General features: G+C 34.8%; 1 long non-coding RNA gene across 1 annotated transcript; it reads left to right on the plus strand.

The window, feature by feature from the left end:
- The first annotated feature begins 35,912 nt into the window (after positions 1 to 35,912).
- LOC140615613 (uncharacterized) lies at positions 35,913 to 98,013 on the plus strand. Its single transcript, XR_012016108.1, has 3 exons — positions 35,913 to 36,274; positions 83,565 to 83,706; positions 97,891 to 98,013. It is a non-coding gene; the product is annotated as an uncharacterized lncRNA (long non-coding RNA).
- The last annotated feature ends 46,166 nt before the right edge of the window (positions 98,014 to 144,179 follow it).

The following is a 144,179-nucleotide window of genomic DNA, read 5'->3' on the forward strand; positions in this document are numbered from 1 at the left end:
TTCTGCATGTGGATGTCCAATTTTCCCAGCACCATTTATTGAAGAGACTGTCTTTCTTCCAGTGGATAATCTTTCCTCCTTTATCGAATATTAGTTGACCATAAAGTTGAGGGTCCACTTCTGGATTCTCTATTCTGTTGCATTGATCTATGTGTCTGTTTTTGTGCCAGTACCACACTGTCTTGATGACCACAGCTTTGTAGTACAACCTGAAATCTGGCATTGTGATACCCCCAGCTATGGTTTTCTTTCTTAATATTCCCCTGACTATTTGGGGTCTTTTCTGATCCACACAAATCTTAAGATGATTTGTTCTAACTCTCTGAAGAAAGTCCATGGTATTTTGATAGGGATTGCATTAAATGTGTAAATTACCCTGGGTAACATTGATATTTTCACAATACTAATTCTTCCAATCCATGAGCATGGAGTGTTTTTCCATCTCTTTGTGTCTTCCTCAATTTCTTTCAGAAGTGTTCTGTAGTTTTAGGATACAGATCCTCTACCTCTTTGGTTAGGTTTATTCCTAGGTATCTTATGCTTTTGGGTGCAATTGTAAATGGGATTGACTCCTTAATTTCTCTTTCTTCAGTCTCATTGTTAGTGTATAGAAATGTCACTGACTTCTGGGCATTGATTTTGTGTCCTGCCACACGGCCAAATTGCTGTATGAGTTCTAGCAATCTTGGGGTGGAGTCTTTTGGGTTTTCTATGTAGAGTATCATGTCATCTGCGAAGAGGGAGAGTTTGACTCCTTCTTTGCCAATTTGAATGCCTTTTATTTCTTTTCGTTGCCTGATTGCTGAGGCTAAGACTTCTAATACTATGTTGAATAGCAGGGGTGAGAATGGACATCGCTGTCTTGTTCCTGATCTTAGGGGAAAGGCTCCCAGTGTTTCCCCATAGAGAATGATATTTGCTGTGGGCTTTTCATAGATGGCTTTTAAGATATTGAGGAATATTCCCTCTATCCTTGGCTTATAAATTTAAACACACACTTACCATACATGATTTTTATCACCAGACTTGAATGTATTTTTCAATTTATGTTCTGTAATGTATAGTGAAATACTGTTAAATATTTTACTTTGAAAGTAAGCACAGTGTTAAGCTTTCTCAATAGAGAATCTTGGAGGAACATTTCAGGAGCATATGATTCCTAGAATTACCACTTGGACCTGAGTTGAAAGCAAACTTCCACAGGAAACCGGTTGCCTAGTAAATATGGTGTAGTGCAGACTGCCACGTGGCAGGAGGCAGATATGGAGTGGTAAAATTGTTCTAAATCTTCATTATGGGGTTGGTTACATGGGTGTAGAAAAATCATCAAACTGTTCACCTAAGTTAACCTACGTTGTGTGAATTTTATTTGTATAAATGATATCCTAACAAAAGTTATTTAAAAATAAAGATTCAGTGTGTGGACATTTGAAAGGAACTTTTTAATATGTTTCAGAAAACATGAACCTGATTCACAGCTCACTGCATGGATTAGATAAAGTCATTTGACATATGCCTTCTGCCCTGATGCCAGCAAAGCACACTTTATTTAATTCAGAGAGAACTTATACACTGTACTAGATTTAAACTAAATTAAAATTTGGTTGCAAAAATGGGCTGAATCAAAAATAAAACAAGAGAAGGATGAGGTCAAGAGTTAAAAGAAGAATCTAGATGGAAATAATTACTTGTACCTTAATTAATACTTGTGTTAGAATCAGGAAATATAAAGGTCTCTGAGGTTAAGTAGAGTCTAATAGATAGGCAAGTAAAGCCCTACATATAGAATTGAGTAATATATTTTACTGAAAAGGGTAATTCCTGAGTGTTTGCCAATGTGAGGAATTAAGACCTAAATGAGAGCTATAGGAGATTGACTGGGGAGAAGAGGTGAGGAAGAAAGAGATGCTATAAAGAGATTCCATGACATTGAGCCGAAAAAGCAGAAAGTGTAAGGTTTGGGGGAAATAATGACTTTGATTTGTACAAATGAAACATGATAATCAGAAGGTTGCCCTGTGAGAATTACCTAGTCAGTCCACAAGAACTGACAGTAGAAGGTATAGTCATAGAAAAAAAAATCACCAGAAAGAGGATTAGAGAACAAAGAATGGAAATTCAAGTATTAAAAGTCAAAATTAAAGTGGAATTCTTAATGAAGGGTCAAGATGAAGAAGAAGTAACTGTGGTAACTATTAGTTTATAAGCACTTGATGTATTGAAGGTGCTCAGATATAACCCCAAATCAGAAGCATTTGCTAAGTTGGTTTTGGGAGTATGGTTTAAGTTACATTTTATTAAACTGAAAAGTAATAGCAATTAGTAATGAAGTTTAAAATGATGCAATAAAAAGTGCTTTATATCTCAATAGTTTCATGGTTGTAAAAACAAAAATTTGAAACACACTATTCCATCATTTTTTATAATCTTTTAACATAGTTAAGACAGATATATTTAGTCCCATTTTCCAGTTCAGGAAATAAAATCTCTATCAAGTTTTATTATTTTCCTGAGATCATAGAGCCAGTAAATGACAGAAATGGAACCAATACCTGAGTTGGTTTCCTAATGCAATGCAGTTTCTATGACATAGCCTAAAATGAGACAAATTGTTGCTGTTTTGTATACTTATCTAATGATGGGAAATATGACAATTACTTTTTTCACACTGGGAAATTAAGCACATTAAAAGTGGACTAGGGTAATGGAGGTGAAAATGAAAAAAGACCATAACTTTAAGCATGTGCACTGTTGTTTTTTTTTTAATATTCCAACATAATCTCTCCTGATGATGGATTTCAGATAATAATGATTATCACTGTTGAAATTAATTTTCTATATGAGTATACTGTAACCATTTAATCTAACTGATTTGCTTTTACTGGCATTATAGGCTTTCACTATTAACTTAATGAATGCATGCTTTCCTATTCTCCATATTTTTAATGCAATATTTAGAAGTTTGGGGCATAAAAACCATAAAGGAAATCTACATAAACCACATTAAATTATGCTCCCAATAATACTGAGAGTTTCAATAATATTAATGCCAACCTCCATATCTAAATAAAATACTGCTATTTGCAGTCCACACGATATATGCTCCTTCATGTAAAAGTGATGAATTGGTCCTGGTCCATCTACTCTCTGTCTCTGGATCTAACTTGTGGCATGATGATGAATATTTACAAGAAGGATGGCCCAAGTTAGCAACATTATTTTTGGCCCTGGTGAGTCTAGGAAAAGATAAATCTGTGATGCCAGCAGCCTCTATCCATCTTAGGAGAACATCAAAAAATATTATGTGGAAGTGATTTAAACTATTTGGAGAAAAAACTGCTCTTAGACCTATATAGAAATAAAATTATGTTGTATAATGTTTGACATTTCTTGACTCTTTGTAGGAAATAAGATTGACCTGCATCATGGCTAAATGTAAATAAATTGACATGCCTTCTATTTATTAGGATCGGGAGGCATTAGTTTTTTTATTTTCTGAAGCTAATAATAATTAATACATTATCCAAATGACTGTCCTTGGAAAGGACTAGAGAGTAAATATAACCTCTGACTTAGAGATTGATTGAACAGAAGCTCAGATAGTAGAAATGTCCACATTATTTTTTTATGATTGCCATGATTAAAATAGATGTTCAATAAATCATCATTCCTCACTTTTGCTTTTATTGTGGGCCTCACTATAGTCTTCCCTGTATTATCTTCATTTTGTGATTTCTTTTTCAAATTCTCTAGCTGAGAAAAATCTTTCAAAATCCAAGCTGAATCTTCTTTGTTGTATCTTTCATGCTTGTCAGAATAACCTGATTATACTAAGCAATGAATAAATGCTTCTTGAAAAACAGTTAATAAAATATATTTGTTACTTAAAGATATGAAATTGATCTATAAAGGAACCTAACCTATGATCTTATTCTCATTATATCTATCATTTAAGGGATATATGGAGAAATTATATTTATTTTAATGAGTTATATTATTTATCAAGCATCTAGTATATTCCAGTCATTGTTCTTGACACCAAGGAAACAGCAGTAAGTGAAACAAATTTATAGTCTGAGTTTACATCCTACTGGATAGCAATAGACAAAAAACAAATGCATAAGTAAACCATATAGTGTACGAGTGGTGGTAAGAGCTATTAGAGAAAATAAAATAAGAAAGGTAGATAGGGAGTGACAGTTTGAAAGCATTATGACTTAAATCAGTTGGCAAGGAAAAGCCTCATTGAGAAAACAGATATTTGAACCAAGACCTAATGGAGATGAGGGAGTGAGTCACATAGATATTTGATAGAAAAGCAATCTAGACAGAGTATTCTTAAAAGCACTAGTCCCCCAGTGAGCATGAAGCAGCAGGAGTTCCAATTTTCTAGTAATTAATAAGAGCAAAAGAGTGAGTAGAAGAAAATGACATCTGAAAAGCAATTAGGAAGTCAGATACTTAGATATATACATCATTGTGAAGACACTGGTATTTGCTATGAGCAAGAGAGAGCCATTTGGAAGCTTGTTTCCATGGGATTACTTTGGCTACTATATTAAAAATAAGGGAAGGAAGGGCATTCACAGGAGGATCAGTATAGAATGCTTTTGCAATAATCTGGGTGAAATATAATGCTAAATTGGGCAAAGATAGTAACAATGGGTGAAAGGTGGTATAATTTTAGATATATATTAAAGATAGGGCAAATAGGATTTACTGATGAGTTGGATGTGAGGCTTGAAAAAAAAAAAAAAAGACTCAGGGATGACTACAAACTTTCTGGCCTGAGGAAGTGAAAGAATAGAATTGTGATTAATTAACACAAGAAAGTACTTTTTATTTTATTTTAAATTTTATTTTATTTTATGTTATTTTAGCCTGTGTATGCATAGTGGAGGATCAGTTTTGTTTTTTTAAAAAATTGAATTTACAATCATCCATCCCAAAACTAGAAAGAACTCAAATACAAAAGCTAACCTTGCACCTCAAGAAGCTGGAGAAAAAACAGCAAATAGATCCTACACCCAGCAGAAGAAGATAATTAATAAAGATTCGAGCAGAACTCAATGAAATAAGACCAGAAGAACTGTGGAACAGATCAATAAAACCAGCAGTTGGTTCTTTGAAAGGATTAATAAGATAGATAAGCCATTAGCCAGCCTTATTAAAAAGAAGAGAGAAAAGACTCAAATTAATAAAATCATGAATGAGAAAGGAGAGATCACCACCAAAACCAAGGAATACAAACAATTTAAAAAACTTATTATAAGCAGCTATACACCAATAAATCAGGCAATCTAGAAGAAATGGACGCGTTTTTGGAAAACCACAAACTACCAAAACTAGAACAGGAAGAAATAGAAAACCTGAACAGGCTGATAACCAGGGAGGAAATTGAAGCAGTCATCAAAAAAGTCTCAAGACACAAAAGTCCAGGGTGAGATGGCTTCCCAGGGGAATTCTATCAAACGTTTAAAGAAGAAACCATACCTATTCTACTAAAGCTGTTTGGAAAGATAGAAAGAGATGGAATACTTCCAAACTTGTTCTATGAAGCCAGCATCACCTTAATTCCAAAAACAAAGACCCCACCAAAAAGGAGAATTATAGACCAATATCACTGTTGAACACAGATGCAAAAATTATCAACAAGATATTAGCCAATAGGATCCAACAATACATTAAGATTATTCACCATGACCAAGTGGGATTAATCCCCGGGATGCAAGGCTGGTTCAACACTCAAAGCAATCAATGTGATAGATCCTATCAACAAGAGAAAACACAAGAACCATAGGATCCTCTCAATAGATGCAGAAAAAGCAATTGACAAAATACAGCATCCATTACTGATCAAAACTCTTCAGAGTATAGGGATAGAGGTACCATTCCTCAACATCTTAAAAGCCATCTATGAAAAGCCCACAGCAAATATCATTCTCTATGGGGAAACACTGGGAGCCTTTCCCCTAAGATCAGGAACAAGACAGCGATGTCCATTCTCACCCCTGCTATTCAACATAGTATTAGAAGTCCTAGCCTCAGCAATCAGGCAACGAAAAGAAATAAAAGGCATTCAAATTGGCAAAGAAGGAGTCAAACTCTCCCTCTTCGCAGATGTCATGATACTCTACATAGAAAACCCAAAAGACTCCACCCCAAGATTGCTAGAACTCATACAGCAATTTGGCCGTGTGGCAGGACACAAAATCAATGCCCAGAAGTCAGTGACATTTCTATACACTAACAATGAGACTGAAGAAAGAGAAATTAAGGAGTCAATCCCATTTACAATTGCACCCAAAAGCATAAGATACCTAGGAATAAACCTAACCAAAGAGGTAGAGGATCTGTATCCTAAAACTACAGAACACTTCTGAAAGAAATTGAGGAAGACACAAAGAGATGGAAAAACACTCCATGCTCATGGATTGGAAGAATTAGTATTGTGAAAATATCAATGTTACCCAGGGTAATTTACACATTTAATGCAATCCCTATCAAAATACCATGGACTTTCTTCAGAGAGTTAGAACAAATCATCTTAAGATTTGTGTGGATCAGAAAAGACCCCAAATAGTCAGGGGAATATTAAGAAAGAAAACCATAGCTGGGGGTATCACAATGCCAGATTTCAGGTTGTACTACAAAGCTGTGGTCATCAAGACAGTGTGGTACTGGCACAAAAACAGACACATAGATCAATGCAACAGAATAGAGAATCCAGAAGTGGACCCTCAACTTTATGGTCAACTAATATTCGATAAAGGAGGAAAGATTATCCACTGGAAGAAAGACAGTCTCTTCAATAAATGGTGCTGGGAAAATTGGACATCCACATGCAGAAGAATGAAACTAGACCACTCTCTTGCACCAGACACAAAGATAAACTCAAAATGGATGAAAGATCTCAATGTGAGACAAGATTCCATCAAAATCCTAGAGGAGAACACAGGCAACATCCTTTTTGAACTGGTCAGAGCCACTTCTTGCAAGATACATCCATGAAGGCAAGAAAAACAAAAGCAAAAATGAACTATTGGGACTTCATCAACATAAGAAGCTTCTGCGCAGCAAAAGAAACAGTCAACAAAACTAAAGGATAACCTACAGAACGGGAGAAGATATTTGCAAATGACGTATCAGATAAAGGGCTAGTTTCCAAGATCTATAAAGACCTTATTAAACTCAACAGCAAAGAAACAAGCAACCCAATCATGAAAGGGGCAAAAGACATGACCAGAGATCTCACAGAGGAAGACATAGACATGGCCAACAAGCACATGAGAAAATGCTCTGCATCACTGGCCATCAGGGAAATACAAATCAAAACCACAATGAGATAACACCTCACACCAGTGAGAATGGGGAAAATTAACAAGGCAGGAAACCACAAATGTGGGAGAGGATGTGGAGGAAGGGGAACCCTCCTGCACTGTTGGTGGGAATGTGAACTGGTGCAGCCACTCTGGAAAACTGCGTGGAGGTTCCTCAAAGAGTTAAAAATAGACCTGCCCTACGACCCAGCAATTGCACTGCTGGAGATTTACTCCAAAGATACAGATGCAGTGAAATGCCGGGACACCTGCACCCCGATGTTTCTAGGAGCAATGTCCACAACAGCCAAACTGTGTGGAAGGAGCCTCGTTGTCCATCGAAAGAGATGTGGTTTATGTATACAATGGAATATTCCTCAGCCATTAGAAACGACAAATACCCACTATTTGCTTCGACGTGGATGGAACTTGAGGTATTATGCTGTGTGAAATAAGTCAATCGGAGAAGGACAAACATTACATGGTCTCGTTCATTTGGGGAACATAAAAATTAGTGAAAGGGAATAAAGGGAAAGGAGAGAAAATGAGTGAAAATATCAGTGAGGGTGACAAAACATGAGAGACACCTAACTCTGGGAAATGAACAAGGAGTAGTGGAAGGGGAGGTGGGAGGAGGGTTGGGGTGACTGTGATGGGCACTGAGGGGGATCACTTGGCGGGATGAGCACTGGGTGTTATGCTAAATGTTGGTAAATTGAACTCCAATAAAAAAAAGTTAAAAAAAATTTAATGAAAAAAAATTTTAAAAATGAATTTGTTATTTTTAAGATATTCAGTAGCCCTAAGAGGAGATGATAATTAGTGAAATCTGGAGAATTAAAGTGATACTCTGCCTGAATAAAAATTTAGGAATCATTACTATTGAGATGTTTTTGAAAGCTATGAACCTGAAAGAGATCACCAAGAGAGTACAAGAAGGTAAATAAGAGAACACAAAGGAAGGGAGACGAAAGAAAAGGAAGAGACAGAAAGTAAAGGGGAGCAGAGAGGAAAAGAAGAAATGGAAAGACAAATTAAGAACTGATGTCTAGAATGTAATTAAGAAAAGAAGAGAGACCAACAAAGGCAAATATGCCCGTATTAGTTTTCTATTGCTCCTATAAGAAGAAACTATCAATGTTGTGGATAAAGCAACAAAGTAATCTTCTTGGAGTCCTGAAAGTCAGAAGCCAAAATGGGCTTCACTGGTTAAAATAAAAATGTTGTCACATTGCATTCCTTCTGGACAATCTAGGGGAGAATTAATTATTTGCTTTTTCCAGCTTCTAGAGGCCATTTGCTATCCTTGTTTCATAGTCCTTTCCTCCATTATGAAAGCCAGAGATTCTATTACTCTGACCTGTGTTTCTGTCATCACATCTTTTCTGATCTGACCCTCCAGTCTCCTCCTCTTATGAGAACCCATATCATTACACTGGATCCATCTGGATAATTCAGGATAATATCTATGCCCATTCCAAGATCCTAAACTTATTTATATCTACAGGTCCATTTTTCTATGTAAGGGAAACATATTTACAACTTTTGGGAATTAGGACACGGCAATCTTTGGGAAAACCCCAAATTATTCTGCCTATCACAACAATGATTTAACTAGAAAAGTAGAATTAATATAAGATAGTGTATTTCTTGAAATCCAAGTAAAGTACATGCCTAAAGGAAAGAATATGCATATCTATGTCAAATGTCTACTGATAGGTCAAGGAAAATGAGGACTGGAAAATGATTTCATAGAGGAATTTGAATAAAAATTTAGAAGCAGTCTTTTGGCATGAATTCAATAGAGTATATATAAAAAGAATTTTAAGCAACTAGCATGAAAAACTTTCTCAAGGAATTTTGCTCCAATGGGGAATAGTATGTGGCTATAAATAGGAGAGTAGCTGTCATTAGAAATTTAACTTTTAATGAGAGAAATAATGTGTATAAATCAATGCATACGCATCATATATGTGCAAACGTAATAATATATATGCTGATAGTAATGATTTAGATAATTTTGAATGAAAAGAGTGTCAAATTGCTGTATAGTCCTTGAGTAGGCAGATGGCAAGGATTGACATTCATACACACAGAACATGCCCATGATAATGGGAGGAAAGAAAGGTAGATAGATACATTGATACATTGATATGAGGTGATCCTGTATTTTTAATGTTTGCTTTATTCTCAAGAGATGGGAAGTAATTTTAGAATGAAAATGAAACAGAAAGCATTAAGATTTACAGTAGAAATGAGAAAACTTAAAATAGTCATCCAGGAGAGTGAGTGACTGACTTGGGGAAAGATTCTATGATTTCTCTGCAGCACTAAGGGAACACTTGAAGTTTGATCTCATAAAATTATCATGCTACAAGGCACCATGTGTGTGTTTCCAGTCCCACCTAATTATACAAATACAGAATCAGAACTGGCAAAATGTTGAATTTTAAAGGTCAAATGGATTAAGCAAAAGAAGGAAAAGGAAGTTTAATATAAAAGTAATTATTTTCTTTGGATGGTCAAGCTTATCTAGGGCAAGGAAAAAAGAGAAGTCGTTATGGAATTCAAAGTAAATAAAAATTTAATAAATATGAATAGATTGTTGATGCTACTAGTGTTCTAAAGCATATGAGCTGTATATATAAGAGACATTAGAGAGCAAGATGCTTGAAACTGCAATTATGATAGGGTTACAGTAATTGTTAATGACTAGATCTAGGATATGCCTAGGAAGTGAATGGTCAAAGCAACTAAAATCAACATCACATGGAGGTGAAGATGCCAAGGATTTGAGTAGTCAACAGTGGTGCTATACCAACTTATATAGATAGTGAAATCACCCCAAAATATAACAGAAATATTAAAGATAATGACAAAAATTCAGGAACTGAATGTTTCAAAGACAAACAAGATGATCTAAGTTTTTTAGATGATTTCAATAAGTATGAGTAGTAGAGGATAATCTATTGATAAGTAATTTATGATAGAGATTTTTAGGAAAAAGAGAGAAAATGAAAGTTTCAATTAGAAGAACAATTACTCTCTTTTCTGAGGCTATTACAGAGAAAGCATTTACAATTTGAGTAGACTGAAGGAAAGGTAGTGTTTTCAGAGGAAGATCAAGTTTCTGTCAGAACAGCAAAGAACAGCAAAAAGAAGAAGGGAACATTCTGAAATGTTGAGACAATGGGACATTATGCTGATTAGTGACTATGAGTTCCAGTGGTACAGTGGAAAGTTTTTAAAAGTTGGGGAGGAGTTGGGAGATGGGGTAAAAATTGAGAAGATACAGACCTGCATGTGAATTCTATTAGGAGAATGTGGGATGGCTCATATAGGAAATAATAATTTTTGTGGTATTAGATGAAAAGAAGCATAAAGAATGGAAGCAAAGCCATATATATATATGGAGGCCAAAGGAGACTAGATTTCCTTTCAAAAGAATGTAGAATTCTGAGACCTCTTCTTTACAATTGTCAGTGTTGGAGTTGGGGAGAGTGGTTATGTCTTAGCTCCCAGCTCTCTGTTCCACCCCCACCCTCTTCTTCCTTTTGTGGCTCTTTAGTTCTGTCTTCAATTTTACCAATGTTCATGTGAAGCTGGAGAAGCAATTTTTGGCACGTGAATAGCCAATGGGTTCCTTCTTTGTTTTGTTGTTAAATGTTGGACTCTGGGATCCCTGCGTGGTGCAGCGGTTTGGCGCCTGCCTTTGGCCCAGGGCATGATCCTGGAGACCCAGGATCCAATCCCACATCGGGCTCCCAGTGCATGGAGCCTGCTTCTCCCTCTGCCTGTGTCTCTGCCTCTCTCTTTCTCTCTCTCTCTCTGTGTGACTATCATAAATAAATAAATAAATAAATAAATAAATAAATAAATGTTGGACTCTTTTCTTTTAAAAAGAAAAAGATTTTTATTTATTCATGAGGAACACAGAGAGAGAGAGAGAGACAGAGACACAGGCAGAGGGAGAAGCAGACTCCATTTAGGGAGCCTGACGTGGGACTCGATCCCAGGGCTCCAGGATCACGCCCTGGGCTAAAGGCAGTGCTAAACCGCTGAGCCACCGGGGCTGCCGTCCTGGGCTCCTTTTTGACTCCTTTTTTGATGGCTTGTTATTTTCTGCTTTTGTTAAGTAAGAACTTTTAAACTGGTTGTGATTTTATTGTTATGTTTACTGTTGCTCTAAAGAAATTCTGCTTTCTACTTTTTTTAAAGTTGTTTGCTTAATTAAGATGAGGCCACAATAGTGAAAAATCAACTGATATCAAGAAAAGTATAAGGGTCTTATTCAGTCATACAATCGTTAATTGTACTTCAGCCGCCTAAGAGCCCTTGTTTACTTCTTTCTATTAAACTCAGCCTCCTTCTCTATAAAGGGAGATAATAGTATTAAATTAATAAGAGTGTTGTGGGAACTACACAAGATATGCTTAGCATGGTATTCTGGTCAAATTAAGCGCTCAAATGTATTCAAGATTCCTATTAATATGAACATTAAATAGCACCTCAGTGAAAATGTAATTACTTGATCTTAACTAATAAGTCATAAATCATAAAACTCTAGAAAGAGTGTCTAAAGAAAGCACACACATCTTGGCTATAATATTTCATTGTCATTAATCACTACATTTATCATTCTCAACATATCTCAGGCTCCTATAGGAAAATAATCTATAGATGGGTTTCCTAATTGGCCATGTACATTTTGAAATAATTTAAGAAATGCAGTTATATTTGATTTCACAGTGAGTTTTAGTAATTATTTTAGAAGAGGATTTTAAAGGTGTAATGCTGATCAAATTTTCCATTACATTTCACCCATTACCTCTGTAAAAGTTGCCTTTCTGAAAATTCTATTAGCACCCAATAAGATAGCAGTTGATAGTCAGATTTATTACATTCAGGCTAATCTAACTTCAGATCTGTTCACGGATTTTATTTGGGACACATGGTTGGCTCAGTGTTTGAGCATTTGCCTTTGGCTCAGGGCATGATCCCAGGGTCTGTGATCTGGTCCTGGCATCAGGGTCCCTTCAGGGAGCCTGCTTCTTCTCCCTCTGCCTATGTCTCTGCCTCTCTCTGTGTGTCTCTCACGAGTAAATACATAAAATCTTAAAAAAAAAGAAAAAGAAAAAGATGAGTGACAGAAAGGGGGAAAAATTCTATTTAAAAAGAAAGGTTGAAATTCTGAATATTCACTGTCCATACTTACTAAATATTTACATGGCACCTACTCTCTGTCTTTTCTCTAAAAACATCCTTTTCCTTTTGGGAACCATTAATTTCTGAAAGTGCTACAAATCTTTAATTTGGATAAGACCAGCCCTTGGCTAGTCAAAATGGATGTAAGCAAAGATGTACTGCTGATGACCCAAAACTAAGCCAATCAGACTACAGCATGCAACCTTCAGATGGAGAAAACATGGAGGAGGGTGGAGATGAAACATGCAGAAATGGAACTTGGCCCTAATATTACTGAATCTGACACCCTCACTACTCCACCACCTCTATATTTTCAGGTATAAAGCAGTCGAATTATGCTGTTTAAGCTATCTTGAGTTTTCTGTTACAACTCAGAGTATCTTGAGTAATATACTACTTTTAGCCTGTCAATCTTTGAAATGAAGTTATTTTGACTTTGAATATCGTCTAATGTGGAGGTTGATCCTATATCTTAATTTCACATATGTAATTGCTAGCAACTCAGTACCCATCCAGGAGAACAAAACCCATACAAGGTAACAAAAACAAAAAAGATGTTTAATATAGAAAATCAATTATGAGACTGTTAGCTATAAGAGCAATCAGGAAATATAAGTTAACTCTTGAGTTTAGCAAATTTAGGAAGATGCTCTTAAACCTTTGCCTCCTGTGACCAGGGATGGAGATTTGCTACCACATTTCTAGCAGCCAGAGCCATACACCAGGAACTATAACCATGGTAAATCCTACTTGCAGGAGTTCAGTCACGGAAAGAAGTAGCCACTGCTATTTTGTCAGAGTAGGAGACTGAGGGGGAGAAACATTTGGGCTACTTCCCTCCATTCACCCAACAATCTTCTGCCAGTAGCTTCTATTAATCAAAGCAATTGGCAAGGTGACCTGAAAACAAAAATCTCTTAAGAGTTGGTTCTTCTGCCAAAAAGTGCAGAGTATGAAAATGAGAAAAAACAGCTAAAAATTGGCACATGGGAATATAATTTGTCCTTGAATATTGACTAGCTAGTGTAAGTGGTACTGTTTGCTGCAAGAGATAAACTCCAGATCTCGAGACCTTAATAAATAGGAAGTTTATTTAACACTTAATTAAGCCTCATCAAAAAAATTTAGCCTAATCATGGGTTTCAGGGCACTAGAGGCACAGGATCTTTCTATTTTAGAATACCACCATCCTAATTGGTCTTTATAGTATTTTCCACTTAATTGTCAAAGGTGAAAAAGAGATGAAAGAACATGCCTGGGAGATCTTATGTATCGTGCCTGGGCTTTGTGTATCTTAATTCTGCTCATGTTCCACTGGCTATATCTCAGTCACCTGGATGTACTTGCCTCCAAAGGACTAGGGAATGTACTGTAGCTATGTACCCATCAGGAAAATGAAAATGTTTGTTGAATACCTGTATTGTCTCAGGCAATCATGGTTATAAAGTTATTTCTACTAAGTGAAATCTATGTAATTTTTATTCAATGTTCTTATACTTGACAGCTTTGATTTTTCTTCATAATATGCTTCAAGTCCCTGAGTATCATAGTTACTATTCTCAGTATGACCTCCAAAAAAATTTGATGTATAAAGCCGTTAGATATGCTTGTATGTAAAGCATAACTTTGACACTTCATGTATAGCCAGGCACTCTTTTTATTATCCCCCGGCTTTGTTGAAATATAGTTGACTTTGCATAAGTTTAAGAGGTACATGTGTTGATTAAAATACACTTATATATTGCAAAATAATTACCACCATAGCACTAGCTAATATTTCATATCCTAGAATTACCATTTATTTTTTGTGATAAGAATATTTGAAATCTCTCTTAGGAACTTTCAAGTATATAATATAGTATTGATGATGATCTCACCATGCTATAAATTAGCTCCTCAAAATGTATTCATCATCAAACTGGAAATTTGTACCCACTGACCAATATTTCCACCTCTACCACCCTTGCCCAGCCCATTCTACTCTGTTTCTATGAGTTTGGCTTTTTTAGATTATACATATAGGCAAGATCACATAGTATTTGTCTTTTCCTTGGCTGACATACTTCACTTAGCATATTACCCTCAAGGTTCATCCACATTGTTACACACAGCAGGATATCCTTCTTTCTCATGGCTGAATAATATTCGTGTGTGTGTATGTGTGTGTGTTTATATATGGCACATCTTTAACCATTCATCCATTGACTGAAACAGGTTGTTTCTACATCTTTGCTGTTGTGGATAATGCTGCAATAAACATGAGAGTACAGGGGATCCCTGGGTGGCTCAGCGGTTTAGTCCCTGCCTTTGGCCCAGGGCAAGATCCTAGAGTCCCAGGATAGAGTCCCACATGGGGCTCCCAGCATGGAACCTGCTTCTCCCTCTGCCTGTGTCTCTGCCTCTCTCTCTATATATATGCCTCTCATGAATAAATAAACAAACTCTTAAATGACAAGGATATTTTTCCCTGTTTTCCTCTAGGAGCTGTATGGTTTCAGGTCTTATGGTTAAGTCTTTAGTCTATTTTAAGTTAATTTTTGTGAGTGATGTAGGGTCCAATTTAATTTTTCTGCGTGTGGTTAATGCAGTTTTCCCAATATATATATTTTTTTATTTATGATAGTCACACACAGAGAGAGAGAGGCAGAGACATAGGCAGAGGGAGAAGCAGGCTCCATGCACCGGGAGCCCGACGTGGGATTGGATCCCGGGTCTCCAGGATCGCGCCCTGGGCCAAAGGCAGGCGCTAAACCGCTGCGCCACCCAGGGATCCCTTCCCAATATAATTTATTAAAGAAACGATCCTTTTCCCATTGAGTATTCTTGGCTTTCTTGTCAAATATTAGTTAATTACACATGCAAGGGTTTATTAAGCTCTTGATTCTGTTCTATTGGTCTATACGTCTATTTCTATGCCAGTACTGTACTGTTTGAATTACTATAGGTTTGTAATATAGATTGAAATCAGGAAGTATGATGCCTTCTGTTTTGTTTTTCTTTCTCTGTATTTCTTTGGATACTAGCAGTCTTTGTGATTCCATACAAATTTGAGGACTGTTTTTTCCTAATTATGTGAAAAAAGCTATTGGAATTTTTGGTAGAAATTGCATTGAATCTATAGATGCAATGGATATTTTATCAATATTATTTTTTCTGGTCCGTGGTCACAGGATCTTTCCATTTGTGTCTTTGTCAGTTTTTCCAGCAGTCTTATAGTTTTTGGTGTATAGATTTTCAGCTTCTGGCTAAATGTATTCTGATATATTTTACTATTTTTGATGTTGCTGTGAATGCAATTTCTCTTTCTTTTTCAGATATCTTATTGTTAGAATATAGAATTGCAACTGATTTCTGTATGTTGATTTTGTATTCTGCAATTTTTTTCTGAAATTTTTTGACTAATGCTAAGTTTTTAGGATTTTTATATATAATATTATATCATCTACAAAGAAAAGCAATTTTACTTCCTTTCTGATTTGGATGCCTGTTATTTCTTTATTTTGTCTGATTACTCTGGCTAGGACTTCTAGAACCATATTAAATAAGATCATGGGCACCCTTTTCTTTGTCCCAATCTTAGAGGAAGAGCTTTCAATCTCTGACCATTAAGTATGGTTTTAGCTGTGGGCATGTCATGTATAGCTTTTGTTTTTTTTTTTTTTTTTTTTAATTTTTTTATTTATTTATGATAGTCACAGAGAGAGAGAGAGAGAGGCAGAGACACAGGCAGAGGGAGAAGCAGGCTGCATGCACCGGGAGCCCGACGTGGGATTCGATCCCGGGTCTCCAGGATCGCGCCCTGGGCCAAAGGCAGGCGCCAAACTGCTGCGCCACCCAGGGATCCCTATAGCTTTTGTTATGTTATGGTGTGTTCCTTCTATACCAGATTTGTTGATTTTTTTATATATATATATATATAATGAAAGTATGTTGTATTTTGTTCAATGCTTTTCCTGTACCTATTGAGATGATCATATGATTTTTATTTTTCATTTTATTAATGTGGTAGATCATATTTATTGATTTTTGTGTGTTATATCATCCTTGCATCCCAGAGATAAATCTTACCTGGTCATGGTACATGATTCTTTTAATGTGTTGTTGAATTCACCTTGCTAATATTTTGTTGAGAATTTTTGAATCCATTAGGAATATTAATCTATAGTTTTCTTGTACTGTCCTTATCTAGTTTTGGCATCAGAGTAATGTTGGCCCTGTAAAATTAATTTAGAAGTGATTTCTTGTCTTCAGTTTTGCAGAAGAACTTAAGAAGAATTGGTGTTAATTCTTCTTTAAATATTTGGTATAATTCAGTAGTAAAACCATATGGTCCTGGAACTTTCTTTGTTGAGAGATATTACTGAACTGATATTACTGAACTGGCCCCCTCCTGGAGCCATGTTTTAAATTATTTTCTGTCTGTTTCGTAACTCTTTTGTTACTTTCTACCTCCTGCCACCTTCCTTCGTGAATTAATGATTTTCCATATAGTATGCTCTAATTCCCTTCCTTTAACCTTTTGTGGACCTACTACAGATGTTTTCTTTGTACTTACTATTAGGCTCAGATAAAATATCTTAGAGATACAACAGTCTATTTTATGCTGATAACAACTTAATTTTGATCACATACAAAAATTCTTTTTACCCCTCTTTTAGTTTATTTATTTTTTTTAGATTTTATTTATTTACTCATGAGAGACACACAGAGAGAGAAGCAGAGACACAGGCAGAGGAGAAGCAGGCTCCCCACAGAGAGCCCCATGCAGGAATCAATCCCAGGATCCTGGGATCATGCCCAGAGCCAAAGGCAGATGCTCAACCACTAAGCCACCCAGGCGTCCCTCTTTTATGTTTTTAGTACCACAGTTTACCTCTATATATTGCATATTAATTAACAAATGTTAGTAGCTATAGATATTTTTAATACTCCTTTCTTTTAGCCATATACTGTAGTTAACTGAATAGCACATCACCATATTACAGTATTAGAATATTCTACATTTGACTATGTATTTACCTTTATTAGTATGTTGTATATTTTCATATCTTTTTATGTCACTAATAAGTGTCCTTTCATTTTGACTTGAAGAATTGCAGAATTCCTTGGAAGGCAATTCTGGTTATTAGGTATTTGTCTTAAAAAAATCTTTATTTCTCAGGGCCCTGGGTGGCACAGTCAGTTAAGTATTCAGTTCTTGATTTCAACTCAGTCATGATCTCAGAGCTGTGAGATCAAGCCCCACGTGGGGCTGCCTGCTCAAAGGGGGTCTACTTGAGATTCTCTCTGCCTCTCTGTCCCTCCTGCTCATGTACTCTCTCTCTCAAATAAATAAAGATTTTTAAAAGTTCTTTATTTCTCCTTCATTTCTGAAGAATAACTATGCAAGATGGAGTATTTTTCACTGGCAGTTTACTCTTTCAACACTTTTTATATATCATCTCACTCTCTCCTGGCCTGTACATGTTTTTATTTATTTATTTATTTATTTATTTATTTATTTATTTATCTATCTATCTATCTATCTATCATCTATCTATTTATTTTTCTGAAAAAATCCACTAGTACACCAACAGAGGTTCTTTTGTAGGTTCAATTTTCTTTTCTCTTGCTCTTTAAGATTCTTTCTTTGTATTTTATTTTTGCTGTGTGTCTTAAGGAAGATCTTTTTGAATTGAATTATGGTGTGATCTATTAGCTTTTTGAACTTGGATGTGTAATCTCCCTTGAGGTGTAGGAGGTTCTCAACCATTCTTTCTTTCTTTTTTTTTTTTTAAAGATTTATTTATTTATTTATTCATGATAGACAGAGAGAGAGGCAGAGACACAGGCAGAGGGAGAAGCAGGCTCCATGCCAGGAGCCCTATGTGGGACTCGATCCCAGGACTCTAGGATCGCACCCTGGGCCAAAGGCAGGTGCCAAACCGCTGAGCCACCCAGGGATCTCCTCCATTATTTCTTTAAATTAGTTTTCTACCCTCCTCTCCCTCTACTTCTGGAACTCTGTTAGTTTGCATAGTGGTTCTTTTGATAGTATCCCATAAATCACCCAGGCTGTCATCACTCTTTCACTTTTTTCTTTTTTCTCTTCTGGATAATGTCAAGGTTTCTATCTTCCAATTCACAGATTCTTTTTTTCTTTTTGATCTATTCTTTTTTTTTTAAGATTTTATTTATTTATTCATGAGAGACACACACAGAGAGGCAGAGACACAGGCAGAGGGAGAAGCAGGCTCCATTCAGGGAACCTGATATGGGACTCGATCCTGGGACTCCAGGATCAGGCCTTGGGCCAAAGGCAGGCACTATCTATCCATCTGCAAAGCTCACTCCTGCTGCAGCCTTTAGGAATGTGCACAGGGAGCACGTTGCAAAGCAAGGGATGTGTGAGTGAGGTGCATGGGATCAATGGGTGGTTGTAGGCCAGTTGTGGGGATTCACAGGTAAGAGAAGCTTTCCTATTAGTTTATGGGTGGGCTTCTTAATGAAGCCTACAATGCAGTAAGTAGGATCCACATCCATTGAATGGCCTCAGGGAATCTTATCTGTGTTCTCCCAATCTCTTCCCTCCTCCTAGTCATAGAGATCCTGATTTAGTATTCTAGATGTTGTGAGAGAAAAATGAGTTTCTTTGGTATCATCCAGCACAGCTGCAGAAATTGAGCACTCACTCACCTGCTCTCTCTTTCCCTGCACAAGAAATTACAGCCCAGAAGGTTCAGTTAGCCTCAAACTATACTGCCTTGAGGGACAGGTGAAAGAGGCAGAAGTAAGCTATTCTCTTACCCATTTCAGTGTGTCCAAACTCGTATATTTTTGGTTCAGTGGCATGGTCAAACATCCCCTCCATGAACGTGGACTTCCACAAAGACTTCCTTTTTTTTTTTTTTTTTTTTTAGAGGTTATTATTACATTTATTAACATTTAGCTGGTAAAGGCGACTAACATTAAACTGACCAGGGACTCGACATAGTGGGATCACAGTGATGGAAAGCACCTACAATTCTCTGAGTTTCTGGCTCATGGGAGAAAAATCCCTAGTGCATAGATATTTCTAAATGGGTGTTGAATAAACTAATTCACTGTTTCCCATAAAAGAGACACTGATTATACATGTCAGGCCTCGTGGCAAGAGTAGATTTTATTTCTGTAGCCCAGACTCCTATAAGTTTACTCTCTCAAGGGAGCACTCAGTGGCAAGGTGACTCGACACAAAGAGGGCTGAGGCATCCAGGACAGGTCCAGGTTGAGGTCTAAGAAGGTGTGCAGGGTGTAGTCGTGGTGCTGGAGGTTCCTGTACGTGGTGTTGTCAAACGGCTCAGCTTGAGCAGGCTCTTCTGGTGGACTTTGTTTCTTGGGATTCGGTGGCAATCCCTTTTCGCTCTTCCCTAATTCTGCACAGAGAGAAACTGTAGGAGCAAGTCCTCGAAATACTCATGCTTCTAGGAGCATAGTTTTCAGTGCCCCAGACCCTCCTTGCCGCAGCAGAAGTGACACTGTCATGATGGTGACACCGGGGATGTCTGTCACGCCAGGGCCAGGTGGGGCCCACCAAGACTTTCTTATCTGTGAGTCACTGCCTAAGTAAGTTTCCTCCAGGTGCTCCCACACCGCAGCTGAGAGGAGCTGGAACTGGTCAAAGGTTACTGCAGAATCCATAGCCAGTATCCAGCTACACTCTCACAAAGGGGTTTTTGGATTTTTTTTTTTTTTTTTTTTTTGTGAATGGGTGCTAAATTTTTGTTTTTGAGGGTGAAGAGACAAAAATGAGGGCCATCTTATGCGACAAATGAAACTCCTACTTACTCTCTCTTATCCATAATATATTAATCATCACAATGACATTTTTAACTCTGAAGCTGATTTACACTGAGCCTCCCGTAATTTGTCAATTATAAAATATTCCTGCTGGTACTGACTCCAGTAGCAGGTGTCAGTCTGTTGGCTCCACGTAAGCCTTAGTTCTCTGCCTCCACCTCTGTCTCTAGTTTTGGAGGTTGTAGCTTGCCTTGTGATTTCAGTTCTCCAATGAATCTAATCATTGTTTTTCAATTTGTTCAGCTTTATTCTTGTTAGGACAGGAGTAAGAAATTCCAAGGACTTATATAATGAGTCATACAATCAGAGAGGAAATCAGAATCTGTCTTTACTTTTAAAAGCCGAAGAAACCAAGACCTGCTTTTCTATACATTAAACAAAACCCTTTTTCATTGTTGTTCACTCATAACCTATCCTCTAAAATCTCTTGGCTCGTAGTAGGTACTCAATCATTTTATACCATGCATGAAAGAATGAATAAAGCTTTGTCCAATGTCTCAAAAGTAAGTGACAGTTCTGAGACTGAAATCTATTTCTCCGGACTTACAGTGTTTTCTGTAATAATACATAACAATAGGTTAGTTTGTTTTTTTATTTACTATCATAAATATCATAGTTATTTATGTTTCTGTAATGTCTCGGTAGAATTTGGCTATGATTCTCACTTTCACCTCCTGAAACATATTTATAAGAGAGAAATAAGTGCATCTTCCAATGTCAAATTGTTTTACCTTGCTCCATTTCTGCTGCCTAGTTTTTCACTAGTCTCTGCGTATCGTTGTGTCACTTAAATAACATCTGTTAAACAAGCACAATCTATACCAAAGTATACCTTAGAAAATAATCTCTTTGTTTTATACTGAGCTTAAAGGATCCTCTCTGTTAACTGGAATACAGGATTATTATACTATAGAAGGAGCTTAAGTAGGAGTGATATTGTAAATGACATTCTTAGTAGTCTGTCAGTCAATGTGAAGTAGTTCAGGATATGAGTCTGTAAAGTATAAAAGTATAAGGATATGAGTTCTCATTAATAGAATCTTATAACTAGATTGGACTCAGAATTATTTATTAATTCACTTTATTTTACAAAATAGGAAATGTATATCCAAAGATATTAAATAAACTGCTAAAGGTCACAGAGAACGTCAGTGGCAAAGCTACAACAAAATCCAGATCTTCCCACATCTGATTAAGTGCTTTTATTCCCCTCCTATTTTCTTTTTCTTCTTTTATCTGCCTACTAAGGCCTGCTGTCTTCTAACTGCTCAGTTCTGTTCTTTTCTATTTGGTTGAACAAAGTAGTACCTAACACACGGCAGTGATAATAATGGCATCTGAATTATATGGCAAGTTATTTCTCTGGCTCACCATTAATTTATACTACCATCCTAACTCAGAGGACAGATTATGATTTTATTGCTTTAATATTCTGGGACCTAGCGAGTATCTCTATTAAAATCCCGAGTCACATCACAACATCAGCCTCTGTGAAGTTACACTTCACAAAGAGGCTAATGGAAGTTCATCCTGAGTGTGGACTGGGGTCCACAGGGTGAATACTGCTTTTTCATGTCATTCTTGGTTTGTGTTTTGTGTGTTTTAAGTCACAAATATTAAGGAACAACTTTAAAACTATTCATTTGAGCGATGCGTGGGTGGCTCAGCAGTTGAGCATCTGTCTTCGGCTCAGGTCGTGATCCCGGGGTCCTCGGATCCAGTCCCACATAGGGGTCCCTGCATGGAGCCTACCTCTCCTTCTGCCTCTCCCTCTGCCTGTGTCTCTGCCTCTCTCTCTGTGTCTCTCATGAATAAATAAATAAAATCTTTAAAAAAAAAAATAAAACTATTCATCTGTAATATCTTGGAACAGAAATCCTGACTTCTATTTCTAGCTGTACTCTTGAATTACAGAGAACTCTGAGCTAGTCATCTCCTCTTTGCTTCTTCATAATGAGGATAAGGGAGACTGTCTGACCTCCAACTTACCTTACAGGAATACCCTGAGGACTAATAAGATCACAGGTGTTAAAGCACCTGGAACACAAAGAATGACATCAGTGATTTTTTCTTATTAATCTCATAAGATATAATTCATGACTGTATAATATGGCATTACCCTACAGCTTTAGGTGTTCATGGACAACTTACCAAAAGCTTCTCTGCTTTGTACTTGTTCAGTTCTTATAAATAAGATAATAATGTGGGAAATGAAAAAGCTTTCTCTAAATTCTACAATAGCTAAGTATAGAAAAGTCACAAAACACTGAGTGGTAAGAGGAAGGAAGGCTCCTAGAGCATCCTCTTATGGTGTTCCTACCCCTTATATGGCATCTCTGGCTGGTAGTAAATTTACCGCAGCTTGAGTATTACTAGGCAAGAGGAATGCACTATTTTCTAAAACTGTCATTGCTGTACAACACTCATGGTTACAAAATTCAGTCTTTGATGGAATGGATCTTGCTTACAATTTATGATAAATATGTTATATGTTCTTTTTTCTCCTAACCTATTATGATACTCAGGGTACTAACAGACATTTCTTAATTATTTTCTTATCTTGATTAAATATCTTCTATTTCTTCATTTATTTTTTATTTTGATTCCAGTTTTATGTAGCCACCTGATTTGCTTATACTTTGCATAAAATGTAGTGCTCAGAATCTGATCCAGCACTACAGAACATCCTAGGCATATGTGGATGCCATGGAAGTTGGTTACTTGACTCTTCTTTAAAGAAAGATCCAGTGAATCAGGTGTAAAGAGTAAATTTAATTGACAGCTCCAGCTGCAGCAACTTTGAGACCCACTGCAGAATTTGAGCTGGGTCTTTTTTAGCCATAGCTAGTAACTGAACTTGGTAAAGTACGAGGGCCTGTCATTTCTGCCCAATGCAGAACTTTTCTTTAGGCAATATACACCCGAGTTCCCTGTTGGGTTAGATGGGACTTTCTCAGTTGTGCCATAGGGTGATATACTTCCTACCCAACCGTCCTTCCATGCCTCTCTCCATTCATGTATGTCATACCAGTATTGTCATCTGTAGGTTTACCTTACCTACCCCCTTTTCTGCTTTTCTGTATCTTTTATAGACATTATTTCAGATATTCCTTGTATTTCTAACTCCATGCTAAACATCTGCTTTCTTACATAATATGCTACTTATTTAGTCTTGGTTTGGTCTTTCACAGCATCCTTAAAGCAATGGGTGGCAATAGTCAGTGGCCTATGTTAAGACTGTAGTTTATGGGAGATCTGGGATTCCATAGATTACTTTAGTGCCTAGTCTATTATTATGAGGAAAGGCTGGAGGTATCAAATTGGGCACGTTGACTACCATGTAAAATGTCTCAAGTGTCTTCCTGATAGTCCCTGAGAAGTTTTAGTTCATGGCACAAGAGGGATTTAGTAACTGGCATTAGGACATTCATGATATCTATGAATTTTATATGGTTTACCACATTAATCACACCGTAGCTAATCATTTATTCATTTATTCATTCCTGAACTTTTTTGCCAAAACAACCTACTTACTTACGTGACCTCTGATCTCATTGTTTATCTTCCATTTGTGTTTTCACTTCACGTTTATCCTCAACACTTATAATTACTTTTTGGCTTTGATCTTTGAAACCCTTTTTTGAGTATAATTATAGCCTTCTAGGTAAAATATGCCTTGGCCTAAAATGGTCTCTATAATATTCTCTATAGGAAGTTCTCTAACTAGTTGCATCCAGTCTCTATGAAAAACTTAACAGATTTTAGAAACCTTAATTATGTTAATTCAGTCTAAAATCTCAGCCACAATCATGCTATATAACTTACGTCATACTTATAACAAGAAACAAAGGAAAACTTTTATTTGGGTTGGAAAAGTAAAGAAGATATAAGTAAAATCCTTACTGTGAATTTTGGTCTTCTTTGTATCAGAGTCAAACATGTTTTTCTCTTCTCACCATCTGCCAGGATGTAAATGGCCTTGACTTAAGCATATTAAAGGTCCTCACTCCTCTTTCATGAATACATGTCACCATAACACAAGCACATCTCTTTACATCTTAAGGAATCATGTGTCCTGACTTCACTGTTGCTTTTGGAATGCCAAGAAACACAAAAATGTTAAGTAGCCCGTCTGTATATGTGTTTACTGAATTTCTACATTCCTGTCAATAGCATCTCTCTGTCCTCAGACCTCTCCATCGTCCAAAGGAACTATTTCTAGATCATCTTCCACTGGGATTAACCCCAAGTCAGTTGTTATCAGTAGCAGCTCTTCTCTCAATATCATTGCTGAATTAAGCAAGAACAAACTGTTATTCTAGAACGGAAGCATTAAGCATTATAATTTGATTTCACCTTTTATAATCTTCATACCTTGGCTGCATTTTTTTTTTGTTAGCAAAACCCAGCCTGTCTGATATCTTTTTTGCCTGTTTCTTTGAGTTTCTGAGGTTTTCTTTTTGTTAAATTCGAGCACCAATAATGAGTCCTGATTTATTCAGCCTAAGTTTCTGCCAGACTTCCCCAAAATTGTGCTTTTGCTCCCAATCTTCCTTTTTGGACAGTGAGTGGATTTAGTGTGTATAGTTTGGCACTGAATCAAATATTCCCATAAATTGCACTCTATTTAATGGAATCTCTTTTCCCTTTGTTTACAAACATTTATTCCCTGGAAGTGGAAGGAATTTGGGAAGTTCTAAATATGTTCACTAAATCTTGCTGGTTTCCTCTTGGGCACACCAAAGGATCTTATTCTCCATCTCCTTGAACTTAAGTTTGGTATTTGCCTTTTTTAGAAATTGTTAGGCAAAATGAGGCATGGTACTACTGAGCATAGGTTTTAAAACAGGACTATTTCTTCCAAGGCAACTAGTGCTATAGTATGATTGTGACCCCTGAAACTAAGTTGAAATCCTAACTCCCTAGTGATGGTTTTAGGAGGTGAGGCCTCTGGAGGTCATGAGGGTGGAGCCTACCAGAATGGGATCAGTGTTCTTATGTAAGGAGCCTCACGGAGGCTTCCCACATCCTCCATTACATTAAGGACACAGCAGGAAGATACAGTGTCTATGAAGTCAGAAGCAGGCTTTCACCAGAATGTGGCTGGCATCTTGATCTTGGGCTTCCCAGCCTCTAGCAAGCACTAGGAGAAACCTATTTCTATTGCTTGTAAGCTATCAGTCCTGTAGAACTTTGGTATAGCAGACAGAACTAAAACAATCAGCAATGCACAAATTAGTGATATTCTGTCAACATTGGGTCACAGAATGAGGATAACAGAAAAAAAAAACACCAACACCAAGCCAACTCATAATAAATATGAAGTATAAATGAGAACCATGCTTTGTTGTTTTAAGCCATTAGAACACAGAGCTTATTATAAATGAACTATTCTGATTGAAGCATTTTTTTATCATATAGATTTTTCTTACATTTTTATTTTAACAGCGTTCCATATTCCTTGGAATTTCCTTGCTGTGTCCTCAAAGTCTCTGTGTTCTTGTTCCTACTTTCTCCTCATTTTTGTTCACTTCCTTCCCCCAATTGCATCTCTCTACCATGACATCGTGCTTTTGCATGTGTAACTTTCTCCAAGAGCCAAATACCCTTGAGGATACCATCTTTGGAACATCACAGTTGGGTGTCTGTTTTCGCAGCTATTGACCTCATAGCCCAGTACAGTGTAGCAGATAAAAACAAAGGTTTTAAAGTCAAGCAGACGTCCATTTTAAATCTAAATCTTACAACTAGTTTGTAACTATACAATGTTGGGTAAATGGCCTTTTTTTTTTTTTTCACTTACAAGATGTAGAAAGTAATATTTTATTCCCTAAAGGATTATTGGAGGATAATATTTGATATTGAATATAAAATGGTCAGGCATATCTTAAGCCTTCTCCCACCAAACAACTCCTATTCCATTTTAATAGTCAAATATTATAACAAAGTAGTATATGTTTATATAGTTTGCTGTATTCATATACCTCATACATTACCAAAAACATTAATGTATAGTATGTCACAATGTTTCTGTGAAGGAAATTTGTGTGAAAAAATTTCTGAAATGCATACTAGGCCACAGGAATTGAACTAGAAACTGACCATAACTTTTGCTTTTTTTATAGGAACCAAAAATGCAGTTCAGGGAGGTTAAGTGACTCATTTGAACTTGCTTGCCAATAACCGAATAAATAGGTATCTCCAATATAAGTGTTCTAACTGCAATGATCTTACTTCTGTACACATTATTATTTTTCCCAAGTGAGATATAGTAGTAGGATTTTAAGGACATTTGATTTTAGGCGATAAAATTCCATAATGGATTGAATTAAGATCGGAATTTAGTGGAACATAAATGAACTAGTCAACCCTTCCTCTACACCCTCTTTTTTAAAACCTATCCAATTATGCCCTATAGGCAACATGTTCAAACATGGGGGCATTGAAGAAAATTTATATACCTTGTCTATGCATTTCTACCTAATCATATAAAAGTTTGAGATTGTAGGGATGCCTGGGTGGCTCAGTGGTTGAGTGTCTGCCTTCAGCTCAGGGCATGAACCTGGAGTCCTGGGATCAAGTCCCACATCAGGCTCCCTGCATGGGGCCTGCTTCTCTCTCTGCCTATGTCTCTGCCTCTCTCACTCTGCGTGTCTCATGAATAAATTAAAAAAATATTTTTAAAAATAAATTAAAAAAATAAAAGTTTGAGATTGTAGCCCAAATCAATTTTTATACCTCAGTTTCCCCAAAGGTAGAACTCGAACATGGCTCTCCACAGTTCAAACAATATTGACATTGGCCTAAGAAAGGAACTTACAACATCAAAGGAGATCTTACAATATAGTAAAAATGTAAATTTAATCCCCACAAGGGTAAGGTATTTGCCTTATAGAATATTTTAAGATTATTTACAAGCAATAATAGAATGGCCAACACATAAGTGAAATGAAACATATTCAGTAAATATTTTCTGTAACATTGATTTAAAAGAAAATACAGTAGTTTCAACTTTAAAAATAAAATTACAAAACCAAGAGAAATATTTTTTTTAAATGAAGAGAGAAAAGTAAAGAAAAAAATCAGAAGTAACAGCAACATGATGTACTGCTAGGATGTGAGAAAAGTTTAAAAATGTAAGAGATTGAGGAGAATAGGAAAACTAATTCGAGCACTCCATTTACTTCTTTTGCAGGATGTCTATTTGTGACTCATAGATAATTTATAGATCTATTCAATTAGCAAGTTAGACATGAGTGTGCCTACATCTGCCCATGCAGCTGAAAGCAATAATCTCTGTACTGTGGTGTTATTGTTGATAAAAACTTTTGTAGCAAGTGAATGAGAATTTAGTTTTCTGCAGAGTGGTTGAGGAGGAAATGAATCACAGAGAGGAATCTTTAGAGATTCAAACATGGCAAATAAATCTGTGGTCTGGAGTGGGAGCCTTAGGCACACAGATGCCACACTCAGAAGCACAAAGTGAAATATTCAGCTGCAGTCTTCCAATTTTGGTTTATATCTTTGGTATTTACAGAAAATGTGTATCAAGCATATGGTTTCTGTTCTCTACTTGTTGTCCTTTGCGACTTTAACCAAGGTTGTTTCCCACTTCCTGCAAGCTAAACTCTTCATGAATGTGCCCATATTATTTATTATTAGTTCAGCAGACTATGTTAGAGATTTAATGAGAAGAGTTACTCTAATTAAATTTTTGAAAGGTGCCTGAACTTGTATTGGAATTTATTTTAGGTTAAAATCGGATGGTATTTGATTTTAAAATATGATATCACCTCTTTTCACTGATTTCCTAGCAAGTAATCCAACACTTTGGATGATGTTATGTCATGAAAATCTTGGATATTGGACAGATACTTTTTATTAGAGGCTCTTAAGCTGAAGAAAAGGTAAGGCTTTTTAAAACCCCAGGCCTTATCTATTACATCCCTTGCAGATAGATAGCTAAGAGAGAGATAGGAGCATGAAGAGTAGTTCAAGCATAGCCTATCCATTTTGTTGGCATTATAGCTTTTCTATTAATTCATACAGATATTAAATATTCAATGCCTGCCTTATAAATTAGTAAATAGAGGATATATGAATATGTATTTCATTTTACGCTCCCTGGGATAGCCATATGAGACCAACTACTTTATTAGTAATGCAAGGGGACAGTACTTATGTGTTCATATTTCAACACTAAGAAGACTTCCAAATCATACTTGGAAATTATTACACTATCTGTTGGTATATTAGGGAAAAAAAATGTTTCAGGTTGAAGTTAAATCTGTTAATTTCTATAAATGAGAAAAAAGGGACAAAAGCAGTTTCCTCTCCTGCAAAATCATGAAGTTTCTGGAAGGAAAAGAATATATATTTATTCTGCATCAGATTTGCTTTTGTGTATGTTTATGTTTCAAGTCATCTGAATCTGTGTGTGTGTGTGTGTGTGTGTGTGTGTTCCTAATCTGTTTTCCTAATTTCCTTATGGGGTGTGGGAAAAACAACACAATGGAACCTAAGCCTCTACTCTCCTGTTTCCACATGATTCATCTTACCTTCTGTGATGTTGGACTTTACTTAGTCTCCTTAAACCTCATTCGCTCATCCATAAAAATAGTGAAGATAATAATTCCTCGAAGGTTGGTGGATTAAATGCAACATTTAAAAAAATGAGTTAGAATATTAGTTCAATGAGTTGTCATGGATCCCTGAAATATTGTGAATACTTTGTAAATGTACCAGTAAATTTTGACTAATATACAGCATTTATTTTTTCCCTTACAACTAGACATTATACAATACAATGCAATGATATTTGTAACTGAGATGTTCAGTAGAGCAGGTCGTGTCATTCAATGTGTAGTAGAAAAGGGGCATGACCCTAAGGCAAGTTTATATCAAAAACAAAGTTAGATGTTAACTGGAAAATGTGAAGCATTTACCCTATAATTATTTTAAAAGCACCACATGGGCAGTAAATAACAACCCAAACATGACAACATAACTGGAATGACCCTGTGATAGCTATGAATGTGTTTATAGACACTGTGAAATGTTTTTATGATGTAGCAATATTAAGATAGGAATTATGACTGACTTGTTTAATATAATTTTGAGTTTGTAAATCCTTCAAGCATGTCATTAAATAGTCTACAGTTTGCTTATAGTATTTACAATGATCCTGTAAGCACAAATTATTGATCCTACCAGAATACACGCACCATTGGTACACATGGAATATTGATTTCATTTCTTTTTCCTTTTTTCTTTCCTTCCCTTTCCTCCAAAAAAGTCTTGTTTTGCTAGCTTATATTTATGTATATTCATTTCCCATCCTTACCCTTCTTTCCATTTTCCTACTTCCCTACTGCCAGAGATTTCTTTTATTTTTAATTTGGCCTTTGACTATTTTATCAGATTTTTATTCTACCTCTAAAACAAAACTAACTTAAAATATAATAACTCATCTGACCTTCACACAGGTATTGGTGATTCTTTTCTAAAGGACTTTGATATACTTTGTCTGTTAGTACCTTACATTGTCTGGCCTTTTTAAATCTTCCATCTAATATGATGAAACTGAAAAGCAAGCAAATGTAAGTGATTCTGGAATTGGATGAATGTCTTTCAGATATCACTTTTTTTTTTTTTTTTTAACTGAAGTACATGAATTTCAACTTTGGTTCTTTCAAAGTACTGAGTTGCTAAGAATAAATTTTGTCTTTAAGAAGTTCAAAACAGCCATCCATTCTAATAGTTATAAGTGAAAGTACATTTATGACACAGTAAGAGTAATTGGTCAAAATAATAAATTCATAAATTGTGTATAATTACATACCAATTGGATACTTCATTAGGTTCTCTTGTGTCATGGTTGAAGACTTCCTTGAGCAATAGTAGCTGAGGGTTCTTATTAATCTGTTCATATATATATATATATATATATATATATATATATATGTATACACACAAGCATGATTCACAGAGCAGCGTTACTATTCTTATGAAATAATCAGAAAAATAAACCTCTCCTACTCATGAAATTACTATCTAAAGTAATAATGAATTTTTTTAGTATTCAAATCTGCCATACATAATACTTTTTTTTTTTAATTTTATTTATTCATTCATTCATGAGAGACACAGAGAGAGAGAGAGAGAGAGGCAGAGACACGGGCAGAGGGAGAAGCAGGCTCCATGCAGGGAGCCCGATGTGGGACTTGATCCCAGGACTCCAGGATCATTCTCTGGGCCGAAGGCAGGTGCCAAACCGCTGAGCCACACAGGGATCCCCAATTATACTTTTAATAAAACCATGGCCAATGTGAAGAAAACTTATATCTTTAACATTGTTAAAAGTAAAATAGTATATTTTTATTGAAAATGAACTCCATAGCATATTCAGTTCCCCCTCTGCAGTTTTTCCTTAAGCAGAGAGGACTGATTTACTAATGCTTATGGTGGTCATAATCCTTGGGTTGTTAAAAATCTTGATTTATTTTCTTACAAGATAATAATGGGACTTCCTATCAGATTTTATTTGTTTCAATTATACAAAATACTATAGCATTTATTTCCCTCAAGTGTTGTAGTGGCATATAACTCAGAATTTTGCATAAGAATACAGATATTACCTCTGGAACTATCTGCCTAGGTTCAATTTCTGACATACAGCTCTTTAACCTTAAACCTATTATATAATCTCGTATTCCCCAATAAATTGGTGGTAAAAATAGCAAATTTCCTATAGTTATCCTGAGGCTTAAATAGATTATTGCATGTAAACTCATTAAAATTGTGTTTGTTGCATTTAAAGTACCTCAATAATTATTAGTAATAACTAACGTAGGGGAAACAAAATACCTTTCATGTAGCATATGCCAAAGGCATCCTTTAGGTGTTTGCTTAGGATATTTAGAATCTGAGAACAAATATACATGTTTCTGTTTTGTTTTTTGATGATTTACATTTTCTTCATGTTGAGTACATTGCCATATGAACTCTTGATTCTAGAAAGTCCTGTTAAGAAATTAATACCCAAAGAGGTGCCTGGCTCACCTTTCAGGGCAGCATAACTCCACCTCTTACAGAGAAACAGAAACCATATAAAAATGTGTATCATTATAATGATTGTTGTTTTACAAGTGACTTTCCAACCCACATTGTTCTGGCCTTTTAACAACTGTGAGATACAGGTAATATGATTATCATTATTTCCCCATTTTACTTATGAGAACTGAAGTTCAGAGTGATTACTTAAGGTCTTATGCATGCAAGAAGTAGAGAAAAAACTTTAAACACACCTTTCATTCCTAAGTCTTTGTACCTACAAGGGTGAAATACACATGAAAAAGTTGCCCTTAAGGCAATTGTGAGAGAGAGGAAATGTTCCTTTCTATCCCTATATTTTCAAAATCAAATTCATGATACTCACTCTTTCCTATATCTAACTGGTTATTCTCTGGTTTTCCTTACTCCAGTGAAGGGCCGTATTCTATTTAACATGTCAAAATTTAACTATAATCCTTAAACCTTGGGTTCACCTTCAGTGTCTAATGCGTCACAAAATCCTGTTATTAAAATGTATTATATCTTCTTTCTAAATATCTCTTGATTCTGTCTATTCCACTTCATCTCTTTGGACACTGCCTAAATCAACACTACTGAGTTCCTTTTTTTTTTTTTTTTTTTTAAGATTTTATTTGTTGATTCATGAGAGACACGAGAGAGAGGCAGAGACATACACAGGGGAAGAAGCAGGCTCCCTAAGGGAAGTCCCATGCAGGACCCGATCCCAGGACCCGGGGATCACGCCCTGAGACAAAGACAGATGCTCAACCACTGAGCCCCCCAGGTGCCCCAACAATGCTGAATTCTTTCATAAACTGTTATAACTCCCCAACTGATGTCTTTACATCCAATCTGCTGTCCACACCACACCTGAGGTGATCTCTTATAATAAAAATCCTGCCATTAAACTTTTCAACTAAAAACCCCTCCCTATCTACCTTCCTGTTTCCCCCACCCAGAATAAAGAAAAAAATTCCTTAACATGCTTACATGGCTATTTAGAATCTGGTCTCCACCATGTTTATATCTTCATCTTGAGGCTTCCTCTAACTTCATTCAGGTTAGAATGGACCCTGTTTCCCCCCTCCTAATCCAGTGCACTTTCCAATCTGATTTGCTTATCTGAAACTCACTATCCTGCCACTCCTGTGCTGTGACTCTCACTCCTACTTAAAATGCACCTCTCATGCTCATCCTTCAAATGTCAGCTTAAGCAGTATTTTCTTGGGAGAAGCTTTTCTGATCCTCAAGACAGGATCAAACCTCTGGTATATTATCTTTTAGTATGTTGTATTTTATCTTCATTGAATTTGCCACAGATTGAAAATATTTCACTGGTTGCTTGATTAATATTTAATATTCCTACTATAATTCTTGGTATCAGCATTGCATTCTTTTTAATTTTGTTTTTACATAATCTAGTAATCACATAGGTAAATGGATATTTCAAAGTATATGTTGATTGGAAGGATGGAAAAATGAATGTGGGAGCTCTTTATAACATTTTATCCAATTATTTGCAGCTTGGTGTTTATTTTTTATTATAGAGAATCATTTCCAGAGATGCTTTCCTAAACTAATAAAGTTACTAATCCCAAATGCTTTTTAATAATAAATCAATTACTTATTTAAAGAAAACTAGATATAGCTGATAATACCTTTAATTTTATGAACCAATAATGACTTTAAACATTTGTGTAGTGTAGTTTCACTAAATATTACAAAATTATATATAATACATACATTTATAAATATACATGTTTTAAGATTATATATTATATACATGTATCACATCTTATGCCATATATGCACCTCTATAAAATTATAATAAAGATCAACAAATATACACACCTTAGAAAGTATTTTATTACAGGCGAGTGAATAGTATGTAAAGACTTTATTATAGTTGCTAGTTCTTATGTTTGGCATAGATGTAGGTAGAGCACTGGTATGAAAAAATAAAAATACTTGGATCTTAGTTCCAGTTTTGATCTGAAATGGCTCTGAGATATTAAGGAAGCCTCATTTTTCAGAATCACTTTCCTCATCTATGACATAGGGGACAAGGCTACTAGTTCTGTCAAGTCTTTCTTTAGCTTCACAGTGCTATGATCATTTCCAACTTGGACTAAAATCTTTATGGATGGTACTTTCAAATAAATCTGAGGACATTTAAAGAAATCACAAGTGAAATAAGGGTAAAGATTTATGCTCAAATATTGTAAAATGGTTGGAAAAACATACCTTAAATCAATATGACTTCATTATTGGTAGTTGAGAACTCCATTTTTTAAATTGGTGATATTTAGTGTACTTATTTTAACTTTTAAGGAAAATGACTATTGTTGGAATTTAACTTAAGATATGTAAAACATAGCTTTAGGTTTTCTGGGTTTCCATAAGCTAGGTCATTTTTTGTCTCAAAAAAATCTCTCCAAGGATAAAATAGGAATATAAATGAATTTCTAACAGAGAGTTGGACTTACTTAATTCCCATCAAACAACTTGAAAAAATTAAAGATCAGTGAGGCAATTAAAAATCAAATAACACTTTAAAAAAAGAGAATCAGTTATTGCTGGGCATTTGAAATGAGTCACTAAAAGTGAACACAGAATCAAACTCTGAATAGGCATGCCATTTTATGTATGTATGGCTCATTGCCCTCACCAGATTCCAAAAAAGGGAAAAGAAACAAATTTTAATAATATAAATGAACTTGATATTTCCTTTTGAAATTGTTTTTATATCTTTAGAGGATTCAAAATCCCTTCAGAATTTTCAGTTTTTGTGCTTATTGGGAAGATCAGGTAAAATTGTACTCTAGATGAATATGAGTGACAATTTCTGTAGTATATCTGTTAGTAGGTCATGAAGAAAACAATATATTCTCACTGACCTTAGAGCATAAATACGACATTCTTGCCTTTTATTAATAAATGTAACAAAACTTAAAGTCTGAATAAGATTGTAACCATTATTTAGCATCTCTTAGTTCTTTTCTCAAGAAATATCCCAGTGTCAGCCTTAATGTGTTTCTTAGTAGAAAACTCAGTGCTTGGGATTATGTCCAGGATTTTGACAGCTGTATATATCATATAAAGGTTGAAAGGTAGGAGACAGCTTCCAGAAATAATGACAACCTAGATATCCGATAGTCATCTTAAAACAATTTAGTTAAGACAGAGTTGGGAGGCAGCCAGGAACTGAAATTGAAGATGCAAAAATTAATGGAATAAGATAAGGGTTGTAAATCATAAAAACTTGCATGTCATTGGTCTTATATAGGAAGAAGATTGAGCAATGATTGACAAGAAATAGATGTTAATTTGTGGGGATAGAGATATAGAGATGATAGGATATATGTCACCAGATTAAATGCATAGAATTGAACTACTAAAATAGATTTAAAACAAAGAACAAAAAATTATTTATCTTGATACAATATCTTGAGTTTTGATATCCTATGTAGGTAATCAATCATAGAATGTATTCAAGAAACATGAAATTATAGAAAAAAATAACAAAAATTCATTTATAAAAGATATCAGCTCAGCTCAGAATGAGTCAGTGACAATATGTTATAAATAAATTTACACAGTTATAACTATTATATTTACACTATTATATTTTTGGATTACTAAAACATTTAGTGATGGTTGCATAAGTTTTCCATGTTTCCTTATAAAGTTGAATATATAAAAAATGTAGGAAAGGAAATGGGGAGGATTTTTTTTAGTTATGTAAATCTCACATATTATGTACCTATTCTGTAAAATTGGAAATTTTTCCAGTTATTAGTAAAAAACAGATTTATATTTTGTGTTCCATTTGTTGATTAAATGCTGATATCTGTTTGTAAGCTACCCATTCTTGGTATCAAGCAGAATAAACTTTTTTCCCCTTTTTCCTGAGAAAAATGTAGGGAAAGGTTGAATAAATGGGAGAAAAATTCTGTATATTGTTTCACTTTTCTAACTTTAGTGTTTATTGTTTCATTCTTCTGGAAATGATAGATCGTGATCTTTGATAAATGGCTAGAAAGTTTGTTTTGTTTCTCTGTGATTCTGACATACATGGAAAGGTTTTCTTAATGGATGTCACCTTCACTACTCAGTATGTTTCTGTACTTTCCACAATACTGATGTATTTTTTGTTTTAAGTTGTAGCAGCAGATTGGGACAATAGCTTCTCTACACTGAAATGCAAACAGTGCTGGTAGAATGATGATCATGTAATGAACTCTATCTGTTCTATTTCTTTGCGAAGAATTTTCCACGTTTCGATCCAGAAGAGAGAGGATTCCAAATACAAAAAAATGAAGCAGAAAAGAAGATAAAAATTGAGCAGGATGCAATACAGCAATGCCTGTGTATTCTAACACTAAGTTTTTTAAGTATACTGTTGCCAGGTTTGATCCCGTGGGTAGTGAAATGAAATAGGCCAGGCAAAGGTGGGTCGAGGCGAGCTTGTAAGGAAGCAGGTTCCGCAGGCCCGCAGGGAAGCAGGTGGGAAGGCACAGGCCGGCGGGATGATACAGGTGGGCTCTTACAGGGAAGGGCGGGGTGGTGCCCGTGTAGGGTGAGAGCTGCTTACGTCTATTTATGGTACGGGGTTAGGTAAGGTTCAGGTTCCGTTTCCTGCATAGGTCCCATTTTCCCACCATGACGTGGCCTTGGGCGTCCTAGTGGCGGGCAAGCCCCGAGGCGAAGGTGGCAAGATGGAGGCCCGGCGGCAAGATGGAGGCCCGGCGGCAAGATGGAGGCCCGGCGGCTAGATGGAGGCCCGCCGCCATTGTGTTGGTGCTTCCCCATCCCCCAGGATCCCGCCGGCCCAACAACTGTAAGACTTGGGATAAAAGGTAATAGATATTTTATATAACAGAGGTAAGAAAGGACTTTTAAGAATAATGTACTCTAACCACATTAATTAACAAAACGCATGCTTACAGAGATTGTCCGCAAAAAGAAGGGGATTCACATAAAGAGTGAAACCCCAGAGAAACGGGACCACATTCTCTCCAGACTCATTGGCTACCAAGGGTACATAGTTAATACTAAATAAAGTAGGAGTCTCCAGGCCAGAGGCAAATTGCTATTGAAATTTGAGATAAAACCCACAGTAATTTCTCCTCTGGGCTTAGCCACCACAAGTCATGATGGGAAATTCCTTGGAAGGAAATATTGGCTGGAGGAAAGAAAGATTATGATGGATGCTGCGGCCACCTGTGAACTTCAGTTTAAGGTCCTGACTGAGAAAAGCTGATGCTGCCCTCTTTGAGCACAATTTCAAATTGGCTCATCCTTGGATCTGGTATGGAAAGCTATATGCCCCAAATAGGGGAAATAATGATATTGAAAGCAAAAAGAGGGGGTCCCTGGGTCACTTAGTTGGTGAAGTGATCTACTCTGGATTGCAGCTCAGTCATGATCTTGGGGTCTTGGGATGAAACCCCTCATCTCAGGCTCAGCGTGGAGGCTGCTTGTCCCCCTCCCTCTGTTTCCTCCCCACTCTCTCTCTTGCATTCTCTTTCTCTCTAAAATAAATGTAAATAAATAAACTCTTAAAAAAAAAAAAAGAAAACAGTAAGAGGCCAACCAACTCCTCCCTCTGCTCTTTCCTTATTTGCATCCATCCATCATCCAGCATACTTTATTTGGTAAGACTGTTTTGTTTTGTTTTGTTTTGATCCTAGTGATGTGAGAAACAAAGGTGGAAGGAAAATTAACTTTCCTCATATCCTTTGACAAGTCCTTGAAACTGGCAGAGTGACATTCCTCGGAAACTCAGCTGCCTCAATGTTAATACTTTGTTAAGGGAAAAAGGCAATCTTACCCCAATCCCCAGGATCCTGTAAGTCTACTTTAACATACAAAAATTCTTTTGGAAACTTCTTTTATCTCAACACCTCCCCCACTAAGATATATTAGCGATCATTGTCCAAGCAATATGACCCAATAATACACTCATGACTAAGGGTTTACTAAGCAATAATAAATGACCTTTCCTAATACTTGCTAATGAAGGAATAGGGCTAGCTGCATAAAGCACAGCTAATATCCCACAAATGACCCCCACCCAAGGTGGGATATATGTGACATTCTTCAGAAAGTTTCCAATTGTCTTCATGTTAATGCCTTGCTAGAGGGAAAAGCAATGTGTAACTTGACAATGGCAAGGCCTCCAGTATCTTGTAGGTCTTCTTTAGCATATGAAAATCCTTTTGAAATCTCCCTTTTTACTCAACCTCCCCCAACTCCCAGGTATATAATCAGCCACTCCTCACAGGCCTGGGGCAGCAGCTTTTCCTGCTCAAGGATCCCATCCCTGGGCTTTAATAAAACCACCATTTTGCACCAAAGATGTCTCAAGAATTCTTTCTTGGCCCTTGGCTTGGAACTCTAACATCTTTCCTACATTAGTAGCCGGAATTGAGAAGGAAGAGTATGATTCTTCTCCTGTGAGTAATATGGGGTAGAGGTGGTTTCCTTTATTTATTTATTTATTTATTTATTAAGATTTTATTTATTCATACAGAGAGAGAGAGAGAGAGGCAGAGACACAGGCAGAGGGAGAAGCAGGCACCATGCAGGGCGCCTGATGTGGGACTCGATCCTGGGTCTCCAGGATCACACCCTGGACTGCAGGTGGCGCTAAACCGCTGCGCCACCGGGGCTGCGCAGTTTCCTTTTTATCTGGTCAATTTACACTAGTAAAATTATAAACTCAAAGTTTTCTGACCCTATTTCTGTCACCCCCATTAAACTATCCTATCTCTATCCTCCTGCACACTGAGTTCAAGAAACATTTAAACTGAAAAAGCTATGAGAGAGAAACAGACATTGATAACAAAGAGAGCTTCAGTCACTTAGCAATTCTGTCAATTCATTCTGTGAAAACATTCTCTTATTTGTTTTGTAGATAAAAATCCCTAGACATTTTGTAGTGTTTTCTTTAAAATAAGGCTTTCGGGATCTCTGGGTGGTGCAGCAGTTTGGCGCCTGCCTTTGGCCCAGGGCGCAGAGACCCGGGATCGAATCCCAAGTCAGGCTCCTGGTGCATGGAGCCTGCTTCTCCCTCTGCCTGTGTCTCTGCCTCTCTCTCTGTGTGTTTGACTATCATAAATAAATAAAAAAATTTAAAAAAAAATAAAATAAGGCTTTCATAAGTGCCATATCACTTGCTAAAACAATAGTAGTTCGACTACTTGACTTTTTTCTTTATATTCTTTACCCTAACAATGGGGAAAAAACAAAAATGAAAACCTCTTAACCAGCCAGATGCCTTTAAGAGCCCTAAAGAGATGAGAAAGATGACTCAAGCATTCCTTTTTTCACTTAGTGCGTTTTTACTATTTGCCAAATAGGAGTTTCCATGTTTAGAGAAAGGGCCCCAAGCACAAGGAGTTCCACCCATGTTACATCAAACTCTTATCAAAAATTTTTCCAATAATCATATTGTGTGTTTTGAATGTCTACAGAATATCTTGCATAAAGTTTATAATGAATAATTTAGTATCCTTTATTATGGATAATTATCAAGTTACAGTATGTTACTTTATACATAACAAATATAACACAAATGATGTGTATGTTGAATGAATAGATCTCCCTTGTGTATTCCAGAATAATGTTTGGGAGGAAAAATCATGCAGTCTGCACTTCAATCACACTAACTCATGACTTCATATTCTTACTGCACAAGATTTGCAGGGTAAAACTAATGAAATAAAATTGTCCCAAGAATTGTTGCCAAAGACAACGTTAGGCCAAGTCCCCGGAGGTGACAAGTAGCTCTGGCATTTTAAAGGGGGAAAAGGAATCTGTTAAAAGCACATTCACACTTAGGACTAAAGGGAACTTATTTTGGGAGAATCTTGAAGAAGGTGTTTTCACGAACCACTTAAAATTCACTGCTTTGATGCATCATACAGTATGTCGATTTTAGGTTATTTTGGCTTCCCTCATGTGCTTTGTTGTTATATCCCTTGTGTAGGAAACTGTTTTCATTTATCATATTTCTTGTGTGATATTATGAAACATTATATTTTTATCTATTACATGAAAAACACTATTCCCCAGTTTATGCATTTATTTGGCAAAATGTAGATTATATAAGATTAACATGCACATCTTTGACACTAATAATCAAATTAAATTCTACTAATACATCTCAAAACATCTTATCTCTACTATTCTGCATTTAGTCTATAAAATTAGGTTAAATACATATTTTCAATACCAGCATTAGTATTTGAAGCCCAAACATACCTGCTTCCTGTATGTAACTGTCAGGGAGGAAGAACTTCCTCTGCCCTATGATCCTTTTAGGTGGACTTAGAATCAAATTGACATGAAATTGATTAACAGGAGAAAATCAGATTTAATAGACATGGTATGGGGAATCCACACAGACCCAAACGTCTGAAAACACCAAGGCAGTGTGAAGCTCCTAAGAGCTAAGGAGAGGAGAGGAGCCTGAGGACACAAATAGGAGAAAACTCATTAGCAAGAGGGTGAAAGGAGATGTTTGAGGAAAAACAAGTTTGTCCTATTGTGTAGATGAATTCCTTTGGTAAAGGGAGTCTCTGTTAAAATTTCCATTCCTCTTGTAGGCTCGCCTTGCACTATAAATTTAGGCAGTAGTGGAGGGGAGGCAGAGCCACTTTCCTGCACCTGCTAAGTTTATATTACTTTTTGATTTTAGAGATTTTATTTATTTATTCATGAGAGACACGGAGAGAGAAGCAGAGACAAAGGCAGAGGGAGAAGCAGGCTCCCTGTGGGGAGCTCAATGTGGGACTTGATCTTAGAACCCCAGAATCATGCCCTGGGCCAAAGGTAGACGCTCAACCACTAAGCCACCCAGGCATCCCGAGTTTATATGACTTTTTTTTTTTTTTTTTTTTTTTTTTTTAGTTTATATGACTTTTAACTGGAAATAGTATTTACTCCAAAGTGGCACATTTTGGGGCAGGCTGCCCTGAGCCCCTACATAACTTTCTGGATAGACTAGGTTATACTATGGTAACAAATGCAGCCAAAATTTCAATTGCTTAAAACAGCAAAGACATCATGGGCTCTTTTTTCTTTAAGTTTTTAATTTAATTCCAGTATAGTTAACATACTGTGTTTTATTCAGTTTCAGACGTACAATGTGATCCAACAATTCTATGCATTACTCAGGTCTCATCATGGTAAATGCATTCTTTAATCCCTTCAACATTTACACCCATCCTCCCACCCACCTCCCTCTGGTGACCTGGCTAATGGCTGTATGTATGTGTGTGTGTAGTTTCCCTCACATTGGGGACCCAGCTAACAGAAAGAGTAGCCACAATCTAGAATATTAATATCAACACTAGTAGATGGAAAACATAGAGTGTGGCAAATTTGTAACTAAACCAATATGAGTTCACTTCTTGGTAAGTCAGAAAGTGCATCAGGTTGAGTTGTCTCCCAAAGAAAACTGACCTGCAGCAAATAACTGACCTGCAGATCACCAGGAATGGTTTCAAAACCATGACTCCCTGAGAGAGTGAATGGGGCTCTTTTGTTTAGGGTTAGGATGAATATTTAGATATTAGATAGGGAAGCCTTGGCAGACTTAAGGTCACACATGAGCCTTAAGGAGGTATACCTATACATACATTGTAATACATACATTGTATGTTATGTAAATGAGGCTGAGGTTCTTCCCTGGGTAGAGATTTTAGTATTTTAATGAGACAAAGGTAATTGTAGGTCATTCCAGAGGTCACTCTGTGGTCCATCTGCAGACGCAAGAATCAGGGGTACAGTTTACAAGGTCTGGATGGTCTGGGCTGACAAGAGGTCTTGGCAGGGCAGTCACTAGCACCTGAGGGATGGTTTTGGGTTTCATTTGCCTGAGTTAAAGGTAAGCCAGAAAAAAGCTTAAGGAAAAAGGTCAGACAAAGGTTAGTAAGTACAAGCAGATGAGTGGTAGAGGTCAGGTCTTGAGGTCTAGGTGGTGACAGACTGTGTGCTCACTAACTCATAACCTGGAATAAAAGAGCTGGAATATTTTTGAACTGTCCAAGTTACTAATCCAACAAGCAAACAAAACCATATTTGTGACTTAAATATTTGTCTCTAATATCAAATTCTCAAACTTTCCCATTTGTGTTTGGAGTGTAGAGAAGGAGAGGGAGAGAGACACCTGCCATCTACCACTGGCACAGGATTTGTGATGTGAGAAACAAAGGTAAAAGAAAAATTTATTAAATTTCCTCACTACTTACAGCCCACTGACAAGTCCTTGAAACAGAGGAACATTCCTCTAGGAACTCAGCTTCCTCTATGTTAATAGTATGCTAAGGACAAAAGGCAATTTTAGCTCAACCCCACCCTCCCCCAGGATCCTATAAGTCTACTTGATAAAGATTCCTTTGGAAACTTTATCTCTACCCTCCAAATATCTGTTAGCAATTATCTCCCAAGCCTGTAGCTCACTGATATACATCTGAAGGGTCTCATGACTAGGGTTTTACTAGACAGTAATAAATGACCTTCTCCTAATAATAGCTAGCCTCCTCAAGGTCCTTGATACCTTGCTCTCAAACTTCCAAAATTCCTTAGAGACGTATGCTCTCCCTAACTCCTTCCCAAAGACAAAATCTGACACTCCTCATGACCCCAGAGCAGCTCCTTTTTGCCCAAGGGTTCTGTCCCCATACTTTAATAAAACCACCCTTTTACACCAAAGACGTCTCAAGAATTCTTTCTGGGCCATCAGCTCAGAGTCCCAACATTTCCTACATCAGGTAGGTCCAGAGAACACATGTGGCAAATATGGCAACTAAATATTGCATTACTCTGTGTACTTTAGGCTCAAATTTCATGCCGTGAGTTACATTTGGATTAGCCAAACTCCTTTAACCCAGGCAAGTAAAATCAGTTCCATCTCTTGCCTCTATTTATCCAATTTTTATAATCTTGGGTTTGCCAAGACGAGTTACTTTCCATAATATAAAGCTCAAGTCCCTCTGGAGACACTAGTAAGAGAGTTCTAAAAAATACAATAGAGGGAAGAAGGATCCAAAAGATCCAAAGGCCCCACATAGATATACCAAAATAGCAAAAAGCCCATAAATCAGAAATATGAATTACCAAGAAAGCCAGGTTTCTATTTCCAGGTATCTTTCCCAAAAGCTACAACCCTTAGCAACAACTAAAATCATGTTCTAAATTTGGCAGTGATCCATGTCAGAACTCCTCAGCTTTGCAGACTTCCTGGGGATTTGGAGTGTATGTTTAAAATTCCCTGCATATGGGTTGAGTATAACCCATTTGAAGCATGGACATATATATGTATTTTTTTTTAATTTAAAATCCATTAACATATAGTGTATTATTAGTTTCAGAGGTAGAGTTCAGTGATTCATCAGTTGCATGTAACAGTGCTCATCACATCACATGCTCTCCTTAATGCCCATCGATGAATTACCATATCCTCTAACCCACATCCCCTCTAGCCACCCTCAGTTGATTTCCTATAATTGTCTTTTATGATTTGTCTCCATCTCTGATTTCCTCTTATTTTCCCTTCCCTTCACCTATGATCCTCTGCTTTGTTTCTTAAATTCCATATATGAGTGAAATCATATGATAATTGTTGTTTTCTGATTGACTTACTGCACTAAACTTAATACCCTCTAGTTCCATCTAGGTCATTGCAAATGGTAAGATTTCTTTTTTTTTTCTTTTGATGGCTGAGTAATATTCCATTGTATATATGTACCTCTCCTATTTATCCATTCATCTGTCAATGGACATGTGGGCTATTTCCATTGTTAGGCTATTGTGGACATTGCCACTATAAACAATGGAGCGCAGGTGCCCCTTTGGATCATTATGTTTGCATCCTTTGGATAAATACCTAGTAGTGCAATACCTAGGTCATACAATAGCTCTATTTTTAGCTTTTTTGAGGAATCTTCATATTGTTTTCCAGGGTGGCTCTACCAGTCCATATTCCAGCCAGCAGTATGAAAGGGTTCCTCATTCTCCACATTCTCATCAACATTTGTTGTTTCTTGTGTTACTAATTTTAGCCCTCCTGACTGGTATGAGGTGGTATCTCCTTGTGGTTTTGATTTAATATTTCCCCATACTGAGTGATGTTGAGCACTTTTTCGCATGTTAGCCATTAGTATGTTTTCTTTGGAGAAATGCCTGTCCACATCTCCTGCCCATTTCTTGATTGGATTTTTTTGTTCTTTGGGTGTTGAGTTTGATAAGTTTTTATAGATTTTGGATACTAGCCCATTCTCTGATAAGACATTTGCAAATATTTTCTCCTGTTCTGTTGGTTGTCTTTTGGTTTTGTCAATTGTTTCCTTTGCTGGGCAAAAGCTTTTTATCTTGATGGAATGCCAATAGTTCATTTTTGCCTTTCTTTCCCTTGCCTTTGAGATATGTCTAGCAAGGAGTTGCTAGGGGCCAAGGTCACAGAAGTTGCTGCCTGTCTTCTCCTCTAGGGTTTTGATGGATCCCTCTCTCACATTTAAGTTTTTCATTATTTTGAGTCTATTTTTATGGATGGTGTAAGAAAATGGTCCAATTTCATTTTTCTGCATGTGGCTGTCCAGTTTTCCCAACACCATTTGTTGAAGAAACTGTCTTTTTTCCATTAGATATTATTTCCTGCTTTGTTGAAGATTAATTGACCATAGAGTTGGGGTCCATTTCCTGGTTCTCTATTCTGTTCCATTGATCTATGTGTCTGTTTTTGTGGCAGTACCATATGGTCTTGATGATCACAGCTTTGTAATATAGCTTGAAGTCCAGTATTGCGAGGCCACCAGCTTTGATTTTCTTTTTCAATGTTCCTTTGGCTATTTGGGGTCTTTTCTGGTTCCATACAAATTTTAGGATTATTTGTTCCAGCTCTATGAAAAATGATGGTATTTTTATAGGGATTGCATTGATTATGTAGATTGCTCTGGTCAGCAAAGACTTTTTTAACAATGTTTGTTTAACTAATTCATAAACATGAAACATGTTTCCATTTATTTGTGTCTTCTTCAATTTCTTTCATAAGTGTTCTTTTTTTTTTTTTTTTTTTTCATAAGTGTTCTATAGTTTTCAGAGTACAGATCTTTTACCTCTTTGGTTAGGTTTATTCCTAGGTATCTTGTAATTTTTGGTGCACTTTTTTTAAGACTTTATTTATTCATGAGAGACACACAGAGAGGCAGAGACCATAGGCAGAGGTAGAAGCAGGCTTCTCACAGGGAGCCCAGTGCAGGACTCCATCGCCAGACCAGGGTCACGTCCTGAGCTGAAGGCAGACACTCAATCACTGAGCCATCCAGGCACCACTTTTGGTGCAATTTTAAAAGGGATCGATTCCTTATTTTCTCTTTCTTCTTTCTCATTGTTAGTGTATAGAAATACAACTGATTTCTGTGGATTGACTTTATATCCTGCAACTTTGCTGAATTCCTGTATGAGTTCTAGCAATTCTTGGGTGGAATCATTTGTGTTTTCAACATAGAGTATCATGTCATCTGCAAAAGGTGAGACTTTCTTTGCTTCTTTTTTTTTTTTTTTAAAGATATTATTCATTTATTCATAAGAGACACAGAGAGAGGCAGAGACACAGGTAGGGGGAGAAGCAGGCTCCCTGTGAAAATCCTGATGCAAGACTCGATCCCAGGACCCCAGGATCCCAGGACCCCAGGACTCCATCGCCAGACCAGGGTCATGTCCTGAGCCAAAGGCAGATGCTCAACCACTGAGCCACTCAGGGACCCCAGTTTCTTTGCTTCTTTACTTTCTTTTACTTCTTCTTTGCTGATTGGATGTCTTTTATTTCTTTTTGTTGTCTGATTGCTGAGGCTAGGACTTCTAGTACTATGTTTGAACAACAGTGGTGAGAGTGGACATCCCTGTAATGTTCCTAACTTTAGGGGAAAACTCTCAGTTTTTTCTCATTAAGAATGATATTCTCTGTAGGTGTTTTGTATATAGGTTTAATAATATTGAGGTATGTTCCCTATATCCCTACATTGTGAAGAGTTTTAATCAAGAAAAGATGCTGCATTTTGTCACATACTTTTTCTGCATCTATTGGGAGGATGATATGGTTCTTATCCTTTTTAAAAAAATTATTAATGTGGTTTATCATGTTGATTAATTTGTGGATGTTGAATCATCCATGCAGCCCAGGAATAAATCCTAGTTGGTCATGGTGAATAATCCTTTTAATGTACTGTTGGTTCCTACTGCCTAGTATCTTAGTGAGAATTTTTGCATCCATGTTCATCAGGGATATCAGTCTATAATTCTCCTTTTGGTGGGGTCTTTGGTTTTGGGATCAAGATAATGCTGGCCTCATAGAATGAGTTTGGAAGTTTTCCTTCCATTCCTATTTTTTGAAACAGCTACAGAAGAATGTTTTCTTGTTTATTTTCCACCTAGATGATCAGTCCATTACAATGAGTGAGATGTTAAAGTCCCCTACTATTATTGTGTTATTAACAATGTGTTTCTTTAATTTTGTTATTAATTGGTTTATATAATTGGCTGCTCCCAAATCAGGGCATAATATTTACAATTGTTAGTATCTTCTTGTTGGATAGACCCTTCATTTGTGATATAGTGTCCTTCCTCATCTCTTATTATAGTCTTTGGTTTTAAATTGGGATGGTTACTTCAGATTTCTTTTGATCCCATTTGCATGATATATGGTTCTCCCCCACCCCCTTTCAATCTGGAGATGTTTTGGGGTCTAAAATGAGTTTCTTATAGATAGCATATAGATGAGTCTTGTTTTTTTTATCCAGTCTGATCCTCTGTGCCTTTTGATTGGAGCATTTAATCCATTTACATTCAGAGTAATTATTGAAAAACGTGAATTTAGTGCCATTGTATTACCTGTAAAATCACTGTTTCTGTATATTGTTCCTTTCTGGTCTTTGTTACTTTTGGGCTCTCTCTTTGCTTAAAGGATCCCCTTCAATATTTCTTGCAGGGCTGGTTTAGTGATAATAAGTTCTTTTAGTCTCCGTTTGTCCTGGATGCTTTTTATCTCTCCTTCTATTTTGAATGACAGGCTTGCTGGATAAAGTATTCTTGGTTGAATATTTTTCTCATTAGTAACCTGAATATATCATGCCAGCCTTTTCTGGCCTGCCAAGTCTCTGTGGATAGGTCTGTTGCCAGCCCTATGTTTCTACCTTTTTAGGTTAAGGACTGCTTGTTCTGAACTGCTTTTAGGGTTTTCTCTTTGTCTCTGAGATTTGCAAGTTTCAATATTATATGTAAGGTTGTTGACCTATTTTTTATTGATTTTGAGGGGGGTTCTCTGTGCCTCCTGGACTTGAATGCCTGTTTCCTTCCTTAGCTTAAGAAAGTTCTCAGCTATAATTTGTTCAAATGAACCTTCTGCACCCCCCCTCTTCCTCTGGGACTCCAATTATTCTAATATTGTTTTGCTTTATGGTATCACTGATCTATTGAATTCTCCCTTCATGATTCAGTAGTTGTTTATCTCTCTCTCTTTAATTGTTTATCTCTTTTTCTCAGTTTCTTTATTCTCTATCATTTTGTGTTCCAAATCACTGACATTCTTTTCTGCCTCATTTATCCTAGCAGTTAGAGCTTCCATTTTTGACTGCATCTCAGTAATGGCATTTTTTATTTTGATCTGATTAGATTTCAGTTCTTTTATTTCTCCAGTAAGGGTTTCTCCAGTGTCTTCTATGCTTTTTCAAGTCCAGCTAGTATCTTTATAATCATTGTTTTGAAATCTAGTTCCAGTATCTTAGTTATATCCATATTTATTAAATCCCTGGCAGTGAGTACTATCACTTGTCCTCTCTTTTGGGGTGAGTTCTTCCATCTTATCATTAATTATGTCCAGAAAGGAATAGATGAAAAAGAGAGAAAATACAAAAATGGCAACAAGGATATCAGAAAAATATACACTACAGAAAGAAAAAAAAAAAGAAAAAATGAAAAGAGAGAGGGAATAAAGTCAAACAGAAGGTGAATAGAACAATAAACCAGATACTGGGTGTATTTTGGTTTGTTTGTTAGAAGATACTAGATCTCAAAATAGGAAAGAAAAAAATATAGATATAGATATAGATATAACATTTAATAGAATGAAAGGAAGGCAAAAATGGAATATATATATATATATAATAAAATGCAAACATAGAAATTAAAAAAGGCTTAAGAAAAGAATTGATAAAATAAGAAAATGGCTGGAGAGGGAAAAAAAATAGAACTGCAAGATTGCAGAATCATAAGAAAAAACCAGGAATGCTATATTCTATTTTCTCTAAGACCTAGAGCTTTGCCATTCTGTATGATCAGTAAACTTGGTAGTAGCTGCAAGTTCCTGTTGGTCACCTAGAGTAATAGCCTATTGAAGTGATTCTCAGGTGTCTTTGCCTGGGCAGAATCATACTGCTCTTGCCAGGAGGCTGGGCTCAGTGTAAATGGCTCCAGATTGCTCTGTTACTTTTGTTCCCTGAAGGCTTTCAGCACTGACTGGGGTGGGGGATGGAAATGGTAGTGCCTTGGTCTCTAGTGCTGGAGCTGAAAGTTCATGCCCCCATTCTTCAGTGTGCATCACAGAAAAGCAGTCAATCACTCTTTATCTCCCTTATTTCCATCTTAATTCTATGTTTATCTAACCTATGAACGAGTGTTTTTATCTCAGGCATGTGACCCTGTTTTGAGTCTTCAAACTTCATGCAGAGCACACTCCTGCAGTTCCTCCCTGGGGAGGCTGAGGGGTCTCACCATGGATATGCCTCTTACTGGACCCTACTCAGAGAGTAGGCCCACCTGTGTAGCAGATCGCAGTTTATGGCAACACTGAGCGGAAAGCCAATAGCTGGACTTGCTGTTTTCACCCAGCTTTCCCTCTCCAATGCTTGGGAACTCTCCTATACTCAGACATCCCAATTCTTTTTGTGACCCTGAGGATCCGGAGACCACACTGTCACACATGGAATTCCACCTAGCTTCATGAGCACCTTTCAAGCAGACTTCTAAAAGTTCCAGTTTTGCACTCCACTGTTTATAACATCTTACAGTACTGGCTGATGGAGACTTCTTCCACAGTTTGTCCTCCAGTATATTACCTTGGATTCATAGCCCTATACCTCCTATCTTGCAAAAAGTCCTTGATTTTCTATTTATAGAATTGAATTGAAGCAAGTCTTTTCTCAGATTGCTGGTTGATTTCACAGGGGTTCAGAATGATTTGGTAACTATTTAGCTGAATTCCAGGACCAGAGTGAAATTAGGGTCCCCTCCTCCTCCACCATCTTAACCACATGGAAACATATTGATACGTGTTACCTCCCAACACACAAGGGGTACACTTTGCCATCCTGTAGGTGGGGAAACCCCTGGCTAAAAGGGGTACATTTAAGCTAGTATAATAGGAAGCAGAGGAGAGGAGATGAGCAAAGATAGTGTTCTCAGGCATCAAGAAAAATATATTTTTAAAGATTTTATTTATTTATTTATTTATTTATTTATTTATTTATTTATTATTTGAGTGCGAGTGAGAGAGATCACAGAGGGAGATAAAGTGGGAGTGGGAGAAACAGACTCACCCCTAAGTGGTAAATCTTACATGGGGCTCAATCCCAGGACTTGAGATCATGACCTGAGCCAGAGGCAGATGCTTAATCGACTGAGCCACTCAGTGCCCCAAGAAAAACACTTTTGCATTAATACTATTTCTCTGGGGTTTAATTAATTAATTTCAGAATTAATCTTTGTGCTAGCACTCAGGCACTTAGCGAAGAATACTAGATATCGTAAATTCTCGTTTCTTGCAGTTCTTACTCTATCTTCTTTGACCTCACATTACATTGTGTCCTTTATGTTGGTAATCTTTTAAGCCTACTGGCAGGACACTCCATGTGGTACATTCCTGCTAAGTAATTTAATTGAGATCAGTTTAGTCTGAGATGATTAGATTACCTAGATTAACATATTTATGTAACTAGCTTTGGCAATCTGAAACATGAAAACAATAAGAATGGATCTGGAAAAAAGAAACAAGAATGACCACTACCCCATACCTGCTTCTACTCCCCAAATGTCATAATAATTATTTTCTATACTTGGGAGCAAATGTCATAATTTTTTTCATATTTTACAGATGTCCTTTAAATTTCATATTTTATTAGTAGAATTGTTAGATTTTCAGTTTATAGTGTTTTAAATTATAGCTATAATTAGTGTGCTTTAAGCTGTGGGTGGTGATGCAATAGAGAAATCAAATAAAGTTTTAAAAATCAAGTTTTAATAGCAACAGCAGTTCACACAATTAAGCTAGCAATTCAGTGAGCTGCATCTTTTACAAATTTCAAGCTTTGACACATCATCGGGTGACTTTATAGCCTACTGTTTTCACATCCTTGTTGATATCTTGAATTAGTCAAGCATCTGTTACCTCAGTGAAATCAGATATCTATTTCAATGTATTTGTTTTCAGCACTGTACTTGTGGTCTGACTGCATTTATATACTTACATAAATGAAAAATAATTTGTAATGTGTCCATAATTATTTTTCTAATGTTTGTATTTTAATGAACAGTTTAGAGGGATTATTTTTCAAATTGATCTGAGACATATTGTCTCAATGTTTCCACTTCCTTTCTCTTTTTTTTTTTTTTTTGCTATAAGACAACCATGCAAGTAAAAAACAATAACATCCTAAACATAACTGAGTAAACTGGTGAGTAGTCTCATTAGTCATTGTCTGGGTTCTATATCTTTTGTTTTGTTTTTGCAACATAACACATGGACAGAAAGGGAGGACTTAGACTAAGGAATCTAGATAAACATTAGTTGGAATATTTCTAAAATGTTTTAATGAGATCAAGGATATTAGGGTTATTAGGCATATTAGGAAAAAAAAACATAAAAAACACTAAACAGCATTTAACCAATTTATTAATGACTCCAGTCAATATGCTTTTTTAAGATTTTATTTATTTATTCATGAGAAACACAGATAGAAGCAGAGACACAGGCAGAGGGAGAAGCAGGCTCCCTCTGGGGAGCCCCATGTGGGACTTGATCCTAGACCCTGGGATCACACCCTGAGCCAAAGGCAGACGCTCAGCCACTGAGCCATCTAGACATCCCAGTCAATATACTTTTTACTAAATTGTGACTTCTTAAAATAGCAGAGAATGAGACATGTATATATTTTCAACTAAAGTAAATATATCTCCTAAATTCTGACCATTAAGAAAAAAGTTTTGAAATGTATTCCTTTTTATAATGAAGTTACACAGCTCTTGTTGGTAGTTTAAAATTTTAAATAAAAAATATGACAGATAAGTGGTATTAAAACGTAGTAGATATCTTTATTTAAATTTTGTTGGTATGTCATAGTATTGTCTAATATTGACTATTATTTAATTCTAAATCTTTTTCTCATTATTGATACTTTTTTAAATGAGGGTGTTAGAAAAGACAAACCTAAAGGTCATTGCATATAGCCATAAGAGATTTGGAGTTTGTAAATTATTCTTTCTCCAGAAAAATAAACATAAAATTATATTGAAAGTATTATATGAATGCAATGGCTACAGTAAAAGTAAACATTCATTGATTTTGAGTTATCGATAGAAAATTATCAAGATGTTTCAATCAATCAAAAATGGCCATTTATTTTTTTTTTAACTTTTTTTTTTTAATTTTTATTTATTTGTGATAGTCACAGAGAGAGAGAGAGAATGAGGCAGAGATACAGGCAGAGGGAGAAGCAGGCTCCATGCACCGGGAGCCTGACGTGGGATTCGATCCCGGGTCTCCAGGATCGCGCCCTGGGCCAAAGGCAGGCGCCAAACCGCTGCGCCACCCAGGGATCCCAAAAATGGCCATTTAAAGTGGCTTCAAAACAAAGAGTGATGTTTGGTATATTTAACAAGATCATAAAAGATTCTAAAAATGTCTCATTCTTCCTACTTTATTGTCTGTATATCTCGAAAAATTAATTATTGTATATTTTTCTTCAAGGATTTACTACAAGGCTACAAGGACTACAAGAATTGGGAAAAGAGCTGTCAGAGAGTTATTTTTTTTTTTAAGATTTTATTTATTTATTCATAAGAGACACAGAGAAAGAGAGACGGAGACACAGGAAGAGGGAGAAGCAGGCTCCCTTTGAAGAGTCTGATGTGGGACTCTCTCCTGGGACCCTTGGATCATGCCCTGAGCCAAAGACAGGGGCTCAACCACTGAGCCACCCAGAGTCTCTGTCAGATTATTTTATAAACAGTTTTTGTTTATGTTATTTTAAGTAGTCTTTATTAAAAGCCTACGTAGGGAAGTATTATTTTTCACAGGTGAAAGAACTCAGGCTTGCTTATGAACACTTAGTCAAATACAGAGGGTTTTCTGCACCTGGAATCCATGTGTGCACCTCCTCACTGGAAGTGTTCTCAGAAAGGAGATTGGATGCAAGAAACAAGTGAAAACAAATGAGTGGAAGTTGTTAAGGAGGTTTTTTCTTTCCTTTCAAATTGAGGTGCAGTTAAGACAGGAAGTGGGAGGAATGGATTGAAAAATATTCATGGTGTTTAAGATTCAAAATAAATTGGCGGCTTCTTGAGGAAGTAAAAGGAGGATAATATTGGGAGAATGCAGAGGCTGCTGCTGAGAACCTTGGGGATTCTTTAAAAGTGGTTTCATTAGTCACCCATGGCATGCTCACTGTGTTTTGGGGTTTTGGAGGAGTTCGATATGCTTTTAATAGTTTTGTTTCCTTTGTGATTTTTGTGTCAATTACTTGGATGGTATTTGGTTTTTGCATACGGCAAACAGAAAAGCCCAAGGACTTGTTTTGTGGGAAACACATGAACAGGACAAAAAGACAAACCCAGTTCACGTTTGATATTTCCCTTATTAGTCTTCCTGCCTAAATCTAGGTTGATACGACCTTTCAAGGAGACAGCTTAAAAATATGTGTCAAAAGTTTTTTGAATGTCCATTTACTTTCTTGGTAATTCTAAAATGTTATGCAAAATAAACATCACAGAAATGCACAAAGATAAATAGGAATATAACTGCCATATATTCATGCTTACAAAACATTAACTGAGCTATCCAAGAATAAATAGCAGGTTGGTTAAATACATTATTCTATACGTCTACAAGATGAGTTACTATAGAATCATTGATAATTATAATTGATGAATGTATTTTTGGCAAGATATTGCTGAGGGAAAAAGCAGGTTTCAAACATTATGTTCTGGTTTTCAGTTACCTTATAATTAATATATACTTTGAGGCATATAAAACCTCAAATATAGGTACCAAAATCTAACAGAAGATTCTCTGGTGGTAGATTCATTGATTATTTTAAGTCTTCTTTATCCTTGAATTGTCTAAATTTTCTTCAATGCACATTGATCACATTTGTAAGTTTTAAAAAGGGTAAGAAGTAAAAATATGAAAAACTTTACCACTGTAACATTTGACATATAAAACTCAATATTTAGATATTTATAAGAAGCTATGGCTTGCAATTCATTAGTCAAAATGACATTTGCAGAATCCAGTGACTCTATATCCTAAAAGACTTTCTTATTCCAAGAACAAAATTTTTATACCATTTTTTCATCATAAACTTTTTGGCTCATATATTTACACTAAATTTACATTACGCATTTAAGTTATGTCTAAGGTCAGCATAAATAGTTGATAACTTTTGGTAATTATTATTAATGTTGACAGTATTACTGAAAAAAATTTCCATCATTTTTTTAAAGATTTTATTTATTTATTCATGAGAGACACAGAGAGAAGCAGAGACATAGGCAGAAGGATAAGCAGGCTCTGTGCAGGGAGCCCAATGCAGGACTCGATCTGGGGACTCTAGGATCACGTCCTTAGCCAAAGGCAGACACTCAACTGCTGAGCCACCCAGGCATCCCAATTCCCATTATTCTAACATTATTATTAGCAAACTGTAATTGACAGAATGCATGATTTTTTTTCACTCAGACCTTAATTGTTTTGTGAAATGAATATACATATTTCAGCTTATTATAGATAATAGGTAAATAGTTCCAGAAATTGGGCACTCGGGTGGCTCAATGGTTGAGCATCTGCCTTTGGTTCAGAGAGTGATCCCAGGGTCCAGGGATCTAGTCCTGCATCAGGCTCCCCATAGGGATCCTGTTTCTCTCTCTGCCTATGTCTCTGCCTCTCTCATAAACAAACAAACAAACAAAGTGAAATCTCAAAAAAAAAAAAAAAGTTCCCGAAATTCTACTAAAAATAGCAACATTGGTAAGAAAAATCATACAAGGAAGCTTTAATTCAGTGACTTTAAAGTATTCTAAGATATTTGATATTTGAATATCAACTCCTCGTCTTGTGAGCTGAGCCATGAGAGGACAAGTGATGAACTAGCTTGATGTGTCTAGCTGTTCTGAGATGGCGTTTGTTTCACCATTCTTTGGCTTGTTCAGCACCTGAATTAGCATAGATTCTCTGTTGTCTGCTTCTTTGCTGATAATATGGCTGTTTTGATACCTCCTTTGTTACAACATATGTGTTCTACTTTATGTGTCTCATACTGAGTTTTTAACAAAGTTCCACAAAATTGTGTTATTTGCCTTGATCTATTTTATAAATATTATGGCATTTAAAATTAATTGAAGTTGGACAAGATAAATTTCTCTTCTCTATCAAATACGTTAATGATAAAGCATTTAAATTTCTTTATTGGTGATGCTTCACCAATTTGCTTTGAGTCACAAGCATGAAAGGAAAAAAAAAAAAGCATGTACAGAAAACTCAGCATATATGAGTGATTGAGACTTTAATGTGTAACTTAAAGAAATTCGGTTAAATCTTATTGATTCCTTAATGTTTCCTACAAGTATCTGAGCCAAGAGTGATTTTGTCTTGAGATGAAAGAAAACCTTTTACTGACTTAAAAGTTGGTGGTAAATGTTTCCAATTCTAAGAGAAAGAACTAATAAAGCATAGGAAAAAGGGATTCATGGAATGTAAAGTTATACAAATATAGTTATGATTTCTATATCAATTATTGTGAGGTTCATTTCTTGGAGCAGGCTATTTACCGCCTCTAACTTTTGTCTCCCTATCTATCAAATGGACAAAATGTGTCACAGCGTTAGGGAAATTAAACAAGCTATTTCATGTAAGGACACATTTTGTCACTTTCTTTCTCTCTAATTGTTTAAAATGCTACAGGTGAACATGCTTGTTGGGAATTAATCTTCCAGATATTGCCAGAATCATATTTTATTGTATTTATTAGGGAATGTACAATCTTTTACTAGTCTGGGATTATATTAAATTTGGAAACTAAGATCTGCCCATCAACAGTACTCCTGGCTACTTCTATTTTTGTATTTTATCTCTTTTGATTTCATGAGACCCTTTCCTTCCTCATCCTGTGACCAGGTGCAGGTTTTTCTCTTTACAACGCTGATTTTGCTTATCTGCAATATGAGAATAATAACATGTAATTTACAGGGAAATTATAAGATGTAAATGAGATAATTTATGTGTACAGCTTTATAAAATATAAAGTGTTATGTAATTATACTGCTATGGTGTTGCTATTGTATTTAATGCTTAAATCTTCTAAAAGAGATTCTGACTGATCAGAATTGGGAATGTTAGCGTATTTCAAATCATACAATTTACAGTGAAGCCTAAAAGAAAGAAGGGAACTGAAGTGCCAAAATGGTATGTTTGAGTTCTTGAGCAAAGCAGCTTAATGTAGCCCTACTCTCACAAAATTTAAACACACTGCAAAGGGCCAGTGGGCACAAACAATGCAATCCTGGTTCCAGCACATAGTGGTTCTTGATAGCTAATTTTGCTCATATCTTTCTAATTCCAAATTCCAATTCCTCATACTGATAGCTTGAACTTGCCCCAGATGGAACATTTCACCAAGGAAATGGTGACACTACGAATTAGGACTTGTTTTGTTGTAAGACCCAATTCTTAAATATTTTTCAGCATGCCACTGAGCACAAGGCCTACTTATGCCCATGGAAGACTTGGTATTTGAGGGCTGATAAAATCCACTGGATGAATATACTTGTAAATTATTGAATATTCTTATAAATATTAAGTTTGGTTGAGAAAGTAACCTTTCTCTAAGATATGTTTCTTGACAAGATGAGTTTCTTTTATGTCATATCATGAAATAGAGGATATAGACAGAGTGATGGTATATAGTTGCTTAAGGACTTCTTGGTTTCAAACTACAGTCATTAAGATTTCTAAGATATCTAATTGTTATGTAAAAGCTTTTCCAACCGTAATTGGTATTTAGGACTTATAGTTTATTTGACACCAAAGAATTTTCTTTTACTTTATGTTTGTGTATCTAGCATATTTTTCAGACACGGAGGTGTAATTTAATATGCCTGCTACCTCAGTGACAATGCAATTGGTTTCTAATTCATCAGGCCTTGTAAATTTTTATGTTTGAATTTATGAATGGAAAATGCTTCCTTTGAAAGAATTGTAAGGGCTAGATTTTGCGTTCATTTCTTTTTCTATTCTGTTACACCACCACTATCAAGAATTATAAGGGCTAGATTTTGCATTCATTTCTTTTCTTTCTATTCTGTTACACCACCACTATCTAACTTCATCTTATCATTAAAAGACTTCTTTAGAACACCAACAGCACTTAATATGATAGAAATTCTTTCATAACCAAGATAGCAATCAGGACTGAAATTATTCCAATTTATATGGAAATTATTTTGAATCAGTTATGTATACTTAATAATGGCATAATAATATTACTTTAATTGATAGGAGAGAATGTAAGTTCCTTCCTGTGTATTGAATCCTATTTTGCATGTACTGAAGTTACTACCTGGTCCTAAGTTAGACACCTTCAAAATATAAGTTTCAGGCTTATAACTAGCAATTCAGTACCAAAAGCAATTGTACATTAATGGAGTGACTGTAAAAACAATGTTCACCCAAAAACTATACACTAAGTAAATATATATATGCATAAGTCTGTGCAAATACCCTTTATTTCAGAGTCCATAGTACATGCTTTATAAATCCATGAGGAAGGAAAATAGGAAGGGTCTTGGAGAAACACACCAAAATGTGATACTCAGAACTTTCCTATAAAAAGAGCAAAATTTCAGTTAAGGAGGTGTATTTTTCAGTGTTCTCCACAGAAATAGAACCAATAGGATGTGTGAGAGAGATTTATTTTAAGGAATGGGGAGGCTAGTAAATCTAAAGTTGGCAGGGTAGGCTGGAGACCCAGGGAAAAGTTGTAGTTCTAGTCCAAAGGTCACCTGCTAGAAGAATTTTTTCTTCATCCATACAGGGGACTGAATATTCTTTATTCAATGTCTACTGATTCAAATGTTAATATCATCTAAAAATACCTTAACTGAAATATCTAGAATTGTTTGACCAAATATCTTGGTACTGTGGCCTAAACAAGTTGGCACATAAAATTAACCATTATAAGGGGGCAAAACCTTAATAAATATACAAAAATTTAAAGAAAAGAACACCTTTGTTAAATTGATAAAAAATGTGGATTGAAAATATATGCTAAATGGCACTGATAGAAAAGAAATAACAATCAGAATTAAATGTTTAGAAATGTTATACAAAGACGTGCAGATGGCCTTCTAACATAAAAGATAAAGATATCTCATGTGGGATAGGTGTTAACAATGTTAAGGGTGTAAAAATATTTTGAAACTATTCCCTTAATGGGTTACCTAATTTGGCTTATGAACTACCCAGGACCCCAAAGGGTATCATATGATTGATCTCAGGAGTCTGGGATAAGTTTCAGAAAAGATCTATCAGTGTTGAAAGATATGATCAATTTATGGTCAAACACAGACATGGTCTGAAAGGAAAGATCTATACATTATCTTATTAACATTAACTTTTTGCAAAATAGATTGGATGCTCAATATTTAACAGATGAGAACTCATTTCATGATAGATCTTTCTCTACTACCAGAATAAACAATTAATATCAATTTTCTTAACAGTGAAAAGACTCCATTGACTCATCTTTAAACTGGAAATATTTGCCTTGTGGATATTATAAAGATAAATTTTAAAATATTTGTTTTTTTCATTAAAAATATTGAATGTATATTTTGCTTGAGGCATTGTGCTAGAAATACAAGAATAAATGAGAGAGACAAGATAATATATTCTTGGAGTTTATAGCTTAGTTAGGTCATTCATTCTTCTTTTTATTCTTTCTTTTTAAAAATATTATCTACCCTGTTCTGTAAAAGTACCTAAAAAGAAAATTAAAAGAATATAGCTATTATTCATACAAATTCTATTAATTTCTTTTCCTCACTGTATACATAGACATACACAATATGTATGTACAAGTGCAATCTGTAATACCCCTCTCATTGACCTCCTTTGGTTGTCAGAGTTTCAAACTTCAAAGTACAAAAATGTCTTCAAGCTAAATAGTCCTACTGCAGAATCAAACCTCATGAAAAAACACAGAGCCTGACATTGATTTAATACCCAATTTGCCCTTGGGTGTGTGAATCACACTGGAGTGTGTGTTAGAAAATCATGTAGCATGTTTATATTCAGAAGCTTTGGAGGGAGGTTGTCCCAGATGAGCAAATGTGATTCAAATAATGCAAAATGCAAGAAGGACTGTGTGAAGAACATGTCCTAAAGACTTCTCTTATTCAGACAGGTTGTATTCCCTCGGAACTCAGCATGTGGGAAACTTCAACCCCTAGCACTGTGTGAAAAACATGCTGCTCCTTATTATGTATTGTTTTAATTGCTCCCTTATGATTTGGCTGCACAGGAGACACAGTGTTCTGAAGCAAATGTTCACTTTAAGCATTTGTTGATAAACTTGGGTTTTCCCTTGACATTTATTGTTTGATTCCTGTGGATATAATATAATCAGATGAGAATTTAATTCACATGCTGCTGGCATTTCCAAGCCTACTTCTATAAGGAATAGGACTCCCAATTGCTTTGCAGACAATGTATAGCTGAGAAAGTAATTACCTAACTAGTTGCTTATACATAAAATACACCAGTGTCCTTTCAACTTAAAATTTCTCCACTTGAGTATATTTCTAATGTGAATGACTGTTACTGAGGACTTTAGAGCATGATCCATCTCCAGCTACTTGCCCATATGAGTTTAAGTCATACTCTGGGACTTTGTGTCTTGTAAGGTTGTCACCTATTTGGGTCGTTTCATTCACTTCAGAGTAGTGATGATAATTTAGCCATGAAAAATCGATGTGATGATAATGTTCCTCACCAGGTATGCTCTCTTGGGAGCATATTTTATATGCATGCATAATAGCATAGAGATTGATAGCACTAGCTTTGAATCATAGATGTATAGCTTTAAATCTTGGCTCTAACCCTCAGTAGTTCTGAAATTTCTGCCAACATATTTAACATCTCTGAGCAATTATCTCAAGGTTGCTGTGTTAATTATATGTGGGAAGAATCTAGAACTGTGTCTGGCACAAAGTATTTGCTCACAAAATAGTACATACTAATTTATTAGTTCTGGGATATTTAGAAGGGTTAGGGGAGAAGCCCAATCTGGGTTTGCCAGTGATAAGTATAAAAACATTACTTAAAAATAGGAATACAAAGCATTTGCTTCAGGAAAACTGTGCTGAGATTCAAATGTGAGAAGCCTAAGATTTGGATCAAAAATTGTGTATTTCTTATAGGCAGAGCATCCATTTTGAGGATATTCAGGTGATGCTAAGTGAAAAATCCTTTCATCCTTGCTTTATTTTGGGTAATTATAGTGAGGATATAAGTGGTTTAGGAAATTGATATTTCATTTGCTTCAAAGTATATTATTTTTTTTTTTTTTAATTTTTTCTTATTTATTTATGATAGTCACACAAAGAGATAGAGAGAGACAGAGAAACAGGCAGAGAGAGAAGCAGGCTCCATGCACTGGGAGCCATGCACTGGGAGCCCGACGTGGGATCCGATCCCGGGTCTCCAGGATCGCGCCCTGGGCCAAATGCAGGCGCTAAACCGCTGCGCCACCCAGGGATCCCGCTTCAAAGTATATTATTTAAAAGAATAATATCTATATTACCGACAATATTCATATAACTGTGGTTTATATATGGAAATGCCTGAAGTTAGTAACGTTATCACTCAAATCATATACAACAAATGGCTCTTATGTTTTATTTGCATATTTAGGAATACCCTGTAGAAAAAAGCACTTCCAGAATGGAATAGTGAAGGTTTCTGAAAAATCCTCTCCATAAATATGAGAACAAAAGCAAAAATTGCCAAAATCAACTTCTTCCAGAACTCTGGAAATTGCCCAAAGATTCACAACAATCTGAACAGTTTATTCAGGACAAAAAGGCTGGATTATGATAAGAACAGTGCTATGGGGACATTTTAATTTGTCTTAGTCTTGTCTCCTTTTCCTAGCTCAATAGTAACTGTAAAAACCCACAGCCATTCCACTATGATAGCTATGAAAACCAGCCTTGTAGCAGTCTGTCACTTGAAGAATTTGAAGGCCCCCACAAAAACCTTACCTCTTGGTAATTGTTACTGTATGACTTACCTGGCATATTTTAGAAAGTTCCATTCTCTAAGACTGTTTTTATTTGATTTTACTCAGAGCTCTTTCTGGAAGAGAAAGAAAAGTTCTAAACTTCAAGACATATTTAGAAAACAATTAATGGCAATTATTTAACATCATAGCCACCTAAGGCCAGGGCTAACCAAACAGCTAACAAAAACAAACAAACACTGGTTAATTACATACCTAATGGAGATTTGCAAACATCCTATATATTTCCAGGAATAAAAAGGACCACATTGCATGTTCAAGGCTTTGCACATGCCCAGGAAATATCCTAATCTCTCACATCTGTATTACTTGTGTCTCTATACAACCAGAAAACTAAGGCTAAAACAGAATTGTAAACTGCCTGGGGGAGCATGGAAGACATGCCTCAAAACATGCAGAAAACATGATCCAACTATATGTTATTTATAGGAGTTATACCTAAGAATAAAAGCACAGATAGGTTGAAAACCTGGAAAAAGATTTACTATGCAAATAATCATCAAAGGAAAATGGAGTGTTTCTACTAATATGAGAAAAAATACTAACTTAGGACAACTTGCTAAAAGAGATGTAAAAGGATATTTTATAACGAAAAGTGTACCAATTCATCAGAAAGACATTATAAACATATAGGTATATTAAAAAAAAAGCTCCAGCATACATAAATTCACACACACACACACACACACACACACAAAGAATTAAAGGGAGAAATAGACAACTCAGCCTAAGAATTGGAAACTAATAATTCACTTAAATTTTAAATGAGAACTAACAGAAACACAGACATAAAGAAATAGAGGACTTGAGCAAACTATAATACGACTAATCCTAACAAATATCTATGGAATATTCCACCTAAAACAAGAGAATACACATTCTTCTCAAGTCTAGATAAAACATTATCCAGTATAGACCATAGGCCATTAGAGAACCTAAATCCATTTAAAATAACTAAATTCATGCAAACTATATTTCCCAAACACAATGGAATGAAATTACAAATCTAGAAGAGAGGGAAATTCACAAATTCGTGGAAACTAAACAACATATTTCTAAATTACCGGTTGATCAAATAGGAAATCAGGAGGGAAGATAGACTGAAAAATCAGAAAATATATTGAAAAATCAGAAAATATATTGAAGTGAATGAAAACAAAAGTACAACATGATGAAACTAATGGTATATGACTAAAGCAGTATTTAGTGAAATTTATAGCAGCCAAAAAAAAAAAAATCTTGAATTCATAATATAACCAATCACCTTAACAAGCCAGGGGAAAAAAGAAAAAGAAAAGAAAATAGAACCTCAACTCAAAGCAAACAGGAGGTGAGCTAATAAAGTAGAGAATGAAAAATAAGAGAAAATATCAACAAAAGTAAGACTTTTCTTTGAAAGGATCAACAAAATTGACAAAACAGTAGCTACAATGACTAAGGCAAAAAAGAGAGAAGACTCAAATTACTAATTTCCAGGAATGAAGAGGAGTTATCAATACTAACCTTATAGAAATAAAACAATTATAAGGGAGTCTAACTAATAGTTATATGCCAACAAATTGCATAACCTAGATGAGGACAAACTTCTAAAAGGACACAGAAAATCAAAACTGACAATGGAAAACCTAGAAAATATGAATAGGGCTATAATAAGTAGAAGGACTGAATTAGTAGTAAAAAAATTTCCAAAATTTTAAAAAAGAACTGATAACGACTCTTCACAAATGCTTTCAAAAATTGTAAATGGTGGGAATTATTCATAACTCATTTTATGAGGCCAGTATGCCCTTATACCATCCCCCCATCCCTTCCATAAAAGATATCACTAGAGAGAAAAAAGTTCAGGCCAATATTCCTTAAACACACACATACACACAACAATACACACACCCCTTAAAAACAATCAAATCAAATTGATCAACATATAAAAAGAATTACACACTGTGACTAAAAGGCCCTTATCCCAGGAATCAAAATTAGTTTAATACATAAAAAATCAATCAATATTATATACCATGTAATAGAATAAAAGACAATACATAATCATTTCAATGGATAAAAGAATGCATTTGGAGTTGCTATACTCTTTCATGATAAAAATTATCAATGGGAATCAAAGGAAATGTCCATTATCCAAGAAAGGGCATATACAAAAATGACAGTTTGAGTGGCGAAAGATGAAAACATCCCTCCTAAGGTGAGGAACAAGACAAGGACATCTGATCTACCTCTTCTGTTTAACCTTGTGCAGGAGGTTCTAGCCAGGCCAATTGGAAAGGAAAAGAAATAAAGGCATTCAGATCAGAAAGAAAGATGAACAACTACCTCTATTTACAAGTGACATAATTTTATATATAGAAAACCCTGAGAAATCTACTAAGAAAACGGCTACAATTAATGAATGAGTGCATCAAGTTTGCAGAATAAAATTTTGATACCCCCCCAAAAATAGTTGCACTTATATATACTAACAATGAACAATCCAAAAATGAAATTAAGAAAAATTCCATTAAAATAGAATTTTTTAAAAAAATGAAAAATACTTAAGAATAAATTTAAGAGTGCTGTACCACTTCTCTATATTGAAAACTGCAAAATATTATTGGAAAAAAATTTAAGATCTACATAAATGGAAAGACATCCCATGTTCAAGGATTGGAAGTTTTAATATTAAGATGTTAATCTCCCTAAATTAAGCTATAGATTAAATAACATTTTATGAAAACCACAGATGTCTTTTTGTATGTGTGTGGAGATTGATCCCAAAATGTGTATAAAAATTAAAGAGAATAAAAATAGAATAATCTGAAAAAAGAAGAATCCATTTAGAGAACTCACACTTTTCAATTTAAAAGCACACTACAGAATTCAGTAATTGAAACAGTGTAGTATTAGCATAAGGATAAACATATATATCAATGAAATTAGATTTGAGGGTCTCTAAATACAGCCTTACATTTTTGGTCAGTTGATTTCTGTAGTGCCTTTTAAACAAATGGTACTGTAATAATTTGATATTTAATGCAAAAAAAAATGAAGCTGGATTCCCTATTATACACCATATAAAAAGATTAACTGTAAACATAACAGAGACCTAAATGAAAGAGCTAAAATCGTAGAACAAAACCTAGGCATAAATCTCTGTGACCTTCAGTTACTCAGTGGTTTCTTAGATATGCCACCAAAATTATAAACTACATAGAAAAAATAAATCGGACTTCATCAAAAGTAACCAATGTTACATCGCGAAAGGCATTGTTGGAAAAGTGAAAAGAGTCCATAGAATGGAAGAAATTGCTTTCAAATAATATATCTAATAAAGGACTGTATTCAAGAATATATGAAGAGCTTATAACTCAACAATAAAGACACATATAACACAATTTTTAAAATGGACAAATATTTGAATACTTTTCAAATATCAGATATACAAATGACCAATAAGCACATGAAAAGATGATTAATAGCATTATTCGTTAGTAAAATGCACATCAAACCCACATTCAGATCTCACTTTACACACACTAGGATGGCTATAATAAAAAAATGGATGATAACTAGTGTTTGTGAGGACATGAAGAAATCAGAACCCTTGTATGCTGGTGGTGGGAAAAATAAAATGATGTAGCCACTTTGGTAAATGGTCTGGCATCTCCTCAAAATAGTAAACATAAATAAATCACACATGGAGCAGCAAGTTCACTTCTAAGAATGTATTCTATGTGTTTTCTTATTTCCCCAAACCTGTGCCCCCAGCCCTATGTCACTACTAATCTACTTTCTGTCTATACATTTGGCCAATCTCAATATTTGACATAAACGGAGTCATATAATGTGTGCTCTTTTGTGACTGGCTTTTTTCACTTAGTATAATGCTTCCATGTTCAGGATGGCAATATAGGAAAATCCTAAATTCATCTCTCTTATGAACACACCATATCTATAGCTACATATGAAACAATTTTCTTAAAAAAAAAGGGCCCAAACTAGCTGAGCAATTACTCATTAGACAAATGAAAACAAATTTACATAGAAGCAGGTATAATAGGCTGAGACAGTCTCACCATAAACCACATACACAGAACGGCAATCCATGATTAGTAGGGAACTCAAGTCCTCTGCTTTTCTCAGGAGAAAGGGTTTGAACTCACATTAAGCACCCCATTTAGTACCTGAGAGATGAGCCCCCAAAACATTTAGCTTTGCAAGCCAATAGACTTACATCCATAAGACCTACAAGGCTATATAGTAAACAAAAAAATAGTTCTTAAAGGGCTCACATACATAGACTCACCCAACCCAGAGCTCAGTACAGAGGCAGCCAACTGAAAAGCACCCAGATTTTCTGTGAAAGAGGCTTCTTGGCTTACCTTAGAACCTGATGGATAGACACCTAATTTCATATGCATCTGGGGCTTACTGAAATACTTTGAAGGCATGGAGAACAAATGGTACCATCTTTGTGTTTTCCCTCTGCCTTGCTCTAGTTAGCTAGTATCTCTCAGAAAGGGCTTTGTACTCTTGTCTGGTGCCTTGAATTTTGTGATAAGACAGACGGGGGCAAATCTAGATTGCCTGGCTCTGGTGGCCAGCGGGGCTTCTACTCAGAGTCCCACAAGACTATGATCAGCAGAGAAAGAGTTTCTAATGAACTACCCCCCAAGGCACAGCAAAAGGCAACAGATTGGGGAGCCCAGTGTTTCTATGAAAGAGCCTATTAGCAGGCATCTAATTAAACAAACATCTAAAAGTTGAGTGTAATCTTCTCAAGAGATGTTGGAAGGCAGGTGCTATTTTTTGCATTCTCCCTCTGCCATGCTCCAGAACTTTTACACATGTGTGGTGCCCCAGTTTTATGACTGCTGCCCAGAGGATGCTCCTTTATTGTCTGGTTCTGATGGCTAGTGGAGCTCATATTTCCATCCCACTGGACTGTGACACAGAAAGACTTGTTGCCCAGCTACCACCCCTAGGGTAGAGTACGGAGACCAAACTGAAACACATTATAGTCTTTCTGTGAAAGAGGCCTATTTGCTTGTTTTTGAGTTTTTGCATGAGGGTAGGCTTCTGGTTTGGCACACAGGCATCTAGGTGCCTATTGAGGCCCTCTCTGAGGATGGAGATGGTAGAAAACAATTATGTGCTTTCCCTCTGCCTCATTTCAAGTTGCTGATATCTCCTAGAAAGCCAGTATCTCCCAGGAAAAGTACTTTTTATTCTCAACTGGCTCCCCACTGTTATAACTGATGCCAATGGAACAATAATAAATGACTTGGCTCAGGTGAATACACTTATGGCCCTATAGAACTATATATATTTGCATGCTTTAAAAAATGCTGCCTAGGAGCCACTGAAAATAAAATAGACTGCTTGGATAATCCCAAAGGTTTGACAGACAACCAAGAACTAGGACAAGGTTAAAAAATAAGTTTTATCTCCTGCATGAGGCTACTCCTGCATGAGGCTACTCAAGATTAGGAGAGGTGGTGGTCTTATGTAATGCATAGAAACCAACACAGAGAATCAATGAAAAGGAAGAAACAGAGGAATATGATCCAAATGAAAGAATGAGACAAAACCTTTGGAATAGACCTTAACAAAATGGCGATAAATGATTTAGCTGATAAAGAGTTCAAAATAACAGTCATTAAGATAGCCACCAACGTCAGGAGAATAATAGATGTACACAGTGAAAACTTCAACAAATAGCTATAAATGAAAGTACCAAATAGAAATCACAGAGCTGAAGAATACAATAATTGAACTGAGAAAAACACAAGAAGGTTTCAACAGCATATTAGAAGAAGCAGATGAAAAAATAGGTGGACTTGAAGATGAAGCAGTGAAACTCAAATCAGAATGGCAAAAAGAAGAAAAAATTTAAAAATGAAGATAGCTTAAGGAAATTATGGAAAATATTAAGCAGAGCAGCGTTCACATTATAGGGGTCTGAGAAGGAGTAGAGAGAGAAAAGCTGACAGAAAGCTTGAAGGATTAATGGCTTTGCTAACCAGGGGAAGGAAACAGACATCCATATCCAGACAGTGCCAAATAGGATGAACCCAAAAGACTCATACCAGGATGCAATATAATTAAAGTGTCAAATGTTAAAGATAAGGAGATAATCTTAAAAGTAGCAAGAGAAAAACAACTTGTTATCTACAAGGGTACACCATAGGACTATCAGTAGATTTCTTAACAGATTTACCCCACTGAAGGGAATGAAACAATATATTCAAAACAAACTACCAACTGACAATACTCTAATCAACAAAATTTTCCTTTAGAATTGGAGAGATAAAGAGTTTTCTAGACAAGTAAAGGATTATTTAAGGAGTTTACCAACATTGGAATAGTCTTACAAGAAATGTTACAATTACTTCCTTCAGATAAAACAGAAGGGCACTAATTAGTAACAAGTTAATATTTGAAAGTAAAAATTTCATGGTAAAGGTATATATATAGTAAAATTTAGAACAATCTAACATTAAGGTGTTGGGTTAATCACTTATAAAGTGTGTGAATAATAAAAAGCAAAACATAGTAAAAATAACTATAATAATTATTTAAGGGATATACGAGATAAAAAAATAAAAATGGTGACATCAAAACATAAAATATGTGTGGAATATCTACATAAAATATGTAGAGCTTTAGAATTCATTCAAATCTAAGTTGCTATTAACTTAAAATAGACTGTTATAAATACATTATTTTGTGTAGGTATCATGTAACTACAAAGCAAAAATCTATAGGTGATACACAAAAGATAAAAAGAAAGGAATCTAAACATATACTACAGAAAATCATCAAATTACAAAGAAAGACAGAAAGATAAGAGACAGAAAGGAAGAGAGGATCTACAAAACAGTCACAAAAAATTAACAACAACAAAATAGTATGTGCCTAGCTATCAATAATAACTTAAAAGGTAAATGGGCTAAATACTCCAATAAAAAGTCAGAGTGGCTGAATGTATATATAAAAAATGACTCATCTAAACACTACTTAGAAAAGACTCATTTCAGGGGCACCTCGGTGGCTCAGCCAGTTAAGCTGAGCCTTTGTCTCAGGTCATGGTCCCAGGGTCCTGGGATTGAGCCCCCCATCAGTCTCCCACTCAGCAAGGAGTCTACTTTTCCATCTCCCTGTGTCCCTCCCCACTCATGCACTCTCTCTCTTAAATCCTTAAAAAAAAAAAAAAAAAAGACTCATTTCAGATGTAAAGATGCATAGACTGAAGGTGGAGTGATGGATAAAGTATTCCATGTATATGGAAACCATAAGAAAGTTGGGGTAAGCTATACTTATATCAGACAAAATAGACCTTAAGACAAAGATTAAAATGAGACAAAATAAGGTCATTACATAATGAGAAAGGGGTTAGTCCAATAAGAAGATACAATATTTGTAAATATTTATTCAGCTAATATTTGAGCACATTAATATATAAACCCAGCATTAATAGAACTAAAAGGAGAAATAGACAACAATGTAGTAATAGTAGGGAACTTTTATATACCACCTCCTCCAGTGAATAAATAATCTAGACAGAAAATCAGTAAGAAAACATATGCTTTAACCAACATGTCAGATTAACCATTTAATCTGTATACATTCAACAGGTGTATACAGAACATTCCATCCAAAAGCAACAGAATACAGTCTTCTCAAGCGCACATGGAACATTCTCCAGGATAGACAGTATGTTAGACCACAGACCAAGTCTTAATAAATTTAAGAAGATTAAAATTATATCAAACATCTTTTCTGACCACAATGATATGAAACTAGAAATCAATTATAAGAAAACTGAAAAATTCACGTATATGTAGAGTTTCAACAACATGTCACACTATACGATCAATGAGCCAAGGTAAAAATCAAAAGTGAAATTAAAAAAAGAAAAACTACCTTGAAACAAATGAGAAACAGAAAGACAATATACTAAAATTTATGGGATACAGTAAAAGCAGTTATTTTTTTTTAAGATTTTATTTATTTATTCATGAGAGACACACACACAGAGAGGCAGAGACCTAGGCAGAGGGAGAAGCAGGCTCCATGCAGGGGACTCGGTCCTGATGTGGGACTCAATCCTGGGACTTACGGATCATACCCTGAGACAAAGGCGGGTGCTTAACTGTTGAGCTACCCAGGCATCCCAGTAAAAGCAGTTCTAAGAAGGAAGTTCATAGCAATAAATGTTTACCTCATTTAAGGAACAAGAACAATCTGAAATAAACGCTAACATTACACTTCAATAGACTTGAAAAAGAAGAACAAACAAAACCTGAAGTTAGTAGAAGGAAATAAATAATAAAGATCAGAGTGGAAATAAATGAAGTAGAGAATAAAAAGACAAAAGACAAGATCAATGAAACTAAAAACTGTTTTTCTGAAAAGATAAGCAAAATTGGCAAAGCTTTAGTCAGACTCACCAAGATCAAAAAAATAAAAAATAAATGAAGAAAGAAAAAAATCAGAAATGAAAGAGAAAACATTACAATTGATGCCATGGATATATAATGGATTTTAAAAACTATGAACAATTATAAGTCAACAAACTGGAGATTAGAATAATGTATAAATTCCAAGATTGAGTCATGATAAATAAACTATGTAAACATACCGATTACTAATGAAGGGACTGAACCAGTAATTAATAACCTCCCAACAAGCAAAATTCCAGGACCAGATGTTTTCAGTGGTGAACTCTACCCAGAATTTAAAGAATCAATGTCAATTATTCTTAAACTCTTCCAAAAAATGGAATGGGAAGGAATATTTCCAAACTCATTTTATGAAGAGTATTACCCTGACACCAAAACCAACCAAGGATACCATCAGAAAAGAAAATTATAGGCTATATTCATCCCTGATGAACATAGATACAAAATTCTCAACAAAATATCAGCAAACTGAATTAAATAATACATTAAAAGTATCATATACCATGAACAAGTGGGACTTATTCCAGGGATACAAGGATGGTTCACCATTTCCAAATCAAATGATGTGATATGCCACATTGTTACAATAAAATATAAATATCACATCTCATTTCAGTAGATGCAGAAAAAAAAAAACGTGATTAAATCAACATTCTATTTATGATATACATTCTCATCAAAGTGTTTATAGAGGGAACATACCTCAACATAATAAAGGCCATATATAACAAGCCCACAGCTAACATCATACTTAATGGTAAAAAATTGAGAATGTTTTCTCTAAGATCAAGAACAAGAAAAAGATGACAACTCTCTTATTTTATTCATCCATGGATAATTTTTTTTAAAGATTTTATTTATTTATTCATGAGAGACACAGAGAGAGGCAGAGACACAGACGAGGGAGAAACAGGCTCCATGCAGGGAGCCTGATGTGGGATTTGATCCTGGGTCTCCAGGATCACACCCTGGGCTGATGGCAGGCGCTAAACCGCTGATCCACCTAGGCATCACCTATCCATGGATAACTAAAAAACTCTAAAAAAAAAAAAATATATATATATATATATATATATATATATATTTATATATATTTATATATTTATATATACAAACTTCATGTCATGGAGATGTAATGTACAGTATGGTGAGTCTATTTAATAATACCATATTGCTTATTTGAAAGTTCATAAGAGAATAAATATCAAAACTCATTACAAGAAAAAAAGCCTGTAACTATGTATGCTGCCAGATGTTAACTAGACTTATCATGGTGATCATTTCACAGTATATTTAAATAACAAGTTGTTATATTGTATAGCTGAAACATGTAATATGTTAATTATATATACCTCAATATATTTTTTTTAAATTTAACTAGTTAACTACTTGGACTTAATGTAACTAGCGAGTTAGTTAACTCTGACATTATGTAACATATAGACTTAACTATATATCCTAAATAGACTTATGTGATTATTTTACAATATATACAAATATCTAATCATTATGCTGTACATCTAAAACTACTATAATGTTTTCAATTATATCTCAATAAAAAATTTAAGGAATAAATTGCTAATGAGATTACAGTTTCTATTGTGGGAAATATTCTAGAATTTATTATGATGATGGTTTTGGAACTCTGTAAATAGAGTAAAAATCATTGAATTTCACACATGGTATGTGAGTTATAGGATGTGGTAGTTTGTGATTTACATCTCAAAGTTGTAATAAAAAAAAAAAGACTTACAGAATCATCATTGAGGATACCATAGAGTTTTTGTTTACAAGGGATATGTATGTGTGTGTGTGTGTGTGTGTGTATGTATATATATACATATATAATACAACATTTATATATATAAATTAAAACTAACAATAAAAACATAACAGGGATAAAATATAGAGAGTAGGTGAAAATGAGCACTTGGAGTTTGCAAATGCCCGTCTAATCTTTGTTTTACATAAGGTGGATGGAAATTATGATTCAACCACTCTATTACAACACATTGGTACAGCCTTTTTGAGATAAGCTAAATAATAGTAATCAAAACTTTTGTTCTGTTACTCTGTGACCCAGCAGTTGCACTACTAGGTATTCATCCAAAGGACACAAAAATACTGAACCAAATGGATACATGCACCCTGATATTTAAAGCAGCATGAACGATAGCCAAATTATAGAAAGAGCCTAAATGTCCATTGACTGGTGAATAGATAAAGAATATGTGGTATATATACTCAATAGAATATTAGTCATCAAAAAGAATGAAATCTTGCTATTTTCAAAGATGTGCATAGAGCTTGAGTGTATTATGTTAAGCAAAATGAATCAGTCAGAGAAAGACAGATACCATATGATTTCACTCATATGTGGAATTTAAGAAACTATACAAATGAGTAAAGGAAAAAAGAGAGACAAACCATCAAATTCTTAACTATACAGAACAAACTAGGGGTTGCTGGAGGGGAGATGGGCAGGTGGATGGGCTAAATGGGTGATAGGTATTAAGGAGGGCATATGTTGTGATGAACACTGGATACTATATGAAGTGATGAATCACTAAATTCTACACCTGAAACTAACATTACACTCTGCATTAACTAACTTGTTTAAAGTTTAAAAAAATGTTCTGTATTTCAGATATAATAATGTTCCTTCCTAAAAAATAATCTATAATGATATAGAAAAACTAAATTAATGAGAAAATCTAAAACAAACAAACAAAAAAGACTGCGAAAATTTCTTGACATTTGCACCCACTCCAGCTGTGCAACAACATCAGTATGGAGTAGCATAGGGAAGTATGACTCTGTGTCTTCTGAACATCTGAGATTGACATGAAGAATAATGGTAAGATTGTGTGACCCAAGGGATAAGACCCCATGTGAACCACATACCTTCTCAGTAGCAAAAATCTCAGGCAACAAACTCACATATGACTCCTTGCCTGAGAGAAAAAATAGAAATCCGCACCTTCAAGCCCCTCACACAGAAGTGTGTTGGAGTCAGTTTATACCAGCTCATGAGAGCTGACAATTGCATTTTCAGGAAGTTTGAAGCCACTTGTTACAACCATTATTTTTCCCTGCTTGATTGGGAGCCTACTTCTCCCTCTCCACCTGCCTGCCATTCCCCCTGCTTATGTTCTCTCTTGTCAAAAAAAAAAAAAAAAAAAAAAAAAGTCTTAAAGAAAAAAGAAATTGGACATAGTTCTATATCATGGAAATTGGCAAGTATTACAAAAACTCTATTGCTTTGTTGATTTTTTAGGCTTAAGAAAACAGTGAATAAAGTATTAATAAGTCAGATTAAAATTAAACATATGTCATGTCTGTATTAACCCACTGTGAATAGTACAAAAGATGAGAACACGTTCTTTCATTATTTGGAAAGTACAAGATTTTCTAATTTAATTTACATACAGATAGGGAGACTGAGGTCTATGGCATTTAAGTAACATCCTCACTGTCACATTGACTATAAGCAATGTAGACAGGTCTTTTCATCACACTTAAAATCCAAACTCTTCCCTTGACTCACAGGGCTCAGTATAATCTGAGTCCTCTCTCTCTCTATCCATATTTTCTTTCCTTTCTATCTTTTATCACTTCCAGTGTTGGTTTCCTACAGTCATATACAGCATGTAAGCTGTGCAGCCACATAGAACTCTGTGCTCAAAAAGAGTCTCAGGCTTGGTTAATCATCTGCTGTTGCTATCTTGAAAGTCTTAATTCTTAAATAAGGGACTCCACATTTTCATTTAGTGTTAGAACCTGCTAGTTATGTGGCCATTCTCATTAATCTTCAGCCATACTAGTCTAATTTCTTTTTCTCAACTGGGACAAACTCTTCCACCTTATGACTATAATCCTCCACATTCTCTCTTCCTAGAAAGCTTCCTTGAGCCACATGCCAAACTTTACATTTTTATCATTCAAGTCCCAGCTCCATATCAACACTTTTGTGAGGTCTTGTCTATCACCAATGTAAGAGGCAGCTCCTTAGTAGATGTACTCCATCACTTAATTTTTATTATCTTCATAACATTTACCCTTTTGTGAAATTATTTTATTCCTTTAATGATTTATGTGCTTATTGTCTATCCTTTCTTATTAGAATTTTAACTGAATAAGAACAGACTTTTTATCTATTAAATTTAGCACTCTACTAGCAGCAGCCAGAACACTATCTAGTACATATAATTCAATAAATATCTGCCAAATAAATGAATGAATCCATTTCTCTTTATATCTACTATGACACAACTTATTTGCCACCTCTGAAAACCTTCCCATTTGTGACATCATTGGGATCCTCTTACATCAATCACTGAACTGATCCTTTAAGTTTGTTTTAGTTTTGGGTGTTTGAATGTAATGCACATTTTTATCCTTCAGTCATAAGCTCTACTTTCTTGGTGATGTTATAAGACACTGTAGAAGGCTGGATAGGAAGTTTGACATGGTTTCAAAGAACAGGAATGATGTTCAAATCCTAATTGTACTACCTATAGCACTTATAACAATGTACATGCTATTTAACTGTTCTAAGCTTCAGTTATCTATGAGACTTATTAGGGTTGTGCAAATCTTCAGAGAAAATGTATAAAAAGAACTTGGGAGAGAACTAGTAGGTGGAAACTCCTCAATGTACATTAACACTGATTCTTAATTACAAATTTCTTCAATTAGTAGAATCACAGCTATTAATGATAAGTGAATATCTTCACTCACCTCCAAGTTACATCTAACTCTGACGTTATACTAAATTGTTTGTTTGCTAATTATAAAGAATAAAATGATACTTATATAAAAATAATATGTAGATAGAAATATACACCTATATTTTATATCTTGATACATATACACACATACTACTTTGTTAATATTGAAGTATTTATATTTAGTCAGTGTATCCCATAGACATATATAAAGTGATATTTTAATTATGAGAAGTTGAAACCTCATTCAGCTCCAATATTTTTTGTAATTATGCTTGTAGACATTTCACTTTTGTAGTGCAATTCTGTTACCTGTGAGTTTCTGAGTTTCAGATCATACCTAATTATATTTGCACACCACATAACAATATTCTGTAACAGTGGTATTCTGTAGAGACAGCAAAGAAGTAAAAGTAAAGACAAAAACATCAACTGAGTTTTCTAGCAATGCTTATTGACAAAGATGCTATATAACATTTTTTTTATTCCATAACATTTTTAAAGAGGAATTGAAGAGTGGAGTTGAAATGCTGAGAGAATAGTTTATTGTAAATGCCTGAATCAGAGCAAACAACCAGTGAAAGGTCAACATAACAGTCCATTGATCTGTACAAGCACATTTACTAAATCTAGTAATAAATTCCCCCAAGAATCACAGCAGCAACTTCTTCAAATATTTGTGATATCTTTTTGTAGGAGGCAGATGACCAGAAAGTATAGCACAATTTGCCCTTTATCAATGTTAGCGAAATGTTGGTAAACTATGGTCCCACAATAATGATTTTAAACATTATTATTCTTATAAATATAATTCTATTGAACTCACATTTTGAGCACATACCTGTCAATGTTCTATGCCCTTTGGAAGTAGTAACTAACAATGCCATTAATACTATATTGTCTCTGTTTTTTTTTTTTTTTTTTTTTAATTTATGATAGTCACACAGAGAGACAGAGGGGGGCAGAGACACAGGCAGAGGGAGTAGCAGACTCCATGCACCGGGAGCCCGACGTGGGACTCGATCCCGGGTCTCCAGGATCGCGCCCCGGGCCAAAGCAGGCGCCAAACTGCTGCGCCACCCAGGGATCCCTATTGTCCCTGTTATTAAGAAGTTCCATCTATTCAGAGAGAAATCATAAGACGTGATTATCACTATAGTAGAAGTATGCAGAATGCTTGCTACTGGAAACTTAGGTAATTTCTTTTTTTTTTTTTCTTTTTATGGTGATGTATTTTTGGAACTCATGAAAAATTTTACAGGAGAAATTACTTTTGAGCTGTTCTTTGAAATATAAGTAGAGAAAAAAAATTAGACCTGCTCTCAAAGAGTTAGGACACCCTGAGTAAAGAAAACAAAACAAATAAAGGCAGACTGTCAAGAAAACAGCTTGCTTAGAGAATAGCAATGTTGTGGAAGAGAAATGCTATAGGAACTCCAGGGTGTATGCTATTAACCCCTACATTAGTAAGCTGTTCAATAAAATTAAATTAGCAGAAGTTAATGTAAGGACATGCAAAAGCCAACAAAAGCAAACAAGAATGAAATCTCAAGCCTTTACTATGAAAGCATGAATAATTTCCATTCTCTCATTGAACTAGCCCTTATTCTCTTCTTTAGTTCATCTGATCATCACTCAAAGCTTTCTATCCAATGTAAAGCTTCCTATATTTTAAACTGTAAACTAAATATCTTTTTGGTTATTCATAGGGCTGCCATATAAAACACAGAACACAGTTAAATTTGAATTTTAGATAATGATTTTTTCTAATTGTTAATATGTCCCACATATTATCTAATCTTTTCATGTCATTCTAGGTAATGTTACTTTTTTATTCCTATACCTGCATTTAATAATTTCCTCTTACCCTAGTTTTCAAAAATTTGATTATGATATGCTTATAGAGATTTTTATGTTTATTATAATTTACTTTAGATATTTTCTGCGCTTTCAGGGAGCCTGAGTGGCTCAGTTGGTTGACATCTGCCTTCGGCTCAGGTCATGATCCCAGGGTTCTGGGTTTGAGCCCCACATCGGGCTCTGCTCAGCAGGGTGTATGCTTCTTCCTCTATCCCTCCCCTCTGCTTGTGCTCTCTCTGTCTCACACTTGATCTCTTTTTCAAATAAATAAAGTTAAGAGAATATTTTTTTAAAAAAGATTTTCTCCATGCTTTCAAATTCCCTGTTTCTTCTACAGATGTTTCCTGTATAGCATAACTTTATTTCAAGAGACTGCATTTTTACCTTTAGAAGTCTAGGTATACTTTAAAGGACATGGAGATGCAGAAAGTATTAGGAAAGAATTAGAGTGTACTTTTTAACACCTTACCAACTCCTATCTGTGTATTATGAATATTCATTATTATCAAAATCATAGTAGTCATTTAACACCAAACCATTTTGCCAGATAATTCTGGCAAGTACTCCTCACAGAACAATGTAAAAAATCTATAATTTTAAAAGTTGAAGGCTTACCTTGAACATTATTGCTTGGATGCATGGGCACATATGTTTGCACACGTATACACACAAATCCAACCTTACAGGTACATATGGCACACACACACACACATATATACAGATGAGATATATTTTTTAAGGCCCAATATAGAATGTTGCAATGTAGTTTTTTTTTTTTTTTTTGTGCTATGTTGACCCAGTTTTGAGGCCCTGACTAAAGATAGTTCCCCTTCCTGAGAAGTCAATCAAGTCCATAGCCCCATGTTCTTGGCCATTATACACTTGCCCTGATCACCTCAGGGCCAGGTACCAAACAAACAGGCAGCCTCTATGTCCCCAAGCCTGCTGAAATTATTCACATTAGCCAATCCTAAACCTGCTTTCCCTATCTAACCTTTTCCTTCCTATAAAAACATGCAAAAATAAAAGTGCTTTCTGTAGTCACCCTCTTTTTGTCCATGTGCTTCCTGTATCTGTATAGTATCCTGTGTTTTCCCCAGACAATTATGAATATAATCAAACTGTACAGCTCTTCCTAGTATCTCTTGATCTGTATCCGGCCTCACCCAAGGTAAGATAGTTAAAATACATGCCTAGTGTGTTCTTTGTCCTAGGCCTTGAATTATTATAAAAAGGCAAATGATCAAATTTCTAATCTTGAAAGCTTACTTTCAATCAAACAATACAAAGATTAAAAATATGTAGTACATTTAAAATATTTTACCTCCTGCATTTTCCATTTGCATATTAACGATGAGGGTACCTGTAAAAAGAGAAGTTTAAAGAAAGATGACTATTTTCAGAATTTCTGCATAACACATTTAATATAGGATCAGTGAAGAATGCAGTCCAGTTTGTAGAAAGAGGTTGAGTCTAGTTTTTTTTTTTTTTAAGATTTTATTGATTTATTCATGAGAGACATAGAGAAAGAGAGAGAGAGAGAGAGGCAGAGACACAGGCAGAAGGAGAAGCAGGCTCCACACAGGGAGCCCAACGTGGGACTCAACCCCTGGTCTCCAGGATCACGCCCTGGGCTGAAGGCGGTGCTAAACCGCTGAACCACCCTGGCTGCTCTTGAGTCTGGTTTTTAAAGAAGATTGAATTTACACTAAAAAAAAAAATAAAGGTTTACAAAACTTTGGAATAGCAGAAATAGTAAAGATAAAGGAGTCAAAACAGTAAAGAAAGTAACATCTAGCATTCAGGAATTAGGAAAAAAAAAAGTTACACAAATCACTTCTGCTCAATTGTCTGTAAAACTAAAGTGGATAATTTGCCACAAGATGTTTAAAGCTACTTGAAAAAATTTATTTTATGGTGTCTACTGAAGTTCTCACATGCTTGCCAATACAACAGCAAAAATAATGGTTTCTGCTTCACTTTTATCTTTCACATCTTGTAGGGAATGTCTTGCATTGGTAATCTCCAGTTTGAAGCCCTGCTAAGAGGTTTTCTTAACATTCAATCCATGTGATGGAGAGAAGAGCATTGCCTGGTTAAGAGACTGTCTGACCCATCCACTCATTTTCCTATTCAGCATTCATGCACAGTCTCTTATCAATAATTAATTTAAAAGAACAATGTCAACTAGAGTGTTTTTCTTTATAATTTGATGAAATTATGCCTTGTACAAATTAAGATGCATTCACGTTCTCCCTGAGAAAGGAACGATCATAGCACAAGAAATCACTGTTTCCATCCTAATATGTGGTTTATTCCGAATCATTCATTTTTCAGTCAAAATCCTCCTTTCATTTACTAGAAGACTTACTATTTTAACCTTCACTAACTAGCATATCTTATAAAATTGTAGAGAAAAGAGAAGAATAAAAATAGCTAATATTTACAAGGTATGAACAAAAACATAGAAGTAAATATGCTTAGTTACCAAAGATTATGTTTGAAATTATTAATGAGGCCATTATTGTTATTAATAGCTGATTTCATCCACTATTTCACTTCTCAAATGATTTTGGTTATTTAGGAGATGATAAAACATCTCATTCCTGGAGGATATGAGTCATTAAGGTTTGGATATTCAATATTCTTTCTTTAATTACTTCCTCCATTTCTTCCATTAATACTGGCTATGGGAATATAAAAAGGTGCTTTCTCTGGATTCAAACATATTCCTCAGCCCCATTATGAAGCAGTGTCCATACATTCATTTGATAATCAGGTTTAATAGTCCAAAGGTACTGTATGTTGCCACATATTTCAATGGCATAAAGAGATCAAATTGACTAGTTATCAGTTTCATATTCCAGTTCAATAGAAATACTGTTTACACCATGAGAGAAGTAATCCTATGCTGGCAAGAAGCATTCATTAACAGAGTTAAGGATGGAAGGAAAAATGTTTGTAATTGTATTATTGAGCAACAATTCAAGACCCAAATTACACTCTCTAATTTCTGAACCTATGTAATTTAACTAAGCATAGATATCATATACTGATCATTGTTCAAAACACAAGAACATGTCTTGAAAGATAATACTACAAACTCCCAAATTATTGCCCCAGCAAGACAGTGATACTCTATTACATTAGTCTCATAGTTTAAATATTTCTCTGGGATTTAGAATATAGTAAAATTAGTGAATTCTATTAGTGCATTCATATTGCTTCAATTTTTGGTAGTAAAATATGTTCCTTGGTCAAAATCAAAGAGGTATTTTATACCACAATAGGGCATACAGCATTCTGTAAGAATATGTAAGAATTATGCCTGCAGTCAAGAAAGACAAATCCATATTCAGAATAATCTCCAGTTTTAGTGACAAATTGCTGTCCTTTCCATCACAGAAGGGGGATATTGTAATGGACTTTGCCACCAAGTGGCTGTTTTTCTTTTCCTCCTGCTGACTGCTGCTGTGTTGGAGGTTAATTATTAGTCTCCAATGTTGTCATGTTGGTACTCAGCAGTAATCAGATCTGTATTAATGAGAGGAAGTCCATGTTGCTAAACTGATGCTCATTGTTTATGCTTAATAACCTTTTAAAGTCTATTGTATACATCTATTGAATAAGTTATTTTTGCCTAAAAAAATAGACTGATAACTATAAGGTAGGTTATTTTGTCCATCTGATTAATGAGACTCTTCTGAATTGATGCCCTTTTAGTAGCCACATGAGATTTAGAATATCTTTATATATCTGCTTATTCTTGAGAGTCCCGTCTGCATATCACTTCTAAAGATTCCTTTGTCCTCAAGTCTTTTACTTTACTAGACCATGTGCATCCATCCAAACTATTACCACTTTCCGTGATTATGAGAGCTGAATTCTGATTACTTTACTTCTGAGTTAAATGAACAAATAAATTACTGAACCTGTGCATCCTGAAAGGATTTATATCACCCAGTGTTCTTTAAGCCATACTTCTTACTCCACCAAATAGGACTATAAAGTTCTACCATTGCACTTCCATTGTACCGTTTTATTGTATACTTACAGCTGTTGCTAATATATGTGAACTGAGTCTGATTTTTAATTTCGCAGCTACTTATAAGAACATTTTCATGAAATTATAGGTGTGGATTGAAGGAGCAGTGCATCAGTGTGGTTGGAGTAGGTTCCATTTAGTCCGAAATACCTATCTCATATATACAACTTACTTCCACTTAAGGATGGAGTGTTGAGGCACAATTTTATGGTTTAGTGGATTTTATATCTATTTCATGTTGCATAGTCCAAGTTACATGCTCATTTTATGGCAAACTCTCAGTTCCTACCAGGTCTTAAAGCAAAGCAAAACCTATTTTGCAAATAGAAAATACTTTTTTATTTTTATTTTTTTCTTTAAAGAAGAGGACATGGCTTTGCTCTGCACTGGGCAGGGTAAGCACCGTATTTCTCCAATCAGAGATTGCCAGGAAATCTCTAGAGCATCTAATATGCACTAAATATTTAGAGCACTATTTAATCAGCTGAGTAATAAATACCAAGTGGCAAAACAGCTTTCTCTGTAAATTAGAACAGCTGAAATTCCTTGTTTTTGGAACCATCTTAAACTTGCAAACTTATCAGTTATTTAATAAATCAAAGCAGCACAGACATAAGAATTATGTTTCCCCTACAATATAAAGTGTCCCAACAAAAATGTGTCTTCTAGTCAGGGATAGGTTGTATAATATTTTAAGGGATGCAATACCCAAAAGCTTGTCTATTTTAATTTTATTTTACTGTGGTAAAATATATGTAACATAGAAACTGCCACTTTATTTTTTTTTTTAAGATTTTATTTATTTATTTGAGAGAGAGAGAGCACGAGTGGAGGGGAAGGGGTAGGGGCAGAGTGAGAGAGAAGGAGATTCCCACTGAGCAGGAAGCCCTACTCAGGGCTCGATCCTGGGACCCTGAGATTATGACCTGAGCTGAAGGCAGATGCTTAATTGACTGAGCCACACAAGTGCCCCCAAAACTGCCACTTTCAATGTACAATTCAGTGGCATCAATCATAGTCATAATATCACACAAGTATTACCACTATTTCCAAAACTCATTCATTATCTCAAATTATACTCTATGTTTGAAGGGATATACTTATTCCAAATATTTCATAAAAGTGGAATCATATAATACTGTACTTTTGTATCTGCCTTATATTACCCAGCATAATTTTTTAAGGTTCATCCATGTTCCAGTGTATATCAGAAGTTCATTTTTGTGGCTGAATCATATTTCATTACACACACACACACACACACACACACATTTTGTTTATCCACTCTACTGATCAATATTTGAGTTGTTTCCACCTTTGGAAAATACTGTAGTGAACACTGGCATATAAATATCTGTTTGAGTCGTTCCTTTTCACTACTTTGGATATATACCTAGGAGTGGTCATATGGTAATTCCATTTAACTTTTTCAGACATTGAGAAACTATTTTTCACAATGCCTGTGTTCTTTTTCATTTCCACCAGCAATGAAAAGGGTTCCAGTTTCTTCATACTCTTGCTGAAACTTGTCATTTTCAATTTTTATTTATTTATTTATTTATTTATTTATTTATTTATTTATTTATTTATTTTTTCATTTTCCGTTTTTAAAACTCTGACCAGTTTACTATGTGTGAAGTGTTATATTATTGTGTTTTTTAATTTGTATTTCCCTAATCATTAATAATGTTGAATATCTCTTATTGTGCCTATTGGCCATTTGGATATCAGCTTAAAGAAATGTTTATTTAGGTCCTTTGTCCATTTTTTAATGGATTCTTCATTGTTTTTTGTTGTTGAGTTGTAGTTCTTTTTATATTATGAATATTAAACCCTTATGAAATATGGCCTGCATATATTTTCTCCCAGTCTATATGTTGTCTTCAAAATTTGATACACAAAAGTTTTTAATTCCAATGAATTATCTGTTTTCTTTTGTTGTTTTTACTTCCGGTGTCAGTGTCATATCTAAGAATCTATTGCCAAATCCAAAGTCAGGAAGATTCACCCCTATGTGAATATACCCTCTAAGAGGCTATTGACCCCCTTTGAAATAATTCTTGTATATGCTACGAGGTAGGGGCCCAACTTCATTCTTATATATATAGAAATCCAGCATTTTGTTGAAGGGACTATTTTCATATTGAATGATCTTGGCACCCTTGTTGAATTTCTTTTTAAAGATTTTATTTATTTATTCATGAGAGACACAGAGAGGGAGAGAGAGGCAGAGACACAGGCAGAGAGAGAAACAGGCTCCATGCAGGGAGCCCAATGTGGGACTTGATTCCAGGACTCCAGGATCATGCCCTGGGCCAAAGGTGGCACTAAACCACAGAGCCACCTGGGCTGCCCACCCTTGTTGAAATTAATTGGCCATAGACACTTGATGGGATGAGCACTGGGTGTTATTCTATATGTTGGCAAATTGAACACCAATAAAAAATAAATTTATATAAAAAAACTGAAAAAAATTAATTGGCCATAGATGCACTGGTTTATTTCTGGACTCTCAATTCTATAACCTTGGTCAAATATGTCTATCCTTTTGCTAGCATCACAGTGTTTTTTAAAAATATTTATTTAATTAATTTGGAGAGAGAGCCAGTGGGGGCGCAGAGGAAGAGGGAGAGAGTCAAGCAAACTCCATGCTGAGCACAGAGCCCAGTGTGGGACTCAAGTCTCATGACCCTGAAATCATGACATGAGCCAAATCCAAGGGTCAGAGGCTCAACCTACTGAGGCAACCTTCCACAAAGTTTTAATTACCATAGTTTTATAGTAAGTTATGAAATTGGGAAGTGTAAGTCTTTTACTTTCATCTTATTTTTAAATATTGTTTTGGCTATTCCAGGACCATTACAATTCTATACATATTTAAGAATTGGCTTTTTCATTTCTACAAAAATTTCTCTTGGAATGTTGAAATGGATTGTGTTAAATCTTTTTAGATCATTTTGGGTAATAACATCCTAATAGTATAGGTCTTTCAATTTTTGAAAAAATGGGATGGCTTTTGATTTATTTAGGTCTCCTGTAATTTATTTTGGCAATACGTTGTAGTTTGATATGCCCAAATCTATAATTTCCTTGGTTAAATTTATGAAGTATTTTAGGAAATACTTAATTTACGTAAGTAAATTTCAATACATTTACTTTAAATAAATTTACTTAAATTTATTTAAATTTAAATACATAAATTTAAGTAAATTTAATAAGTATTTTAATCTTTTAATGTTATTGTGAATGAAATTTTCTTAATTTAAATAAATTTAAGTAATCTTTTAATGCTATTGTGAATGAAATTTTCTTAATTTCCTTTCTGGAATGTTCATTGATGGTGCATATAAACATAATTGATTTTTTTCCCCTGTAATTTTGCTGAAATTGGCTATGAGTTCCAGGAGCTTTTTTGTACATTTTTTATAATATTATATATATAGGATCATGCCATCTATAAATAAAGATAATTTTACCGCTTCCTTCACAATTTAGATACATTTTCTTTTTCTTGTCTAATGACTCTGACTAGAACATCTAATATAAAATTGAGTAATTGTGGTAAAAGTGTGCATTCTCTTCTAGTTTCTGACTTAAGGAAAAAGTTTTCAGTCTTTCACCAGTGAGTATGATGTTAGCTGTGAGTTTTTCACAAATGTCATTTATCAGGTTAAGGAATGCCCTTCCTTCTATTCTTAGTTGTTTGAGTGGTTTTGCCAGGAGTGTTGGATTTTTTTCAAGTGTTTTTTTCTACATTAATAAAAATGATCATTTTTTTGTTCTATTAAACTAGTATGTTACATTGAATGATTTTCTCATGTTAAAATACCCTTGCATTCTTAGGATAAATCTATTTTGTTTATAATCCTTTTGATATGCATTCAGTTTGTTAGTATTATGTTGAGGATTTTTGCACCTATAGTCAAAAACAGGTGTATTTTTCCCTTCTTGTGATATCTTTACTTGCCTTTAGTATCAGGGTAATTTTGGATTATAGAATAAGTTAAAAAGTATTCCTTTCTCTTTTATTTTTTAGAAGAATTTGGTAACAATTTGTATTAGTTCTTATGTTTGGTTGCATTCACCAGTGAAACCATGGACTTTTCTTTGACGAGAAGTTTTGATTAGTGATTCAATCACTTTACTTGTTATAGATATGTTAAGAATTTTCTGCATCTTCTGAGTCAGTTTATTTGTGTTTCTAGGCAATTTTCCACGTTATCTAGGTTACATAACTGTTAACAGAATTGTTCATAGTATTTTGTAACAGTTCTTTGTATTTTAGTAAGGTCTTTAATTTTCACACTCTCATTTCTGATTTTAGTTTTATGTGCCTTTTCTCTTTTTTTTGTCAATCTAGTTAAAAGTTTGTCAATTTTGTTGACCATTTAAGCGAGCCAAATTATGGTTTCATTGATTCTATTTTTTTAAAGATTTTATTCATGAGAGAGAGGCAGAGACATAGGAAGAGGGAGATGCAAACTCCCTGTAGGGAGCCTGATGCAGGACTCGATCCCAGGAACCCAGGATCACAACCTGAGCCAAAGGCTGATGCTCAACCCTTGAGCCACCCAGGTACCCAGATTCTATTTATTTATTCTCTATTTCATTTATCTCTGCTCTAACCTTTATTATTCTTTCCTTCTGAAAGATTTGGGTTTAGTGGGCTCTTCATTCTGTAGTTCCTCAAAATGTAAAATTGGGTTATTAATTTGAGATATTCTGTTTGAATGTAGGTGTCTACTACTATTAATTTCCATTTGAGCAATGTCTTTACTTCATTCCTATGTTCAGGAATGTTGTATTTTCATTTTTACTCATCTCTAGGCATTATTAAAAAGTTTCCTTGTGATTTCTTCTCTACTCATTAGTTGTTAAGAGTGTGTGACTTAATTACCACATATTTGTGAATTTGGATTTTTTTTTCCAGTTTCCTTCTGTTGCTGATTTCTGGCTTCATTACATTTTGGTCATAGAAGATATTTGGTATAATTTCAATCTTTTTCAATTTATAAATTGAAACAATTGAAAATTGTTTTTTGTTGTTCTAGTATATGGTCTTCCCTAGAGAATAGCCCAACAATGATTAAACAGGAAGTCCAGTAGGCAGAGTTGGTCACCTGCAAAGTCAATGCCACAGTTTGGCCAGTAAACTTGGGGTGTGGATAAGCTTGAAGCAAGATCACAAAGAACCTTTTTGAGCTTGGAGATGATTCCCTGCTTTGACTAGGTAGTAGAGATAATTCATACTCCACTGACTGCTGAATGCAGCACTAGTCCTGCTTGACCAGAAAGTCTGACCTGAGCACCTAGAAAATGGCATGGTCCAGCAGCACTTGAATAGAGAGTCTGGCCAGGAGCTCTGCCTTTCTGCAGAGACAAGCTGGGAACCTTAGTTGGCTAGAAAGTTTGGAGCATAGGTCTGCCTGTTTAGTCTTGCCATTTTTGGGGCCTGCTCTATACCAATGCCTTCTCAGAAAGGAAGCTATTCTTCAGCTCTGTCCACTGAAGAATAAATATAACCTCCAACACCTCAAACCAGGAAATGTAACCAGTGCTTCCAGGAATCTTGATAACCCATCCTGCAGCCCCAGGTAAAGTGGCATATGAGCAGAGAAGCCAACATTATCTCTATGTTTGCAGAGTCAAGATGGTGGCTGAATTTGTCCAGGAAACTTAGTGCACAAGTCTGTCTGATTTGGTTCCTTAAGAACCTTCCTGATTTTGGTGTTTACTCTATAGACCTACTTAGACAGGGAAGGTAATTTACAGCCCTCCCCAAAATAGAACACAGCCTCCAGCCTGATCAAGAAACCTAACTAGGACTCCCAACAATCTGTGTAGATCATCTTGCAACTCCAGGCACTTGATTATAGAGCCTGGCCATCAGCCCTATCTATCTGTAGAGCTAGAATGGTAGCCCAGTCAAGCCAGGAAAATTGGTATAGTTCTCTCTAATTTTATTCCTATAAAGAGTTATATGAGCTTATACAGGTCCCTGCTCAAGTATGGAATACTAATTTATAGCCCCATCCACTGCTAAATCCAGCTTTCAGCCCATCCAACTAGAGACCCTAAACAAAGCACATAGGGAGCTGCATGACCCATCCTACAGTCTTGCTTACTTGAACAGAGAGCACAGCACAGAATTTTTCCCAACTGTACAACAGTAGTGACCCTATTTGATCAAGATACTTAGTGTACAATCTATCCTGATTCAAATCCCCACACAATGCAGGCCTTAGAACCCATTCTGTTGCCTTGCCAGACAGGAAAGCTAACTCATAGCCTTGCCTATTACTGAATATAATATCCAGTACAGACTTTTTGAGAAGTTTGACCGGAGAATCCAGGCAACTATAAAGCCCATCCTATAGCCTCACTTGAATGGGAAATCAAAGCAACAGTCCTATTCAGCTATTTTCAACCAGTGGCAACTCCCTTCCTCCTAACGTCAGAATGTGGACAGTGGCCTCACCCCAAAATAGACCCTGATAGCAAGCTCTACCTGCCCAAGTATGTTACTAGCTGACACAACCAGAACACCAAAGCCAAGTGGACTGGTGAAGTGTCTCCACCCATGTTAGCCTGTAAAGTTTGGAAAGGGAGACTGCTTTCTCAAATATACAGATACCAACATAAGGAATCAAGATCACAAAAATATCAGGTAAATATGACAACATCAAGGGAAACTAATAAAGCTCCAATAACTGACCCTAATGAAATGGAGATCTATAAACTGTTACGCAGATAATTCAGAACAATCCCCTTAAAGAAGTTTAGTGAACTACAAGAACACAGAGACAGAAAACTATATGAAATTTAAAAAACAAAAACAATGCATGAATAGCACAAGAAGATCAATAATGAAATGGAAACCATAAAAAGGCAAATATTTGAGAGCTAAAAAATATAATGGCTGAACTGAAGAATTCAATAGAGTGCTTCAATAGCTGACTCAACCCAAAGAAGAAAGAATCAGTGACCTAGAAAATAGGACACTTGAAATTATCCAGATCGAGGAACAAAAAGAAAATGGAAAAGAGTAAAGACAGCTTACAGCACTGATGGAACACACATAGAGACACATTTTTCTCAATATGGGAATTCTGGAAGAAGAGAAAGAAAGTATAATTAAGGTAATGATGGCAGAAAACTTCCCAAACCTGGAAATAAAAGTGGATATCTAGTTTCATAAGGCCCAAAAGATCCCAAATAGGTTGGACTCCAGTAGGAGTACACCAAAACACATTATAATTAAATTGTCAAAAGAAAAACTTTGAAAGCAGCAAGTGAGAAGAGAGAATTCACATACAAAAGGACCCTCATATGATTATTGGCAGATATCCTAACAAATTTTTCAGGCTAGGAGACAGTGTAATTATATATTCAAAATATTAAACAACAAAAAGTATCAATCAAAAATTCTGTACCTGACAAAGCTGTCATTCAGAAGTTAAGGAAAAATACTTTCTTGAACAAAGAAAAGCAGAGGGAATCCATCACCACCAAACTTGAATTATAAGAAGTGTTAAAGAGATTCCTTTGAATGGAAGTAAAAATACACTAATTAATTTCATAAAAGCATAGAAAAATAACAGGAACTCCCTGGTAATGGTAAAATTTAGATTTTGTAATGTGGGAATAGTGGCATAAAATTCACTTAAAACTATAGTTTAGGGCATCCCAGGTGGCTCAGCAGTTTGGCGCCTGCCTTTGGCCCAGGGCATGATCCTGGAGACCCGGGATGGAGTCCCACATTGGGCTCCCTGCGTGGAGCCTGCATTTTCCTCTTCCTGTGTCTCTGCCTCCCTCCCTCCCTCTCTCTCTCTCTCTCATGAATAAATAAATAGATAAATAAATAAATAAATAAATCTTAAAAAAAAAGAAAAGGAGTTATTAAAAAAAACAAAAACAAAACTATAGATTAAAAGTTTAAAAAGTATACTAAAAGGAACCATAACCACAATAATTTGTTATTGGATATATAATTATAAAAAGAAAAAAGTGAACTAATATCAATAACCTAAAATGTAAGGGAGAAGTAAACATGTATAGTTTAGGAATGTCTTTGAAATTAAGTTGTTATCAGTTTAAAATAGACTTACAATTTTAAGATTTTTTTTTTAATGTAAGCCCCTCATGGTAATCACAAGGGAAAACCTGTAGTCATTACAAAAAAGAACATAATATCAAAGCCTAGTGATAACAAATCATCAACACACATACAAAATACAACAGAATGAGTTGCAAGGAACAACAACAAAAAAAAAAACTTAAGACATTAACAATATGGCTGTAGTAAGTCCTTAGCTATTAATAATTACTTCAAACAAAGATGGATTAAATTGTCCAATCAAAAGTGATAGAATGGCTGAATGGGGGAGGGCAAGATCAATGATATGTTGCCTACAAAACTAATTTTAGCCCTGCAGACACACATAGACTGAGATTAAAGAGATGGAAAAGATATCTTAAGCAGATCATAACCAAACCAAAACAAAAAAGGCAGAGATAGCTGTATTTTTATCAGACAAAACAGACCTTTAAAATGTCAAAAAAAATGACAAAGAAGATCATTATATAACAATATAAATGTCAATTCATCAAGAATATATAACTGTAAGTATTTACACATCTAACATTGGAGCTCCTACATTTATAAAGCATAGAGTAATAGACCTTAAAGGAGACATAAGCAACAATATAATAGCTAGGGACTTTAATATCCTACTCTTAACTATGGCTAGATCATCTAGAAGAAAATCAAAAGGGAACAGTGGATTTGAACATTATACATCAAATGGATCTAATCAACACATACATCACATTGTATATCTGACAATAGCATAATACACATTCTTCTTAAGTATACAGGGAATATTTTCTAGGATAGACCATATGTTAATCCACAACAAATGTCTTAATAAATTCAAAATAATTGAAATCATTTCAAATATCTTCCCTGACAAAAATGGTATGAATTATAATTCAATAACAGAAGGAAAACAAAAAAAGACCCCTCACAACTACATGGAAACTAGACAAAACTCTCTTGAACAACCAATGGATCAAGTGAGAAATTAAAGGAGAAATTAAATATCTTTAAACATTTGAAAATGGAAACGTACCAAAACTTATGGGATGATGCATCAAAAGCAGTTCTGAAAGGTAAGTTCTTAGCAATAAATACCTATAGGGAGAAACAAGAAAGATCTCAAATAAAGAACATAATTTTACGTCTCAAAGAACTGGAAAGATAAAAACTAAGTCCGAAGTTAGCAGAAGGAAGAAAATAATAAAGATTAGAGTAAAAATAAATGAAATAGAAAATAGTAGAAAAAACTAACACAACTAAGAATTGATTCTTTGAAAAGATAAACCAAATTTATAAACGTTTAGACAGATTAACCAAGATAATGATAGAGAAGACCCAAATCAACAAAATTGTACAAAAAGGAGACATTCCAATTGAATAAAAAATTAAAAAGATCATAAGAGGATACTGTGAAAAACTATATATCAACAAACTGGACAATCTAGAAGATGGGAGAAAAAACAAAAAAACCGGGATGCCTGAGTGGCTCAGCAGTTGAGCCTCTGCTGTTCAGCTCAGGTCATTATCCCAGGGTCATGGGATCAAGTCCCGAATCTGACTCCCTGCGGGAAGCCTGCTTCTCCCTCTGCCTGTGTCTCTGCCTTTGTCTCTGTGTGTCTGTTATGAATAAATAAATAAAATCTAAAAAGACCACAAAAAAAACAAAAAACCATGCAATCTACCAAGAATTAATGAATATGTGTACATCATAGAGATTACTATTAATGATATAGAATCAGTAATCAAAAATTTCCCTGTAGAAAAGAAGTCCAACACCAGATAGTTTCATTGCTGAATTTCATCAAAACTTCAAGAAAGAATTAACAGCAATATCTCTTAAACTCTTCCAAAAAACCTGAATAGGTATAGTCCCAAACTCATTTTGTGAGGCCTGGATTACCTTAATACCAACAGGAAAAAAAAAAAGTACAAGAAAACTACATGCCAATATCCCTGATGAATATAGATGCAGAAATTCTCAGTCAACTACTAGCAAACCAAATTCAACATTACATTAATCATTCACTGTGATGAAGTGGGATTTACCGCTGGGGTGCAAGACTGGTAGAACATGAAAATCAACAAATGTGATGCATCACTTTAATAGAATAGAGTAAAAAAATATGTGATCCTCTCAAGAGATGCAGAAAAAGCATTTGACAAAATTAAGCTTCTGTTCATGATAAAAATTCTTAGGAAACTAGATATAGATGGAATGTACTGTACTGTATTATACTGTAGCATAATAAAAGACACATATGCCAAGCCCACAGCTAAAATTATAGTCAATAATAAAAGGTTGAAAGCTTTTCTCTAAGATCAGGAACAAGACAAGGGTACCCACCCTTACCACTTTTATTCAACATAGTACAGAACTCCTAGGCAGAGCAATCAGGCAAGAAAAAGAAATAAAAGACATTGAATTGAAAAGGAAGAAGTAAAATTGCCCCTATTTGCAGATAACAGGTTTATCTATATAAAACATTTTAATACTCTACCAAAAAAGCCCATTATTTTTAGTCCATAAATTTAGAAAAGTTGCAGGCACAAAACATACAAAAATCAGTAGTGCTTCCATATGCTTACAAATTATTTGAAAAAAAGAAATAAATTATTCCATTTACTATAGCATCAAAAAAGGAAATACTCAGGAATAAATTTAACCAAGGAGGTGAGAGATCTGTACATTGAAAACTAATTGAAAACTATAAGACACTGATGATAGAAATCAAGGAAGACAGAAATAAATGGAAAAGTATCTTATATTTATTAATGCATAAAATTAATATTGTTAAAATATCCATAATACCTGATGCAATGATTTATTGCATTCATTGCAATCACTCAATGCAATCATTACCAAGATTCCTATGGTATGTTTCATAGAAGTAGAAAAAAATTGCAAAATTTAGATGGAACCATTAAAGCCCCAAATAACCAAAGCAATCCTGAGAAAGAACAAAGTTTGGGCATTATATTTTGTAATTTCAAGCTATACTATAAAGTTACAGTAATAAAAACAGAATGGCCCTGGCATAAAAACAGACACATAGACCAATGCAATAGAATCAAAGCCCAGAACATCATCAAAGAAACAAGGGCCTTAAATGATACACTGGACCAAATAGATTTCACAGATAAATACAGAACTTTCCAGCCAAATACAACTGAATACACATTCTTCTCAAATGCACATGGAACTTTCTCCAGAATAGACCACATACTGGGTCACAAATCAGGTCTCAACTGATACCAAAAGATTGGGATTGTCTCTGCATAGTTTCAGACCACAATACTTTGAAACTAGAAATTAATCACAAGAAGAAATTGGGAAGAAACTCAAACACGTGGAAGTTAAAGAGCATCCTACTAAAAGATGAATGGGTCAACTAGGAAATTAGAGAATTAAGAAGATTCATGGAAACTAATTAAAATGAAGATACAACTGTAAAAAATCTTTAGGATACAGTAAAAGCGGTCCTAAGAGGGAAATAGATCACAAGACAAGCCACTCTCAAAAAATTGGAAAAACATCAAATACACAAGCTAACCTTGCAACTCAAGGAGCTGGAGAAAGAACAGCAAGTAAAACCAACACCAAGCAGAAGAGAAATAATAAAGATTCAAGCAAAATAAAATAAAATAAAATAAAAAATAAAGATTCACGCATAACTCAATGAAATAGAGACCAGAACTGTAGAACAGATCAACAAAACCAGGAGTTGGTTCTTTGAAAGAATTAATGAGATAGACAAACCACTAGCCAGCCTTATTAAAAAGAAAAAAAAGCTCAATAAAATCACGAATGAAAGAGGAGAGATCACAACCTATACCAAGGAAATACAAACGGTTCTAAAAACGTATTATGAGCAGCTATATGCCAATAAATTAGGCAATCTAAAGAAATGGATGCATTTCTGGAAAAACACAAATTACCAAAACTGAAACAGGAAGAAATGGAAAACTTGAACAGGCCAATAACCAGCAAGGGAATTGAAGCAGTCATCAAAAATGTCCCAAGACACAAAAGTCCAGGGCCAGATGGCTTCCCAGGGGAATTCAATCAAATGTTTAAAGAAGAAATAATACCTATTCTACTAAAGCTGTTCAGAAGGATAGAAAGGGACAGAATACTTCCAAACTCATTTTATGGGGCCAGCATTATCTTGATTCCAAAACCATACAAAGACCCCACCAAAAAGGAGAATTATAGACCAATATCTCTGATGAACACGGATGCAAAAATTCTCAACAAGATACTAGCCAATAGGATCCTATAGTATATTAAGAAGATTATTCACCATGACCAAGTGGGATTTATCCCCGGGATGCAAGATTGGTCCAACACTCATAAAACAATCAACATGATATATCACATCAACATGAGAAAAAAACAAGAGCCATAGGATCCTCTCAATAGATGCAGAAAAAGCATTTAATAAAATACAGCATCTATTCCTGATCAAAACTCTTCAGAGTGTAGGGATAGTGGGAGCATTCCTCAGTATCTTAAAAGCCATTTATGAAATGCCCACAGTGAATATCATTTGCAATGGGGGAAAAATGAGAGCCTTTCCCCTAAGATCAGGAACAAGACAGAGATGTCCACTTTCACCACTGCTATTTAACACAGACTAGAAGTCCTAACCTCAGCAATCAGACAACTAAAAGAAATGAGAGGCTTTCAAATTGGCAAAGAAGAAGTCAAACTCTCCCCTTCACAGATGACCTGATACTGTATATAGAAAACCCAAAAGACTCCACTTCAAGATTGCTAGAACCCATACAGCAATTTGGCAGTGTGGCAGGATACAAAATCAATGCCCAAAAATCCAGTGGCATTTCTCTACACTAACAATGAGACTGAAGAAAGAGAAATGAAGGACTCAATTCCATTCACAATTGCATCCCCAAAGCATAAGATACCTAGGAATAAACCTAACCAAAGGATCTATACCCTAAAAACTACAGAACACTTCTGAAAGAAATTGAGGAAGACACAAAGAGATGGAAAAATATTCCATGCCCATGGGTTGAAAGCATAAATGCAGTGAAAATGTCTGTGGTACCCAGGGCACTGTACACATTCAATGCAATCCTTATCAAAATACCATGGACTCTACTCACAGAATTTGAACATATAATCATAAAATTTGAATGGAATCAGAAAAGACCCCAAATAGCCAGCGGAATATTGAAAAAGAAAACCAATGCCAGGGGCTTCACAATGCTGGATTTCAAGTAGTGCTACAAAGCTGTGATCATCAAGACAGTGTGGTACTGGCACAAAAACAGACACCTAGAGAATCCAGAAATGGGCCCTCAACAATATGGTCAACTAATATTCAACAAAGCAGGAAAGACTATCCACTGGATAAATGACAGTCTCTTCAATAAATGGTGCTGGGAACATTGGACAGCCACATGCAGAAGAATGAAACTAGGCCATTCTCTTACACCAGACACAAAGATAAACTAAAAATGTGGGACAAGAATCCATCAAAATCCTAGAGGAGAACACAGGCAACACCCTTTTTGAACTTGGCCACAGCACCTTCTTGCAAGATACATCTATGAAGGCAAGGGAAACAAAAGCAAAAATGAACTATTGGGACTTCATCAAGATAAGAAGCTTCTGCGCAGCAAAAGAAACAGTCAACAAAACTAAAAGACGACCTACAGAATGGGAGAAGATACTTGCAAATGACCTATCAGATAAAGGGCTAGTATCCAAGATCTATAAAGAATTTATTAAACTCAACAGCAAAGAAACAGACAATCCAGTCATGAAATGGGCAAAAGAATGAACAGAAATCTCACAGAGGAAGACATAGACATGGCCAACAAGCACATGAGAAAATGCTCCGCATCACTTTCCATCAGGGAGATACAAATGAAAACCACAATGAGATACCACCTCACACCAGTGAGAATGGGGAAAATTAACACGATGGGAAACAACAAATGTTGGAGAGGATGCTGAGAAAGGGGAACCCTCTTGCACTGTTGGTGGGAATGTGAGCTGGTACAGCCACTCTGGCAAACTGTGTGGAGGTTCCTCAAAGAGTTAAAAATAGAGCTCCTCTATGACCTAGCAATTGCACTACTGGGGGTTTACCTCAATGATACAGATGCAGTGAAAAGCCAGGACACCTGCATCCCCGTGCTCATAGCAGCAATGTCCACAATAGCCAAACTGGGGAAGAAGCCTCGGTGTCCATCGACAGATGAATGGATAAAGAAGATGTGGTCTATATATACAATGGAATATTACTCAGCCATTAGAAAGGAGGAATACCCACTATTTGCTTCAACATGGATATAACTGGAGGGTGTTATGCTGAGTGAAGTAAGTCAATTAGAGAAGGACAATTATATAGTTTCACTCATACGTGGAATATAAAATATCATGAAAGGGATTAAAAGGGAAAGGAGGGGAAGTGAGTGGGAAAAATTAGAGAGCAAGACAAACAATGAGAGATTCCTAACTCTGGGAAATGAACAAAGGGTTGCAGAAGGGGAGGACGGTGAGGGGAAATGGGTTGAGGTAACTGGGTTGATGGGCACTGAGGAGGGCACTTGATGGGATGAGCACTGGGTTTTATACTATATGTTGTCAAGTTGAACTTCAATAAAAAATGAAGAAAAGATACATATGTGTCCAAAGTCATCATAGCATTTAATACTATTCAGTGGACGCCAATTTTTATAGCCCATCTGTCTTATGGCAATAAGAAAATGGAAGATATTCAGCAAACACTGCTTTACCCACTAATTATTAGTATTTAGCACACAGTTAGTCCTGGCAACATTCCTCTAATTTTTGGTTCAAATACCTCTCATTATTTAATTGACAGATGATGGTGAGTACTACTTTTTCTTTCAGTTCAAATGTAAAGAGGTAGTAAATATGCCTAGATACTCTCAAGGAAATGGAATACATCAATTATGAAGACAAAGACCTCATGTTTTAGTGGTAGGAATTTTGTGATGGGAGTTTGGAATGAGACATGTACTTTCAAGTCTTCCAAATTGGGAAGGAAGAAGTAAAACTGTCACTATTTGCAGATGACATGATACTCTATGTAGAAAATGCTAAAGACTCTGTCAAAAAATGACTAGAACTCAAAAATAAATTCAGTAAAATCACAGGATACAAAATCAGGGTACAGAAATCTGTTGCATTCCTATACTCTAATAATGAAGCAACAGAAAGTAAAATTAAGAAAACAATCCCATTTACAACTGTACCCAAAACAATAAAATACATAGAAATAAACTTAATAAAAGAGATGCAAGAGCTGTACTCTGAAAACTATAAAACACTAATGGGAGAAATTCAAGACAATGCAAAGAAATGGAAAATCATTGTTTATAGATTGGAGGAGAAAGTACTGATAAAATGTCTATACTACTCAAAGAATCCATGACTATATGGTCCATTAATCTTTGACAAAGCAGGATAAAATATCTATTGGGAAAAAGAATATCTCTTCAATAAGTAGCATTGGGAAAACTGGACAGCAACATGCAAAAGAATGAAACTGGATCACTTTCTTACACCAAGCACACACACACACACACAAAATCAAAATGGATTAAAGATCTAAATGTGAGACATGAAATCAAAAAAACTTTTGAGGATCACTCAGACAGTAACTACTTTAACATGGGTCATAGCAACTTTTTTCTAGATACGTCTCCTAAAGCAAGGAAAACAAAAGCAAAATTAAGCCATTGGTACTTCATCAAAATAAAAAGCTTCTGCACTCAAAGGATATAATCAACAGAACTAAAAGGCAAACTTGGAATGGGAGAATGTATTTGCAAATGACATATCTGAAAAAGGGTTAGTATCCAAAATATATAACAAAATTATAAAACTAAACACTCAAAAATGAGTAATCCAATTAAAAATAGACAGAAGACCTGAATAGACATTTTTCCAAGAAAGATATCCAGATAGCTAATAGACATATGAAGAGATGCTCAATATCACTCATCATCAGGGAAATACAAATCAAAACCACAATGAGATATCACCTCACACCTGTCAGAATGGCTGAAATCAAATACACAAAAAACAAGTGTTGGTGAGGATGGGGAGAAAGGGAAAACTTCTTGCATTGTTGATGGGAATGTAAACTGGTGCAGCCACTCTGGACAATAATATGGAGATTCCGCAAAAGATTAAAAATGGAACTATCATAAGATCCAGTAATCACACTTTTATTTATCAAAAAAATATAAAAAGATTATTTCAAAGAGTACATGCACCCCTATATTTATTGCAAAATTATTTATAACAGCCAAACTATGGAAGCATCCTGTGTCTGTTGATAGATGAATGGATAAAAAAGATATGAGATAGATATATATTCTATGTATATATATATATATATATATATATATATATAGAAAGAGAGAGAGAGAGAGAGAGAGAGAATCTATCATCTATCTATCATCTATCTATATCTCCATCTCCACAATGGAATATTATTCAACATAAAAAAGAATGAAATCTTGCCATTTGCAACAACATGGATAGAGCTATAGAGTATAATCCTAAGTGAAATAAATCAGTCAGAGAAAGACAGATACAAGATAATCTCACTCCTATGTGGAATCTAAGAAACAAAACAAAAAAGTAAAGGAAAAAAAAAAGAGAGACAAACCAACAAACAGACTCTTACCTACAGAGCACAAACTGTTGGTTGTCAGAAGGAAAGTGGGCATGAGAATGGGTGAAATAGTGGATGAGATTAAGGAGTACCCTTATTGGGGATCCCTGGGTGGCGCAGTGGTTTGGTGCCTGCCTTTGGCCCAGGGCGCGATCCTGGAGACCCGGGATCGAATCCCACATCGGGCTCCCGGTGCATGGAGCCTGCTTCTCCCTCTGCCTACGTCTCTGCCTCTCTCTCTCACTGTGTGCCTATCATAAATAAATAAAATAAATTTAAAAAAAAGGAGTACACTTATCATAATGAAAAAATAAAATAAGTTAAAAAACAAAATAAAATTTACCTTCCTTTCTCCTAAAAACAACTACAACAACAACAAAAAAACATGTACCTTCAGACAGTCTTTGAGAAATTGGAAAGACAGGAACAGAACCCAGAAATATCTGTTCTAGCAAACACTTCCTTCGTGTTCAATATGATCATTATCAACTCTTTTATTATTTCAACAGAATAAGAGTCATCAGATGTTTCCTGGAGTAAAGATGGGTACCTATACTATTGTCATCATCATTGTCATCATCATTACTGTCATTCTCACAAATATTTACATTAAAAAATGTTCAATTTATAAGATTTTTGAACACAGTAAATTATTGCATATTCACTGATATTTGATATAAAATAGTAATTGCAACATCTTATAGATGAACATGCTTAATTGATATTTCATAGTTATTTCCTGTAATAAGACTAGTTACTTTTGTCAAGTAATACAGGTCTACCATGACTGGCAAATATGGAAGAATTGGAAGAATATTTTCTAATGACAATGGTACATGCCTCTTTTCAAGTATATATATATATATGTATATATTTGAGAGAGAGAGAGAAAGAGAGAGAGAGAGAGAGAATGAGCTAGGGGAGGGGCACAGGTAGAGCTCAGTGGGGCCTGATCCCAGGATCCTGAGATCATGACCTGAGCTGAAACCAAGAATTGGATTTTTAACAAACTATTTTCTATATATTTAAATAACTTGTCTATTTTGCATTTCTACCCATCTTAATCTTATTTCTCATTTGCCAGACATCACCCTTTGTATTTGAATATTTTTATTAGGACTTCTCTATGATATTTAAGTTACACTGTCGTTCATGAGTTAAACTTCTTGTCCATCATGTAGAAAATGTGTTTTTTTCCTCTTAACATTAGTCAGTAATGCATACCTTGCCTTCAATATCTGATTAGATTAGTGTTTAGGCTCAAATCCAACTCTTAATTATTGTTTCATATTCCCTATTGAAATAGTTGTAATTTTACTATTATTAATCTGCTTTTTCTCTCTTCTTCTTTTCTTTTGTTCTTTATTGTTCTTCCCTCAGAGAAGTCTGAGAACAACTGATTTTATAATCACAGCTGCTTCTCTTGTTTGTCAGAGTAAGCATTTGTGAGGCCCCAGACTGGTTCAGCTGGTAGATCACACAACTCTTCATCTTGGGGTTATGAGTTTGAGTCCTTCATTGAGCACAGAGATTAATTTATAAAAATTAATAAATAAAGGTATTACCTATGTTAAAAAAGAATAAGTATTTGCTAAGGACACCTGAAATTTCTTCAGGTAATTAACAATCATAGCCAGTATTCATTTTGACAGTTTTATATGTTTCAAATGTGATGTCATTTTATAGGCAATTTCTCACATAACCCTTAGAAAATATTATAAAGTATTACTACAGGCATTTAAAGGTGAATAAAAATCTCTGAGTATGTTGTAGAGAAAATGCTACTTTTTTCATCAAATTTTGATTTTTGTTTCACAGCACCAGGGAAGTCTATGCAACCCAATATATCTTATAGTTTGTAGGCCTATGAATGGGTTCTGGCAATGAGATGTCAGTAGCGGTGACAAACACCATTTTTAAATCATAAATTCCTGAGGGCTTTTTTTTTTTTTTTTAATGTTACCTGTTTTCCTTCCACAGTGACTTCAAAGGCCACACTGTCACGGCAATGCCATTAAATAGGAAATGCCTGGATTTCTAAGATCCCATTTGGAAAAGTGCTTCTGATCAACACAGAAGATAAATAGAAGTTAATTATGTTAAGCTATTGAGTTTTTAGGTGTATGAATGACTGAAGTCTATTCTGATAGTGAGTGGAGCAACAGTTCTGTGTGAAATTGTACATAATTAACCATAAGCAATTGCAAAGGTCTTGCCTGCCAAGCCTCAGGGGGACAGCTGTCCTCCCACACCAGATGTGTCTCATAGCTAGCACATTACAGTGTCCTGGGGGAGCTGCAGTGAAAGACTCAGCCCCTCTGAGTGGGACATGCTTCTATACACCCTAGCTCAGTTACCTTCACGTGGAGCTTCCTTAACAGGGGCTTCAGCTCAGGCACTGTCAGGCACCTCTGTGGAGACCTCTGTATCAGGAAGTCTTGATTAGAATACTTTTCTCTATTCTGACTCAGCACTTTTTCACTCCCTCACTCATCTTAAACTAATAAGGGATCCTTTTGTTTAGGACTTCTCAGCACTGAGACAACCCCCTCCATCTACACTGATTCATTTGACCCCAGCATGGGACTCTTCCTTGGGTTCATCCAAGTAAAGAATTGGACACTAGAAAGCCAGCATCATGTTTTGCCTGTTGCTTAATTGTCACAATAAATGAATAAAGGCTTGTTTTTTTTTTTTTTTTTTTTTTTTTTTTTTCATTTTGGCTCATTGTCCTATTCGACCACCTGGGCACCTAGCAGACTAATAGGGAGAGATTAAATAATTTGACCAAAATTTATAGTTCTTGAGTGCCAAAGCTCTGACCATCAACACTCCATTCCTGATTCCAAAGCCCTCTCTACAAAATGAAGGGTTAAATTAGTATATCTCTAACTCTTACCCAGACTAACCAGTCTCTGTTATAATTGCCAAAGTAGATTTATATAGATTTAGGTTTTCAAAAGTCCTAACAAGGTGAATAGCCATAGATGTTTAAGATGTTCTTGTCACGTTGATGATAAACAACTTGTTTTTTAATAGTCATAGAATTACATAGAATACATAGATCTGGATAGCAATACCTATTTGTGAGATGCCTGGGTGACTCAGTCAGTTGAGTGTCTGACTCTTGGTTTCAGCTCAGGTCATGAGATTAAGCCCCGTGTTGGGTTCTGGTTCAACAAGGAGTCTCCTTGAGATTCTCTCTTCCTCCCTCTGCCCCCTCCTTGCTCTGTCTCTCAAAAAATAAATAAATCTTAAAAAAAAAAAAGTGATACTGTTTAATGATTTGTTTTTTCTCGAAATGGACACGTTTGTCTCTAATTATAAGATATAATATATGAGTCACTGGGCATATATTGTTAAACTTCAGAGAGGAAAGTCTAAATGTTCATAAAAATGCTTCTATTCTTTCAAAATAAAAATTCATCAGACGTTATTACTCTGTGATTTAATTATCATTCTGTGTTGTTTTCTGTAGGTAGTGTCATCTATTGTTACATCTGTTTTGTGGTAGAAAAACAAAGCTTAATAATATCCCTTTACATTTCTTCTAAGACAAAAAAATGCTAATAGTGTAAAATGAACAAAAATAATTTTGTTTCAACCCACACAGGTTATTGTGTTATAAAGACTAGGAAATAAGTAGATTAGAGAAACATTCTGCTTAAAATGACAGAACTAGAGTAGGACCTGAGTGTTAAACAAAAAAGCTTTTAGTCTTGTGAACCACATCTAATTCTGAAATAACATGACTTTAGTTTGAACAACATCCTCCCACTTATGACCTTTCTTGTACACATGAGCAGCACTATTCCAACTAAAACTCTAATACAAGTGAGTCAGAGAGAAAAACAAAATAGCCAAACTCAAATCATCTCAATAAATAGTTTACTATGGCTTATTAAAGTTCTTTTTTTTCATAAAACATCTTAAAATGCCACGTTAATGATTGGAATCCACATTTCCATTGATTTACTCAAGTATTATATATATATATAATTCATTTAATATTTGCTGTGTATTAACTATATACAAGGTAATGATCAAGAGCATGGCCTAGTAAACATTCTGTACCCTAATCTCATCTCAGGCCTGCTTCAAAAACAACCTGATTTGCAAAAATATGTTAGTATTGTCCTCTGGAGTTATGACCATTGTGCTAAATCCTGGATTACATGAGAGTTTAACCAAATCAATAAATTTTCCCTATATTTCCCTATTCTCTGTCTCCTACCTCAACTGCCTAAAGTATAAGGTCCATGAGGACAGGGGCCAGGGCTGCCCGCCAGAACATTACTTTGTATATAGTTAATACACAGCAAATTAAGGAAGGAGAAGAAAGCAGTATTTGTCAGAAGAAGAAGCCAAACTGCAATATATGTCTATTTCAGAGCCTCAGTTGATGTTCTTTGGAGATTGTGAGTAAAATGGACCATGAAAATGATCACAAGTCAGGCAAAAATGGCTGGTCCTTCATACCACAAGTCATTCAAAGTGGACTAGCCTAGAAAAGGCCTACCTTCAAGCCGATGGCTTTTTGCATGAGGCAATTCCTAAGGTATTCTATTCCTATAGCTAATAGATATTTGCTGACAGTGTTCCTAGACTCTGTGGTCCATTTCTTCCTAAAGGGGTATCTAGGGACATGGGACACCTGGATGGCTCAGTGGTTGGGCATTGCCTTTGGCTCAGGGGATGATCCTGGGTCCAGATCAAGTCCCACATCAGGTTCCTTGCAGGGAGCCTGCTTCTCCCTCTGCCTATGGCCCTGTCTTTCTGTGTGTTTCTCATGAATAAATAAATTAAAAAAAATTTAGAAAGGGGGTTTCTGAATGGAATATCATAGATACATATAATAGCCAATGTTTTGCTCTGGTTGAATTTTCATATATTTTCAAGAAGCAGCTCCTCCAGAGTTCAGGTAGTCATCACTTCCTAGAAAAACCTTAAAAGAAGAAAAGGAAAACTACAACTACTTCTATTGCAACTGGTCTCAGTATCTCAGACAAGCCTCACTATCTCCCTTCTCCCTTATCCATTTTAGATTTACCTTGATGGCTTTGGTGGTCTACCAGGTGGCCTACCTAGATCAATATTCCTGAAACATGCCCTATGGTAACCATACCTCTCTCATACTGGGTTTGTTACACTTGCCCATTTACTATCACAGTGGTCAAGGTAGTACCAAAAAGTACCTGAGTGGATCACCTGGGTACCATCCATACTCCTCCCTTTGTTGTGCAAAACAACACTATATCATTCTGATGATCAAGGTAAATTACTCAATTACTCCAATATGATGCCTTTTTTTTTTTTTTTTCTTTTTGGTTCCAGAACACAGAAGACAGAAATGTCCAGGCCAAACCACATTTTTTTTTTAACTTCATGACTCTTGCATTTTTTTTCCCTCAATAGCAGAAATGTTTCACATTTCAGAATCAGGATTTCTAATCCTGCAAACTTTAGAGTTTCAAAGATAGGAAGCTCAATTATTCAAGTATGTCATTGCATTGATAAGTAAGCTGCTCCTGCTTCCACCCTTGGTTTCTGGATCCATGTATGTTTCCATTTGGAGATGTAGCTCTATATACAAGTTGTAGTAGTTTCCTGTTGTTGCTGTAATAAATTACCAAAAACGTAGCAGCTTAAAAAAAATACATGCAGGCAGTCCGGGTGGCCCAGCGGTTTAGCGCCGCCTTCAGCCCAGGGTCTCGTCCTGGAGACCCGAGATCGTGTCCCATGTGGAGCCTGCTTCTCCCTCTACCTGTGTCTCTGCATCTCTCTCTCTCTCTCTCTCTCTCTCTCTCTCTCTCTCTGTGTCTCTCATGAATAAATAAATAAAATCTAAAAAAAAAAAAAAAAGAAAAAAATACATGCATTTTTTTACAGTGCTAGCAGTCAGAAGTCTGAAAGTAGCGTTACTGATTTGACCTCAAGGTGTAAGCAGAGCTGTGCTCCCTTGGGAGGCTTTATGGAAGAATCCGTTCTTTGTCACTTCCAGATTGCAGTGGCTGCAGGCAATCCTTAGTGTGGCTGTACAATCTAAACTCCAAGACCAGCATCTTCGCATCTCTGCTCTGTCTTTACATTGTTTTCTCCTCTGTATTTGTGTCTAATCACTCTCAACATCTTTCTTATAAGGATTGCACATGATTGCATAATCCAGGATAACCTCTTATTACCCGGGATCGAGTCCCACGTCAGCCTCCCTGCATGGAGCCTGCTTCTCCCTCTACCTGTGTCTCTGCCTCTCTCTCTCTCTGTCTTTTCATGAATAAATAAATAAAATATTAATAAATAAATAATCTTTAAAAAAGTTTTTAAATTCTAGTTATTTAACATACAGTGTAATATTAGTTTCAGATGTGCAATATTGTTATTCAATACTTTCATACATCTGGTGCTCACCACAGCAAGTGCACTCCTTAATCCCGTCACCTATTTTACCCATCACTCCACCCAATTTCCTTCTGGTAACCATCAGTTTGTTCTCTATAGTTAATACTCCATTTCTTGGTTTCTCTCTCTCTCTTTTTTTCCCTTTACTCATTTGTTTTGTTTCTTAAGTTCCACACATAATTAAAATCAAATGGTATCTTTCTCTGACTGATTTATTTCACTTAGCATAATATGCTCTAGTTCCATCCATGTCGTTGCAAATGGGAAGATTTCATTCTTTTTCATTATGGCTGAGTGATTATATATATATATATATATATATATATATATATATATATAATCACTTCTTTATCCATTCATTAGTTGTTGGACACTTGGGCTGTTTCCATAATTTAGCTATCGTAGATAATGCTGCTATAAACATTGGGGTACTCATGTATTCCTTTGAATTAGTATTTTTGTATTCTTTGGGTAAATACCTTGTAGTGACATTGCTGGGTTATGGGATAGTTCTATTTTTACCTTTCTAAGGAACTTCCATACTGTTGTTCAGAGTGGGCACACCAGTTTACATTCTCACCAACAGTGCAAGAGGGTCCCTCTTTCTCTGCATCCTTGCCAGTATCTGTTGTTTTTTGTGTTGTTGTTGTTGTTGTTCAGATAGGTATGAAATGATATCTTATCATAGTTTTGATTTCTAATTTCCCTGATAATCAGTGATGTTGAGCATCTTTTCGTGTGTCTATTGGCCATCTGGATTCTGTTTTTGGAAAAATGTCTATTCATGTCTTCTGTGGCCCCAGTTTGAGAAGTGACAGGGCCTTAGTCTTTAGCTTCAATTAGTAACTAGAGGTGTACAGTCCTAGGGAGTTCATGACCTTGAGTATGAAGCTTTCTGAAACTAGGGCTGTCCCTTAAGGGATTGACAGTTGAAAGTTGCCTAATGACAGTACTCCTCACCCTGGAAAAAATATCCTTCCTTGAAAGATGATGATAATGCATCTCAATGTCTATTTTTTTAAGAGAACATGAAATTTATTAGACGTGGAATACAAAAATAAAACCATCAAAATCAGGACCCCACAAGTTCCCACCCCAACCCCATATTTCACATACACCCACAATGGCTAGGAACGACCAAAGAGATGCAAAGCTTCCAAAGCAACAGATGTTCAGCTTGAGAAGGTAGATGCCTGGGTCAGATCAGCTCATACCTGGAGGAGCCCACTGTTGCCTCATTCACAGCATCAAGCCAAAACCCCAGCCTTCTGACCCAGAGGCTGATGGGTACTTCCTAAACATGTGACTGACTGGTTGCAGCCGCTAGGTGGGACAGACCATTTACTCAATATTTCAAGCTAATCACTTTATAGTGAAGGAGGTATAGCAGTAAGCAAACAATGATAAAACCTACTACCTCTATTCACATATCACACCACCATAGGCTTCTGGTCTCATCCAGTTAGGAGATGTTCTTTTATATCTCCAGTTAGAGAACCACCAACCTTCAGAACTTAGTATATACCCTAAAATCAATAACTATTATGTAATTTTGTTTAACATATCTGGAGTCAGGAACAAAACTGGAAATGAGTGTCCTACTTACCATTCTTTCAGTGATCCATTTGGGGAAATTATGCTTCTTTTCCCTAAAGCTGTAGACTCTGCACATGTAGAAATTTTGATTTTCAGAAGTTAATCATTCCACCAGTGACACAGATTGAGTCCCAGTAAGTGATAAGTTACAACTGACAAGAAACCAGCAGGTGAGTGAGGAGTCACCATCCTAGCAGGGTAATTAATCCTGATCATCTGGAGGGAGTAGGTGATAATATATATATATATAATACATATTATGTAATACATACATATGTAATATGTATTACATATTATATACATATATATTACATATATATTATATTATATATATATATATGCATATAACATATATATGTTATCTGCAAGCTAATTGGGACATTTCATGTTTTTCCTATGCCTAATTTTGATGGTGAATTGATGGGTGCAAAGACCATAGATTGAGAAAGGATTTATGATCAGCAGCTCAGACACCTTAGATATGAAGTCCTGTATCACCTCACAAAGTAATCCTCAGACTTCTAGAGATACTTGTTGAAGTTGAGGGGATATAGAATATGTAGTAATAAAGAGGGAAATAACATGTATCAACTGTAGCCTTAAGATCAACAACAATAATGGAAGCTGAACTATACATCAACTAACCTTTCTCTTGTATGCTTGCCTGGCAAAAGAAATAAATCAGATGCCTGAGAAGCTTTTGTCAGATAAAGTAAACTTATTATTCACAACTTATTAGCTCAGATGGAGGTCTAGGGCCTGCTATAGCATGCTTCTCAGATGCTCCCTCTTCAATATGAAAATACTCACTTCCTCAGCTGAGAGAAATATTGCTAGTTTATACTCCACAGCTGAATCTCTTCCCTGGATTTGCCCAGAGTCAGTCAGGATAATGCCTTACCACCAAGCCAGGCCACATCAAATAACATATAAACTTCCAGCCCCTTTACTTCAAATTGGGGCAACTCTGAAGGGTCACTTAATGTTAGAATTCTCTGTGGCATTAACCAAGGCCTCTGTTGCAATGCTGTTGAAACAGAAAGAAAAAAAAAAAAAACAATGAGACCAGAGAGTGAGCAGTGTGAGATCATTTAGGATCTTGTAGATCATGACATAGAATTTGGCTCTTAGTCTGAGAGAGATGAGAAGTCATTGAGGATTGGGATCACTCTTGCTTCCTTATAGAAAATAATCCCAGAGTTAAACAAAAAGGGTAAGAGTGGAACAAGAAGCTGATGAGAAGCTATTAAAATAATCCAGTCAGGAGAGAATAGTGGCTTGGACTAAAGTTGTTTAATGGGAATGATGAGAAATGAGTTGACCAATTTAAAAATACAATTTCAAAGCTTCTGCCAACAAAATTTTCATGAACTGACTATAAATTTTGAGACAAAGCAAAGAGTAAAGGACAATTTTAAGATTGTGTGTATGCACGCATGTGTGTTTTATGCGTATGCTACTTCTTAAAGTTGAAACTTCTATCTATGTTTATGTTTTATCCCCTTCCATCAGAGTGAGCAATGTGATTCCATCATAAGTATTTAGAGGTTGTCTAATATAGAGAAGGATAGGTACTGAAAAATGAATGATATGACAATGTTTTAGTGATATGTCAGACCCTTGTCTATGTATCTCTTGTCCAGAAGGATTATAAAAAGGATTCAATCAAGTAGGAACCTTCTAGGCAATTTTCTGAATTGAATTTTGGGGGGCTATATATTCCAGGAAGCACACTTAGTTTCCCATTGTATTAGCCACTGTGACATCAATACACAATGTACAGGAAATATTATCTACATTACAAAACTTCTATGACTCATTCATTTGCTTTGAAATGGTTGAGTCTCTCAACAGTTTTGTCTAGCAAATGCAAGAGTAGCCTGTGGCAACAGCAGCATCTACAGTGAGAAGTAGAAAAATTGGGTCATTCAGAAGATCAGGTTAAAAGAGCTCAAGAAGCCTGGGAGCTACACCAAAGAAGGAACAGAAACAAAAGGGGGAGTCCAAGGAGAAAATAAAACAAAACAAAAATAACTGCTAGTTATTAGCAGCATTTACATGTAAGTTTTTCTTTACAAAACTTCCCTATATGGGTAGTGAGCATGCCCAAAATTCATGTCTATAAGTATACCTGCAGACTCATTGTGAGAAATCTAGTTCTAGTTAAAAAAAAGAAAGAAAAGAAAGAAGAAAAGAAAGAAAAGAGAAAAGAAAAGAAAAGAAAAGAAAAGAAAAGAAAGAAAAGAAAAGAAAAGAAAGAAAAGAAAAGAAAAAGACAACATCAGGAAGTGGGAGAATGAGGATTATTTAGCTGAGGCTTAGAAGCAGAAATGGGAATCACAAAGATCTTTGTGTCAGAGCTCCCAACTGCAGTGTTTTCAGATATTCTGTTAAAAAGCAAAAGTAGACTAGGGAAAAAGTAAATGAAATTTTAATATGATTTAAGGTTAAGAAGGAATTTCTATATTTCTTGAATTGATAACTATCTATGGCCTTCTTAATTGTGTGTGTGTATGTTTAGTAAGGATGCCTGGAAACAACTGTTACATAAAGGATAATGCAATCAGAAAAACTGTATTCAACATTTTCCATCCAAGAATATTTGGGAAAAAAACATGATAATTAAAAAGAAGCAGAATTTTTCCATCCAAGAATATTTGGGAAAAAAACATGATAATTAAAAAGAAGCAGACACTGCGGTGCCTGGATGGCTTAGTCGGTAAAGCATCTGACTCTTGGTTTCAGCTCAGGTCAATGATCTCAGGGTCCTGAGATCCAGCCCCACCTGGCACTCAATGCTCAGGGCAGAGTCTTCTTGGAATCTTTGTCTCCCTGTGTCCCTCTGACTCTTGTGTGCTGTGCTCTCTTTCGCTCTCTCTCAATACATTTTTAAAAATAAAAGCAGAAATGTGCTTTTTAAAATTTTTTCCAATTGAAGTATAGCTAAATGATTAAAGTTTTATTATTTCAATAAAATAAAAGGAACAAATTATAAATTGGCAGATGTATTATGTCATGGGACTTTGATTTTCTTGTGTGATCTGAAGTGAGTCATTTCATCTATCTAATCTGATCCAGTTTGAAAAATTAAGTAAATTTAAAATTTTTCAGCAACAACATTCAGCAACTTATTTCATTATTTCTGATATAATGAATGCAAATAAACAATGAAATCTGCTGCTGTTTTTCTTCCCACATCCTCCTCACACATTTACAAAATGGTTTATAACATGAGAAAATTGCAAACTATGTTGGTGTTAGTTCTGAACAATCTAGGAGATGGGGAATTATATGATGAAGGAATGGGAGGGTACTGGGAAGAAGTTCCCTATAAAAGAAAAAAGGAATCAGAATTTACATAGAAGTCTTTAAGTAAATCCATATCACATTCTTTAATGACAAACCTGAAAGAATGGTAATCTTTACTAACTCAAAAGACCAGTAATACAACTTGTAAAAATAAAGCATTGTCTATACAGAAATCCACTGCAGCTAAATTTCAAAAGAGCTACACTTTTTAGTGCAAAATTATTTTGTATAAAATATCACTTGATAAATAAAATGCTATAAATCACCACAAAATTTTAGACAACTAATGTCCAGAGTTTTTTCTCATTTCCTAGATGTATCCTACCCATTGTGTGCCTATGGAAATTAATTAAAAATAAAAAAATTAAAAACTTTAGCGCCATAGTCACATTAGCTATATTTTAATTACTATAGCTAGTGACTACTATATTGAACAATATAGCTGTAGAATTTTTTCTATCATTGCCAAATATTCTATTGACCACACTGCCCTAGGTTGTTATAAGTAGTGGCTTTTCTATCTCAACTTCCTTCTTCCAAATGAATAATAATAAAAAAAAATCTACACCTTCAATCCATGTTAACCAGAGTTGCAAATTTTATAAATAAATAGAGCAGATATTGACCAGATATTGACTAGATTACAGTACAGAGTGCTCCTTCTTAGCAGAGACATCTTCTGACAAAAACAACAATAGAAAAAACATAGTCTTAAAAAGTAAAAATGGGAGAGCACCCGAGTGGCTCAGTGGTTGAGCATCTGCCTTTGGCTCAGGTCAGGATCCCAGGGTCTTAGGATTGAGTCCTGCATTGAGCTCCCCATGGGGAGCTGCTTCTCCCTCTGCCTGTCTTTTCCTCTTTCTCTGAGTCTCTCATGAATAAATAAGTAAAATCTTAAAAAAAAAATAAAAATGGTATGTAATATTAATTTTAATAAGACATCTGAAATGTTCATAATGTTTTAGTTTTTAGTGTCTGAAGATATTGGCCTTTATAATCAAAGGTCTACTGAAATTCATAGGAAAAATAGTTAATACAATCTTTGCTAGAAGATCTCTAAGGATTCAAGAGACTAAAGGACCCCATAAGTTCTCAAGTGGTTAATCACATGAGGAGGGTACACATACTGAGAGCTCAGAAAAATGTACCATAAGCTTGAGCCAGTGCCATGGTTGCTGACAAAACTGGGTATTCACATGTAAAAGAATGAAACTCGACCTCATCTTCTACTACTTAATAATATTAAAATAAATTGGACTGAAAACTTAAGTGTAGACCTGAAACCAAAAAAACCCCAAGAAGAAAACATAGGGAAAAAGTTTCTTGACATTGGTCTTACCAATAATTTTATGGATATGATACCCAAAGAATAAGCAACAAACCAAAATATAAACAAGTAGAACTACATTGAACTAAGAAACTTTTGCACAGTAAGAGAAACAAAATGAAAAGGCAGCCTATGGAATGGAAGAAAATATTTGCAAACCACATATCTGATAAGAGGTTAATATCCAAAAATTATAATGAACTCGTACAACTTAATAGGAAATATACAAACAAAGTGAGCAAAGGGCCTGAGTAGATATTTTTCCAAAGATATATATTTTAAAATATTTATTTCTTTATTCATGAGAGACACAGAAAGAGAGACGCAGAAACATAGGCAGAGAGAGAAGCCGGCTGCTCGCAGGTAGCCTGATGTGGGACTTGATCTTGGATCCTGGGATCACACCCTAAGTCAAAGGCAGACCTTCAACCACTGAGCCACCCAGGTGTCCCATTTCCAAAGATATTTAAATGGCCAATAGGTATATTAAAAAGTGTTAATATTGCTAATCATCAAGGAAATGAAAATTAAAACTACAGTCAGATATAATCTCATCTATTAGAATGGCTATTATTAAAAAGATAAGAAGTCCTAGGAAGGATGTGGAAAAATGAAACCATTGTACACTGTTGTTGGGAATGAAAATTGGTACAGCCACTGGAAAAACAGTATGGGGGTTCCTCTAAAAATAAACATAGAAATACCATATTATTTAGCAATTCCACTTCTGAAATATAGGCACAGGAAATGAAATCATTATCTTGAATATTTGCACCTCTATGTTTATTGCAGTATTATTTACAATAGCTAAGATGTGGAGACATCATAAATGCTCACTGACAGATGAATGGATAAAGAAAATGTGATCATATATATATACATATAAAGTCCAGTCATAAAAAAGTGGAAAATCATGCTATTTGTGACAACATGGATGAAACTTGAGGGCACTATGCTGAATGAAATAAGTCTGATCGACAAAGACAAATACTCTGATTTCATTTATATGTAGAATCTAAAAACAAAACAAAAAGCTCATAAAACAAAGAATACATTAGTGGTTGTTGAGGGAAGGAGGTGGAGGGTGTGAGAAATGGTCAAAAGTGGTAAAAGGTACAAGGTTCCACTCATAAAATGAATAAATTCTGGGGATGTAATGTACAGCATGGTGACTGGCTATAGTTAACTATACTGTATTGTATATTTAAAAATTGCTAAGAAAGTTAATTTTTAAAATTTGTCACAAAAATTACATTTAAAAATTGTAAGTATATGAGTTGATGGATGTGTTAATATTTCATTGTGATCATTTTGCAATAAATACAAATATAAAATCACTATATTGTATACCTTAAACTTATACAATGTTATATATCAATTACATCTCAATAAAGTTAAAAAATATATGAGAGACCAGGTCCTAAGCAAGTCCTGTTAATTGTCAATATGTAGGACATAGCACCATGTATAGTAGGACTTTTGCTAAATGTAATCATGCCTCTGGAGATAAATTCTATTTATATGAAATACAGAGGCTAAAGAAGCAAATTCATAAAGAATTTTAGAAGATAGAATATGTACAAAATCACTGATTCAATTCTTGCAAGTCATTGGCATACAAAAGAAGCAGAATGGAGAGACAGGTTGCTTTAGATTATAATAGCTTCTTCAAAAAGGATGATAAAGAAACATGATTATATGCTCAAATTTACACTTGTTAGATTTCTTACAAATGTAAGAAATTTTGTTCATTAATCATATATAAAAAAATAACATTATAGTAAAAATGGGTGTATACTATGTTAACAAAATAATCCAATTTAAGATAATCAATAATGAAATAATTAATACCTTGCACCTCCTGATAAAATGCATTGAGAAGGACACAATATCATGTAAGTTCATATTAGCAAAAAAGTTACAGGTAAGTCTAATGAAGATGTGGAGAAAAGGAAACACTGTTAGTGGGAATGTAGATTGGTAAATTCTATCATGAAGAAAAATCAGACAAACTGACATTAAGAGCCAGTCTACAAAATAACTGGGCTGTGTTCATCAAAAACAGTCAATGTAAAGATACAAAAGGAAAGCTAAAGAATTGTTACAGATACAAAACGCAAGTATAATGTCATGTAATTATGTTATATGATATTGAATTGGATTCTATAATAGAAAACGTTAGAGAGACATTATTATTCAACTGAAAACATCAATATGGATTGTGTATTAGGTGACAGTATGGGTTAAAGTGAAATTTTTGGGGGGGTTGATAGTTCTGCGGTGGTTATGTAACAGAATGTCCTATTTCTGAAGAATTATACTTTGAAATATTTATGTGTAAGAAATAGGATATTTCCAACTTGAAATGATTCAGAAAAAGAACAATGGACACTTATACATATAGATAGATCAATGAGTTAATAGAAAAATTATTTTTAAACTGGTATAAAATCGAATCCATAGGTAGTGAATCTGTAGAAAAGATATTGGATTTCATGGTACTATTTTGTAACTTTTCTATAAGTTTCTATAAAATAAAAATTTCCCAAAAGAAAAAAAATAAGTAACATTCTTCAGTGATTTTCAATATATTATAAACCACATCCGTTTTACTATAAACCTTTTCTGTCCAATATAATGATTTTTCACATATGTTTGTTGGTTTGCACACTTGTTATGTTACTCACCAACTGCTTTATTTTCAATTCTTCAGATCATTTTGCTTTAGATACTTCTCCTAGGTTCTATGTTTTGGTACAGTCTGCCAAAATTTAATAAAATAAAATGCTTAGAAAAAAGTCATCACCAAACCCAAGGTCAGTAAGATTTTTATACTATCTTCTAGAAGTATTAAAATTTTGCATCTTACATTTAGTATATAGACATTTTAACTTAATTTCTGTGAAGGTTTCAAGGTCTGTGTCAAGACTTTTTTTTTGGGGGGGGGCATCATGTAGATTTGTTTCAGAATCATTTGTTGAAAAGATTATCCTTAATTGAATCCTTTATTTCTTTGTCAAAGATCATTTGACTAATTTGTGTGGAAATACATTTTTTTTTAACCACTCAATGATAAAGAGCATAACTCCCTCTTAGGCATGATTGATCATAGAGTACTAAAGTCTGGCAGATGACTCCACAGCTATCCAACCTGATAGGGTGTCTAAATTTTTTTTTTTGATACAACACTACCTCCATCTTTGCCTCTAGGTTTGGTAGAAACACCATCTATAGGCAAAGGGTGTAATCTTGTGCTCTAAATATGCATTCCTTGAGCCCAGAATTTCATGTACTATGAAGGGCTAATGAAAAATATTATATGAACATATTTAGACAAGTCAGCTACCCTATTTCAGTTAAATAGCAAACAAGCTTAGACTCATTCAACTGGACATAAAGATGTACAACAATTTTGCTAAGTTACTCTTAAATGACTACTAACAAGAATTGTCCTGAAAGAAAGATAGCCTTTTCCTCTAAAATTTCCCCTAAAATAATTATTTTATTTTTCCTTTTCTTCTTTCCCCTCTCATTCCATAGAGAACTTTATTTCTGTGGAAAAACTGTGACCACCAAAGAGAATTTGCGACACCTTGCATTTACTTTGGAGACATTTCTCTATATATACATATGTTTAAGATTTTATTTATTTATTCATGAGAGACACAGAGAGAGAGAGAGGCAGAGACATAGGCAGAGGGAGAAGCAGGCTCCCTGTGGGAAGCCTGATTTGGTCCTGCATCCCAGGACTCCGGGATCATGACCTGAGCTGAAGGCAGACGCTCAACCACTGAGCCACCCAGGTGCCCCTGGAGACACCTACATCTTTACACAAAGATATGGGCAGTCCAGAACAGAGGAAATAGGGAAGAGGAATCTTTGGTAACACTGTACTTAAGGATTATACTTTGCAGAAGTTTACAAACAAGACTGATAGTTAATAATAATGTCACTGATCAGAAAATATAAATAACCTATACCACATTAGACCATGTTAGAAAAAAGCCATATTCATTAATTGTTGATTTCCTAGAGAAAAAAAAAACAAACCTGCGATTATAATAAAACATACTCTATGATTTCCACCCTGTGTTGTACACAAATTATTTAAACTATGCTTAGTTCTAATTTGGAAAGTGTGACTCAATTGTTCTGTCCAAAGTTTGGTCATTTTCAGTAATTTAAAAGAAACTGTCACATACTGGTGTCTTATCTAGATAAATTTTCCTATTTAAATCAATATTCTGCTGCCCAGATTGAACAAAATCATGTGAACAAAGTCTTACATACTTCAGCCAAAGAGATATATTTTATATGGATTTAGAATTGGAGCTATAGTCTGACTGGGTTAGAATCTTGCTCTTCCCACTTACTGCATTTCTTTTATGAGGTAGGTTTCCTGAGCTTTCTAAACACAATTTCTCCTTTAAACATAATCTAAATCACAAAAAAGTAATAAAAAAAGTAATAAATTGGATAATACACATAAAGTGATTATACCATATTTGCCTATAGTAATATTTCTATATACCTTCACTGTTAGCTATTTATTGCCATTAGTAGTAGTATTGTTGCTAGCGATGTTTTACAAAGCATATCTGTATGTAGAAAAACCCATAAGATTTTCTGTACATATAATCTTACCTCTGTGTAAATCAAGCTTTATTATCAGTTCAGATAGCTCAGAGTGTTAAAGTCTAGAGACAAACTTTGTGAATTCCCCCTTCAAATACAGATAGCCATACTGTATTAAATTATGTTTCTAGATGTATCAGTTTATAAGAACAAATGCAATTTGGGGGGCTGGGGGGAGATGTCTTTCCTCTTTAGTCATCTGCCCACAACATCATTCTATAGATTCTCAGTGCTAATAGGCCTTGAGCTTCAGAGATGACAATGAATGTACTAGTGAAGGATGCAGGGGGATGAATGCTGTTAAGAATCTCTTCTCCAGGGGCACGTGGGAGGAGAGTCAGTTAAACATCTGCCTTTAGCTCAGGTCATGATCTCAGCATCCTGGGATTGACTCTTGGATTGAGTCCTGCATGGGGCTCTCTGCTCTGCAGGGAGTCTGCTTCTTCCTCTCCCTCTCCCTCTGTGGGCTCAATGTCTTTTCCCCTCTAATAAATAAATTAAATCTTTAAAAAAAAAGAGAATCTCTTCTCCATTTTTGTAATCTCATAACTGACACAAATGTGATAATCGTAAAAGTCAGTTCTATTTTGTTGAAGATACAAATCCATGGCTTTTTACCTATTTTCATAGAGTTAAATATCTAAAGATATAAAAATTACTTTCATTTTTTTCTCAAAAAATTCATATACAGGGAATTTGGGAGCACAATTTTAGAGTGAAAGTTTATATACACATATATACACATAGGTGCAGACACACATACATAGACATATATAAAACATGCATATATATGTGCACGTGTGTGTGTATATATATACATACATATATATACACGCACACACACATTTGTGATGGTTAATTTTCAGTGTCAATTTGACAGGGATAGAGGGTGTCCAGGGATTTTGGCTAAAAATTACTCTGGTTATGCCTGTAAGAGTGTTTCTGGAAAAGATTAACATTTGAATTGGTAGACTAAGTAAAGAAGATGGCTCTCCTCAGTGTTGGTAAGCCTTATCCAATATGTGGAAGTCCTGAGTAGAACAAAAAGCCTGATTAAGAGAAAAGTTGCTCCCTTTGCCTTTCAACTGAAACATCATTATTCTCTTGCCTTTGGACTTGGACCTGAACTGGAACTTACACCTTGACTCTTCTTGTTCTTAGTCCTTCAGACTTGGACTAAAACTTATACTATCAGATCTCCTGAGTCTCAAACCCTCAGTCTAGGACTAAGACTGTACCCTGGGCCTTCTTGAGTTCTCAGCTCATGTGTGTGCATGGGTGTGTGTTCATGCAGATGTGTACATATGCACACACAGATAAACTCGACTGTGCAAGGTGCAGGCTATAGAGATAATTACATTGAAGCCTGTCTCAAGGAGATCACAGCTGAATAGAGAAGGCAGTCACTAATAAATAATTTCAATTTAGTAAAAAACAATACACTCTTGCTTCTTCTGAAAGACTGTAATGGCACAGATTATGGTGCTTTTACTTCATATTAGAGTTAGTGCTTGAGCTGGCTGTAGAAGGATAATAGATGTATGTCAAACCAAATATTCAGCATGTTTCCAGGTAACGAGGCATACGAGGCATAATGAGGCATAATTGTGCAGCATGGCACAATTAAGAAACTCAGGTTGTGCACTGGATGGTCATTCAGAAAAGCACTAAGAGTAGAAACTGCAGAGCAAGTGAGCTGCAGATCTCAGGGATTCTTTTATCCTGTGCTGCAGTATGTGGACACCCTTCTACTGGGTGATGGATAGCCACTAGCTTGCTTTTATCAGTAGAGTGACAAAACTAATTTGTTCCCTAGAACAATTGCTCTGTCAAAGGCATAAAAAATGGAGTAGAGGGACAAGAGAAAAGAGTTCACATATTTTTTTTCTCACCTCAAATCTATTTATTTGTTTGAATTCTCAAAGGCTTTTGACAAAAAAATAGGTACCAACCACTGTAAATATAATATTTTTATAATAAAAACTAATTTATTACTGTTACTTATAACAACCATTTATGTTATACAACATGCTTAAAAATTTTCTGGACTACAAATGTCTCAGATGAGAAGCATTGAATCCTTGGCTTCTCCAAGTATGACAAAACAACTTTTTTTTTAAGTTTGTTTGTTTGTTTGTTTGTTTGTTTGTTTCTTTCTTTCTTTCTTTCTTTCTTTCTTTCTTTCTTTCTTTTAGAGACACAGAGAGAGAAATGGATGAGCAAGAGAAAGGGAGGGGTGGAAAGGGGTAGGATAGGAGTAAGAGGGAGACAATCCCAAGCAGACTCCATGCTGAGCACGGAGCTCTACACAGGGCATGATCTCCAGACCCATGAAATCGTGGCCTGAGCTGAAACCAAGAGTTGGGTTCTTAACTGACAGACCTACCCTTTCCAAATTGAAATGTAACTCAATGAATTGTCCTGGGCTACTGGGGAAATCATAGATTAATAGTGTAATTTTTGTTGCAACAAACCTTAGTTTCTGCATGTGTGTGTGGATCCTCCATTGGCTACAGTTTCTACTGAACTGGAAGCAGGTCCTCAACTTCAGAAAACAATTTAATACATATGAAATACTGGTGGGAAAATAGATATCAAAGGATTACTTTTAATCAGCCAACTGTGTTTCAAGCCCAAATCCCACAAGGTGGCGCATCACTTTCTCTGAAAAGGTGGGAAGGCATTCATGTGAGTGTAAGTGGATAAACAACAAAAAAATTAATACAGAAGAATAAAAGCTTGCAATGATTTTCAACAATATTTAAAGCTTCATGATATATGGCCTTCAGAAGAGCCACTGAGATGTGGCCAACTGTCCTTCTGGACCAGTGTCCAAGTTGAACCGAAGAGAGGCACATAGTTTCACAGATGACTCCTCTTAAAGCATGCATCAAAGAAGCATCTCTTGTTTATATCAAACTTATTTTTTGTTCTGAATTCTTTATTAGTCCTTTGAGTGGTGACAGAGCATTGAGGTGGTACATGAGGTATAAAGAAAAAAATATGTAACATTCTTTTATTATCTGTCCTCTGAAACATTTCACCCCAACCTCCTTATGTACTCTAAAATCTGGCCTGAATCCTCTTGAAGATAAGAGAAATCGCTCAGCTCCTGGACGTTGAATTTTGAATACACAGTTTATTTCTCTATCAAACTATCTATGGGTAAAAAACATTTCTTTGTAAATAGTCACGTCTGTGTCATCTAAGAAAACATCTACTCTGAAAAACACTATTTCACATCTTCAGTCATAGGTGTTCCTACAGGGAAAAGAATGATGATGGTGTTATAATTCATCTGAATAATGCTAACTCCAAACTAGTAAGCATTTTTTAGCCATGTATTGACATAGAAATTTAAACATGAATAGGTGGTGTATCTGGTAACTTACACAGTAGGCCATAGGGAGGGAATACACAGTGATGTGCATAAAACAGGTGCGTGGATATAAGCTGCAGAAAAGCCCCTTGTTTCTAGCTCCTGACTCTTGGCCTGCTTGTCAAATTCTCTATGATTATTCTTTAAGCTTATATGGGTGAGATATACTCAGAATGTTTTCAATAATAACAATTTACAGCCCAGAAACTGAAGAAGATGAGGCAATGCAAAAAAGTTTTTTCTCACAGAGCCACTTGATCTGTACTTCATTTTTTTCAAAGTTGAGGTATACATCATGAAAATGTAGATTAGTATCATCATCAATTTTGAATATAGCCCGAGCTATGATCTGCTTTCTCTTAGCTTACTTAACATAGTGGGCTTCAACCATTTTTATGGCTGCACTCCATTTACATGTGCAACAGTATTCCAATATTTTGCACTTTATATTGCTCTGAAATTTATAGAGCTAGTAGTAGCAGAATGTATAATAGAATGAAGATAACCTGATTTTCTAGCTAAGAATTTATTTCATGATCACACACTAACTCCCACATTAGCAGTCAGTACAAGGAGGGGGATTTTGGTAAAGGACAACTTTTTGGATCATGGCTGGTTGCGCTATTCTTAAACCATGCAAAGTTTTTATTCTCTAAGGCAAAAGCTTCCAAAAAACTGTCTCTCAGTTGCATAGAGGAAAGTTATCAAAGCAATTAATAAATGATAATAGTAATGTGAAGACCCATGGCTGCCTATCAACAAGCACTTTAGAAAGTCTTTGGACAAATCAGAGTAAGGACACAGAACATTTAGAAGAATTTAGCAAGGTAATACTAGAAGAAAATTTTGCTGCAACTTTGCAATAGAAATTCAGCCATAATGATATTTTTTTCTGAGAACAAAAATGGGCCTATAATTATTAACAATAATTTTAAATTATTGGAAGTTGCTACTCTATAGAGACATTCACGATGCGCACCTATGATTTACAGGCTTGGTTTTATAAGTGCAAAGTAGTAAGTTTCTAATTACATCTTGATGTTGGTGAAATGGATCTTCAGGGAATAAAAATGTGTTATGAATTTCTCAGAACACTAATTTTAGTTCATTTTAATTAAAAATTAAGGACACTTTAGGAACATGCAAAATAAAAAGAACAAAATTGAAATATTTATACATACCACATATCTAAACAGTGACATGTTCCCAAAATTTTCAAAAATTGTCTCTAAGTTAATTCTTTACCTAACTATAAATTACTTCCACAATCTATTAATTTGTATTTCATCCATGTTTTTGCATGCTTTCTTTCCCCATATATTTGGCTACTTTTAATGAGAAGTGTGTATGAAAGTAATATGTAACAGTAATATGTGTAAAGAGCTATGACTTTATATCCTGTGGCAGACAGGGAAACACGTCAAAGATTCCTGTTGACAGTCCATAATATCTTCTCAGCCAGGCGCTACATTCCTCAGCCCCCTTGCATCTAAGTGGAGTCATATGACTATTTTTGAGTAATGGAATGGGAACAGAATCTATGTATAGCAGTTCTGTGTTTATATGTCTAGTATTACTTCTTTTCTCTTGTGGAACTTTTGGTTGTGATGTGATGAAAATGACTACATCACAGAGGAAAGAAGACTAGATTGCTGAATTGTCACTTGAGAACGAAACTTCTAATCAGAAACATCTATGTTGGACTTTATGTGAATGAGTAATACATCTGTATACTGTTAAGCTACTGTGACTTATTTATAGTTTTTTGTTAATGTTATATTAATTACCCTAGCCTGAGCAATGTATATGTGCAGTTACTCTGAATCAAGTTTAATTATTATGCTCATTCTACAGGTAAATAAATTTAGCTGAATTTAGCTAGAAAAAATAAATATTTGCACAAGTTAGTAAATGGTCAGGGATATATTGAACTGAGGGTCGTATAATTCTAAAGGCCATATATTTAATGAAAGAGTGATACTTTAATAATAGAGACATGTCTACTTCATAATGGAATTCATTGATTCAAAGATGTTCTGGGCATTAAGATAAAAGAAACACAGGTACAAAAGAAAATGACATAGTTAGTAGTTTATTAGATTGTAGTATTTAAAAAAAAATGTTTATTCCTTCTCTTATCTTTGCCGTGCTGCAATTACTACTTAACCCACTAATTTAGGGGTTGGCCATGTAACTTGCTTTGAACAAGGCATAGATATGGGAGTGACGGTGGGCCTATTAGGCGCAGCAGCTTTCACTGCATCTTGTGTTTCTGCAAACATTCTTGTGTTTCATGCCTGCACATGAGAAAATCGTAAATAGTGGGTGTTTCGTACCCAGGTCATGAAAGAAAAGACAAATGAAGCAGAATTGAAGCTACTCCAGCCAAGCTCAGCTAAAGCCATATAAAACCAGCTGAACCCAGCAGAATTAAGTTCAGTCATAGATAAGCCACATTACCATGAATGAGAAATAATTATTTCATGTTGGAAAATACTATGATTCTGGGTTATTATCTGATGATATATTTGATATGGATGGAACAAAAAATATGCTTAAGAATATAGATTGCTGGTAAATCAAGTAGATGTGATTGAAATGGTAAGTTTAGGATGGATTGTGATGGACCTTATATGCCATGCCAAGATGTTTAAATAATATAAGAACTATAGAGTTATTAGAGTGGTATGAACATGTGCTACATTTTGGCTTACTGTTACAAGCAGTTTATTTTCTGACCATAGTAAAATATTTTAAAAAAAGAAAGAAAGAAAGAGAGAGAGAGAGGGAAGAAGGGAAACAGAGAGGAAGGGAGGGAGGGAAGGAGGGAGGGAGGGAGGGAGGAAAAAAGGAAGGAAATAAAATCTTAAAAAAAGAGAGAGACCACATTGTTTATTTAAATAGAATATAAACATGCCATGGTTCCAATAAGTCTTATATGACGTGTGTCATATTTGTTTTTTCTTTTTAAGATCTTATGTATTTATTCATGAGAGACACACAGAGAGAGGCAGAGACACAGGCAGAGGGAGAAGCAGGCTCCCCGCGGGGAACCTGATGAGGGCTCAATCCCAGGACCCCGGGATCATGACCCAAGCCAAAGGCAGATGCTCAAAACCACTGAGCCACCCAGGCATCCATCATATTCAGTTTATGCATCATTTACTTTGATTTCTGACTACAACAGCTCATCCTATTAATGCCTTCATAGAACCAAGTAGCTACTGCTAAAGCTATGGTCATTATAGTTCAAGAAACTCCATGAATAGTGTTATTGGCAAAAAGATACTGCTTTGCCTCTTCACTGGCTAAAGGGTATTTTTAGTTGCTCTGTCTTTCCTTTTCCAAACCTGAGATTGTCCAGTGATGAAAACTAAAAGTTCAGGAAAGTAAATGGTGCATAAGGCAGACGGTGACAAAGAGAACTGGAAGATAAGAACGCCCTCCCTGTTTTGAGATAAAGTAGTACATAGTGCCTCTCTGAAGACATCTGTGAGACAGTATAATTGCATGGTGTAGCCAGCCAAAGAATACATCATCTGATATTTGTTTTCCCTTCTTCCTAATTATTTATATTTTAAAAAAATTTTTGGTGTAACTTTTATTGTTTCTTTCTTTTATTCTACCCTACCTCAGGGAACTTAGAAAACTATAGCAAGCTAAACAAAACAATATATTTTTTTTCTGGCCTTTAGGTCAGAGAACAGCGCTCACTCAAATAATATTGGCCTGATGTCAGAAGGCCTGAGTTTGAGTCCAAACTCATTCAGTTATGATTTCAGTGATTTAGGTAATTCGGTTAAACTGGTTAAGCCTTATTTTCCTTACTTATCAAAGGAATTGATTTTGGCTCACAGAGTTCTAAGATAACATAAATTAATCTGTACAGAGTTATTAAACAGCACTGCCTATGTCCTCAAGGTGTCAAAATATTCCTTGGAAGGAGAGATGGGGCATAATGTGGTACAGCAGAGAAAGTCCTTGTAATAACTAAAAAGATATATGATTTGGATATGCAATTAGGATATTTGTCTTGAGAAATGCAGATTAGCATGTACTAAGTGTTTAGAGTATAGACTCAAAGCCTTCGATACATACTAATTTATATAAAACTTGCAGTAAATCAGGGTGCCAGCGTGGCTCAGTAGGTTAAGTATCTACCTTTAACTCAGGTCATGATCCTAGGATCCTGGGATCAGCCCTGCATTAGGCTCCTTACTCAGTGGTGTCTGCCTCTCCCACTCCCTCTGCCCATCCTCCCTACTCTTGCTCTCTCTCCTGCTCACACACTCTCTCTCAAATAAATAAATAAATAAATAAATAAATAAATAAATAAAATCTTAAAAAAAACACAAAAAAACAGTAGAACAGTAATTCTATGATGGAGGCATGGAAACTGGGCCACAGAGATGTTGAGTACATATCCACGAGCAAGAAAATTTTGAATCTGGGACTCAAACCCAATATGTATTCATAATCACTATGATAAAATGACAGACATATTTTGAGAAAATTTTGAGCACTTTTAACAGAGGTCAAACTTGAGTAGCTATAACAAAAAGGTAATCTTCATACTCTGTATTTGGGGTTCTTATTGATCATCCTAAGACCCCATTTCATTACCTACACTGATGCTAGCAGTGGTAGTATGTATTAGCCTTTGCAACACTGCTTAGGAGAGGACAAGGATCCCCCATGACAGATCTTTGCAAAGCAAAGCAATTCTTATAAAATGGAAAAGGGAAGGTAGAATATATTTGCTATAACTCGATATTTTAGTGCAGAATTTATTTATTCAAGACCATGAACATTTGGATCAGGGCTTTGTTTTGTGTAATTTATACCTATATGCTTATAACTTTAAGAGTGTTATTGAGAATATTACTAATAAATATACAGGACATGGTCCCTCATTTTTAAACTTAGCTATCATCCCTGCTTTTCAAAAATCAGTCCTATTAAGGTATAATTTCATGCAAATATAATTCATACAAATTTGATGGGTTTTACAAATACATATAGTTGAGTGTCTCATGATATAGAATATTTCCATTACCCTAGAATTCTCTATTGCTTTCCCATTTGCTGCTCAGTAAAAGTGCAGAAAAGCTACACAGTGGAAAAAAGGGGGGATGGATTTGTGCCTAGAATATATAAAGGACTCTTACATTTCAATAATAAGAATAATCCAACCAAAAGTAAGCAAGAGTAGAAGAGTTGAATATATACTTCCCCCAAATATGTGTTACCCATGTTGTAAAAGAAGATAAATCAAGGGGTTAGAGAGAATTAATAACCAGTCTAAGTTCACCTCTGATAACTGGTGGATTTGGGATTCAAATTGGAGGTCAATATGAAGTGAAATCTGTGTTCTTTAAATGAGAAGGAGAAAGAGACAAAGAGTCAAAAGAGAAAAGGAGATAGGGAGAGTGAAGGAAAACATAGTTATGGTGGTCATGATTGGAAGGGGTTGCCTTATCGTAAGTGCTACAGTTTTATCTCACATCAATGGCCCAAAGGTGAGGGAGTCAGTAATGACAGTGTTGAATTACATTGTTATGTAACTCCTATTTCCTATAGAAATGAGAGAAAAAGCTTCCATTTCAATTTTTACCTAGGCAAAGTTTAATTTGCTTGTTTGTTTTTAAATCTTTCTCTTTATTGGGAGGTGTGATAAATATTTCTGGTTGGTGGTGATTTGGATTCAGAGATTCTAAGAATAGTGAACAGACAAACAAGAGAATCCTGGTAACTTTCACTTAGCCTTCCTTCTTTCCTAAGATCACCAAGTAGAGAAATCAGCAGAATATTTAAAAACAAAAATAAACTTTGCAATGTACTTTACTAGATGTACGCTAATGAGAATTAAAGTGAAATGAAGCTATGAATGTTTTTGCAAAGGGAGAAGTGCAGTTCAGCTTCTTCTTTTTTTTTTTTTTTTGGATGGTTAAAGGGGTGTAAATCACTAAAACAGCTTCAAAACATTTTATGAGTCATAGCAACCAGTCATCTCTGTGTATATAAACAGAAATGTCCTGTGCTTGCAAGACAAAAAGAAGGTAGATCTGCAGTCTTATCTGGCTTCTTAATTCGTTATTTTAATTTGTGAGCTTTGAGATGGGAGTCTCTTAAACTGAATGAATGAAATTCCCTATAGGGAAGAGATTCTGAGATAAAACCATCCTCTAAAGACAAAGTGCCAAGAGCTTCATGTCATCAAAGCTGTTCACAGTACCTGGTTACTGAGTTGAAGAAATGTTCATATATTCTTATATTCTAACCATAATATTAGTCACAATAACAACAATCATAATTTTAAAGAATCCCAATTTGTAAGATTTGGAGCATGCATACTGTGTTCTCATGCTGCTTCAAACAAGTCTCTGCAATTTAAAAAGTAGTATTTCTAATTCCATTTCACAGATTTTGACCCTTCCTCCTCAGGGGGGTTGAACTTGTTGTTTTCCTCTTCAGGGAAGTCCTCCTTTATATGTATTAATGGCTAGCTTAAAAAACTCTATTGCATTTTTTTCAAATATCACCTTCTCATCGGGACCCATCTTAGGCCACCTTATTTAAAATTTCAATACCCCACCTTTCACCATTCCTTATCCTCTTTCCCTGCTATATTCTTCATTCTCATAGCATATATTAATGTCTAACATAATTTATTTATTTTATTTACCTTATCTATTCCTCTTCTCACCCCTCTAGAGTATAAACTGTGTGAGGGATTGATGAGGACAGGGATTTCACAAATACCGTACACTCTGATTGACATTATCTGGTTGAATTAATGATAGAATTACAGCCAATGGGAGACTGAGACAGAATTAAAACTTAGGCTCTCTAGCTACATGTTCAGTTCTGGTTTTTAAAGACATTCACAGCATATTTACATAAGTTGGAGGAAGAGTCGGAGCAGTTCAAATATGGTTAGATTTGATCATATTAAATTATTTATCTTCAATATGAAGAGTTGATTGTATGTAAGTATTCTAACACATCTTGGCTCTCAAAAAGGAGTTTCCTAAGGACACCTGGGTGGCTCAGTGGTTGAGCATCTGTCTTTGGTTCAGGGCATGATCCCAGAGTTCTGGGGTTGAGTCCCGCATTGGGCTCCCTGTAGTAAGATTGCTTCTCCATCTCCCTCTGCCTATGTCTCTACCTCTCTCTCTGTCTCTCATGAATAAATAAATAAAATCTTTAAAAAAAAGAAACTCTAAAGTCAATGATTATTAATTATTAAAAAAGGAGTTTCCTAAAATACTATTAAAATTTTAATTACTAAAAAGTATTTACTTTTGCCAGTTTCACTCTGTCTTAGTCAATTAGAGCTACTATGACAAAGTACTGTAAATTGGGTGGTTTATAAACAACAGAAATTTATTTCTTATAATTCTGGAAGCTGGAAGTTTAAGATCAAGGGGTCAGCCTGTTGGCGTTCTGGTGAGAGCTCTTGGGCTGCAGAGTGTCAACTTTTTATTTTACTTTTTTAGTGTAATTGACACACAATGTTACATTAGTTTCAGGTATATGATATAGTGATTGGAAAAGTTTATACATTATGCTATGCTTTCCACAAATGTAGCTACCATCTGTCACCATACAAAACTATTATAATATCATTGAGTATATTCTTTATGATATGCCTTTTATTCCCATGACTTTTTTTCCATAACTGGATCCCAGCATGGAGTGGATCCCACTCCCTTTTACCCATTTTGTCCATCCACTGCTTCCCTCCCAAACAATATTTCAAAAAGATATATGTATGCTTATGTTCATTGCAGCATTATTTGTAATAGACACAATAGGAAAGCAACCTAAATCTCCATCAATAGACAAATGGATAAGGAAGATGATATATATGCATATATATACACAGAATATTGAAATATGGAATATATAATATTACACAGCCATAAAAAGTTTGAGATTGTGACATTTGGGAAAACAAATGGATGCATCATAGAGGGTGTTATGCTAATTGAAATGTCAGATTGAGAAAGACAATACCATATGATTTCATTCATATGTGGAATTTTTTAAAAAAATGAATAGACAAACAAAAAGCAGAATGAGACCTCTCAATACAGAGAACAAACTGATGGTTGCTATATACTGTCAACTTCTCTGTATCCTTTCATGATAGAGAGAAGAACAAGCTCCAGTCTCATTTTAAGGGGATCCATAGAGCACTAATCTCATTCATAAGGGCTCAATCAACCCTCATGACTTCATCTAACCCTAGTTACCTCCCAAAGGCCCCATTTCCTAGTATCATCACATTATGGGTTAGGGTTTCAACATCTGAATTTGAGGGGAACACAAACATTCAATCCCTACCACACTTCTTTACATAAAAACACTGTAAGACGGGAGATGGCCAAGTGGACAAGGAGGAAATACAGTCTAAATGTACACATCCAGCTTAATGTAATTACCAAAAAGTTGTCTGTCTTCTCTGGACTTCAAATTCTTCATCAAAAGTATGAAAAGGCTGGATGGAATTATTTCAAGCTCTTTTCCTGGTCTGTATCAATGATTCTTATCTATTTACAACTGCAGGATTATGTCATTACAAACAGCATCATAATAGATGAGGTTTTCAATTTTTAATAATGTTCCTGTTTCTAGAAGTCCCTAAAATATATATATTATCTAAATATATTTAGTTGACAATCATCTCTTTATAATGTTTATAAGCAAAGAGCAAATCAAATAAGCTCTGTGAAGCTTATAATCTTATCATGCTGCTAGTTCTCTGACATTTGACAACTGTTTAGATTATTTTTGCATAAAATAAAATAAAAATAGAATTCCATTTCCCAATTTTTGTATTTGACTGAAGGCTGCACCTATACTGGTTTCTATATTGTATATCTCAGATGAGGGGCAGCCTGGGTGGTTCAGCAGTTTAGCACCGCCTTCAGCCCAGGGTGTGATCCTGGGGACACGGAACCGAGTCCCACGTTGGGCTTCCTGCATAGAGCCTACTTAACCCTCTGCCTATATCTCTGCATCTCTCTCTCTGTCTCATGAATAAATAAATAAAATCTTAAAAAAAAAGAAATCTCAGATGACAAAGGAAATAGGTTATTGTTAAATCAAAATTGATAGCATTGGATAATGGAATTTTACTGATTAGAAATGGGAGGAAGAAAAAAATCCTCTGATAGTATAAAATGCTTGTGATAAACATTCCTCGAGAACAGCAGTGTACCCGACTCAGCACTTTGTTTAGTTAAGTAAAGGCCTAGAGGAACTCTAACCCCCAAATATAGCTTATACTTTTTCATCTATAGTTTTTGCCTTGCTCAGTGAATTTCTAGTTTCTTGAGAAATGTATGCCTATGATTTAGTACTACAGAACTTTTCTCAAATTGAATAAGAGAGCTTAAATATAATCCAGGCAAAAATTTTTAAAAGCCCTTATTATTGAAGATAAATCTTTTTAATGCTCTTTGGTCAGACTGTCTGTCTACAGTGATTGGCTTTGATGAAAAAAAAAATGTCCCTGGCTAATATCTACAGTAAGGAAAAGAACTTAGCAATTACATTATCTTTTGTTTAGACCTCAAACAAGGTAATAGCTTCTTATTTAGCTAACTGATTGTGCTTTGGTTATAAGCCATTAGTAGGCATTATAGAATAAAAAAGTTTGCTTGGGCTTCTTCTATGAATATTTCAACTTCATTGAAATGAGTCAAGTTTAGTCAATATTTTCATATGTTAGAACTTAATAAAGTAATATAGCTTAACTTAAGCTAAACAGTAAATGATCATCCAAACTAGGAATTCAGTTCAAACTAGGAATTTGATTTCCAACAACAGTTACCAAAAGGAGAAACATTTGAACTATCTCAGGGATTTAGTTTGTCAATTTATATTGCCTGAGGGTAGACTTAAAGGTTCTTAGGTCTATCCCAGGCAAATCAGGATGGTTGATTACTCTAATATTTCACTATAATTAGAAATAACTGTATCTAGCCTGGAATTAATAACTTTTATTTTTAGTTATAGATATCTTATGTATGCCCTGGCATTTTCAGATTAATCAAATTAGGAGATTTTTTCTTTTTCTTTCTTTCTTTCTTTCTTTCTTTCTTTCTTCTTTCTTTCTTTCTTTCTTTCTTTCTTCTTTCTTTCTTTCTTTCTTTCTTTCTTTCTTTCTTTCTTTCTTTCTTTCTTTCTTTCTTCTTTCTTTCTTTCTTTTCTTTCTTTCTTTCTTTCTTTCTTTCTTTCTTTCTTTCTTTCTTTCTTTCTTCTTTTTTCTTTTCTTTTCTTTTCTTTTCTTTTTCTCTTTCTTTCTTTTTTCTTTTTTTCTTTTCTTTCTTGTAGGCTCCATACCTAGCATGGAGCCCAATATGGGGCTTGAATTCACAACCCTGAGATCAAGACCTGAACTGAGATCAAGAGTCAGATGCTAATCAACAGAGCCACCCAGGTGCCCCCAAATTAGAGGCTTTAAATTCAAACATTTATCCAACATTTGAATAATCAATTTAGCCTCCTCCTATTATAGAAAAGACCCAGGATATATTTTAACATCTATCAACAATATATATGATGTTTGCTTACATGGTAAGCATGTATATACATTCTTTACTCTCTATTTTAGCTTATGTATCAATGTAACACACATAAGTTTTTTTTTTTTTTTTTTTGCAACATTAAGTGTCTAGCAAACAATTCTAACTATGATGCCCAATTCTAAAAGAGAAAAACATCTTTGTTTTTATTTTGGAATGATTCAAAGAAGTCAATGTTTAAGAAGCTGAAATGAATCCAGCATTTTGGCACAAGTGGTCTATTCTTTGCAGTGTTGCACTTTTACATCCATCTTCGTGTGAAACCAAAATGAGATTGTTCTTGAAGTGCTGTTATGTCCAAAATGCAACTTACTGACATAAAGAAAGCCATAGCATATGGAACACAGAGGGAACACATACAACAAACATAGAGCAAGATAGAGGTTAACTGTCTAAAAATAACCCTACAGCATAGCAATTTTCTATCCCTAATATTTCCTTCGCATGTCTAGTGAAAGGAAATGCACATCTTTTTTGCACAATTCTTTTTGGAGAGTCAGGCTCCCTTCACCAACTGATACAACAAGTAGGTCACTGCCCTTGGCTGGCAATCCAGATGGACCACTTTAGATAGCATGTCTGCATTATAGGTAGCATTCTGCTTCCATTCTTGTCTCTGTGTTTTTTCTTCCTCTCTAAATTACCTAAAATAAAACATAACCTCAACATGTGCACAAAATTAAAATATTTCTTTTAGGTAATGTTCTAAGGATTATATACTTTGAAATCAATTTTTAAAGTTCATGATTTGTAAGAAATTATGATTGTTAAAATACGAGAGAAAATAAAACAGGGAGTTAAGGAATTATGAGAGGGAATAAAACAGGGAGTTAAGGAATTATTTCTCTCATAAGGCATGTCACACAAGCAAAATTAAGTTGATAGCCAAAGCAAACTTATTAAATCAATTTTTGAGTAAAAGATAACTTCTGCTCTTTACTGCCAGTGCCAAATTCCTGAGCCATATTGATGTATTAATATGCAAACATAGCTTTCACTTAATTAGCTATTTATTTACAGGGAAACTGCATGAAAGACCAAGAAAAACACAAATAAGAGAAATTTTAAAATATATAACATACAAATACACATATGAAAATTGCTTTGGATCATGGTCTTGTTTTTATTATGAACTAATTATGTGACTTTGAGGCAATTACTTGAACTTTATGCACATGTATATCTAGGAAGCTAAAATGGGTGTACTTTAAGGTCTTTCCCGGGTTAAAAAGTAGACGCACACAGAGTATTTAAACTTCCGATGTCTTAGTTACTTTTTAATTATGCCTTCTTGGCTTGCAAAGAAAACCCACAAATCCCCTAAAATTATCCTCTCTTATGGGTGTCCACATGACTCCAGTTGGGTTTTTAGGATGAATTACTGTTAATGCTGTAAGAAGCCACCTGCTGCCCACTGAACTCCAACCTTTCTTCAAACCACTGCCATATTCCCCAGGCTATACACTTGACCTCAATTCCCTTTTTTTCTCTCTACTTCTCAATTAAGTAGGTCTGGAGTATTTTCCCTATGAATTCTATAGATTGGCTTGGTTCCACAGATACTATATATTTCTGGGCTTCTGTTCCTCAAGCAGGACACAGTCTGCTGGCACAGACCTCGGTTCTACTCTGAAATAGTTATCTAAAAGCCACAATCCTATCAAACCTCTAACCAAGCAATGCAACTGCTCATTTTAAGGGATTTTAATTTGAGACCAGTATTTAGAGAAGTTCACTTTATATAGGAGATATCTATATGTGGCATTAAGTTTTCAGAGGTATTTCAGGTTTCATAAAAGTTCATGATCTATTGACCTATATACCTCTGCTGAAATGATTTGTGGGTGTAGGTCTGAGTCAAGCCTGGGTATAAAAATTTAGACTAGTGACCCCTAACCTTTGAGGTAAAGACCATTGCTGGGTAAGTTCCTTTGGTATTATTTCTAACATCTTCCATTTTTCCTCTTCTTCAGAAGTTAGCCTATGACTGCGTTTCTGGCACACCCTGTGTCAGAAAACACAGAAATTTATCTCAGAATCCTCTGATAAAATGACAGTTTCATTGCTTTAGTATTGTACTGCATGTGATTTAAAACTATTCTCCCTATTTCCTACCAAGGTTCAGAGACTTTTGGATCTCTTTCTACCATTTATTCTATAATAAGCTGAAATGTATTTGTATATATAATATATTTATTTATTTTTAGTATCCTTATACCTACTAAATGGGAGAGTGATATAAATGCAAGTTTTCTTTTCTTTTTCTACAATTTTTTTTTCTTAGCTACCGTATGAATACTTTCAACTTCCTTGTTCTGTCCCATGTCAAAAACCTGAACAACAAAGCTCTAACTGGTTCGCAGACATATACATTTTCCCTCATGCTAACAAAATAAAAATTTGCCTTTAGTGGCTAGATTAAATATGTATGTAATTATGTACAGAGATAATATGTGCATATACATGTATATTAAAATTATTTTATGAAAAGCTCCTGTTTACAAAAAATCCCAACAAATAAATATAATATTTATGGAAGGAAAAAAGGAGCCACCATTTTACAATTCAGTAATTGACTCAGACAGATTTTACCATTTGTACAAGCAATTAGATGAAAAGTTGTTAGGTAACATATATTCACACTATTACCACATAGATTACTTGGTAATAGCAAAAGGAAAAACAAATTTACAGTGGTGAAATCTGGAAGTTATCACCTTAACCAAATAATTAAACTGCAGTTACCATCAAGTAATGGGAAAACCTAACATTATGTACCTCCAGATACAATTCTATACTAAATAAACATCACATATAAAGTTGTCTTGTCAAAAATGCTTAACCTGAATCTAAATTAAGCCTCTAGACCAAACTAACTTCCAATTTACAGAAAGTTTAGAGAAACAAATGACATTATGAGGAAACAGACAAATCTAGAATAGGATATTAGTTCAAGGATGGTCTGGTCATTTGACAAAATCAATCTATGAAAAACTGCCCCCAAACTGGAAATATGTATTACCTTAAAAGAGACTAAAGGAGTATTAAAAAAAAAAAAAAAGCAATATGTAAATGTTGATTAGATCTTTGTTCAAAAATTTCAGTAAGATATATCTATTTGAGACAATGGGGAAAATTACATATGAATCAAGTATTAGAGGTTATTTCATTTTTATTTTTTTATTTTTTGGGGGTTATTTCATTTTTAAACTGATATTTATGATTTCAAGTTTATGATATATTGTTTTGTATGTGTACATATTAAGTATATATATATATATGTCTACATATATATAATGTTACAGTTATGTGGGAAACTGTCCTTAAGCTTCAGAGAAGCCTGCTCACTATTTATGGAAAGGTATGTAACTTACTTTCAAATGATCCAGCATATATAAATATGCTTTTCTGTATTTGTGTCTAATACAGGCTGGCGGGGTCCAGTGACCCAGAGGGGTTCCCACAGGAGTAGCCAAGAGGATTCTTGGCTTCACACAGAATAGAAATAAAATAATAAGCCGAAGGGAAGTGAGAGCAGAATTTATTAAACACATAGAGAGGGTGCAAGTATAGACAGAGTGTCTGGGAGACTCAGAAAGGAAAGGAGAGTGGGTCTCATCTTTGCTTGGGGTCAGAGTTTTTACTGAGGATTTTGGTCTTAGTGCTTGGGTCTTCTCAGGCATTCTGGAACTGGTTAAATCAAAGTGTTTAAGTGTCCTCCATAAGTCACATATGCCCTGGAGCCAAGGGTCTTGGTGAGTCAGTGGTCTGGAAAACATACATGACCTTTACAAGGAGGGTATATGTTATTTGTACTATAAATATGCGTAAGGTGGGGGTGCAGGTCCTAGCAAGGACAGAAGCAGGAAAAGGAGCAGAAAAGCAGTCCTTCGTGGGGTCCCTTCAGTTTCCCTTTCTCATGTGTATGGAGAGAGATTATTAAAAGTATATATTTAAGTGTTCTAACTTGCTAATTAGTATTTATTGAAATTCAGATCTCAAATTTATATTTTGAAATGTCTATTTTGGTTCTTTTCAAATCTGCTTATTAATTTTTTATCATTTCTTTCCCTTTAGTTATATTTTTATTTCACTAAACATATTAAAACATTTATTTAATAGTATGCATCACAGCAAATGCCCTTAGGCTATTGTTTCCATAGGCAAGTTATTTCATGAATTTCTTTTTTTCTTTTCTTTGAATATGGTTGACACACAATGCTGCATTGGTTTCAGATGTACAACCTAGGGATTCCACCTCTGTAGGTTATGCTATGCTCACAAATCTGACTACAATCTGTCACCATACAACACTATTGGATTCTTAACTTTCCTCTTTTCTCTTCCTACTTGTGGATTGACTATAGGGGATTTCTCTTAATTTCTTAGGCATATAAATGTATATATTCATACTTTTTGGAGGTTAATTTCATAATATGTATTTGGTCATATTGTCAGAAATGACTTCAGGCTTCATTTTTTTAAAAACATTTTATTTATCTATTCATGAGAGACACAGAGAGCGAGAGGTGGAGACACAGGCAGTGGGAGAAGCAGGCTCCCTGCAAGGAGCCCAATGTGGGATTCGATCCTGGATCCCAGGATCATGCCCTGAGCCAAAGGCAGACATTCAACCGCTGAGCCACACAGGGGTCTCCAGGCTTCATTTTTAAAATCATAATCCCTTTATTCATAATCTCCCCACTATTGCCATCATATTGAAAATTGCATACTCATAGTTTCATTCACTAATAAAGATAAAACAAAAAAATGAGAGCCAAGCTCATTGGTGGCTGTTTATATGAACTCTGTGTTGCACAACTCTGTGGAATGCCAAACATAGGCTTACATGAATGGAATAGGCAGTACATAATCTACAATATCTTTTAAAAAGCTGCTATGTACAAGAAGTACAGACACTAAAATAACTCATCAAAGTATATACTTGAGATAGAAAGAATACTTACTTAATTCAAATCAAACTGAGTCAATCCACAGCTGCTCTGAAACTTTCCAAAGGAATTATATGTTCTCATTCATTTAGGGAATATAAATAATAGTGAAAGGGAATATAAGGGAAGGGAGAAGAAATGTGTGGGAAATATCAGAAAGGGAGACAGAACATAAAGACTCCTAACTCTGGGAAATGAACTAGGGGTGGTGGAAGGGGAGGAGGGCGGGGGGTGGGGGTGAATGGGTGATGGGCACTGAAGGGGGCACTTGACGGGATGAGCACTGGGTGTTATTCTGTATGTTGGCAAATTGAACAACAATAAAAAATAAATTTATTATAAAAAAAACAAAGGAATTCATGTGATAGTGTCTTTGATAAGTTATCTACTTATAAGGTAGTAGTAGAAAGTATTTAATAGTTACTATAGTAATTCGGTTGATATTAATCATATGCTTTAAGTTTAACCTGCTTAGAATCATACTTCTGAAAATATTATTTTGAATTATATTCTTTGTTTAAATTTAAAATAATTTCCTATGCAGTAGGATTCTATGATTATTAACAAGTTTTACACTAATTATATTATGTGGATTTGTTGTGATATCACACATAAAATGTAGCTAGAACAGATGTCTCTGTAATATGTATTTTCATTTCAATTAAATATAAAATCTCAAGCAGAAATGAAAAATAGAAAAATTTAAATAGCACTTGAAACAATTCAAAACAACACTAGTTTTTGTATCTATTATTTGTATCTATCTTACTAATATGTAAGTCAAATCTCCTGAAGTGCAAAGTCAAATCATTTTATTTCTTCTTGTTAGATAACTTTGGCAATTGTTATTCTTAACAATCTGCATTTTCCAATCAAATCTATGTAAGTTTGTTTTATCTGTAAATGTCAACTCCCCTAGAAACATCTCTGAGCAGAAAATCTTTCTCTAATGTTAATTGAGCATGTATTTTAACTCTATTATAAATTTTTAGAAATGACAGAATTCTATATAGAATGTGTGTTTGTGTATGTGTGTTTTGCACAGAGCAAAACACATGCTATCACAGAGACTACTACTACTACTAGTTCTACATAGGTAGAATAGTTCTCCTCAATCATCTCCATTCACTTTGGAAATCAGGACTCCTTTTCTTTCCTTTTCCCATTCTTTCCCCTTCCTTTACCCCATTTTCTCCTCCTTCTTTATATTACTGGAATGACTTCCTTTTTTTTTTTTAATCTGAAGGACCTCATTGTCCTTCTGTATTATATCTGTCAGTGCTAAGCCAATTCATCTAAAAGAGTTTCAGTAATCTATTTACCAAAAAGTAGTGGTAGCCATGATACCTCTCCGCTCAAGTTAGTTATGCAAATTTACCTACCCTATCTGCCACAAAATCTCAAGTGTTAAATATCAAGGTTTTCCAAAAGCAAAAGAGAAGTAGGCATTACAGGTCTACAATATTAAATATTTATGTATTTAATTATTAAATTACTTAGTCATTTAATGGGGTGCCATAAGAGATTCATTTAAATAAATGTTCTATTAAAAAAAAAGGAAAGCTAATGCTGTAAATTCACTGTCTTCAAATTTGGTGGGTTTATTTTAAGGTAACCCTAATATTCACCTTAGAGTTTCACATATTTAAGCTATACTCTAATTGGCTGTTTCATCATTTTCTCTTTTCATCTTAAAAAAAAATCCTCCCTGTAAAACTTTGACAAATATAGAGGCATGTAAAAAGAAAAAGAAGAATGTGCCTATGCTTGCTACCAAGATAAATTACAATTTTATGATAGGTTATCTTATCATAAAATCAGGTTGTAAGTTTTTATTTACCATTTCTCCATTTCCTTTTTATAAAAATATTCTTGAAAACAATACTTGAAAATGTTGCACATTATTTCATTGTGTAACTAGCTGTAATTTAGTCAGATATTCAAGCTAGTGATAAAAATTCATAATCTCAAATATGTTTGCTTATGCATGATTACCTGAAGACCAAATCCTTGAAGAAGAATTGATAGATAAAATGGTACACATATTTTTAAGCTTCTTGGTACTATAAAGAGATAAGATTTTCTGTGACTATTACATGACAGAGTTATAAACCCTGGTTTTAAATACTGGTTTCTTGGGAAGCCCAAAACCATATAATATAATTTTTCTGCACTTATGTAAAGCAATCATTTTCTTAATAACTCAAAGTAGAGAAGGTAAATTTTTTTCACTTGCCCAACCAAAACAGAACTGAATTTCTGTTTTGTTGCTAACCCATCTTACTATTTTCCAGTTCCACTTCTGATCACCTATAATATATATGAATAAAATATAGGGCATAAACAGATCAGTTTGAAAAATGCAAAGCAAATGATACATCTGAAGATAAACTTTTATAGTTATTGGTTTTTGTTTGTTTGTTTTAAGTTAAGGAGACTAGATTTCACCATTTTAGTAATTTTCTTTGTGGAATTTCAACTAATAGAGTTTATGCTAAATTTGCTGTAATTGTCACATTCATTCTTCTCCTCTAGTAACCCCATCCATGCACTTCTTGCTGTCCAAAATTAAAAAAAAAAAATACTAAAAATCAACAAAAAAACTTTTCTGGGGAAAAAGAGTTCCAAGGAGATAAGTTCCATAAAATTTTTGCTTAGAGTCTGAAAATATGGAGAATGCAAACTTTACTGCTTATGGCAGAATAGAAAGTAAAATTTGGAGTGTGTATTTCTGTAATTTACCTGCTCACTGAATAAGAAAGGACATCTATCTTGAGAGCTGTCTTTCCAATCCTTTCCCAAACATGACACTCATTGTTTCAAATGAACAATTGTGCAAAAATAACTCTACTGAGTGATATGCCTATGTTTCTGTATTGTAACTCATTGGATAAGAGTCAATACAGGATTTGATTAATTGTTTTCTATGTCAGTAGCCTTCTTTGTTATTAAACACTGCTTTATTTCATAAATCATCATGAACAGGTTAAAACAGTGTTTCCTAGACAGAAGATCTAAGCCCTCAATTAAGATCAAAACAAATAATGAACAAGACATATAATAATTCAGACTGCTAATTCAAGGAGTTATGTAAACTTGAGTTTTGTAAATTTGTCATAGGGATTTTGAACTCTTTACCAAAATGTCAGGTATTTTGAGAGAAGGCTACTGTAGTTTTGAATATTTTTAGCTTATCTTTCTGAATATAGAACAAAATTCTCCCATCTGCAAAATTATTTTTATCAAATAGTAGATATGCTGTAATTTCTACCATCTTAACACAAGTCTCCTCTCTTTATACCACATCCCTCTCCAAACATTGTTCATTTTCTGCTCCCTTTCATAACAAAATTCCTTGAAAGTTTGTCTGTGTGTTCTCATCTATCCTTGTGAAACACTGCATCAGGCTTTAACCTACAATTCTCCATTGAAACTGCTCTTCTCAAGGTCCCCAAAGATCCTCACATTATAAAACCCTATACTCAATTTGTAATTATCATTTTACTTTTCTGTTAGCACATTTAATCTAGTTGATCCACATTCTTCCTTGGACATTTTACTCTCTTGAATTTGCTCAATACTCATCTGTACTCTTTCTCTGTCCCTTTTCTCATTACTTCTCATCTTCTGACTTCTAAGTGTTGGATGACCCAGGGTCTACCTTTGGACCCCTCCTTGGTGATCTTTTTCAATCTTATTATTATCTACATGACTATAGGTACCAAAGGTCTGCCTTGTCTGGAATGTTCCACTGAACATCACTTTCTTGCAATCAACCTTTAATTCAACATTTTATCTTAGATGTCTGGAAACATTTCAAAATTAGTATCTCCAAATAGAACTTACGATTTTCCTCACCACTGCTCAAAATATAGTCTTCTGTCTTCCCTATGTCAACAACTGGTAAAATTGTTCCAGTTGTTCAGATAAAAAGAAACAAAACTCTGAAAAGCATACAACAAAACAAAACAAACAGCTTTGGTATCAATTCTTTCACACTCTACCTCCAATCCATCAGCAAATGCCAATGGGTCCAAACCACTGTCATTTTCATGTGGAAAAATAGTTTTCTACCTGGTCTTTGGTTTTCATTTTTATCCATAGAGAGTAGCCAGAGTGGTGTTTATTATGTCTCTCCTATCAATATTTTTTTTTCTCCAATGGTTTCCATCTCACTCAAAGGTAACAAAAATTCCCGTAGGTTCACTGCAAGTTTCTTCAAGAGCTGTCCCCTCATTCTCACTTTGTGTGCACTATGATTTCATCTCTGCCAGTCACCCTCTGAATAACTGCACTGGAGGCAAATACTTCTTTTTTACTCTTTTGGAAAAAGTCAGAAATTTTTGTCTCTTTTTTGTTTACTGCTGTATTCTTGCTTTCAGAATAGTGTCTAGAATAACATAAATGCTAGTGTTTGCTAAGTTAAAGAATAAATGAATACATCCATTATTAAATAAATAAATCCAATTTCACAGTGAACTATTTTAGTGATGCCAAGTCATGTTTTTAGATACAGAAGACAAATATAAATTTCATGGAAAATAGTCTCTCATCCAAATAGATAAATATTGAGGTCAAATTTCAATATTTTCACAGGCATTTAAAAGTGTAAGATTAGTCTATAAATAAAACTTAAATAGCTGTAACTATCTATGTAAGTCAGAGGAACTAGTTATGTCTGTCCCAATTCTCTGAATATTTTAAACATAAGTTGAAACAATGTAACATGCGGACACTTGTTTGAATTATCCACTTTGCGTGCACAGATACTGTCAAAGACTCTTAGCTACCACATCTTAATTTGCACATGCTCTTAATTCAGACGTACCCTCATTGGTCTTAAGTATCTTAGACGGAGGCAACTTATTTTGATCAATAGAAATGCAATGCGATGTTGAGCCTAATGTGTGTTTTACAAGGAGCTAAAATTGAAAATTTCAGTGAAATTTTATTATTATTATTATTATTATTTTATTATTTTATTATATTTTATTACTTTACTTCTAATTTATTTTTAATTTAAATGGCTTTCATTTATATCCTCTCACCTACTGCTATATTTTCATGTTTTTTAAATGAAAGATTCAAGTATTCCTGATGTCATTTCTTTCCATTGTTTCACATAACACAATGCTCAAATTATAATAGATAATAGATAATCTTGTTGGTAAATACAAATTCCGAATGGAATAAAGGGGAAGCATTTTCATTCCCATGCTATGAACAGCAGGATGGTATAGTCGATATGGGAGAACATATGTTTTAAGCTTAACACATTTTCCCCTTGATTATGCTAAATCCAGTTAATAGTGAACAAAATTACCCAAGAATACTAAATGCATCAATATTTAGTTTGTTTATGGTAGGCCCAAGAAGCCAAAATTGCCTAGATAATTTATCCCAGCATAGAGTCTTCTTTTTAAGTCCTCTTTCCCTATCTCAGTGTTTTCTTTATGATCCATAAAGTAAAGAATGTAACTTTATCTCTTAACAAAGGTCCTCCTTGCTTACTTGTTTACGTTTATTTACTTCTGCCTCCCCCACCCCACACTTTTATGATCATCTTTGGTAACTACACCCAGTTGGCATCAATCTGGCCAGTACCAAAAATTTTCACGAATCTTTCTCCTAAAGAACCTAGTATCTTTGCTACTTGACTACTTTACTAAATATCTCTTTTCAAATTGAGTAGCACTGATTGTTGCTGGAAATTTTTTAAATCTCCAATGGCATATATGTATGTATGTGCATATGCTTATATGTATGCACATAAAATACAGCATATGATTTTACATTTTTTATTCCACATGAAAGTTTGAAGCCTATGATCAATTGATTTGCAGGGTCGTAAGCAATAACATCAAATAGTTTATCCAATTATTATCAGGATTGTTATCTATTTTTAACCTTTTATTTTGTAAAAAATAGTAATAATACCCACTTCAAAATGTGTTATAATGATTAAAAGATTATGTGCTTGCATACACACACACACACACACACACACACACACACACTACCTGGAACATTCAAGAAACTCAACAACCAAAAATATTTTTTAGATTCAGTACCCACAAGTACATCATAATCTTAAATACAGTGGCCAGTGTTCACTAATCTTAAATAAGATGACCCACATAAATATAACTGATGTTCTTCTAGAACATGCAAATACATATATAGGATTTGTATAGTCAATGTATGGCAATGTTCTACCAATTAGGATAGACTGTTGACCACCACTAATTAAAGTATCTCCTCTTTGCAATCTATATTATGAAGTAAATGTTTTCATAAATATCTGATATCTGATATCAGATACTGATATTTTCCTACATAGTATTAAATATTTTTAATTTTAAAATTTGGTAAATACATTATTATTCAAAAGGAAATTATGGCTGATTATGCTCAGGGAAATTCTCTCTGACATTAACCATTCATCAGGATGTGAAGCTCATGCTTGATATTAGTGGGCTGATACTGTGGATAGACTATCTTTAGCAATAATTAATATAGGACTTAATAAGATGTATGACTTTGAAAATAAGCAAATTGAAATGTTAACACCATAGAAACTGCAATCTTATCAGAAACACATTTATAATTTAAACAAGTAATATCCTATTTCACCCAGTTATGTATCATGATGCTAGCTAGCTTTTTTATGAGTCAAGGGTAACAGTTTATCTCAGACTGAGCTATTCTTTTTCTTTTTACCTCTTGCTTCTTGTCTTCCTTATTCCTTATTCCTTTTTTTGGTGACACAAATAAAAACCGACACCATTGATCTCCTGATAACACCTTTTTCTGGGACTGAATTACTTCTAACTTAACAGGAAAAAGGAGAAAAAGTGCCCTAGGTCCCCTTTATGCTTTATTTTGGCTCAATTTCTCTCTCCTGGGGTTCTGTTCATTTGCATTCTTCCTATAGTTTCTTGAGATAACAAGGATTGCTTAAAATGCACAGAACAGAGAGTTTTGCTTCCAGCCACTCCTGCACATTCAAAATGAAGTATAAACATTATTCATTCCTAGCATAGGGGAAAGAGCTAAGTTTATCCAATGCCTTGGAGTCAGAAAGAAAATAAGTGTTCCCTTGTGAGATTCTTACTGTGTTTGTAGTTGTCTAGTTTCATTTTTAAAGGAGTGAAATCTGAATTGAATCAGCAGTAAAATCTAGACGTCCTTTAGTCAGGCTTTGAATTTAACCATTAGGGAATTCATAGAGCAGTCATGTTTGCAAGCATATCGTGGTCATTGACCATTTTCAGAACACTGTAGTAGTTTTAAAATGTGCAACTAAAGTGGTATCTGGAAAAAAAAGATGCATGTAGTATTTAATATTTTATTGAGCTGTATGATTCATGGAATTCCATGTAAAGGAGATGCTAAATTTGGTGTTTATAATTAGATATCCATTTTAGCTTAGACTAAATTTTAAAAATGAATCATATTACAGGGATGTTATATTTTTATGTTGAATTGAACACATATACATTTTATTTCTTGAAAGATTAGTCTTAGCAAGAACATAGTTTTCAATTTATTTCATATTCCTTTTGATTAGTGTAACATTACATATTGTAATGCTCAGAATAAGCATTTGTTGAAGGAATTAATGAATATATAAATTAATAGAAAGCAAACAATATCATTACATAGACTGTAGATGCATAAATGTAAGATATATGAGCATAGAAACAGAGATTATATAAATATGAAAACAAAGTATATACTATAAATTCATATAAAATATATCTGATTCAAAATGTATTTAATTGATTACATCCTACATACAGTATTGCAACTAAATATGATTGGCTTTCACACGATGTGGTTAGCAATATGGACTGCAGATGGAGATAGGCCTTGTTTCAAATCCTAACTCTTTGGTAATTTTGGTTATGTCATTCAATCTTCTATGCCTCAATTTACAAAACAGTGATAACAAGGTATGCTGTGTAAATTGTTGAGGATTTAAATAAATATGTGAAAAGTGTTTAGCATAGATGTAGTATACCACAACAGGCCTCCAATAAATAGTAGCACTTAATGTTAATACTGGTAAAGCTTTGTACTTTAAGGATTTTCTATTACACCTTTGTCTCATTTAGTCCTCAGATTTTGTTTGAAGTAGATAGGATCAACAGTGACATGGACATTTGCAGACAACAAAACTGAGGCATATTGAGGTTAAATGATTTTCTTGTAACTAATTGAGTGAATGTGGATTAAGAATCAGTTCTTAGAAATTATAATTCATTTCATCTTCTGACTACACATCACTATCTCTCTTCTCCTTATCCAAAACCTCAATATTCCACAGCAACTTTAATGTTCTTCTAATATACCCCATGTAAAATTTCAATTTGACATTTTTAACAAGCTATTTCAACTGGTTTAATAAGTAACTAGCAATAATAGTATTACTAATTAAAAACACTATGTTACAAGTCATGTTTAAGTTAAACAAGTATCTTCCACCTCATATTTGATATATGATACAAGTGTCATTTTTGTTAAATAGTGAATTGAGAGACATTTAAATAAATTTCCTAAACTAATTTCATGTCTATATAGAAAAATAGAAAATTGGATTCTCACCCCATTTTATTCCCAAATCAATTGCTGTTGGCTTAGAAATAGTTGTGTAAACCACAAAATTGTAGACATATTTAAGTATATTATAAGAGAACATATAATTTATTTTGAGTAGAGGCAGACTTCTTTAGCAGGACACAGAAAATGCTAACCCAATTTAAAAATCTCTGTTACTCTAAAGGCATTTTTAAGAAAGAAAAGAGGCAAGGTGCCTGGGTGGCTCAGTTAAGTGTCTGCCTTCTGATCAGGTTGTGATCTCAGGTCCTGGACTGAGACCCATGTGAGGCTTCCTGCTCAGCAAGGAGTCTGCTTCTCCCTCCACAGCAACCAACCCCCCTCCATTGTGTGCACTCTCAAATAAGTAAATAAATCTCAAATAAATAAAATCTTTAAAAAACAAAGAAAGAAAAGAGATAAGATGCAGATGAGAGGATGATATTGATAATACATATTAACAAAGTAGAAAACTTCAGAATGTGTAAAAAATTTCTACATATCAATTAGAAAAATTCAGAAATTCCCCAAAATATATACATAAATTTCTTAAAATTTTATAAAATGACTAGAACTTATATATAAAACCATAATTGATCATTAGTAATCAGGAATGCCAACTAAAATCATAGAGATGCTACTACATATATGAGATTGGCAAAAATGGAAAATGGTAACTCTAAGCTTTGTTGATGATGGAGAACTATTTTAGTTTAGATGGAAAAAGTTTGGCTCCTCTAATAAAGTCAGAAGTGTACATCTCATATGACTCCGAAAAACTTGTGTATGTATATCCAAGGAAACATATCCAAGACTATTTTGGGCACTATCATTTATAATAATTAAAATTAAAACAACCTAAAGGGTCATTAAAAACAGCATATCTAAATGCATTGTGGTGTTTTCTTTCAATGGAATTTCATATAAATATAGAAATAAATAATGTTACATAAAATAGGGGCACCTGGGTGGCCCAGTGTTTGAGTGTCTGCCTTCAGCTCAGGGCATGATCCTGGGATTCTGGGATTGAGTCCTGCATTGGGCTGCCCTCAGGGATCCTGCTTCTCCCTCTGCCTATGTCTCTACCTCTCTCTGTGTGTCTCTCATGAATAAATAAAATCTTAAAAAGAAAAACAAATAATGCTACATAAAACAAAATGGCTAAATTTTCAATACAAAGTTGAGTGAATCAAACAAATTAAAAAAGGACACATACTTACAATTTTAACTAAAATATGGAAAGCTAAATTATATTGTTTAGAGTTATTTTAATATATTACATTAATAATTGATGAAACTAGAAAGCAAGAAAATACATATCACAAAATCAGGACACTAACTGGAGTTAAATAATCAATGCCGTTTTTGCAATGGCAAAAAAGGAATGGAAAATAAGCTTGGAGGAGAGAAAAGGATTTTTGTGTATTTATTTCAATAACTTTGTTCATTGCCATTCAGTAAGTATTTTGTTTTCTGTTCAAAATAGGAATTAGATGCTAGATATGTAGTGATAGATATATTCTCAAAGATCTTTTAAAAATGATAAGTATAGAAAAATGAAAGAAGATAGAGAAAAAGACAAATAGTCTTTCAGGACAAAAGATCTTATAAGTAATGCAAAGAATTTTATGCATAAAAGGAGGAAAACTAGAAGGAAATTCACTAACGTATTATATTCAGTCATATACAAATTTACTGAACAAGTATTTATTGAGCTTCTACCTGAGGATTTTGATTAGGAAGGAGATATTGAAGAAGCAGATAGTTTTCAGATCTGAAAGACTTTGGGTATAGAATTAGTGGGGATTTGGTAGTGGTTTGATGTGTAGCAGGAGAGAAGATGCTCACAAGGATAATGCTTGGATTTTTTCTCTGTATCTCCCACATAGTGGGGACCAGTGATAGTAATTGATCGGTAGGGTGGCATAGTTGGCTGAAGAGAATGAGAAAGAGGCACAGTTGTAAAGAAAAGAAAGCTTTGTGTGGGATGCTTGTATTACTGAAAAATACAGACAACAATTTTGTTGCTGTATATTTGTGCCTAGAGTCCTTAAGAAAAAAACAGCTTGGAAATACACATTTGAGAATAATCAATATAGAAATGCTATTAAATACATAAGAATGGATCCAGTTATTAGAAAAAGAGCATACAGTTTGTCATGAAATCCCAAGGCCCAAGGTCTAAAGAATATAGAAAAATATTTAAAAGTGAAATTAAGGAAGACTTGGCAAAGGAAAAAAAGAGAGAAAACTAGAGGAGTGTACTTTCATTGAAAGGAAGAGTTTTTCAGGAAGGAGAGGTTACAAGTAGCTACCTGAAGACTTCTTTGAAGATATATTTAAAATGTTGCCTTAATCATGAGTTGGATTCTGAATAGTAGATGTGATAGTGAATGGGTTTCACTAGATAGAAAACACTGAAAAGAGGAAGAAAAGTAGAAAATCACATGACCTGTCTCTGAGGTACTGGTTTAGTTGGGTTTTGAGTGGATGTTATCTAAACTAGAGGAAGGCATTCTAAATATGCAGGTGAAAAATAAGCTAAGAGATTTGTATTGTTTATGTTTAAATGTTTAGATGATTTTTATTTCATTTTATAACTACACAAGTAGAAAAAAGGGTCTGAAATGAAAGTAAAGAAGAAAAGAAGCTGCAATAAAAGATTTCTTATAATACAATACTATACTGTAATCTGTATGTTTTCAAGTCAAGTTTGATGAACCACCATTCAGAAATTTTAGATTTATTTATTTATTTATTTATTTATTTATTTATTTATTTATTTATTTTAGATGGGGGGTGGGGCAATGGGAGAGGAAGAGAAAATCTCAAGCAGACTCCCCACTAAGCATAGAGCCCAATGCAGGGCTTGATCTCATGATCTTGAGATCATGACCTGAACTGAAACCAAGAGTCAGTTCTTTAACAGACTGAGCCACCCAAGTGCCCCAGAATTCAGAAATTTTAAAGAACAGATTATTTCTGAGTACAAACTAAATACTGGCTGATTGAATGTTCTCCTCTTTCTGAATTAATAGTCTGACTCAGTGCTACTGGATTTCCTCTCTCCTAATTTCACATGTATTTGAATAGACACAGGAACAGGGTCTCTATTAACAAATGTAAGTTTCCAGTAGTAATCATTTGTTTGAAACAAAAATTTTGTACTTGACTATAAAGAAAATTTTGTTTTTGATGTTTTAAGCTATACCTAAAACCTTCAACCATGCTTGTTAATTTCAGATTCATTTTGCACCCCAGAATGTTCACATTTAAGTGCATTTGTGATTAATTGCCTTTTCTGGATAATTTGGGAGGAGGACTTAGAGCTGCCTGAAACCTAAATATAGTAAAAAAGAAAAGCTTTTCAAAATGACAGAATCATGTGAAATGTCTTCATTTTCTCCAAAACATGTCTGTAAAACTTCTCTTTAATTAAAAGAATTCTCTAAATTTATACAAGGCACAAATAGTATGAT

The sequence above is a fragment of the Canis lupus genome, chromosome 23 (assembly GCF_048164855.1).
Source record: "Canis lupus baileyi chromosome 23, mCanLup2.hap1, whole genome shotgun sequence".
NCBI classification, from domain to species: Eukaryota; Metazoa; Chordata; class Mammalia; order Carnivora; family Canidae; genus Canis; species Canis lupus.